The sequence below is a fragment of the Enhydra lutris genome, unplaced genomic scaffold, assembly GCF_002288905.1.
Source record: "Enhydra lutris kenyoni isolate GAN:26980312 unplaced genomic scaffold, ASM228890v2 scaffoldscaffold16, whole genome shotgun sequence".
NCBI lineage: Eukaryota > Metazoa > Chordata > Mammalia > Carnivora > Mustelidae > Enhydra > Enhydra lutris.
This window is the reverse complement of record NW_019154100.1, coordinates 23,500,741-23,644,919: the sequence shown is the minus strand read 5'-3', so window position 1 is coordinate 23,644,919 and position 144,179 is coordinate 23,500,741. Positions and strand designations below refer to the sequence as shown.

General features: G+C 36.8%; 1 protein-coding gene across 4 annotated transcripts; it reads left to right on the top strand.

The window, feature by feature from the left end:
• The first annotated feature begins 38,681 nt into the window (after positions 1-38,681).
• On the top strand, positions 38,682-136,819 carry LOC111147432 (family with sequence similarity 126 member A). 4 transcript variants are annotated; one of them, XM_022503438.1, is made up of 12 exons: positions 89,013-89,060; positions 92,166-92,202; positions 95,368-95,458; positions 96,259-96,360; positions 101,814-101,993; positions 102,821-102,901; positions 103,497-103,612; positions 103,987-104,082; positions 114,924-115,040; positions 118,430-118,517; positions 119,211-119,370; positions 135,369-136,819. In XM_022503438.1, exons 3-12 carry the CDS (start codon positions 95,402-95,404, stop codon positions 135,941-135,943), a joined length of 1,572 nt encoding a protein of 523 aa, XP_022359146.1. In that variant the 5' UTR covers positions 89,013-89,060; positions 92,166-92,202; positions 95,368-95,401; the 3' UTR covers positions 135,944-136,819. The 4 variants fall into 4 exon arrangements, with proteins under 4 accessions (XP_022359149.1, XP_022359148.1, XP_022359147.1 ...); XM_022503441.1 differs by lacking the exons at positions 92,166-92,202; positions 95,368-95,458 and adding an exon at positions 38,682-38,871 and having other exon boundaries at positions 88,982-89,060; XM_022503440.1 differs by lacking the exons at positions 92,166-92,202; positions 95,368-95,458 and adding an exon at positions 74,290-74,380 and having other exon boundaries at positions 88,982-89,060.
• The last annotated feature ends 7,360 nt before the right edge of the window (positions 136,820-144,179 follow it).

Sequence of the window (144,179 nt, the reverse complement as noted above, 5' to 3'; positions counted from 1 at the left end):
CAAGTGCTCTCACACCTTAAAGAAAAGGCTAGGCTACCTCAGGATGGCCTTATTCTGCTGCCATCAGCTCATGACCCCACTTCCAGACTATTTCAGAACATGAGAAGCATTCAAGTTTGTGGATACTTGGAAAGAGGGGCAGGAAGCTATGCATTTCTTCTTCTTGCCTCCAAGAAAGGAGGATGCAGAAGGGACAGACTCAACTTTCATCTGAAGCTAGGTGAAATAAGCTTCAGTGGAGCCATTTGTAGCACTTGTCATGTTGGGGATGGAAGGACGTAAGGCTGATGTTGGACTCACAGATGAACAGCCTGCAGCTGAGAGGCTGGGCCTGGGTCTGACAGGGTAGAAAGTGCTTCATTTGGTCAAGAACACCAGCATATTTCCTCTGGGCCAGGATGGGCCCTGCAGATTAAACCTGGGTGTGGGTTACATTTTTATCTTGAAATGGACTATATGCCCCCAAAGGCCTCCTGATAAGGGTGAGGCAACCACAGCAGGAAGAAGCTACAGATGACCCTGGCAGTGGAGGCAGGTAGCCTGAGGAGGTATCAAGGGAAATGGAGACCACTGATCCCAGAGGTAGGAAGGTGCAGAGAGGATAAGGGCTGGAGCTTCACCAAAGGACTCAACATGGTATCCCAGAGACAAAGAGCATGCATTGGGAAACTAGCACATTCAGATTATAACTCGATTGGCCAGGTGGGACCATTTCTGCCTTTTATCTTGCTCTGTACCCACAGCTCCATACCTGTACTGTATGGGGTGCTGAACGGCAGCCAACAAATGCGGGAAAGGATAACCTGAGACAGAGAAGGGAAACTGAGGCAGCACCCATGAAGGTCCTGATGCTAATTCCACCTGAGCTGAAAGGAGGGACAGGAGACGTTCTCAATTAAATGAGAGTTCAGGGTTTAGATATTTCACTGAATTGGATTAATTAAGATCTGAGAGAGAGAAAGAGAAAATATTCCTTTATTGCCTGAGAAGGGTAAGAAAATGTATCAGATTTGCTAAAGATTTTATCCAAAGGACAGAAAAGAACAATTTGTAAGGAAAGTGGAGAGAAAAATTATGCTGTTTTCTGTTTGTTCTCCATGGAGTCTGGATTATTCAACAAACATTGTAATTTTATATTTGGAAAAAATTTTTTGAAAGATATTTATTTATTTATTTATTTGAGAGCACATGTAAGCACATAGGCAAATGGGGGGAGGGCAAGAGGGAGGGGGACAAGAAGACTCCCTGCTGAGCGGAGCCTGATGCAGGGCTCGATCGATCCCAGGACCTTGAGATCATGACCTGTGCCAAAATCAAGAGTTAGACACTCAACTGACTGAGCCACTCAGGTGCTTTCAGATGAGAAAGCTAAAGTTGAGTGAGTTGTCCAAGGCCCACCAGCTGGTTAGTATAAACTCTTTGAAGATTGATACAGAGTCTTAAAAATCATCGGAATCCCAGCACACGGCACAATGCTAGATACAGGAGAGGTTATTAGAGAGGATGTTGAATGAATAAACAAATGTATGACATAGGGCAGAGAAGGCAATGGGACGCTGCTCAGCCTACTTCTAACCGAGTGTTCTTTGTGCTCGCCGGAATCCGGATGCACAGTTTATACAGAACTTAAAACCAGGGCTGGTTGAGGCTTTTAACATTCTTGTGCAATTTTGGTGACCAGAGCTTGTTTTAGGGCCATAGTATTCTTGAGGGCAAATCGGGCTGGGTAGATGCTGGGGTTATCCATCCAGTGCTTCAAGGTGGAGTTGGAACGGAATAGCCCGAGACTTAGTGGCCTGGCTTCCCCCAGGGCTGCTGGCCGGCTCAGAGCGGGTGGGTGGGCAGGCTTAGGGAAGTTCATGGATGTGGAGGGCAGTGGGGCCTGTGAGCTTGCCTGGCTGAATCCCTGTAGAAGGTGAGCTGGTCAGACTTCTTTCTAATTCACTTATTACCTTTATTTGGTAAAACTGCACTGAGAATTCACTACATACCAAACACTGCTTAGGAGAAGGAACACTGTCTAGGATTAGTAAATATTTCTTTCCCTGGTGTTCCCGTCATCTCCATTGTTTCTCCTCTGCTTTTGGCCAGGGAAGATGCGGCTTAAGGCCAGAGGCACAGGTCTTTGTCCCATTTCTGTCACCTCCTCCCTGGATAAGCCCCTGGGTCAGATTTCTTTGAATGTCCTCTACTGATTTACTTTCTACTCTCTTCTCTCCGGCTCCCTGCATTGGGAGGCTAGCCTGGATGAACTGCCCTAGAAAGGGCTCCCTTTCTCTTTGGCTTTTGTTGAATTCAGCAAAAACAGGACACTGGCTGGAGATAGGGAGGAGGACGGTGAGGTCGGGGTATTTATTCCTCTAGCCCCTTCTGCCCCAGGAGTCCAAAGCCGACTGGTAGTCCTTTCCACACAGGCCTCTGGTTTTAGTAACTGCTCCCTTTTCTCTCTCCTTCAGAGCCTGGATGGGAAAACTTCTCCATGGATACTGGCTCTGTTGCTTTTCCCAAGTCCTGGCCACAGCTTTATGATAAATAGACAGTGTGTGTCTGCCACGTTTGGGAGAGAAGGTAAGTCCTGGTGAGGGTTTAGATGTGGGCTGTGGTTAAGATTGGGGGCTGGGGGTAACATCTATCACACGAGGGGAAGGACAGGGAAGGGGACAGAAAGACAAGAAAGTGGAGAAAGGAGACAGCAAGAAAAAGAGAGGCCAGAATTAGGCAAAGCCAGCAGAAGTCCATGGTAGAAGCCTAACCCAGGAGTCTTTTAAGAACGATGTGCCAAAAAAAAAAAAAACAAAAAGAGAGAGAGAGAGAGAGAGAATGAAGTGCCTTGGTTACTTAAGTGTAAGGTCTCCCTGTCTCCCCTGAAATCTTAGGCAGAATCTACTGTATTCTGGAACATTATATGTGTATGATTTTGGTTTTGATGTTGTGGAACCTAAAGAAGGTCATGGGTTTGACAGGAGAGGTAACAAGGTCTGGGGTGGGAGCAGCTCAAGAGGCCACTGGAGACTGGACCCATGTGGTCCTGAGGTGGAAAGTCACTGAAATCCTGGAGAGGGCTCCGAGCTTCTCTTGGCCAGGAAGGTGGCAGGAAGGGCTGGGAATACCCCCAGCCATAAATGGAATTGCATGTAAAAATGAAGGATTTCAGTAAGATTATCCTTAAATTGATGAGGGATAGACAGAAAAAGAGGGAGCTGAGGACAAGGAAGGGAGGGCATCTTCTTTCATCCTTTTTTCATGCTAATATATGAGGGAATTTGGGGTTATATGACAATATTGTTGGGAAGAGCCTAGTTAGATTGTGTACTGCTTATACCCCTGTAACATATCCTTTACATAGAGGGCTAATTTCACACAAAATGGGTTTAGCTTAGAACCAAATGGATTTTGGCTTAGATTAATTAAGTAGTTGTAAGTAACAGATTATCTGACTAACCATGGCTAAACAATAGGGGTCTTTTATCAAGCATAAAAAGAAGTTTAGAAGTGGGAGGTCTCAGAAAGCTTAAGGATGCTTGAGCTCTTGGTCAGAGAGGCTGCAGTCCTCTTGGCTTTCTCCTCACGGTCACATGATAGCTGCCACTGTTCTAAATGTTCTGCCCTCATCTGATAATACTTAGAAAGGAAAGGGTTTTCTTCTCATGTGACTTTCTCTTTTATCAGGAAAGAAAATATTTTTACTAACTCTCAGCTGATTTTTAAAAAAGATTTTATTGGGCGCCTGGGTGGCTCAGTGGGTTAAGCCGCTGCCTTCGGCTCAGGTCATGATCTCGGAGTCCTGGGATCGAGCCCCGCATCGGGCTCTCTGCTCTCTAGGGGAGCCTGCTTCCTCCTCTCTCTCTGCCTGCCTCTCTGCCTGCTTGTGATCTCTCTGTCAAATAAATAAATAAAATCTTAAAAAAAAAAAAAAAAGATTTTATTTATTTATTTGACGGAGAAAGAGATCACAAGTAAGTAGAGAGGCAGGCAGAGAGAGAGGGGGAAGCAGGCTCCCCGCGGAGCAGAGAGCCTGTTGCAGGCTCAATCCCAGGACCCTGAGATCATGACTTGAGCCTAAGGCAGAGGCTTAACCCACTGAGCTGCCTAGGTGCCCCCACCCAGCTGATTTTTCCTCACAATTAATTGACCCCCATTGTGTTACACTCTCATCCTTAAGCCAATGTAAGTAAAGGGAAATGGAAATGACCATGATTGGCTTTGGCTGCTTATGATTCATTCCTGGAGGCAGAATCCACCTTCCTTGAGCATATTGCTGTCTGGTACTTGAACACATCTGACATTCTGGTAGTGATGAAGAAGGGAAGAATGCAGTTGGATCTACAGTGTCTGTTATAGGAGCCTATGCCAAAGGTTCATAATGGTGGATCTGTGAGAGCAGGGCTACTCTGATGAGTCACTGTTCTTCTGTGTTCGAGATGATTCTCCTTAATAACTAAGGCTCCTCTCTCATCCCTGCCACATGGATTAATGCAAAACATTGTATTCAAATTTCTGAGTTTGCACAAGTGATAAATAACTCTCATTCTTTGGTACATGGTGTTTTAACATAAAGCACACTATAGTTCCAAATTCCCACTCTTTGGTTCAGATGTTTTTGAGAAAGAACAATATGAGTCATTTTTCACAGGATTGAAAATCTGAGTACCTCCCTTTGGAATAGCACATAAATATATAATAAAAATGGCAAGCATCCTCACCGTCATGTTTTGTGTTCCTGGTATAATAATAACACAGTGATATAATCACAACAGTGATGATGATGATAATGATGGTGGTGGTGGTGGTGATGGTGATGGTGTGTACCATTTATTGAATGGTGCCATACACTGGGCTGAGAATATTTATGCATACATGCATTTTAAATTCTCACAACAATGAAGGTAGGGTTAAATATCCTCCTTTTACAGATAAGAGAGCTGAAGGTGAGAGAGGTTGTAGGACTTGCCCAATTTTACACAGCTGGGAGCTAAGCTCTGAATCCTACTGTAGTTCTGATTTGTATCTCCCTGATGATGAGTGATGCTGAGCATCTTTTCATGTGTCTGTTAGCCAACTGAATGTCTTCTTTGGAAAAATGTCTACTCATGTCTTCTGCCAATTTCTTAACTTGATTGTTTTTTGGGTAGTTTGATAAGTTCTTCATGTATTTGGGATACTAATTCTTCATCAGATATGTCATTTAAAATTTTTTTTTTAAATTTCTTTTCAGTGTATCAGAATTCATTGTTTATGCACCATATCCAGTGCTCCATCCAATACATTCCCTCCATAATACCCACCACATACTCAGATATGTCATTTGCAAATATCTTCTCTGTTCTGTGGGTTGCCTTTTATTTTTGTTGATGGTTTCCTTTGCTGTGCAGAAGCTTCTTATTTTGATGAAGTCCCAATAGTTTAGTTTTGCCTTTGTTTTCCTTGCCTCAGGACACATCTCTAGTAAGAAGTTGCTATGGCTGATGTCAAGGAGGTCACTTCCTGTGTTCTCCAGGATTTTATGGTTTCAGGTCTCACATAGATCCTTAATCCATTTTGAATTTATTTTTGTGTCTAGAGTAAGAAAGTGGTCCAGTTTTATTCTTTGCCGTGTTGCTGTCCAGTGTTCTCAACATCATCTGTTGAAGAGACTCTTCCCGCCCCCTCGCCCACTGGATATCCTTTCCTGCTTTGCAAATATTAGTTGACCATGTAGTTGTGGATTCATATCTGGGTTCTCTATTCTGATCCATCAATCTGAACTACGTGTAAGAAGACAAATCTTGAACTTCAGTTTAAGGGAAGCATTATTGTATTTTCAAGGTTATCTGGAGTCAAGTCCAAGCTTTACCATTTACTAGTTGCAAATTATTTCAGCCGCCAATTCCTTAGTGTCTTTATGTGTAAATAGAGGTAATAATGTTACCTTCTTCACAGAGCTGCACAGAAGATTAAATGAGTTAATGGATATAAAGCACGTAAAATAGTGGCTGAAACTTGATGAATCATTGAGAGGATGTAGAAATAATGTGGGCTTCAATCACATGGGCTTGGATTTGACTCCTGACTCTGCTTCTGAACAGCTTGAGCCAAAATTCTAGACTCTCTGTGCCTAATATATGCTTGTGTTAATAAATGGGTTTTAAGAATATGACCTGCTTGTAACATTATGTCTACAACACTGCCTCTCCCTGCGTACTCATTTCTTCCTATTTTGATAGGTCTGATTGATAACAAGTGACCAGTAAAATCAGGTTGATGCTGCTTTGAGTATAGTAGCTCAGACTTCTCTGCCCTGAAGATAACTAGACTTGAGTGCAGTATCTGAAATTAACATCTTGCCGAAAGAGTGCAGCAAGTAAAACGTGGTTTTAAGAACTCGGAGAAGAGGGAAATGGTGGGCGAGGAGATTGCAGTTACCCACTACGTATTTTATCTTCTGGATTTCTCAGTAAAGGAAGCTGGTACTAAGCAGGAAGCAAAGATGCATGGCTACTTGCTGTTGCTGCTTGTAAAAACATCTTGAAACAGAATGGCTGTGGCTATGGTGCGTTGGGCAATTCTCCAAGGGTCCCAATTCTTTCTTCTTCCAAAATTACTCCTCCTCTCTCTTCAATAGATATATAAGAGATGATTACCCAAAGAAAAGGAAAACACTAATTCAAAAAGTTACATGCACCCTTATGTTGAATGCAACATCATTTACAATAGCCAAGATATGGGAGTAATTCAAGTGTCCATAGATAGATGAATGGATAAGGAAGATATGGTACACACACACACACTGGAATATAACTTAATCATAAAGAACAATGAGATCTTGCCATTTGTGACAACATCAGTGGACCTAAAGGTTATTATGTTAAGTAAGATAAGTCAGAGAAAGAAAAACGCCATGATTTCACTTGTATGTTGAATCTAAAAAACAAAACAAATGAGCAAACACAGACTCTTAAAAACAGAGAACAAACTGGTGGTTATCAGAAGGATGGGAGATGGACAAAATAAATAAATAAAGGGGATTAAGAAGTTCAAACTTTCAGTTATAAAATAGAAAAGTCACAGAGATGAAAAGTAAACCAAAGGAAATATAGTCAATAACACTGTAATATGTTCTATGGTGACTATACTTTTTGTGGTGAGAATTGGATAATGTATAGAGTTGTTGAACCATATGTTGTACTCCTGAAACTAATACATTTTATGTTCATTATACTTCAATAAAAAAAAGAAAAGAGTATGTGATTTCTTTAGGGTTCCATTGCTAGCCAGATGCTACAGAAGAAGGAAATCTGACAAATGAATTCACCCAAGAGCATTAGTGACTTCTATAATTGCAATATATAACGAAAAACCAGAAAGAACGGCAATTTACAAAATAAGATAAATAAATGGATTTCTAACCAGAGTTTAGGCTGCCAGGAGACTTTCTAAGGCCCCCCACATCTCGTGTGGTCTACTTCTATTCCAGAAGCCCCGGTAGACTAGGCTTTGTACATGCCCTAAGGTATGCCCGAGCAAGCTAAGTGCAAAGCTGGCCTCCAGGGGGGCACAGAGATTCACTTCCTTTGGTTTTATGTCTTCATTTGGGACAGAACTTTTTCCTAAGACACAAACCAAGCACATTTAATATCACGAGACCAAAATACTATCTTAACCTGGATAATATGAACAGCTACAGCCATGACCTTATCTTACAATGATTTTTTCCTGCTCACTCAGTTTAGGCCTGCTCGGTCCTGAAGGCAGAAGGTTGTTATTTTGTGAAATATTTATTATCAGACCCAAACTCCAAAAAACTCAGGCCAAAAGACAAAGTTCTTTCTTGAGTCCTTTGCTCAACAAGTTCTTTGCTCAAGCCATTTCTGTAAATGCTACCTGCCTTTGAGTTTTATGGAGATGAGTGAAAAATATTTCCCCTTTGGTAAGTATCAGGGGTTCAGATGAGGGCATATAGAAATGCTGATTTGCTGGACTGCCATTCTGCTTTCTGGGATAAAATGGTAATCAATTTTAAAGCCCAAGACTTTTTACAATGGAGCTGACAGGCCAAAAGCAATTTTCAGTTTTTCCCAAGGATTCAGGAAGTAGAACTCCCTACCATACTATTAAACATTTGTTGTCAGGGCCTTGCTAGATGTTCCTGAGAGCTCTTGGCAGAAGCTATAATGGAATCATCCTTTTTCCCTTTATCACCCCAGCAATTCACAGTTGATTTATAGTACTTTCTGAGAAAGGCAATTCTCAGTCCTAAGGGACGTCAAAATGAACAGCACACCAAATGAAATGTTTAATTTCATCAACCCAAGGATTGAGTAAAAAGTGGGTTTAGGGTTTATAATAACAAAATAAAATAACCTTCTGTTGGAGAGACTTGCTTACACAAACACTTACAAAATAAACTTTTGGCATTGATTATGTGTCATTTAAAATTGTAGCAGAGCAAAACATGGGAACGTAAACCTGTTCGATTCATTCCTCATAGGATCATATGCATTTTTTCTGTAACAAAGAGATCCTAGAATATGTCTCAATAGGATAAAAATTTATTTCTTATTATCTCTTAAATTACTTGGCTATTTTAGGTTCACAGAAAAATCAAGCAGAAAGTAGAGAGTTCTTGTATACTTCCCTTCCTCCTTACTAACTCCCTCCTCCTCACAGTTTCTCCTGTTAAGAACATCTTGCATTAGCATGGCACATTTATTACAATTAATGAACCTATATTGATCTATTATTGTTAAAGTCCACAGTTGACATTAGAATTCACTTTTTGTTTTGAACATTCTATGGATTGAACACACGTATAATGGCATGTGACCACTGTTACAGAATCACACAGAATACTTTCACAGTCCTAAAGATCCCCATTTTTCACCTATTCATTCCTCCCTTCCCATTAACCCCTGGCAACCACTAAACTTTTTCTGTCTCCATAGTTTCGCCTTTTCCACAATGTCGTATAGTTGGAATTATAAAGTACGTAGTTTTTTCAGACTGGCTTCTCGCACTTAGCAATATGCATTTAAGTTTCATCCATCTTTTCGTGACTGGACAGGTTTTCTTTTATTTTTTAAGATTTTATTTTTAAGTAATCTCTACATGCAACATGGGGCTCAAACTCACAACCCCAACATCAAGAGCAACATGCTTTGCTGACTGAGCTAGCCAGGTGCCTTGTTTATTTTTATTACTGAATAGTATTTTATAGTGTAGATATGTAAGTTTGTTTATCCATTCACCTACTAAAGGGCATCTTGGTTACTTTCAAGTTTTGGCAAATATGAATAAAGTTGCTGTCAACATTCGCATATGGATTTTTGTTTGGACATAAGTTTTCAACTCTTTTGGGTAAATACCAAGCAGTATGAGTGCTTGCTTGGTCACACATAATAAAAGTTTAGTTTTATAAGGACTGTCAAACTGTCTTCTAAAGTGACTGTAACCCTTCACATTCCACCAGTAATGAGAGTTCCTATTGCTCTATATACTTGCTGTCATTTGATCATGTTAATGTTTTGGATTTCAGCCATTCCAATAGGTACATAGTGACATCTCACTGTTGTTTTAATTTGTTTACACGCATTTTAAAGTGTCCTAAAACATATTGGTACCTTCTGATCTGGGGTTTTTAACCTAGAATTGACGGATCAGATTCAGACCTTTGTGTGATTGTATGTAAAATTGTGTGATTTTTTTCTTTTTTGGAATGTAAGACTTATTATTTTTTAAAGATATTATTTATTTATTTTACAGAGTGAGAGAGTACAAGCAGGGGGAGCAGAAGGGAGAGAGAGAAACAAGCTCCCCATTGAGCAGAGAGCTTGATCCAGGACCCCGGGGTCATGACTTGAGCCAAAGGCAGATGCTTAACCAACTGAGCCACCCAAGACTTATTTTTATTGTTAGAATTTACAGGAGGTTTAACAACCAAAAAGACAAAGAGAGTCCATTTTAGGCATTTTACTATTATTATTTTTTAGTCTAATTAACCCTTACAATATTGCTTTTTAAACTATTAGATTATGGGCAATTATGTTCGTGATCATCCAACACATTTTAAAGCATCTTTAACGTGACAAACACAAATATTAGGCCCTAGAGATAGCTCAACAACACGTGATCTCTGTTCTTAGGAAATTCAGGCTGTTGTAATTCAGGTCATCAGTAATCATAGAGCAAGACCCAAAACTGCTCTTTCATTTTGAAGATCAACCCTGGGTGCTTAGTGCTGGTTGTGCCAGTAGATGTCGTTGTGGTGTAGGCTAACTAACTGATCAGCGGGTGTGAACACGTGGAATTCAGAAATGCTTTTTTTTGGTCTTGATGCATGATGTACATACATATTAAAAAGGCATCATGTGGATTTTCTTTTCTCTTACTGACACAGACACAGAGCTGTCATAAGTATAAAATTGTGGTTATTTTGAAAGCTAAAGGAGATTTTGAAGCCTAAATAAAAAATATTTTTGCAGGCCAAACAACAGTATAACATCTAATAGTGTAGTTGGCAGGTTGAGCCTGTTAAGCTTTCAATGTGATCTTGAGGTTTATTACAACCTCCATGTAAAGAAAGCCCAATAATAAACATTACTTACATCTAGTAACATTTGGCTTTTCTCCCATAAAACCCAAAGACAAATTGAACGCTTCTAGTAGCAGTGAAAGATTTACATTTTAGTGTTTGTGACATATATGTTGTTTCAGACAGTAGTCTATTGTGAAATGAAAAAGAACTTTGTACAAGAAAAAGCTGAACTAAAGATCAAAAGCCTGGTTTTCATTCTTAGAGTGCTCATTCATTTATTAAATAAGTTATGCTAATGTCCAAGATTTTCCAAGTCTTTTAGGAGCAATGCAAATACAAAGTGAATAAATTATATGCCCTGGCCGTAAGGAGATTTTATATCTAGTGAGAGTGAGTTTTGTTTTTGTTTTTGGAAACAAAAATTAGATTAGCAATTACATAGACCCAGACTCAATCTGATTTAATATGTGTTTTAGCTAGTAAGCCAGTAAGAAATCAACGAGGTACACTAATATGCAGTTGTGCTGAGGCTTACAATTTTTCTTTAATACAGAGGGGTTAGGGTTCTGGAGCCAGTTACTGAACCAATAGGTATGTATACCTTACTGTTTGGTAGCCATATCTTAAAGAGGTCTTGCCAAATGCACACTCTTTTTTCATATAGAGAGTCACCATGAAGAGGCTGCTATGTTTTAAAATGTTCATCAATGGGGCGCCTGAGTGGCTCAGTCATTAAGCGTCTGCCTTTGGCTCAGGTCATGATGCCAGAGTCCTGGGATTGAGTTCCGCATGGGGCTCCCTGCTTGGCAGGAAGCCTGCTTCTCCCACTCCCACTCCTCCTGCTTGTATTCTGTCTCTCTTTGTCAAATAAATAAATGAGATCTTTTTAAAAATAAAATAAAATGGTCATCAAGTAAGTGGGTGAAAATCGAAAAGCTGTCTGATTTCTAGTGGGAGTAAGAAATGTAAGAAAATCATTTTTTAAAAAGATTTTATTTATTTATTTGACAGACAGAGATCACAAGTAGACAGAGAGGCAGGCAGAGAGAGAGGGAGAAGCAGGTTCCCTGCTGAATAGAGAGCCCAATGCGGGGCTCGATCCCAGGACCTTGGGATCATGACCTGAGCTGAAGGCAGAGGCTTTAACCCACTGAGCCACCCAGACACCGCAGAAAATCATTTTTTGAGGTCAGCATTATCCTGATACTGAAACCAGACAAAACCAGCGCAAGAAAATAAAAACTAACAACCATTATCCTGCATAAACATAGACCCCAAAATCACCAACAAAGTATTAGCAATCAAATCCAGCAAGATATAGAAAAGATAATGCATTCTGAACAAGGGAAGGCAAGGTGGCTCAAGATTGAAACTAAATCACTGCAATTCACCATATCAATAGAAAAAGAAGGAAAACTATTTGATCATCTCAATAAATGCCCAAAAAAGCATTCAGCAAAATTCAGTATTTATTCATGGTAAAAACTCTGAGTAGAAATAGGAGGATCTTCCTCAGTTTAATAAAGGACATCTATGAAAAACTTATAGCTGACATTATATGTAATGGTGGAAGACTGAATGCTTTCCCTTAAGGTCAGGCATAAAGGAGAACTGTGTGCTCTCACCACTGCTATTTAAGCACCTTATTGACGGTCATAGCCAGTGAATAAGGAGAGAAAAAAAAAGTAAAGATATTGAAAAGGAAGAAATAAAACTGTCTCTATATACAGATGATATAATTGTCTAGATAAGAAATTCCAAAGAACCTATAAAATAGCTACTGGAACTAATAAGTGAATTTAACAAGATTGAAGGATACATGCTCAATACACAAACCCAATTATATTTCTATATATTGGCAATGAACAATTGAAGTTAAAATAAAAAATCACTTAACAATAGGACTGAAATCATTAAACACTTATGTATAAATCTAACAAAATATGGGTAAGATTTGTATGCTGAAAATTATAAAGCATTGATAACAGGATAAAAATCTCTAAAGAAAGAAGTATCTGTGTTCATGGATTACAAGACTCAAAAGTGTTAAGATGCTAATTCTTCCCAAATTAATGATCAATTAATCACAATCCTAATAAAAATTTTTAGCAGAGTTTTGTTTTTGTTTTTGTTTTGGGGGGGGAGAGGGGGAAGGGCAGAGGGAGAAGGAGAGAGAGAATCTTAAGCAGGTTCCATGCCAACCACCCTGCGATCATGACCTGAGCCGAAATCGAGAGTTGGTTGCTTAACTAACTGAGCCACCCAGGCGCCCCCAGCAGACTTTTTCTTTTATAGCAAGTGGCAAGTAAATCCTAAATGTAAATGGAAAAGCAAGGGATAGCCAAAACAATTCTGCAAGGGAATGGCTGAAACAAAGGAATGGTGGAAACAATTCTGAAAAAAAAAAAAAAAAAAAAAAAAATTGGAGGAATCACTCTACTCCCTGATTTCAAAACTTATAATAATCCTGTTAAAAAATGGGCAGAAGACATGAATAGATATTTTTTTCCAAAGAAGACATACAGAGGGCTAACAGACACATGAAGAGATGCTCAACATCACGCATCATCAGGGAGGTACAAATCAAAATTATCACCTCACATCTGTCAGAATGGCTAAAATTAACAGTACAAGAAACAACAGGTATTGGTGAAGGTGTGGAGAAAGGGGAACCTCCCTGTACTGTTGGCGGGAATGCAAACTGATGCAGCCACTCTGACAAACGCTATGGAGTTTCCTCAGAAAGTTAAAAGTAGAACTACCCTATGATCCAGCAAGTGCACTACAAGGTATTTACCCAAAGGATACTAAAATAATGATTTGAAGGGATATATGAGCCCTGAGATTTATAGCAGCTTTATCAACAAGAGCCTTTTATTATTGGAAGAGCCCAAGTGTCCGTTGACTGATGAATGGATAAAGAAGTTGTGGTATATGTATACAATGGGATATATTCAGCCATAAAAAAGAATGAAATCTTGCCATTTGCAAACATGTGGATAGAGCTAGAGAGTGTTATGCTAAGTGAAATAAATCAGTCTGAGAAAGGCAAATACTATATAATTTCACTTATATGTAGAATTTAAGAAACAAAACAAATGAATATAGTGGGGAAAAAGAGAGAGCCAAATCATAAAACAAATTGTTAACTATACGGAACAAACTGAGGGTTGTCGAAGGGGAGGTGGGTGGTAGATGGGTTAAATAGGTGATGGGCATTAAGGAAGGCACTTGTGATGAGCACTGGCCATTGTATGTAAGTGATCAATCACTAAATCCTACACCTGAAACTAGTATTATATTGTATGTTAAATAACTGGAATTGAAATAAAAACTTGGAAGAAAAAAAAAAGAAAAAAAGAAAAGAAAACCCCAAAACCTTATAGGCCACAGTAATCAAGATAGTGCAGATTGATAAAAGGATAGATATTGATTAATGAAATAGGGTACAGCAAGACTGGTCAAACTATAGCCTGAAGGTCTAGTCTAGCTTGTTGCCTCTTTTGCAAATAAAGGGAGCCTGCTTCTCTCTCTGCCTCTGCCTGCTTGTGCGCTCTCTCTCTCTCTCATTGTCTCTGACAAATAAATAAATAAAATACATTTTTATTTTATTTTATATATAAATATTTTATATATAAATATTTTATTTATATTTTATTTATATATAATTTATTATATTATATATTATATTATTATATTATATATAATTTATTTTATATATAAATATTTTATTTATTTATTTATTTGATAGAGAGGTCACAAGTAGGCAGGGAGGCAGGCAGAGAGAGAGGGGGAAGCAGGCTCCCTGCTGAGCAAAGAACCTGATGCTGGGCTTGATCCCAGGACCCTGAGATCATGACCTGAACCGAAGGCAGACTCTTAACCCACTGAGCCACCCAGGCGCCCCTGGTCAATTGATTTTTGACAAATTGTTGAAGTAATTCAATAGAGAAAGGGTAGACTTGAAATACATACATACAATATATGCCGGACATATACTTATAAGAATAGGAACCTTGACCCATATGTCACAGCCTTTTAAAAGCATAACTCCAAATAGATCATAGATCTAAGTGTAAAACTTGGACTATAAAATCTCTAGAAGAAAACATGTGAAGATCTTTGTGAACTTGAGTTAGGCAAACAGATCTCAAATAGCACTCAAAAAGTGCAGACCAGAAAAGCAAAAGTTGATACACTAGACATGATCAAAATTTAAAACACTTATTCTTCAAAAGACACTGCTGAGAAAATAGAAAAAGAAGCCACTGGAAAAAAAAAAAAACCTTTACAAACACTATCTAATAAAAGACTGATTGCTTTAATATGCAAAGAACTCTAACAACTCAATAATAAGAAAGCAGAGAATCGCATTAAAAAATCAACAGCCTATTTGAACAGACATTTCACAAAACAAGAGATACAGATGGCAAATAAACACTGAAAGTATCTTTAGTCATTAGGGAAATGTAAATTAACACAGTGAAATCTTACTACAGTCTTCTTAGTGTTGCCAAGGATTCTGTGCCACTGGAGCTCTCATACATTGTGGGTGGAATATAAAATGGTGGGGACACTTGGAAAAAACCATGTGATGGTTTCTTATAAAATTAAACATGTACTTACTACGCAACCTAACTTATCTTCTAGGTCTTTATCCAAAAGAAATAAAAACACGCAAAGACTAGTACGTGAATATTTATAGTAGTAGATTTATTCATAACCAATCAAAACTGTAAACAACCCAAATGGTCATCAACCTGTGAAGGGATAACTGTGGTATCCCCATACTGTATACATCCATACAGTGATGCATTCTACACCACAAATTCCGTACGATGCAATAATACTCTGCAACAAAAGGACAAACCTTAATTGCATTATCCTAACCAAAAAAAGCCAGTCTTATAAGGCTGCATGCTATCTGTTTCAATTTATATGGCACTCTGGAAAATTTAAAACCATAGGGACAAGCATAGGCTGGGGACTGACCACAAAGGGGCACCTGGGAACATTTTGGGGTGGTAGCAATATTTTATATGGTTATATGGCTGAATGTGTTGGTCAGAATTCATAAAATTATACATCTGAAAAAGTGAATTTTACTCTACATAAATTACATCCCAATAAACCTGACTTAAAAAGAGCTATCAAGGGGCGCCTGGATGGCTCAGTTGGTTAAGTGTCTGCCTTCAGCTCAGGTTATGATCTCAGGGCCCTGGCATCAAGACCCACATCGGGTTCCCGGCTCAGCAGGGAGTCTGCTTCTTCCTTGCCCTCTGCTCATTTTCTCTCTCTCTCATAAATAAATAAAAATCTTAAAAAACAATAGCCATAATGAGGAACCTGGGTGGTTCCAGTCAATTAAGCATCTGCCTTCGTCTCAGGTCATTATCTCTGAAGTCCTGGGATTAAGCCCTGAGTCAGGGTCTCTGCTCAGCAGTGTGTTTGCTTCTCCCTCTCCGTCTGCCTTCTCTGCCCTACCCCACTCGTGCTCTCACTCACCCTGTTGCTCTCTCTCTCTCTCAAATAAATAAATGAAATCTTAAAAAATACCTATCAAGTAAGAAAAAGATTTTGAGTAAAAGTTGAAAAGCCGGCTAACCTGTCCTAGGAGGAAATTCAGCATTCAAGCTAGAAATTTAACTTAGAAGAAATCTGGAAGCCCACATAAACATTTGCATGTTCAAACATTTGATCTGTGAGATCTCAGAGTGTATATCTTGGGAATATTAAGGAACTATGGCAGGTGCCATAAAGTGTAAGAGTCTAATAAAAATCTATTTTTCATGTAAGAGACATATAGGTATCCAAGGGAGCAGGTAGTTTACTGTGCCTAGAGTCTCAGGCAAGCCTAACAGATAATGACATTACCTCCTGAGTAGCTTCTTTAAGGATGAGACAGGAATAAGACTGAAGAGACAAACATTCTAGACAGAAGGGACAACCTAAGAAACTAAGACTTGAGAGAGCAAAGCACCTTCTAGGAATAATGAGTATTTTTGAAAGTTAAAACACCGTTATTCATTGTATCTCACATTTATTAACTTTTCTCTTGCTTCATTTGTTCCCTTCATTTATTCCACACATTCCTGAGAACCCTACTTTATGGCAGGTACTAGGTAAGGCTTAAGGAGATAAAAATAATTTATAATTTCTGTTTTCCAGGAGCTCATGGCCAATAGTACACACACACTCTCTCTCACCCTCACATGCGTACGTGGGCACACAAATAACTGTTACAAGATTTTTAAATAAGGGTATGTGCATGCATCTGCAAGGTGCTCAGAGACTAGAGTCTAACTCAATATGGCTCAATATGGCTGTGGCAACCTGTAGTGAAGGAGTAAACTTGAAAAGACAAAGGATATTCAAGTTGAATCTTGAAGTATGAGCAAGATTTGTCAAATAGACTTGCAAGGTGGAAGGGACAGTATAGGCAAAAACAGCTGCGGTGCAGAACATGGCCCTGGGAGAAAATGATGAGTTGTTTAGTATGGCTAGAGAGCAAAGAACAACGTGCATCTGAATGCATAAAAAAGAGGGGTGGCTAGCAGAGTGGACAAGGGCCCGACATGCTAAGGCATTTGGACTTCTATAGACTGTTGGGAGCTGCTGAAGCATTTTACTCGGAGTAACGACATGATCAGATTTGGGTGTTAACAGTGCCGTTTTGCCAGCTTTCTGGAATGTGATTTGACAAAAGAAGAAACCAGAAATAGAGTAACTGGTTTTACAATTGCTGCAAAAATGCAGTTGTGAGTTGCTGAAGACCTGGCCTGTGACAGTGAAAGTCTAGGTAAGGGGCACTTTCAAAAAGATACCTGATGGACATGTGAATCAGTTGCAAGTGCATGGGGGAGTGGAGGGACAAAACAGAACTTGGTGTATTTACCAGAGCTCTGGTTTGAGTTGTGGGATTGTGAAGACATTAACTGGGTTAAGTTATTACAGGAGAAAGAGCGAATACTAAATGCAGTTGTCTAATAAGGATTCATTTTTCACATTTTTCACATTGGAAAATTCACAAGGGTTCATTTTACACATCTAAAAACATGTAAATTTGGGACGCCTGTGTGGCTCAGTTGGTTCAGCGTCTGCCTTCAGCTCACGTCATGATCCCAAAGTCTTGGGATGGATTCCTGCATTGTACTCCCTGCTCAGCGGGGAGCCTGCTTCTCCCTCTGCCTGCTGCTCCCCCTGCTTATGCACTCTCCTCTATCTGACGAATAAATAAACAAAATCTGGGGCACCTGGGTGGCTCAGTGGGTTAAAGCCTCTGCCTTCGGCTCAGGTTATGGTCTCAGGGTCCTGGGATCGAGTCCCACATCGGGCTCTCTGCTCAGCGGGGAGCCTGCTTCTCCCTTTCTCTCTCTCTGCCTGCTTGTGATCTCTGTCTGTCAAATAAATAATAAATAAAAAAAAATTAAAAACAAAACAAAAGCAAAATCTTTTTTTTTTTTTTAAAGTAAAAGTGGTATAAATTTAAATTAGGGAAAGATGTAGAAAAATATTCTGGATCCTGTCCTCCTCTTCGCCAGTCAAGGACATATTTTTTTTGCTCATTTTCATTCAAATACAGACTGAAACAGAATGGAATCTGAGACCTCACAAACCATGTGCAATTTACTCCCAAACTGTTTCACTAGTGATACAATGGTTACCTTAGAAATGAGATAAAAAGAAAGTTGTTTCCTTTTGTGTTCTGAATAATTGCCTTGTTGCCTAGGAAGATAAGTCCTAACCTCAGGCTCTCTGTGAAAGGCTACCACCTTTTTCTTTGTTGGTTTACTTCAATCTGCTTTGAGATTTCTTTTGAAATCTCAGAATATGTTGTTCCAAGTTTCTTTGAAATGCCTGTCTTCAATATTTTCTGTAATTATAGTAATAGTTACTGAGTGTCTAGTATGTGTCAGGCACGGTGCTAGGTGTTTTAGAAGTGTTATTTCTTTTAATTAAAAAAAACTTTTTTTTCAGAGACAGAGCATGTGCATGATCAGGAGGTGGGCGGGGCGCGGTGAGGGGGAGGGGGAGAGACAATCTCAAGCAGGTTCCACACCCAGGGTAGAGCCTGATGCGAGGCTCCATTTCATGATGCTGAGATCATGACCTGAGCCAACATCAAGAGTCAGACGCTTAACTGACTGAGCCACCCAGGTGTCCCGCGGTACTATTCTTTTAATTCTCAGTAGCATTATGAGATAAAAGATAGTTAGTTAAAAGATGAAGAAGAAGCTCTGTGAGTTTAAGAATCTTGCCCAAGATTCCCTGACTGGTTAGTGAAATGAACCACTATTTGCACCTTGATCTATCTGACTTCAAAGCCCTTGAAATTTCCATTGAGTTATACTGATTCAATCTATGTATAGAAAAATAAAACTTTTTAATGGAAGAGTTTAAACAGAAACAAAAGAATAGGGGATCATGTAATGAACCTCCCTGCACTCTTCCCCCAGCTTCTCCAAATATTATCTCACAGACAGTCTTGTTTCATCTTTACCCACCTATTTTTCTCCACTCCCTCCTTCTACCATTGAATTATTTTGTACCAAATCTCAGGCATCATATCATTTCATCTGTAGACATTTTTGTATGGAGATTTAATAGATAGATATTCTTAAAACGTCCAACCATTATACTGTTATTACATCTAAAGAAGGAGCCAATAAAGTCCTTAACATCATGAAATCTACAGAGAGTGTCCCTATTTCCCTGATTGTCTTATACATTCTTTTAAACGGTTTGTTGTTTGAATTAGGATCATCGGAGCTAATTTTTACTTGAGATACATAGTTTCATTTAGTTAAGGCACCAGCTTGTTTGGTCTATCATTGCATCCACGTGCATAGAAGCTAAGGGGAATTCAGTAACAAAATGTAAATGAACTACTGAATCAGTGAGTGATATGTGGGTCTCTATTTCTTTTTTTTTTTGTTGAGATATAATTGACACAATATATTAGTTTCAGGTGTGCAACATAAAGACTTGGTATTTGTATATATTGTGAAATGATCATCACAGTAAGTCTAATTAACATTTATCACCACAGAGCTACAATTTTTTTCCTTGTGATGAAAACTTTTAAGGTCTACTCTCTTAGTAACTTTCAAATATAAAATACAGTATTATTAACCATAGTCACCATGCTGTACATTATATCCCCAGGGCTTATTTATTTTATAACCTGAAGTTTGAACCTTTTGACCCCCTTAATCTATTTCTGATATAGACCAGAACAGACAAGACTGGAAGTCAATCCCATTTGTGATCTGTGTGAAATGAATCATTAATTTGACACCTTAACCAACATGCAAAGTTTCACAGTGTTTGACCACCTTTGACAAATCTGATCATCTTCAATTTCTTTGCTAACTGCCTCAGAAACAAGATGGAGAATTGAATAAGTGTAGAATTTTAATGTAGATCTTCTATCAGATTAAAATGTCACACAATAAAAAAATGTAAGAGTTGTACACATTTAGTTGCTATACCATATCTGGTGATGCACAGGTATTATAATGTATTTCATGGTGGTCGTGTTTTTGGAATAGATAATGTTTGTCCCTAGTACCCTCCTTCTCTTTTCCCAGTTTCCTTTTTGCTGGGGGTCCATATTTCCCTATGTCTTCCTAGAGATGTCTACTAAAAACAGGTTTGATCTGATTCCAAAATCACTCATTCTCTAATTTGCCAGTTCTTTACCTCATCCTCCAGTCAAATGCCCTTTCCTCAAGGAAAAGCAAAAGTCATGGAAAGCCTGTAGGCTTTGGAGTCAGACAGGAATGAAGTGGAATCCCATCTCCGCTACTCTGCGACCTTGGCCAAGTTGGTTAACTTTTCTAAACATGGGTTTTGAGATTAAACATTGGGTTGTTGGCAGACATAGAACTTGCAGGTAGTTCATTCAACCAAACTCTTTTTTGTATGATCAATCAAAAAGATTGGTGGCTCAGTGGATACACAGACTAATGGTAGAGACTCAGAGGTGGGCAGAGAGAAGACATGCTATTAACCAGTCTTTCTTCATTTTGTTTTATTTTTTACTTTTACTTCAATTTTTAAAATACTTACTTGAGTGGGGGAGGGTCAGAGGGAGAGAAAATCTGAAGCAGATTCCAGAGTGACCATGGAGCCCAATGTGGGACTCAGTCTCACCACCAAGAGGTCATGATCTGAGCTGAAACCAAGAACTGGTTGCCTGACTGACCCCACCCAGGTGCCCCTTGCTTTGTTTTTAAAAAGACCAAGACTCATATGCCATCTTCCCACAACTATTTCTTCAAATCACCAAAACAAAGTAGGCTGAACTCCCTTTCCTTGCTCCACACACCCCTTTTGGGCTATATGTTGCCATTTTGTGACTTGTAATCCCTTTCAAGATCCCTTGGGAAGTTCCCTGAGACCTGATTTAGAGGCAGGAGGATGGCAGAGAGCAGAGCACACAGTATGGTTTGCTTCATTTCACCCACATTTAGAAAAGGCACTGCTTACAACTATTCATATCAGGAATTAGAGGAAAACAGTCTTTTAAATATCCAGTTAACTGGTATTTCACAGCATGGCCATGGGCAAGCAGAGGTCAATCAGGGGTTGCCTGAGTGAAGTTGCCTATTGTATGATTCAGCATATTGTTCTGGGACCCATCCTATGACATTTGAAATAAGCCTTCTTCTGGCAGCCACTAAGTGAGACAAACAAGTTCTCTAACATCTTATAGGCAGTTTTAAAATGGTGCTCTGGGAAGGCCTGGAGTTCCAGTGATGATGGAGAAGAGGGTAGGAGAGCAGAAAGGGCTGTGGCACTCCATTTCTGTTCTGTAAGTTCTGCTTTGTTCAGTCTTATTTATTCAGTCTAAAGGAAATATTTGGAAAAAGAACAGAGGCTGCTCTTTACACACACACACACACACACACACACACACACACACACACACACACACACTGGCAAACCAGTCTTGGATATTCTGTTCAAGAGGAAGTTAAAGAAAGATAATGGGAGTGGGAGTAGACAAGGAAGAAGTAGCAAAGCCCTGAACTTGTCTTATGAAGAGATTGTATTACTAGTATTAGGTGTTCCCAATGAAGTTAAGAAAATATATGTGTTCATGCTCATGTGTGGTTGGTAGAACCTTTTGAGTGGTTCTCAATTCTGTTCGCACACTGTAATCAACCAAGGAGCTTTAAAAAGAATACCGGTGCCTGGATTTCACCCCACAGAGTTTCGTAATGCTTGGTTATTAACTCACTTCTGGTGTCTAGTAATTAAAAACATATATCCATATTGTAATATGGATAAACAGATAAATGTATATATAATAATACACACATATGAAAATATATGTATATGTATATAAAAGTTTTATAGGGAAATTTTACATAATTATAGAGTTGGATTATTAAAAATGACTGCTGATAATGTCATCTTTGGATATTTCCTCAATTTTATTTTCTCCTCTGCTCATGAAGACTCAAGATAAATGGCCTTAGGCTTTCCTGGCATTGTGTTAGATAAAGAGAGACCATAAGACAAACTTTTATCATTTTGTGTTTTCTTTATCAACCAGAGGGATAATAACATACATTCATCTTCATGATCTATTCCTGACTCCTGGTTACAATAAAGGCATTTTAGAGAGTTATTCTCTGGGTGAATTATCTGATGTCAAACATTTGCCTCAAAATATGACTATAAGGGGTATTGGTCATGGTCTTGGAAAACACAAGGCCATAAATGTCCACTCTGCTTAAATAATGTTGTAGGAAAATACAAGTATTAAATAAATTCAGAAGCCATGTATCATAAATTTATTCCAAAACTCTCTGTTATTTTCAAGATGACAAAATTAAACAGCCCACAATGAACTATAGCATTAGAATATGAAGCAAACATGGATGCTTCTTACTTTTCAAGTATTTGAAAGAGCTATGTTTCCTAAATATATTACTTTTCACCATTAAAAAGGATGTGATGATAAAACCATGAAATGATTTGTCCTAAAGAATCCTTTAAACCTCATGGGAATGAATCATGAAATATTTACAACACATACCCTTCTGAGCTCAGAGAGTAAAACTCTTCTATCCTTAATGTAGTTGTTTTAAAGAGAGCATTCTATCTTCACGAGCTATGGACTTTGTTGTCATGAGCCAAATAACTTTCTCCAAACTCTGCCTGTGGGTGCTGTTACCCCTCTATTGCAGGGTTGGGGGGGGTAGCTGTGAAAGGAGAGAGTGGACTTACTTATTCCTTACTCCGTGGAATCTGTTCTATTCTGAGATTAACACAGGTTAAGAAAAATAGTTCTGAACTTAAAAATGTTCTTCTAAATTCATAGCCCACTTGAAAAAACTCTGGGAAGAGATTGTTAGGACAGCATGAATATGGGGGTGCTGACAGAAGGTCTAGGATTGTTCTTGTCCTTGACAAGTTCCTCTTACCTGGGTTCTTTTTTTTTTTTTTTTTTAAAGATTTTATTTATTTATTTGACAGATACAGATCACAAGTAGGCAGAGAGGCAGGCAGAGAGAGGAGGAAGCAGGCTCCCTGCTGAACAGAGAGCCTGATGTGGGGCTCGATCCCAGGACCCTGAGATCATGACCTGAGCCGAAGGCAGAGGCTTTAACCCACTGAGCCACCCAGGTGCCCCTCTTACCTGGGTTCTTAAAATGAGAAAAGTTTTAGTCAAGAAGTCACAGATAGAATTTTTCCATTCCTAGTGTTATTTAATAAGGTCACTTTTGAATGAAAATATTTGGGAATATAAACAAACAACTAAATAATCCAAAATGTTCCTCTTTGTTTGGCAAATAACAGTTGCCATCAAACAATAGGGAGGGGGAGAAAATGAACATTTATTGAATACCTATTGTAATCCAGGCTCGGTGCTAAGTGCTATTGTATGTATTATCTTCTTTTATCCTTACAAAGGTCATGCAAAATGTTATTTTACAGATTGAAAATTAAAGTTTCAGAGAAGATAAGTAACTTTCCCCAAGTCATAGATCAGAAGAGTGGTGAAGCCAACATTCAAATTATAGCCTGAATTCAAAGTCCATTTTCTTTTCATTATAGTTAACTGCATCTTTCCTTAAAAACAAAATGAATTAAATCATATGAAACCAAATGAATTACAGTATTACAGAGTTAGTTTGGTGGGGGTAGGGGAAAGTGGGCCAGGGAAGAGTAGTGGTTTAGCAAATGGACTGTGGGACCAGATAGACCTAAATCCCAGATTTTTTAGTCAGCAGGCCACTGAATTTAGGCAAGTTACATACTTCATAGGGGCTAGTCTTAGTATTAAATAATAGGTGTGCTAAATAAAATCATTGGCAGTGCATGGCACACAAGTGCTCAATAAATTCTAGCTACAATTATTTTCATTTTCAGGAATTTAAAGACTCTGTTCCAATACATTTAAAGAAGTAAAAGTTGGGGTTCTGAGAGTCTTAGTAAGTTTTTCAAGAACATAAAGCTCATCAGAGGCAAAACTAGAATTGGAACTCTGCTCTTTGGGGTCCTGATAGAGTCTTGCTGTCTTTCCATGACATGGTACATTCACAGGAGGATTTCAAGAAAATGTTTTGAGTTATTAGAATGATGACCATATTTTCTAAACCCCATGGAACAGAATATTGGAAATATAGGAAAACATTTGAAATATTTTCTTTAAAAAACCCTCTGATATGGACACTGTTAATATCTTAAAAAACATATCTTCCTCATCCTACTTCCTAACATAATGCCAATTTAGTCCAGGTGTCCACCCCTTTCCCATCTCTTGGGATGGATTTTACATAGTCTAACACATGGACATGGAATACATGGAAAATGTATTTTATAATATATGGAAGGTTTGCTAAAACTCAGATTCTGGACTCCAACTCCAGCATTTCTGATTTGATAAAGCTGGAGTAAAGCACAACAATTTGTGTTTCTAACAGAGTTCCAGGTTCTCAGAAGCTTCAACTGTGGATGTGGGATGTTTGAGAATCACTGGTTGAAATCAATCAACATCATTCCTCTTTTCTGGGGATGGGCAAGTGCCATGAGTTGGTCTAATCTGACTAAAGGCAATGATTCATATTCCTTGGTTGGAGGACTTACTTTCTTCTGTTGAAGATTACTAATGAACAATCATTGGTTGCTGGCAGCCATTTTACTACTGTGAGGACAGAACCATGAATAAAAAGGCAGGGCTGAAGAGGGCAGAGCAGAGAGAAGGATAGAGCCCAAGCCTTTCATGACATTGAGCCGCTGAATCAGCCAAACTAGGGGCTTTAATCTTCCTCCTTACTCCCGGGTATGCGAAGTTGTGTAAATCTGCCTTATTTAAGCTACTCCAGATCAGAGCTTCTGTTATTAACTACTTAATGTCAGATACATTCCTAAAACTCAATAAAATGAAAGTAAATGTATTTGAAATAACTAACATTTTTATTTAATGCCAACATTTCCTTTTCCAAATAACTGACCCCTTTTTTCTTTCATTAATGAGATAATAAAAATATAAATAGAATTTATTACTGGGCTTTAAATCATAGAAAGTGCTGAGTAAAAGCCCTATTCTTAATGCTTTCGTGATAGACTATCGACAGGAAAACAAATTTTCTTTCAAAAGCTTGGGTGTGATTATTTAGTAGTTGTCATAAAAAACACATTTTAGTACATTTCTAAATTAGGAAACACTTGCAATTCTTAGACAAGATAAATTCCTTCTAAGGGCATTGATCCACATAATCTTAGTAATCGCAGTTTGTCAGTCTCCATTCTGTTCTCTAAGTCCGGAAAGGAGCAGAAGTGAAATGAATTACTTTACCTTTTCATGTTCAAAATTCTTCATGTTTTATATTTTTACTGTAAATAACTGCAACCGTGATAAGGATGTTAAAAATTAAAAAGCAAAACTCTCAAGTAATGTATCAACTCTTCCTTTTAGCATCACGGAACTGAATTTTTTCCTTACCCAATTTATCCCTTCCTTGTAGAAACATTCCATTTATTTTTTGTGACTGTAAGCAAACAAACATTTTTGTCTGTGATTCTGATACATTTCCATGTAAGTCTTCTCTGTATGGAAGGTTATTTTATTGTAGCATGATCAGTTGTTTCCCTTTCAGAAAATGTATGTTAACTAGGGACAGAGCCTATATAAGTCTTGAAGTTATTTTGAAGGGGACCAATAATAAGTTTTAAGTTTTTTCGTTTCCTCTAAACCAAAGATCATGATGAATAGTAATAATAGCATTTGGTGCTACTTACTCTGTGTTAGGCATTATGCTAAGGGCTTTACAGGGATTTTCTTATTTCATTCAATCATTAATTCATCCAACAAACATTTGCAGAACTCCTAACATTTGCCAGTCTGGTACTACAGACTATTTTCTGCTAGAACGTTCATCAGGATGGAAAAGAGCAGCAGTCTGATTTCGGATCCCAGGGCAAGAGCCACATTGTTCAGGAGGTAGGAGATGGAGAAGATAGAAATCATATTCTCTCAGGGGTGCCTGAGTGGCTCAGTCGCTTAAGTGTCCAACTCTTGGTTTCAGCTCAGGTCATGATCTCAGTGTTCTGAGATCGGAAGGAAGTCTGGCTCCTCTCTCTCTCCCTCTGCCCCTCCCCCTGCTTGTGAACTCTCTCTTTCTAAAATAAATAAGTAAATCTTTAAAAAAAATCATATTCTCTCCCTTTTATTCCCCGAGGTTCTGCTCCCGCTGTGATATCTCCTGTTTATCAAAGTTTGTTCCTTGATAGTTCCACAAGAGAATGATAAATAGTTATTATTTTAAAAGTTTCCGTGACTAAAAATTTTGAGCAGAAACATGGGAATTCAACCATGAAACACAATTCTTGTCTACAGAAGTTCTCTGTGCCTTTAATATGCTTCAGGGCTGTCAAAGAAGGTGCCTCATTTTTTTGCTTTATGTCCCAAACTTATTTGACCATAACCCTGTCCCATCCCTACCCACCAGAGAAGGCACAGGGTCAGGGTTCATGACACACATTTCAGGCAAGCCTGATCCAAGCTATTTTTGCTTTTAAAAGTCTTTTTTTCCTTCATTCCTCCCTCCAAGTCAAAGCAGCTCTCTAGTGCTCAAAAGCTCCAGAATTGCGAACTCTCCAATCCCATGCCAATCTTCTGCATCTCCAACACATCTAGTTTTCAGACCTCACAGACATTTCTAGTTACATTTGTGATAGGTATACTAGATGATTCACTTCTCAAATCCTTTCCTTCCTGGATGATATCGTGGCCTTGTTCCACAATGACTAGGGGAGGAAGGAAGAAGATGACAGAGGGAGGAAGGCTATAACCAGGAAGGAAAAAAAAGTACATTTCAGTGAATAAGTGAAACTTGGCATGGCCCTTCTGAAAAACTGCCAACTCCTGACTGAAAGCAAAATGTATAAAAATTAAAGTCATGAATCGTGTTTATCCTGGATGCAAAATGAAAGGGAAAACTTGGAAACTGTCTGCTTAATCTTGTCATGTTTCAAAGTCAAGTCCAATAATTCTTGGAGGAGGTGGTGTGGAGAGGGAGGAAATGGTCTTTGGAACTTGGATCATGTAATTTGGCATTTATGTTCATTAACTAGCTTAACCATTTCAAAACCTGGGTTTCTTTTGTGTGGGGTCTGTAGCTGTATATTGTTGTGAGTTACTGCACTAATGAAGTCCATTTGGGAAAGAGCAGGATAAGTAGCAACAACAGAAAAAGGAAACCTCTTAACTCTGGATATCTTTCCCTCCTCCAAGTTAATACATGTATCAGACCCCACCATTCTCTGGAAATGAGAAAAAAAGTAATAGCCTCAAGTCGGGGAGAAGGGGGCTTGTGAAGTTCTGTAAGTCATAGCTTTCTTTTTGAAGAGAATTTTTTTGCATGAGCCAGGAACCTGGTAGGAAACTGAATTCCCCATCCAAAATTGTTCATTGGAAGAGATTTTAGAAAAGGGTGTATTTATGGGGATGAGGGTGTGGTTAAGGGCGCCAGCAATGATGTTGTAGTACTCGGGGACTAGCAACAGTGAGAAGTTATTACCATTAGTAGGTCTGAGAGGGCAAGGGAAGCAAAGGTGTTTGCTGGAGGAGGGGCCACCCCATAGAAGCTGGACTTGTAAATATAGGGGACCAAAACAGAAAGGAGCAGGAAAAGAAATACCTCTATCTCTCTCTTTCAGCCCTTAGTTCTCCTTCAAGTTTCTTCCACTGGCCAAACTCAGACAGAACTAGAGCACGAGAGCAAAGGAGGTGAGGAGATGTAGTGTGAGTAGTGAGACCAGACCAAGTAAGGCTCCGGTGAGGAAACGGAGAGTAACGAGGCCTCTAACCTCTGGGTGAAAACTTTGAGCAAGACCTCATTATGTCAATAAAGAGGAAATTTTACATTTGGATCAGTCCAATTCCCTTATTTTATAGACGAGAAAACCGAGAACTACAAAGATTATTCAAAGTCACACATCTTTTGAGATCAATGTAGGGTTTCCGCCTGATCGTGACTTCTAGGTTTGTAATGCGTGTTTTCCATTCTCCCACTCTACATATTTCAAACCCTCTGTGTCTACTCATTATCGTACTTCTGTCTCAAAATTCAGTTTCTCACATCTCCTGTGTCTTTTAGAGAAGGAAAAATAGAGATGAGGATTTCCTTTCCAGGCAGACATATGCCACCAACGCTGGGCTATCCATCTGAATAAGGTGCACAAGACAGAGGAATGAAAATATGATTATATTCATGCCCAGCTATATCTCTTCAGGCCATCTGGATGGAAAAGAAAAAAAAAACTGGCTCATCAGCAGAGGTCAACTTGATTCTTCCAAATGTACCACAGGTGTGTTGTGTGACAGTCTGAATGGGTAATCAATGTGGTTGAAAGGTTGCATCTATTATTAGGTTCAGTGGTGGCTTTGGCCTTCCAGGGAACGCAGGGCACTTCAGGTTTCAATACTTTAGGGTCAGCCTCAGGGAAATTGGGAAATGGTTGATCTTTGCCTTAGAGTCACCTGGTGCCCACTCCTTTATCCAAGGTTCTTTTTTGCCTATTGTCCTGAGCTAGTTCCCAGCTTAGCCAGGAGCTGGTCTTCCCCTCCCCCGGCCTTCCACCTCCGCCTTGAGTGTGACTTCCTTGAATGTGGCCCAGCATTTCAGATTGTGCTTGGCCCTTTGTTCAGTCAAAGCCCATCTGTCCTTTATGGTTTCCCTTTCAGTGAGATTTCAAAAGGAGTATCTAAACAAAGCTTTGTCTAACTGTCCAGAGTTGTAACTTAGTTTTTTAATGTGTTACCCTTCTCAAATACTCTCCCCATATTCTCATTCCTGGCCACTGCTTCCACATTTAGAGAGTCTTCACATTCAGGTAGAGTCCATGATGGGGTAATGGGGTTTCATAGACTCCAGTCAACCCATGACAGAGGCAGCAGGGGGAAGATCATCTAGCTATCACCTCTTGGTTAAGAGGAAAAGGATGTTAATTCGCAACATCCCCCCCCCCCCCCGCTTTTTAAAGTAGGCTTCACACCCAGGGTGGAGTCCAATGTGGGGCTTGAACTCATGACCCAGAGATCAAGACCTGAGAAAATATTAAGAGCCAGACACTTAACTGACTGAGCCACCCAGGCGCCCCTCACAGCCTCCTTATAAAACAGAAAAGAGCTTCTCATCAGCTCCTGTTGCTAGTGGGAAAATAGGGGGGAAAAAAAAACTAAAAATACAAAAACAAAAACAAAAAACCCCACAAACCCCAAACCCCCCAAAACCTCTGTCAGGCAGAATTTGAGGTCAAGTAAACCTTTCTTTGGTCCTCAAAGAACATCATGTTATTAGAGGTTCATCTACGTTTTCAGGGAACATGCTTTGTCTATGAGTCATTCAAAGAAAGATCTTTCTGGGAGATTTTTATTTCACAGCGACCAAACACCTGTCAAAGTTCACTTTTCCCTTGCTTAAAAGAACTAGTATTATCTAGACCACTATTAATCATCATCATATTTTATGACTGATAGCTTAAGTTATTCAGTTGGAGAAACTGCCTTCAACTGTTTTCAAGCTATAAAATTTGAAAATCCATCTGTTTTTTACTCTTTGTACTTAACCTCTTTCCCATCCCTCTGTCCCAGCCTCTGTTGGCAGATTCTTCTCCCAGAAGTGTTATCTCAGTAATGTTAGTGACAATATACTGGAGTTCAACAGAAGGACTGACCAGAAATCACCTAGTCTAGAATCTCTCACTGCTACTTTCAGGCCATGTACACATAGGTAACTAACACATGTAGTCTTTGGTTCACAGTAGGGACTTAATAACTGATTGTTGATCTTGCAACTAGAAGACAAATAGGTCCTGGAGATCTAATGCACAGTATAGTGAATATAGACAATATTGTATTATAATCATCAAACTTGCTAAAAGTCTAGATTGTAATTATCCTAACCACAAAAAAGAAATAAGTATGAGACATGATGGAGGTAATAATTGTAGCTACAATTGTCATTATATTACAGTATGTAAATATATCAAGTCAACATGGTGTACACCATAATTTGTATGTTATATGTCAAATATATTTCAATTAAAAAAAGATTGTTGATTCTGAATCAGGATGTGGCTGAGCAGTGATTTGCAATGAAACAGACATGCAAGGATGCTTGAAAATTGTAGAGCATGGAAAAATCTGTATTAGTCATCAAGGAAGGGCAAATTAAAACCACAGTGAGATTACTTTTACATATCCACCAGAATGGCTAGAATTGTTTTTTAAAAATTTTATTTATTTATTTGTTAGAGAGAGAGAAAGAGAGAGAGAGAACACAAGCAAGTGGAGCAGCAGGCAGATGGAGAAGCAGGCTCCCGACTGAGCAAGAAGCCCAGTGTGGGACTTGATCCCAGGACCCTAGGATCATGACCTGAGCCCAAGGCAGATGCTTCACTGACTGAGCCCCCCCAGGTGTTCCTGGAATGGCTAGAATTTAAAAGACTGGTAATATAGATATGGACAAGCATGTGGAGCCACTGGAACTCTTGTATTTCACTGATGGCTGTGTAAATGATACAATTACTTTGAAAAGTGGCTTAACAATATGTAAAGAACAGCATATGCTGATCCTAGACCCAATAATTGCACTCTTGAATATATACCACAAAAGTGCACATACATGTATACTGAGAGTCATGTACAAGAACACACCCAGATGCCTTATTTGTAATTAATTGCCCTCCTCTGAAAACAATCCAAATGGCATGAGCTGTGGAATTGCAGATACATTATAACATATTCATATAGCAGAATACCATACAACAATGAAAAAGAATATAATTACAACAAGAAATATGGATGGACTCCACAAACATAATGTGGACAGAAAAAAGACTCAAAGTATATATTCTGTATTATTCTATTTATGTAAAGTGTAATAGGCATAGATACATTAAAGCAATATGAGTCAAAACTGAGGTTGTCTTCGGAAATGAGGGAGAGAGTGGTAATTGGAAGCAGGCCCAATATAAACTGGATTGTTGTCAACCTTTTTTCCTTTTTTTTTTTTAAGCTTTTTGTTTATTCATGTGTGTGTGTGAGAGAGAGTGAGAGAGAGAGAGAGAGAGACCATGATTGAGGGCAGGAGCAGGGGTGAGGGCCATTGGGAGAGGGAAAAGCAGATTCCCCACCAAGCAGGGAGCCTGATGGGGGGCTCAACCTCAGGACCCTGGGATTATGACACAAGCTGAAAGCAGCTGCTTAACCAACAGGGTCACCCAGGTACCCGTGTTGTCAACATCCTTTGTCTTGACCTGGCTCTGTGGTTGCAGGGTTCACCTGTGACAATCTGCTGATGTAACCATATATTTTGTTTTATCTATTTTTCTACCAGCATGCTATGTTTCAATTAAAAAAAAATACAATTACAGAACTGGAAGACTGATCCATGTTAACATGGACTGTCCCTCCTTGACCCTTTTAGCAATCAGTCCCTCTGATTGTTTTCAGCTCCTGACACTGTCTTACAGCTCATGGTCTCCAAAGTGGGACACCTTCCTAGGTACTGTCCCCAGGCTTAGATATCTACATCCTTCCCTCTGTCCTCTCCATTTTCTTTTGTTAGGGGACATGGTCAATTAATTTTTTCTAATTTTCTGATGACTTATCTTCCTGATAAAATTCAAACTTGAAAAAAAAAATCCTTAAGAGTGATTTTTAGGGATTAGTACCATGATTCAGCCCATAGAGGTAGAGGTTTTTAGGGGGAGACAACACCATTTAAATAACATAGGGTAATTGGGCCTGGACATGTATCCCAAGCCTCTATTGAAGACTTGCCTCAGGTGAGCAGAGAAGTCCAGACAAGGTGTTCCTTGGTTCTGCCAGGATAACAGGTATCAAGAAAGAACAGCTCAATGACTGTCTAGGTCACTTCAACATGGTGGTAGAGGAAACAGGTGCTGGGCATGTCCTTGCTGAACACCAGTGATGATGTCGAATTCGCTCACTGGAATTTTTTTTTTTTTTTTCTGGCATAAATATCAGTGTGTGGTGCTGATTACTAAGTACATGAGGACAAAATTGAAAAATGGAAGTATTACTCATACATCAGATTCTCTAAAGCCAAGAGTTACAGACCAGAGTGAATGGGCTGGCAAAACTCTTTGAGGATGTGCCTTTTCGTGCCATTCTTTTTCATCCCTCTTCTTGCAACTGAGCTTCAAGTTCCCAGATTCATTTACCCTTCAACCAGTACTTGTGCTTGTTGAATTGCTTCTGGGGTACCACTTGGCAAGGAAACCAACGAAGCATGTGGCCCAATTGCTGTTTCTGCTCTCTAGGTGAGAGGTTAAAACAAGGGAAACAATTTTGGAAACATGGGAGGTGGTACACAACGAAATGTTTGAAATGATTGAAATACTTTGTATCCGATGAATACAGTGAGTAGTCAGAAAGGGGAGAAATCATGTTTCCATTTGGTCTATGGAACCTGAAAATAATTCATAAACCAAACTGAGACTGGGGAAGAAAACTGACCACTTTTCATGTTTGCCTTTAACCTGTGTTTCTGAGGTTCCCCTATAGGCCAAGCAATTTTACTATTGCGGGATACCCAAAGATGACAAAACACACTTCCACTTCCTCTGGGGTGGAGTGGTGGTGGGGAGCAATGGGGGACTATCACTGTTTCTCACAGTATTCTACAGATTTTTTTTTCTGTGTTTTCTGATCTCCGGGTCTCTGTTTGGAAGAGAAAAACCTACATAAACTTTGTGCTTTTATACTAAATACTAGTGAAGTCTTCTGCTTGTCAGCAGTAAGAAGAGCTTCTCTGCAGAATTTATGACAGCACTTTAAAGAGTTTTGAATAATGCCTTGGCTACAGGTAAAGGGAAGAATGTTTAACTGAGGTTTACCTAGGCAGAATTAATAATAGGCAGTGTATAGCCAGCTGCCTATTCATCTTAAAAAATAATGTACACTTCTTTTCCTTCTTCTTCTCCTTCTCCTCCTCCTTCTTTTTGTCATAAACTCTACCTGTTTTATTGTAGAAGATTTGGTAAATTAAAAACATGTATGAAGAAGAAAAATAAATTCACCCATGATTTCCCCATGCTTCTGTATAGCTGATATATCCTTCTGACATGAACATTTGAAAACTGATCATGTCATCTATGCTGTTTTGTAACCATATTTTTTGTCTCCTTCCCATGTCATAAAATGTTTGCAAAAACATAATTGATAAGAGCTACAGAAGAAGATCCCCCAAACACAATTCTTCTAGAAGACATTGGTTAATAAAATGTCTTAGGAGATCTATATGGATGTTTTTCATTTCCAGTCACTTGAGTATAGCAGTTACTCATTAGGTTTTCCAGCCCTACCCACCTCTCTGACTTTCTCATAAATATGAGCCAGCTTGGCTCTATTAATAAGAGATAAGAGAAAGGAGACTTTTCCCCTCAAAATATCTGTTATAAAGATACTGAAATTTCAATTTCAATTTGTGATTCTTTTTTAAAGATGTGGAGAATGTTTTCTTCTTTCTGGGATACTATTTCTTTTTTTTTTTTAACTTTTTTTTTTTTAAAGATTTTATTTATTTATTTGACAGAGATCACAAGTAGGCAGAGGCAGGCAGAGAGAGAGGAAGGGAAGCAGGCTCCCTGCTGAGCAGAGAGTCCAACACAGGGCTCGATCCCAGGACCCCGGGGTCATGACCTGAGCTGAAGGCAGAGGCTTTAACCCACTGAGCCACCCAGGTGCCCCTGGGATACTATTTCTAGAGAAACTTGTAACCTACCTTGAAGGATAAAGTTCTTTTCGCAAAATGCAATTGATCTGGCTTCTTTCACTGGGCCCACAATTCTGGGAGTCTACTTATTGGCTTATACAAGAGTGAAAGGTACAACCATTTACTTAGAATATCTTAGGTGATGCAGATAGGAATCTTAAAGACTCTGGGAAGAGCTGGGACCTCACAGATGTTGAACACAGATGGGAGTTGGCGTGATTCAGTGCAGAATGGGTTATCGCATTGTCCTCTTGATAGCAGGACTTCATTGATCCCTATCTTTATACAGTGACTCATCCTACTCTTTCTCTACTTCTACTGTCCCTTTGTTACCAATTCATCCTCTCTATGCTTCTTCTCTGCCTAATGGCTTCAGTTCACTCATAACTTGCCCTGCGTAGGGCTTCTCAGGGTGTCTTTCTGCTACCTGACTTTTTAATTTCTGCTCCCATCATGTGATTGATTTTCTCTTTACATTTCTGGTTCAAATTCTTGAAAGAGAATGGGCATAGGTAGCCACTATCCCTGATTGGGTGGAGTGTTCTTATCGGGTCACCTTTTAGGCCTGGCTGCCTGAGGTTCTATGGTTCTATGAAGGGGGTTGTAATGCACAGATCATGTCTCAGCCTGCTGCCTCAGCTGGGGGTTCTGGCTGGAGTAGCTCTCTTAGAATGGGAATCTGGCCCAGCAGGACAGAATGGCCTCTTAGGCACATTCTTCTTGTTTGTTGCAAAAAAATTTTTTTTAAAATATACCACTAAAATAATATATTTTTCAAGGATTTTTTTTCCAAGACAAAATTCTCCTGACTCTTCCATTTTAAATAGTCATGTTGCATAGAAACAAAGAGTCAGTTGGTGATTGTCAAAGGCTTGAGGCTGGGGAAATGGGGAGATGTTGGTCAAAGGGTACAAACTTCCAATTGTAGGATGAGTAAGTTCTGGGCCTGTAACGTACAGCAGGGTGACTGTAGTTAACAATACTGTACTGTAGTCTTGGAAGTTGCTGAGAGAGTAGATTTCAGATGGTCTCACCACAAAAAAAAAAGGTAACCATGTGAGGCGAAGGGTGTGTTAACTAACCTTATTGTGGTAACCATTTCACAATATATGTATATGAAATCATCACATTGTACATCTTAAAGTTACACAAGTTTCTGTGTCATTTCTATATCAATAACACTGGAAAAAATATTCATGTTACCTAGCTATTTTCCAGCTGACTCTAATAGAAATATATTTGAGCTAAGTCTTTCTTAAAGTTCCTTAAATTTAATATTATGGGGAAAATGTTCATACTTTATAATGTTTAACTGGCATTTTAATAAGTTTATTTGTAAGAAGGTAAATGCATTTTAATAGTTAATATAGAATTGTGCCTACAGATATCAGAGATTAGCAAAGATGGGTAGGGAGGGTCTGGAATATGCTGACTTTCATAAAGAAATTTAAAAATATTTCCTTTTTGAAACAGAACATTCTCAGGCATTTTCCTGGCACTTTGGTGCTAAAATATAAATGGTTATGTGTAATGGTTAACTGCAGACTGTTATTGTTGGAAATTACTTTTATATGCACAAACTGTGGTGGAAAGGAGAGTGGATTGCAAACATAAATTTGTGTTTTGGTTTTATTCTGACTTAGAAGGCAGACTTAACTTAAATTGTCTTCTATATCATCTCACCACTGTAAAACAGGAAGTGAAGTCAGGGGAAAAACTGTTTCCTGTCTTGTAGAAAGGAAGCAAATATGTAAAAATACATAGGCAGTTTTCAGTCTCTCTGTGTCTCTACTCAGCCGAGCCTATGCACAGTCCTGATTTAGCATGAGTAAAATATGATGTCATTCCCCTATTCTCAACTCTGGCTGTATGTTAGAATCACTTGGAAAGCTTTTTAAATAATCCCTATTTCCATGCCCCACCTTCCAGTTTTCTGATTTATTTGGTGTGGGTGTGGTTTGGGCATTGATATTTTTGAAAGGCATCCTAAGCAATTCTAAGGAGCAGACCGGAAGCCACTAGGCAAGAAAAAAGACTCTGAACATTTGCATTTGCTTTCAAGGTCAATTTCCTATTATCATTTCCCCCCACCTCCCCAGCTTGCTAAGTGCTAGGTAGCTCATCTAGCTTCCCATGCTCCATGTACATTTCTTGTGCTTTGCTTCTTCTATTCCTTTTTTCAGGCATTCCAAGAGTCTCCTCCTCACACATTTTTTTCTGATTCAAATTCCTGCCCATTTTTCAAGATAAGCTCAATTTTTACCTCCTCCATGAAGCCTTCCCTGACTGCCTTTGACTAGAGGTCTTGCTACCTCTTCCGAACTCACAAAGCAGTTATTGCCTAAAAAATATCTAAATAATGCATCAGTCATGTTCTGCTTTGTGTCTTCTCTTCTACTGTGTTAAATAGGTTATTCTCACTTTTTTATGTTTGTTATCCAGCTACTTACACTGTAAGCTTCTAGCATTACTTTGTATCTTTGATGAGCTAAAGGTTTTGCAAAGTGTAGGAAGTCAATTGATATTCTTCCCTTCCTTCCATTCTCACTTCCACAGGTGTGGTTCAGGCCTTTGTTTCTCCTGGAGTCTTGCTTTGGTCCTACTGTGCTTTTCTAATGTCAGACTCTGGCTCCTTAAATCAAGCCAATGCACCAGTCACTCACATGGCCAATGGCCAGTAAAACTAATTGTATACTTGTACCCTGCTCATTCTTGCTCTCTTCCTATTTTTTACTCTACATGACCCTTTGGCTTCCTTTCCCCCTCTGTCTCCTAACTCTTCTACTCCCTATTCTGCCAGGACTTAGCAAAATTCAGTTTCTCAGGTTTTGACCCATTGTGTTCTCTAAGATGTTAGAGTATAACGTACTTTCTGAATCTTCCTGTCCGTATTCCTTTGGGCCAACACTTCCCCTGGCCAGGCTCTGGCCCAGGTGACCTAAATTATTCTGCCTGCAGCCCACATTTGATTTGTCAAGATTCCCCTCAAAGAGAATAGACACTCTATACACTGTCTTTAGGATTCTCACTCTTTAGAAGAAAGCTGATTGAGTTGTCTGCATGAGTAAAAGCTTCGTTTGTCCCTTATTGCCTAAGAATGAGGTCTAAACCTGAGATGTCCAATATGGGAGTGATTCACACCCAGATAAGAAAAAGTGAGTTCCTAATGTCAGAACAATCTGGCTGTGACATCTGTCATCCCATTGATTGCTAGGGTTAATTTGGCTGATCTGTCTTCCGGGGTGGGTGTCCTCTTCCCCTCCCAAAGCTGAATGTAGGTCAAAGAGGACAACTTGCACTGAGAGAGGAAGATCATTCTTCCAGTAGCTGTGCTCCCCTGTTAGAACCTACAAACAAGCTCTCAAGGTCCATTTATAGGAGAAGGGAAGGTAGTCAAACTTCTAAGACTCCAGACACATCCAAATGAGGTGCGGCAGGTGGCAGTCTGTCTTTCTTAAAAAAAAAAAAAAAAAAAAAAAGTTCCTCCTAGCTATGCCATAGGTAAGTGGCTAGTGGCTGTCATATTGGACAACACAAATACAAATCATTTCCATCACTACAGAAAGCTCTGTTGAACGGTGCTCTTCTAAATACCTTAGTATATAACTACACTTAGAAGTGTAGTTCATGAGGCCTTTTAAAATCTCATCTCAACCTTTTGCTCTACCTTTTTGGCTGCTACTTATTTTCAGTCCTACCCACTTTCTCAGTGTTCCCCAACACCTAAGTGCCCTTTTACAATTCGAAATGCCCTTTGAGTTTCTTTTCTGGCAAACTCCTATTTACCCTTTAAGATCCAACTCAAACATTACCTTCCTTGTGAAATTCTTTGACCTTCCCAAACACAATAATTTCTTCCTTTGTGTTTCCCTTGCTCATTAAACCTAGTTTTATTGCCCTATCACTATATTTTGTTATTTGCTTATAAATTTGGCTATGCTCTTGGAAAGGAGATGCTGACTGCCCTAATGATTACCTGACATTGTTTGCTTGATGCCTGTTTGATATCAAGTATTTTCTTATTTATGTGCTTGTTATTCGTGTATTTGGCGTGCTTAAAAAGATCATTTGGTGCTTGCTTTAAAGTCCTTCCTCTTTGTGGTATAAACCCAGAATGACTTGCCGTCTTCCAGGTTGAAGTCCATTTCTCTTCTAATTAATTCTGACTGCACTTGAGAGGGATGTGATAGGACGAGTTGACAAGGTCAAAAAGAGGATCCATATATGTAGGAGCTGGTTCACATGTGCTCAGGTTCTGGTAGCCACACAAAATATTTAGTATGTGTTTGGAATAAGGGTGGGGAGGGAATATGGAGAAAAACAGCCCATGGAGAGAAAGTTGGGGAATTGTGCTTGACTTTTTTCAGGTCAAGGCCAAAAGCAATGTATAATAAGGTGGGAAGAATTTTAAAGACCATTTTGCAAAAGCATACATTTTTTTCCCTCTTGGTATTTGATAAGATTTTAATAAATTCTTGTGACTCGAATTACTGGGAAGTAAATCCTCCCGACCAAGAAATTAAAATGTGTTAGTTTATCTTCGGTGATTAGGGTTAACATCACTCCGAAAGGCTTATTTTCTTCTGAGAGGGCTATAAATCCGCTTGGCTCCCGGTCTGAGAGACCCGAGTTGATCACTCTCACTAGCCTTGCAGCAAATCCTACCGTCAATCATTTTCCCTTTGGCACCCCGACCACGCCCAGTGCTCAGACCACGCCCATCTAAGTCGCCCTCCCTCCCACCTCATGACTCCGCCCCAGGCCTAGGCGAGGAAGATTCTCATTAGTTAAGAAGTTGTTCTGGTCCCGCCCCAGGACACGGCGATAGGCCGAACTGGAGTGGGGCGGTGGTGGTTGGCTGCCTGGAGACGGGTCCCTCGCCGTGCCTGTCAGAGTGTCTGGCGGCAGTGGCGGCTCTCGGGGCTGGCTTGTCAGTCAGTGAGCTGAGGGGGAAGATGGCTCGCCGGGACCCGTTCTGTTAGGAAGAAGGGGGGCAGGTGGTGCTGCTACTCGGGAGAAAGCAGAGCAGCCGCTGTCGCTGTCGCTGCGAGCCAGACAAGTCGAGATTCTGGAGGTGGAGCTCGGGGAGCCGCTCTGGTGAGTCCGACCGAGCGACCCACGCCGGGCCCCCAGGGCGGCCGGCGACGGATAACTTTTTTGTCAGGGAGGAGCCGGGCGAGGCGGCGGCGGGGAGGGGACCGGGACTTTGTCCCCGGGGCGGCGCCTTCGTTGGGGGTAACGGCTCCCTCGCGAGGCGCCGCGGGTGGGCGCGAGAAGGCACTGGGCGCTAGAGACGTCGGAGGAGCCGGAGCAGCTGGGTCGGGTGAGTGGGCTGCGGCCGGCGGCTGCTCGCCCCGAAGTTGAGCTCAGCCCGTTTGCTGACTGGGCGGCGGCAGCTTTGTAAGCGTGGACTCGGGTCTTTCTCTTTCCCAGCAAGAAGCAGTCCAGACTCGGGGCGTGTCCAGGGTGCAGCCTCCTCGGCCGGACCCGCCGCCCCTCTGCCGGTGGGGGGGCCACCCCCATCCCGCCGCGGCTGATGCTCGGGCCTGGCCTCTCCCACTTCAGGGAGGTTACCGCTATCCGTCTAGTCTAGTGACCAAAATGGTCACCGTCGACACCGCCCCCCCCCCCGCCCCATCTTTAAAAGCAGCGTTCGCCTGGGTCTTTGGTGTGTCTCCCAGGGCGGTGAGATTCAGAAAGCAGCTACGATTCCTTCCTTGATTATTACACTGGAGATCCCGTCTTCAGCACTTGCTCCCGTCTAGGAGTTATTCCTCTCCCGAGGTTGATTTTTAACGTGCTCGGGAATCGTCGGGGTTTTGTCTGAAAATGGTTGCTTTAAAAGACCCCAAGTTTGCACGCTTCAGCAAAACTGCGTATCCGCCCTTCAACGTGTGCAACTGTGCTCTGTACCCCTAAGTTCAGGCATTCCTGAAAGATTTGAATTTTGCCCTAGTGGTTTCATACTGCACAGGATCGAGTCTCTGATAAAAACGTTATCACACGCCCGGCAGGTCTCCGCTCTTCAGGTAGGGGGAGTTTGTTCCACAGGCAGCTACTAATTTCAGACACCTTACGAGAGGCAGTAGGACCAAGCTGTCCTTTTACAAATTATTTGTCCTTTGGGTCACACAGTAGTTTTGGGAGCCGATATGCCACATCTTTGGTTCGTGTAACACTTGACAGTTTGAGGTTTTCAGCTTTTAAAATCTTATCTGCATAGATTCATAAGGATCGGTGTAACCTTGAGTCAATGTGATAGACCCAGGAGGGTTGTTTTCGGTAAGAACATTCTCCTAACACCCACGGACTGGCTGGCCCTCCCTCCAGTTTCTAAGCATCTTTTCTTTGGGTTAATACATTTTAAGGTTTACAAGATGAATATTGGTTCCAAACACCTTTTTTTTTTTTTTTTTTTTTTTTTGAAGCGCAGGGGAACGCAAGAAAAAAATTTTAAGATCTGCTTGGCCAATAGTAGCTTTAAAGTCATTTATTCAAAAAATAAATAAAGTGGCTAAGGGGAAAACCATCACATATTTAGATTAAAAAATTCTGGATTTGGCTTATTTTATTCTTTTTTTGATTTACTATAATTTTTATCGTAGAGGAACTATAAAACCTCTTAATTATCAACATTAACAGTACTTGGATATAGATACCCGGATAAGGTGTTGGTTAGGTCAGTATGTTATTCCTGCTATACTTTCTTTGTTGTGTTTCTATTTTATGAAATCTAATCTTGGTTGCATTTCTTAGAGTGGTGTTGTTTTGATGGAGTTTAAACATATCTTTTAGTCAACTGTCTTGTCCAGGATCCTGTTGCATGATATTTATTTTATAATGAATATTTAAAATCTTTGAAAAATGTTAGTTTCAGTACCATTTTGGGGGTATCAAGTTTACGTTTTGTAAAGAATTGAAATTATGTCAAACATATATTTATTTTACACTGCCCCAGGCTGAATATGTTCTAGGGCAGAAATGAATGTCATAATGCTTGTCATCAAGAAATTTACTCTTTGGGGGCTGCCTGGGTGGCTCAGTGGGTTAGGCCTCTGCCTTCAGCTCAGGTCCTGATCTCAGGGTTCTGGGATCGAGTCCCACATCAGGCTCTCTGCTGGGCAGGGAGCCGGCTTCCTCCTCTCTCTCTCTCTCTCTCTGCTTGTGATCTCTCTCTCTGTCAAATAAATAAAATCTTTAAAAAAAAAAAAGAAATTTACTCTTTGATATACAAGACAGATCAAGTAACTGTTATAATACCATGGGATAAATGTGAATTGAGGTATGCCTAGTGTAGTAAGGGAGCAGAGTAGGAGATAGCTAAATCAGTTTGGATGTAGGGGGAGTCAGGAGCACACAGTGCAGTTTTGAAATATAATTTAGCCAAGTGTAGGAGGTCAGTAACTTTCCAAGAGGAGAATAAGTGAGAAGGCAAGAAGGCATGAGAAACTATGGCAGTTTGGAGAAGTCATTGTCAATGACATTGACATTAACATGACCTGAATGCAGGGGTTAGATAAGGAAACAGTGGAAGATGAGAATAGTGAGGATGGTAGACCAGGGCATGGTTTCCTTGGCTATAGGGATTGGATTGAGGGCAACGAATAAGAAGCCATTTAATGAATTTTTGTTTGAGATTCTTACCCTGGCACAGTGAGGAAGAATCTGATAGGTTTTGTCACCTTTGGAAGGAAAGGAGAAGTCAGAACTCTGAGGATTTTACATGGTTCTAGTAACTGGAAGTGAGGGAAGATGGTTTAAGTTCTATTTGCAGTTTTTTGAATTTGAGGAAGCTGTGGAGCATTCAGGTCAAGATGTCGATTAGCTGTTGGATCCATGGATGTGGAACTTACAAAGGAAATCAGGATTACAGGGCAGATTGGGGGTTGATTGAAGCTGTATTGATTTGGTTATATTGAAATGATTCAGAGAAAGCTTTTCGTATGATCAAAGCAGCAGCTGGAGTACAGACTGATACAAAGCAGAAATGGGTAGAGGAATAGTGTGAAAGAGAAGAGTGGTAGTTAGAAAGGTAGGAGGAACATCAAAAAAGGTGCTAAGGAAGGAGAGAATTTCAAATAGAGGGGGAATGGGTCAACAATTTTGAATGCTGTACAGAGGTGTCAAGTAAGGAGAGGACTCTGGGGACCAGGGAATTGGTGAGGATTCCATAGGTGACTTTAACAAGTACAGTTTTTGACTGAGTAGAGGTTCAGAAAGCAGTCTTGGGAAGATTGAGAGGGAATGGGTGATGATAAAATAGACATACTTGAGTGAGGTGTTTCAAGAAAGCTGAAGAAGGAAGAGAGTGATTGCTATAGAGCAGTGGTTCTCATTCCTAGCTGCACATTTACAATTATCTGGGGAGCTTTTAAAAATCTTCATTTCCAGGGGAAAGCCCATCCCAATTTAGGGTTGAGGTGGAACCGAAGCGTTATATTTATTTCAACAGCTTTGTTGTAATATAATTGGCATGTAATAAACTACACATATTTAAAGTGTGCAGTTTAATGTTTGACATAGGTTTTCATTTCTAAAACTATCACCACAATCAAAATAATGAACATATCTATCACCTCCAAAAGCTTCCTTGTGTCCATTTGTAATTTCTCCCTCTCATCCTCAGGAAACCACTGATCTACTTTTTGTTACTATAGACTAGTTGCACAGGTATATTAAAGTTCCCTGGATAATTGCAAAGTGCAGGCAAGGTTGAAAACCACTGAAGAGGGATATAAGTTGAAGGAGTGTTACATTTGTTTCTTTACATGCATAAAGAAAGTGAGAAGTAAGAGATTTAGGGAAGATGAGATATTTACAGGAACTGAATCCCTGAGGAGATGGAAATGGATGACACTCAGAGCTTTGGTAAATAACAAAGGAAGACAATTTGGAAGCAATTAGAATATGATGTTAAAGATAGCACATTTCTTTGTTAATAGCATCCACATTGTCATCATGTAGTATCAAGACTGATTTTTTGAGTACTCAAAAAAACTAGAGAGCATCTTAATATTGTGGAAATGGATGCTGCTCTGGAAAACTCCTTAAATGGAGCTTGGGACCCCTGGCACCACCATGTAAGGCTTTGTCATTTTTTTGGAGGGGAGCAGATGGAATTAACAGTTTGACTATTGCTTATTATGGAGAGCCAAGTACTGCCAGAGTGTTTTTGGTCCTGTTGGAGTTAGGCTGCATATCTGCACTGAGGAAAGAGAATATTTCACATTTAAAAATCATCTTTATCCTCAGAAGAAATCCTGTTTGCTTGCCCTTTGGATATATGCTTTTTAAATACATTGGAGGGTAAAATCATTGCTCTGTCTCCCAAATGAGACTATGAAGAATTGTGATTAGAAGTTGTCAAAGGCCCATACTTTCTATCCTAAGAAAGATAATATTTATATTTCTCCTCCCCCCCCCCAATTCCCCTTCTCCCCCCCCCCCCCCCCCCCCCTCCCCCCCCCCCCTCCTCCCCCTTCCTCGCTTCCTCCCTCCCTCTCTCTCTCCCTTCTCTTTTCTCTCTCTCTCTCTCTCTTTATTATTTCTGGCTCAGTGTTTGGATATATTTAAAAGTTGAACTCTACCAGTTCTGATGTCTAGGGCTCATTCCTCCCTTTTGATTTTTACCTCTGGCAGGGGGCTGAAAGCAGAATGGTTAATTCTAAATATTGTACATTGTACGTGATCATAAATAAAATGGAGCAAACACTTTTGTCTGATTTTTAAAGTTCTGAAAATTTCTTTCACTATGATTAGAGTATCAAAGTATGATCTGACCTAGACAGTAGACATCCCTAATTTTTGTGCAGCCTAAAAGAGCGGGAATATCAATGTTAGCATGATTTTAGATACGATTGTTACTATAGTGACAGCAGTTTTGTAAACATTCTGTGTTTTCCTAATTACTAATGTAAGATATAATAACTGTAGGAAATTTGGAAAACTTAGGGATGCATACATGATAATGTATGCCTCTACCCTATAATGCCTCTACCCAGAGATAATTATTAACACATTAGTGAATATCTTTATAAGTTCTTTTTAATGGGTATTTACATTTTTTTTGTTAAAAAAAAAAGAAACCATAGTGTATATACTATGTTTTTTTTTGTTTGTTTTTTGTACATGCTGTTTTGTTACTAGCTTTTTTCCACTTAATTGAATGAATGCTTATCTGAGTCAATAAAATATTCTTTTATGGAAAAACATCATTTTAAATCTATGGTTAATATTCCAGAATATGGATTTACTATCATTTATTTCAGGTGTTGAAAATTTAAGCTCTTTCCAATAATTTTGAATGAATAGTGTAGCAGTTAGCTTGATAGATTAATCATTGCCCGTATCTTTATTTCCTTAGGATAAATTCTGACATCAAAAGTTATGCATATTTTGGGGCACCTGGGTGGCTCAGTGGTTAAAGCCTCTGCCTTCGGCTCAGGTCATGATCCCAGGGTCCTGGGATCGAGCCTCACATCGGGCTCTCTGCTCAGCAGGGAGCCTGCCTCCTCCTCCTCTCTCTCTCTGCCTGCCTCTCTGCCTACTTGTGATCTGTCTGTCAAATAAATAAAAATCTTAAAAAAAAAAGTTATGCATATTTTAATTATTTTTAATAAATAGTAATAGATTGCTTTCCAGAAAGGGTTAATATCCATTTTTTTGGTTATGCTTGAGAATGCTGACAACTTCTCCATTTTCAGCACTATGAAGTAAAAAAGTTTTTGATGTTTTTGACATGAAAAACTGTATTTTCTATATTTTTAAATCTCATTAATTATTAGTGACATATATATATATATATATGATTTTTTCCTAGGCTTAGTGACATATATATATATATATATATACTTTTTTTCCTAGGCTTTCTATTCTACTTCTTGGGGCCGTTTATTTTTTTTGTTCCAGTAATTTCAAACAGTCTTACTTTATTTTAACTTTTTAATGTACCTTACTGTATGGTTGTGGGAGTTCCTATTATCTTTCTCAAAACATTTTTTAGCATTTCTCATATATTTCTTTTTCAAATTGCCTTTAATTCAATTTATTAAGATCTCAAAAAACCCCAGTGGGATTTCAAATTAACTTTTTTGAGGTAGATGTGATATCTTTATAATATTTTCATCATTTCTTCAAGTCATTTTTTAAAAAATCATTTTTTTTTTATTAACTAAACTCTACCCCCAACGTGGGGCTTGAACTTATGATTCTGAGACCAAAAGTCACATGCTCTACTGAGTGAGCCAGCCAGATGCCCCCAGTCATTTTTTTTTTTAAAGATTTTATTTATTTATTTGTCAGAGAGAGAGAGAGAGGGAGAACACAAGCAGACAGAGCAGCAGGCGGAGGCAGAGAGAGAAGCAGGCTCCCCGCTGAGCAAGGAGCCTGATGTGGGACTCAATCCCAGGACCCTGGGATCATGACCCGAGCGGAAGGCAGCAGCCTAACCAGCTGAGCCACCCAGGCGTCCAACCCCCAGTCATTTTTAAATGACTCTGTGTTTTATAGTTTTCTTCATGTGGTTCTGCCTCTTTTTAAAGTAAATTTTTTATTTTTTAAAACTTGCTTTTGCCAATGGAATCCTTTTTCATAGTATTTTAAAGAGGATTGCATCTTTCCAATGCAAGATAGAAAAGTTGGCGATTTATGTATATTATTTCCTAACTGGTCATTTTATGAAATTATTAATTCTTACAGTTTTTTAAAAAGATTTAAATTTATTTATTTGAGAGAGAGCGAGAGAGAGAGAGCAAACACAGTATGGGGATGAGGAGCAGAGGGAGAGGGAGCGAATCTGAGGCAGATTCCCTGCTGAGTTAATCCAAGAACCCTGAGATCATGACCTGACTTGAAGTTGGATGCTCAACTGACTGAGTCACCCAGGTGCCCCTTAATTCTTAGGTTTCTATTGGATTTTGTAATACAGCAGTTATAGCATTTGTAAATGATGATAATTTTGTCTTGCCAATATTTAATCCTTATTTCTTGTTTTACATTAAATGTCTAGAGTAGGGCGCCTGGGTGGCTCAGTGGGTTAGAGCCTCTGCTTTCAGCTCAGGTTCTGGGGTTGATCCCAGGGTTCTGGGATCGAGTCCCACATTGGGCTCTCTGCTCAGCAGGGAGCCTGCTTCTCCCACTCTCTCTGCCTGCTTCTCTGCCTACTTGTGATCTCTGTCTGTCAAATAAATAAAAATCTTTGAAAAAAATGAAAAAAAAAAAAACGTCTAGAGTAATGTTAAATTTTATTAGTGAATAGCGAGCATCTTTGGCTTATTTCTCCTTTGAGTGAGAATGCCTTCAGTGTCTCACAGTTGTGTATTCTTTACGAAAACTTTTTTCTTCTTCTTCTTCTTTTTTTTTTTTTTTTTGCATGTTAAGAAATTAGTCTTCCTTAACTCCTTTTTGGAATTGAGATTTAACTGGAAAAAGATACTAAATAATCACATACCCTCGTTGATATACATTGAGATGATCATATAGTTTTTCTTCTTTTACCTATTGGTTGATGAATTATGTTGGAGGACTTCCTAATAGATTTCACCAAACATTTGCTGTCTTTGTAAAGACAGAGTTGTCTTTGTAAAAACAACTTGATAATAGCATACCTCTTTAGAGTAGTGCTAGATTTGATTGCTATGTAAGATTATCTTTAATATTCCTCTTACATTACCTTTTTCAGGTTTCGGTTTCTGAATGTACTAGCTTTGCAAAATAATAAAAGGGAGGGGCACCTGAGTGGCTCAGTCAGTTAAGCTTCTGACTCTTTTTTTTTTTTTTAAAGATTTTATTTATTTATTTGACAGAGAGAGAGATGACACATAGGCATAGAGGCAAGCAGAGAGAGAAGGGGAAGCAGGCTCCCCGCCGAGCAGAGAGCCCAATGTGGGGCTCAATCCCAGGACTCTGAGACCATGACCCGAGCCGAAGGCGGAGGCTTTAACCCACTGAGCCACCCAGATGACCCGAGCTTCTGATTCTTGATTTCAGCTCAGGTCATGATCTCAGGGTGATGAGATTGAGCCCCAAATATGGCTTCCCACTATGCAGGAAGTCTACTGGAGATTCTCTCCCTCACCCTCTATCCCTTCCCTCCATCAAATAAATAATAAATCTTTAAAAGAGAGAGAGAACTGTATGGTGACTAACATAATGTAATAAAAAAGTTATAGAAAAATAAAAGAGAGAGAGAGTCTTTTCATCTTTTGTATGCTCTGGCAATTAATCTCTTCCTTAATGTCTGAAATAATTTAGCTATAAAAATAACTAGGACTTTTGGATTGAATACAATTTTTGGGACTTTCATATGTGCTACTTTCTAAGTACTTTGCATAATTAATTTCATTTAATCTTTGCACAGGTTTGTGAGATATATTATTATCCTTAGTCTATAGATAAAGAAACTGAGACTCAGTGGTGAAAATACTTGTTCAAGTTCAACAACTAGTTAGGGGTAGAGAGTTTAAGCTAAAGTCCTATCTGATACTGTAGCTCATGTTTTTAGTACCCTAATTTTTTCCTCATCATATTCTTTCCTTATTCTCAGTTACTGAGAAATAAATCTAATTATTTTATTTGAGTGTCTTATTGTTTACCTTTTTGCCCAATTAATTTCAGTTTTTGGTAAACTTGTCATAATTTTTACTGGTCTATTTTATGTGATATCATATCTTCTGCTACTTTCTAACAAATACATCCAAGTATGGTTATGGTAGAAGGTTCCAGAATGGGAATGGGATGATAAATGTATAATGTATAATTTACATTTTAATTTGTTGGGGATTCAAGATCAATTTGCATTCCTGAATCTAGTTTGTACCTTGTAAAGAATGTTAAGTGCAACACAGATAAAATTTCCAGAAATTGTGGAAATAGTACTTCTCCATTTTAGTTTAAATATTTGTCATTATTGAGGCTTGCATCAGGATAGCCTTTTAGTAGTAAATGTTAAGTGGTACTTGTTTGGTGTGTGTTTCCTGAACAAAGAGTCTTTTTGATTAACTGTTGAACATTAGTTGCTTTCTCATACAAATGCATAAGGATTCATTCAGTTATTTGTACTTGACTTAATGAAAACATTGTATATCAATTCTTAAACTGTACTATGAAGATTATTTGAGGCTTCATCTATTGGAAAATTTACATTTACTCTTTTATAGAATGATGTTTAGGCTTGGAAATTTGAGAGAATAATGTAAGCCCTAAAGGTGCTTAAATTGGGCTAGCAGTTATGAACTCTATTTAAAAAAAAAAAAAAGATTTTTAAAAATTTATTTGAGAGAGAGAGAGAGAGAGAGAGAGTGTGAACCATGGGGAAGGGCAGAGGGAGGGGGATAAGCAGACTCCCTGCTGAGAAGGAACATGGGGCTTGATCCCAGGACCTTGGGGTCATGACCTGAGCCAAAGGCAGATGCTTAACTGAGCCACCCAAGTGCTCCTTATAAACTCTATTTGAATATTTTTTAGCTTGTCTGGGTTTTCTTTCCCTTTCAAATGTAAAGGATTCATTTAGTTTAGGATATTGATTGTGATCCATGTACACATCATGTACTCCCCCCCCTCTGCCCGTGGGGCTATGAGAAGTTGCCAGTCTGACCTCTTTAAACTTGCCAGGTATATATATTCCCTTTTGAACTAAAATTTCAATGTTCTTGTTGATTTGTTAATCCATAGATATTACTGTGGTGGATGGAGTGGCAACATAGCCCACCAAGCAGTGTATACTTTAGTAGTGTAGAAGAGGGAGAGACTATTTTGGGAAATTATGAACCTTCAAGTGGGTCCTGATAAGGGAATGGAAGGGAAGGTGGAAATATTCTAGAAATGAGTTGGAGAGAGAAGTGTCTAAGTAGGGGAGGTAGAAATGTGCATATCAAATGGACTGTTCAAGAAGTAGAGAAACTCAGAATGGTTATGTGGGTGATAGAACCAGGATATTGAGGACAGTGAAGTCTTCTTAGAGTTTTGGAAAGGAAGATGCTTGTGGCAAGGTTAAAGAGAAAGAATATTGAGGGAAAAAAAACCCAATAAATTTGTCATTTCTTTTTTTTTTTTAAGATTTTTTTAAAAAAGATTTTATTTATTTATTTGACAAACAGAGATCACAAGTAGGCAGAGAGGCAGGCAGAGAGAGAGGGACTGAGCAGAGAGCCCGATGCGGGGCTCAATCCCAGGACTCTGAGATCATGACCCGAGCTGAAGGCAGAGGCTTTAACCCACTGAGCCACCCAGGTGCCCCAGATTTGTCATTTCTAAGGTGATGGAAAGTATGGATTAGAACCAAATACATACTGTAAAGTGGGATAAGGAATAAATTGATGGTGAAATAATTGGAGGCAGTGGCAAGAGATTAGGCTACTAAATCAAAAGTTAATCAGCGAAGAATAAATAAGGATGAAAGTAGCTGGAGAGCATTAGAATATAATGAAGCCTTCCTCCTAACCACAGCCCTGCAATCTCCCATCTTAGGAACTATAAGCTTCTGAAATGCATTCTCAGTTGTCCAATTGATAAATCCTTTGTTAGTAATAATTAGAGCTATGATTATTGAGCCTCTATGGTGTGCTTTATTTGTATTATTTTTAATCCCTAAAACATTCCTGTGATGCAGACATTATCACTACTTTTCACAGTGGAGAGATTGAGATTGGAAAGTTTAAGTAATTTGCTGAAAATGAGCACAAGTGTTTTGGACTGTTTGTTGTGCCATGTTGCTTTTTTTATTTGTTGAGGTGTGTTAAAGCACTAGAGGGGAAGGGTGCAAAAGGACTATAAGGTATGATTACTCTCCAAATAGAAAGAAGTGGAAGAGAAATTTTAGCTATGTTGCTATAATTTGTGTTAACTGCATTTTGTATTTAAAATGTTTTATAAAAGGATTCCCTTTTTTAAAAAAAGATTTCATATATTTATTTGACAGAGAGAGAGAGAGTGAGAGAGAGCACATAAGCAGTGGGAGCACCAGGTAGAGGCAGAGGCAGAGGGAGTGGGAGGAGCAGACTTCTCGCCAAGCAAGGGCCCCCACGCAGAGCTAGATCCCAGAACCCCAAGATCATGACCTGAGCTGAAGGCAGACACTTAACCAGCTGAGCCACCCAGATGCCGCTCCCTTTTTTTTTTTTTTTAAAGATTTTATTTATCTATTTGAGAGAGAGAGAGATTGTGAGAGAAGATGTAGGGAAGAGGGGCAAAGGCAAAGGGAGAAGCAGGCTCCCTGCTGACCAGGGAGCAGACATGAGGCTCCAACCAAGGACCCTGGGATTGTGATCTGAGCCAAAGGCAGACGCTTAACCAACAGAGTCACTCGGGCACCCCAAAAGAATTCCTTTCAATAAGCTTCTCTACCATATGTGTAACATTTAATTTTTAACAAGTCCCTTTCTTTGGGAAGATAAAGTGCTTTTTTTATCCATAATATGATAGGTTGAGAGGAAAGGAAGAACTGGCCAAGAAAGGTGACATCAGGAAAAGTAAGGGTAAAACTTGTTCTTTTCACTATGAGAAATATGCTACACAGGTGTATGTTTTAGGTTGCACCTCAGGAAGGCCAGCCTCTTCATGGAAATGGTGTTGAGCTGGTCACTGATGTAATCAGGGTAGATACTTTCCATGTCAACAGATTGTAAAGCTCCAGAGTTCATAGTTATATAATGTGATTTATGGCACTTAGATTCCATCGGTCAGGAATTGGTTATTGGTAAAAGGGTCCAAACAGATGTTTAGTTTTCTGTTATAAATCCTTTCTTCAGAAACAATGCGTAATTGAAAAAGAAATGCTTAAACTACTTTAGGGATTCTAAACATTCTTACAGTACTTTCAAGTATTTGGGGAGGAACCAAGATAGAAATTTTTGTTGTACTACTTTTAGTTTCATAATCAGTTGCAAAGCAACATCTAAGTTACATTTTGTTAAACTCATATAAAACTTAATATTATTGAAAACTTAAAAATGTATAATTCAGCCTCTGCTGGAACAAATTCACTGTTACCCCAGTTAGTATGAATCAGCATGATCATACTGAACTATTTATTGCAGATTTGCATCCTGTAATTTTTAAATCAAGATAAACAACTATCTTAATAAGATCCACTAGGTTTCTGACTGAGACTAATTAAGCAGAATTTTATAGTACTGTCAAGATCTGTTGCTTTTATTATTATGGCTCGACTACTACACATTACCTTCATTGTGTTTACTTCTATTTTTTCATTACACTCTCCCTTTGCCCCCATCATTTTCGAATTGAACATCTGAGCCTCTATTGGCAGACTTTATTAATGGTTGAGAGTTTCATTCCAGTTTACAAAAGGGCAGTGACTCACTCTAAGACATCAACTCAACCCACAAGTCAACTGGAATTTGGTTCTCTTAACATTTCTCTCTTCCTTTGTTCCCAACATTAGAACAGGGAAAACTGCCACTTAGAATGCAAAAAGCTTTAAAGAAATTAAAGTAGAGCTGTGCTTTGGAGAGTGTATTTCTGTATGCTATAATTTTGGGGAAAGAGAAAAGAAAAAGGGGCAAATGATAGCAAAATGATTGCAAGATAAAGTTTACATTGGGCTTTCTTTTGCATTCCTCCCCATTTCCTCATAATGTTTGTTTTTATTTTATTTGCTTATACCCTGATTTGCCTTGCTTTATTTCATAAGGGATTAAAGGACACTTAATCTTGCTATGTTTTAGGTTTAACTTGTCTCCCTTAGTGGACTATGAATCCTTTAAGCCAGGGACTATGTCATATTCAGCTTTGTAAACCTAGCATCTATGACATAGTACACATTCAATAGTTTATGAATAAATGGATAATATTTAGACACCTCTAGAACAAGAAAAGAGTGAGATTACTTGCTACAACTCCAGTTTATTACAGCTGAATAAACTGCATCATGGGCTGAATCAGGTCTCCTGACCCCCTGTTTATATGTTGAAGCCCTAATGCCCAGGACGTCAAAATGTAACTGTAATTGGAGATGGGGCCTTTATGGAGGTAATTAAGCTAAAATGAGGTAATCAGGATGGGCCCCAGTCAAATTACTGATGTTGTTATAAGAGGAAATTGGGACAGGACTTGGACAGACTGAAGATGATGTGAAAACACAGGGAGAAGATGGCTACAAGCCAAGGAGGAAGGACTGGTGCAGATCCTTTCCTTACGACTCTTAGTAGGAACCAACCCTGCTGACACCTTGAGCTTGGACTTCTAGCCTCCAGAAATGTGAAAAAATAAATTTCTGTTGTTTAGGCCACAATCTGGTACTCTGTTACAGCAACCCTAGCAAACCAATATGGGTGACTTGTCTGCTTGGATGTAGCAAAATTCCAAATACACTTAATTTACCTATCCCCAAGGAACAGATGCAGTGCTCAGTGCCAAAACCTTAAAACTAATTGGGATAGTTCAATGGAGAAAGTAATAGCTATTCGTCTCTTTTTCATCTCCCCGCACAGTACAGGCAATGGCAAGCAGCTGGCTGATTCTTTAGTTCAACTGAATTTGTTTGGTTTGGCAAGGAGAAAGTGTTTATGGAGTATTTGTGTTCTTAAGTGTTCAAGAGCCTCTGCCAGTAGACCTGGTTGCTTTTTCAAAGTAGAAACTGGAAGAAGACTGAATAAAATGCTTTTTAATACAATGTTAATTTGAACTAATTGCTTGTTGCATAATCTTAGCAACATTACTTTGCCTGTGTTGTAATCAACAGGGGCAGAACAGTGTATCTTTTGGCTGGTGCCTTTTGCTTTGATAGTTGCCATATCCTCTGATCATCAACCAATCCTGCTGAGTTGCCTTAGTTATTTTCAACATTTTTCACCACATGCTTTAGCCATAATATAGATAGATATGCATTTTTTTTGGCCATTTCTTTCTTTTTTTTAAAATTGGACTAATATTAAGTAGTTCTGTGTTTAGTCAACTCCTTTATACTGTTTTGAGATACTTTGCTGAAAGAGAAAAATTTTGAACATATACACAAGTATAACACTTACTATTTCATCATTTGGAAGCAGTTATCAGAGTTTTGAGAATAGGATTAACTAAATTAACTAGTGAACTGTGTGTCACTCTGCTAAAGATGATTTTGCTTAGCATCCTATAATACTGTGTGTGTCCATCAATACTAAATTCTGGCCAACAAGCTATATGTGTATATGTGCTGCCGAAGTGAGCACTACTATGTATGTAAGTTAAAAGGGGCCCAGGAGAGGAGGACTCCTTAAAAGAAAGAAGGAGAACATCCTCTTTCCTCCTTAACTATTTTCCTGGAATGTAAGCAGGATAGCTATGGTAGCCATCTTGAAATGTGAAGTAGCCTTGAGGATGGAAGGATTTTTCTAGGATAGTAGAACAAAACAGACAGCTGCTACCATACCAGCCCTGGATTGCCAGCCTCTTCCTATTAATTTTTAATGAGAAGGAAATAAACTTTTTGTTTAAGTCATTGTTATTTGGATTTTACTATACTATGCACTTAATTTCTAGCCAATAAAATCACTTAAATTATAGTAATTAAAAGTGTGGTGGAGATCAGGAATAATAAAAAAGATATTGAAATAAAGAGTCCAGAAACAGACCCAAGTATATGACAATTCAATGTATATTAAATGTATTAATTCTTACCTCTGGGAAATGGTTGAATAAATGGTGTTGACATAACTGGTTATTCATTTGGGTAGAATAGGTTAGATTCACACTGTGTGTGTGTGTGTGTGTGTGTGTGTGTGTGTGTGTGTGTGTGTATTTAAAAAATCCGGAAGAATTAATGATTCACCACATAAAAAATAAAACAGTAATAACTCTAGAGGAAAACATTGGAGAAGATTTTTATGAAGCAAAATTCAGTATTAATAAAGGAAATAATTATCAGACTTGATTATGTAAAAATATATAACTTTCTATACAATGAAAATACCAAAAACAAAGGTAAAAGAGAAATGACAAAACTGGGAAAATATTTGTAACATTTAAAAAAGATAGTCTGTGATAAGCTCTATATTTAATTTATACATTTATTTTTTATTTGTTTAAAATCAATTTAATTAACACAGAGTATATTATTAGTTTCAGAGGTAGAGTTTAGTGATTCATCAGTTGCATATAACGCCCAGTGTTCATTACATCAAGTGCCCTTCTTAATGACCATCACCCAGTTATCCAATCCCCTATCCCAACTCCCTTCCACCAACCCTCAGTTTGTTTCCCATACTTAAGAGTCTCTTATGGTTTGTCTCCCTCTCTAATTTCATCTTATTTTACTTTATTTTTCCTTCCCTTCCCCTATGTTCATCTGTTGAACAGGGAGCCCAATGTGGACTCAATCCTGGGACTCGAGGATCATGACTTGAGCCGAAGGCAGTCGCTTAACCAACTGAGCCATCCAAGTACCCTCTGTTTTGTTTCCTCAATTCCACATATGAGTTAAATCATATGATAATTGTCTTTCTCTGACTTATTTCGGTTAACATAATACCCTCTAGTTCCATCCATATCATTGCAAATGACAAGATTTCATTCCTTTTGATGGCTAAGTAATATTCCATCATCTATATATGCCACATCTTCTTTATCCATTCATGTGTTGATAGACATCTGGGCTCTTTCCATAGTTTGGCTTGTGGACATTGGTGCTATAGACATTGGGGTACGAGTGTCTCTTCAAAGTACCATGTTTGTATCCTTTGGAAAAATACCTAGTAGTGCAATTGCTGGGTTATAGGATTGTTCTATTTTTAACTTTTGAGGAACCTCCATACTGTTTTCCAGAGTGGCTGCACCAGCTTGCATTCCCAACAGTATAAGAGGGTTCCCCTTTCTCCACATCCTCACCAACATCTGTTGTTTCCTGACTTGTTAATTTTAGCCATTCTGATGGGTATGAGGTGGTATCTCATTGTGGTTTTGATTTGCATTTCTCTGATGCCAAGAGATGTGGAACATTTTTTCATGTGTCTGTTGGCCATTTTTATGTCTTCTTTGGAGAAATGTCTATTCATGTCTTTTGCCCATTTCTTGATTGGGTTATTTGTTCTTTCGGTATTGAGTTTGATAAGTTCTTTATGGATTCTGCATACTAGCCCTTTATCTGCTAGGGCATTTGCAAATATCTTCTCCCACTCTGTCAGTTGTCTTTTGGTTTTGTTAACTGTTTCCTTTGTTGGGCTTGGGCAAAAGCTTTTTATCGATGAAGTTCCAATAGTTTTATTTTTGCTTTTGTTTCCCTTGCCTTGAAGACATGACTAGCAAGAAGTTGCTGTGGCTGAGGTCACAGAGTTTGCTGCTGCCTGCGTTCTCTAGGATTTTGATGGATTCCTCCTCACATTTAAGTGTTTCATCCATCTTGAGTTTATTTTTGTGTATGGTGTAAGAAAATGGTCCAGTTTTATTCTTCTGCTTATGGGTTTCCAATTTTCCCAACACCATTTGTTATAGAGACTTTTTTCCATTGGGTATTCTTTCCTGCTTTGTTGAAGATTAGTTAACCATAGAACTGATGGTCCATTTCTGGCTTTTCAATTCTGTTCTATTGATCTATGTGTCTGGTTTTGTTTGTTTGTTTGTTTGTTTGTTTTTTGGTCCAGTACCATACTGTCTTGATGATTATAGCTCTGTAATAGAGCTTGAAGTCTGGAATTGTGATGCTACCAGCTTTGGTTTTCTTTTTCAACATTTCCAGATTTTAAGATTTAAGATTTTCCAGCTCTGTGAAAATGTTGATGATATTTTGGTAGGGACTGCATTGAATTTGTAGATTCAATGCCGGGGGGTGGGGTGGAGAGAAAAGGAAAAGGGGTCTTGCCAGGCTCCTGTATTTTGCTGGGGCCCTGCTCCCATGATAGTTGCCCTACCCTGCCAGGGTTTGTGGTTTATGGCATCACAGAGCATAAAGCTTGTGCCTAGACTTGCAGTTTTCAGTCAGCTTTCCCTCTCTGATGCTTGGGAACTCTGCCTCAGTCAGGCACCTCCATTCTTTTTGTCACCCTGGGAATACTGAGACCACACTGTCCTACCTGGGATTCTGCCCTGCTTAGCCACCTGAGCACCTTTAGGCCAGGGATGTCAACAACTGTAGCAGACTTCTAACAGTTCCGATTTTGCACACCACTCCTTATCATACTTTCTAATAGCCTCCTTATGCAAGCTCCCTACCCCCAAGGTTTATCTTCTAATATATTGCCCTGGATTCATATCTCTGCTCCTCCTACCTTGCAAAAAGTGGTTGCTTTTTTATTTGCAGAATTGCAGTGATTCTTTTCTCAGATCTCCAATTGATTTCACAGGTGTTTAGAATGATTTGATAATTAGCTGAATCCCTGGGACCAGAAGAAAAGAGGGTCCCCTACTCCTCCATCATTTTAACTCTTCGTGTACATATAAATTTAAAAGAAAACGTAAGCAAAGTATGAGTAGGAAATTCACAGAAGAGGAAATAGAAATAATAAACATTTGAGAAGATTTTCAAAGAAATGCAAGTAGAAGTCTGCACTGTGACTTTTTTGGCCCATAAAATTGGCAATAATTAAGAATATTAATAATGTCTACAATTGCTTAGGTTGTAGGGAAATGAGCACTTTCATCTATTCTTAGTGATATGTAACATGATATAACCCTTTTGGAGGGCAATTAAGAATTTATTTATTCGACAGAGAGAGATCACAAGTAGGCAGAGAGGCAGGCAGAGCGAGAGAGAGAGAGGAGGAAGCAGGCTCCCTGCCGATCAGAGAGCCTGATGCGGGACTCAATCCTAGGACCCTGAGATTATGACCCAAGCTGAAGGCAGAGGCCCAACCCACTGAGCCACCCAGGTGCCCTTGGAGGGCAATTTTAATCACAAGTAACCTTTGATCCAGCATCCTTAGTCTATCCTATAGAAGTACTTGCAGAGATATGAGAAAGTTTATCACAGCATTGTTTGAATAGCAAAAATTGGAAACAATCATTTTATTTTTTTTTTAGATTTTATTTTTATTTATTTGACAGACAGAGATCACAAGCAGGCAGAGAGGCAGGTAGAGAGACAGGAGGAAGCAGGCTCCCTGCTGAGCAGAGAGCCCGATGCGGGACTCGATCCCAGGACTCCGAGATCATGACCTGAGCTGAAGGCAGCGGCCCAACCCACTGAGCCACCCAGGCGCCCCGGAAACAATCATTTTAAAGGACTGGAAAAAAATTTGAAGATGGGTACTAATCCCTAACTTACTAGATTTAACTTAAGTTTTAATATTCAGACTTTTTTTTTCCAAAAGAGACCAATTTCTCTATGTATGTTCTATTAGTTATATGTTGCTATGTGACAAATTACCCCAAAACTTAGTAACTTAAAAATGACACAGATTTATTATTCTTGCGATTTTATGGGTTGACTGGGTTCAGTGGGGGCAGTTCTGCCTCTGTATAGCTGAAATCAGTCTAGCTAAAATCACTTGTGCAGCTGCATTTATCTGGGAGCTTACGTGAGGCTAAAATCCCCAAGATGGCCTCTCATCTTCCAAGATCTTTCTCCATGTGGCTTCTTAGCCTCATGTCTATCCCTGAGCTTTTATAGCCTGGTGGCTACCTTCTAAGAGGAAGTATTTCTAGAGGACATGCCCCAAGTGCAAGCACTTACTAAGCCTCTGCTGGCTTATGCTTGTTAAAGTCCTTTGGCCAAAACAGATCACATTGCCAAGCCCAGTATCAATGTGGGAGAGAACTGCATGAAAGTGTAGATAGTAGAAGGGTATGTTTGTTGAAAGCCATAAATACAGTGGTGATAGGCTGCCACACATGGAAAAAATAAAGGTAAAAAGATAAATTCTTGGTGGAGAGTGATTCCTTTTTTGGGGGACAGGGTGAAAAAAATCAAAACACAAATTGGCTATCCTATTATATACCACTCTTCTCAATAACTTTGTAGGAAAATTATTATATTTATTTATTTATGATTATTTTTTGAGTTAGTTGACACACAATGTAACATTAGTTTCAGGTGTAGAACTTAGTGATTTGACAAGTTTATTCACTATGCTATGTTCACTGCAAGTGTAGTTACCATCTGTCCCTTACATTGCTATTACAATATCACTAACTGTATTCCTTATACTATGCTTTTTATTCCCATTATTTATTCATGGAAGATTTTTAAAAAAAAGATTTATTTATTTATTTGACAGAGAGAGAGAGAGAGAGAGAAATCACAAGTAGGCAGAGAGGCAGACAAAGAGGGGGAAGCATGCTCCCTGCTGAGTAGAGAGCCTGATGTGGGGCTTGATCCCAGGACCCTGAGATCATGACCTGAGCCAAAGGCAGAAGCTTAACCCACTGAGCCACCCAGGTGCCCCTAGTAAAAATGTATTATTATGTAGACATGACTGGGTTTATAGTGACAAGTGTTTAAAATTTTGTCATTAAAACTTTCAAATATAATAAGTATCAGTAAATATAACCACCATAGTCAAAAGCTGTTTGGAATTCTCAGTAATTTTTAAGAGTAAAGAATTTTCATAACTGTCGCTTACATAGTATATGCATGGAAAAGAGTTTGAAATAACTCAATAGTCTGACAGTGCTTTCTTATGAAGAGTGGGATAGCAGCATTGAGAAGGATGACATTTCTTTTAATTATGTGGAAAAGATGCGTTTAGCAATTTAAAAAATCTCCAGTATAGAAAAATATTAGTGGAGATGAGAGATTAATAGTCTACCAAAATGTTTATAGTTTTTTATTGTTTTCTTTTTTAATAGAAATTCTGAAGTTTTTTTTCCCTAGTTGCATAATAAGCAGAACCCTTGTTTTAGCCTCTGCATTGCTGATTTTGTATATTTCTGATGATTTTATCATGATTCTAGCAGTTGTAATTATTCCCCTGGAAAAAATAAGGTGCTAACTTGATTTAATTTCCCCCTCATCTATCTTCCTCACTTCCTTTGCCATCTGGATTATAGGCTTCTATAGACACAGACCATATCTTACTGTTCTTTGCTATTAGTACAAAGTAATGGACATGGTTTGCATTCTACTCAGTAGGCACTTGTGGCTTATTGAATTATTAATGTTGCAATTTGAATACATAGGAATATTAACTTTATGCATAAATAAAAATATTGAATGATTTATCCACATTACCTCCCATCCTAAGTCTGTTTTTGCCTAGTTTTGTTCTCTTTCTTTGGTCCCTCTCTGGCACTGACTGGCCTATAGTCTGGATAAATTGTATGAGCTAGACTATAGACAGGGCTTGAATATTAAATTTGCCAACTTGAGGTCCTAATTTACTAACTATGTAAAAAACATTATTTAGCACCATACTAACTGCTTATACAGTATCATGAATATTGATATTGAATGTTCAATGCATTGTATTGAGGTAAGTTTTATAATTTGAAATGTTTGTACTTATCTCTTAAAATCTGTCAACACAAATTTTGTAATTTGTATCTTAGTTATTAGTTTCATGGACTTTGATTTACTGAGGTAATACTTGAATCATTTAGTATATACTATATATTTTGTTAAAGATGCTACAAACATTTTGGAAAATCTTATTTCAGCCAATAATTTGCACTTATAGATTTCTATCCAATATTAAATGTAAAATCATTCAATTTGTGATACTTTTATTCTTTTTTTTTAAGATTTTATTTATTTATTTGACAGAGAGAGATCACAAGTAGGCAGAGAGGCTGGTAGAGGGAGAGGGGGAAACAGGCTTCCTGCCGAGCAGAGAGCCTATGCAGGGCTCCATCCCAGGACCAGAGCCAAAGGCAGAGGCTTTAACCCACTGAGCCCCCTAGGCGCCCCTGTGATACTTTTATTCTTAATGAAATGCATACCTTGTATTAATGGGTGCTTCAGAATTCTTATAAAAATCTAGTAAAAGATTTTCTAAGCCAAGATCAATCAGTTAATCAGTCTCTGAAACAATCAATCATATTTTGCTATTGTGACTCACAGTACAGTGCCATAGTTCTCTCCTGACAATCTGCTTTTCCAGCCCATATACTTACTTCATCAACACAAGTCCTGAGTTTTTCCTGGATAGGTTTTAAAAAGCAGAGAAGTGAAAGGAAAATATGGTAGAGAGGAAAAGAATAGGCAAAGACATGAAGGTTGGGAAGGCATGATGTATTTTAGAGAATAGCAATAAGTAAAATTTAGATAGGTAAATTATGGCCATATTATAAGAGGAACTTAAGGTGGAAGATCTGATAGAAATGATGTGGAAAATTATCTAGTATGTTTCTGGAGAAAAACAGTGTTTTAGGAAGATTAGTCTGGCAGTAATTGTGCATTGTACACTGGAGAAGACACAGGATCAGGAACACTGTGTGAACTGAGTATACTGAGGCAGTACAGCCTCCGACTTAGGATGTTGCTGTAGAGATGAAGAGCAGATATTAAATTTGACAGGCATTATGAAGGATGAGATGGATTCCTTTATTCAACAAATATTTATTAAATACTTAATGTATATATATTTATGCTTCTGATATCTGGGTTGAACTTTGCTGATAATCACACCAATTTATTTATTTATTTATTTATTTGAGAGAGCATGGGAGAAAGAGAGAGATCACAAAGGGAGAGGGAGAAGCGGACTTCCTGCTTAGTGGAGAGCCTGTTGCAGGGCTTGATCCCAGGACCCCAGGATCATGACCTGAGCCAAAGACAGACCCTTAACTGACTGAGCCACCCAGGTGCCCCATCATCCACATTTTAAATTTTAAAATTATGAACATTGATGGTGAAGTTCTTAACATTCTCTTTTCTGATGATTTGTAATTTAAAACAATTTTTTTTTTTTTTTAATTTTAAGTGGGTTCCATAGCATGGAGCCCAGTGCAGGGCTTGAACTCATGACCCTGAGATTGAGACCTGAGCTGACATCAAGAGTTGGATGTTTAACTGACCGAGGCATCCAGGTGCCTCTAGTGATTTGTAATTTTAAAAATAATTTTACAGACATTTTTAAAATTAATGGCAAATATTTTTTTCCTAATCTTCCAAAAGAATTTGTACTTTGTTTGATTAAATACATTGGCCAAATGTGGAGAAAGCCAAGTTGCCCTTCAATAGATGAATGGATAAAGATGTGGTCCATATACCCAATGGAATATTACTGAGCCATCAGAACGGGTGAATACCCAACTTTTGCATCAACATGGATGGGACTGGAGGAGATTATGCTAAGTGGAATAGGTCAAACAGAGAAAGTCAGTTATCATATGGTTTCACTTATTTGTAGAACATAAAGAATAGCATTGGAGGACACTGGGAGAAGGAAGGGAAAAATGAAGGGAGAGAAATCAGAGTAGGAGATGAACCATGAGAGACTATGGACTCTGGGAAACAAACAGGATTTTAGAGGGGTTGGGTTTTAAGGAGGGCCAGATTGCATGGAGCACTGGGTGTTAAATGCAAATAGTGAATCATGGAACACTACATCAAAAACTAATGATGTATTGTATGGTGACTAACATAACACAATAAAAAAAAAAGGAATTAAAAAAAATAAACACATTGGAAGGCAGCTACTTAATATGAGAAATCCCCTGGCAAGGAAATGGGCTTTAATTAATTAGAGTGCTTTATTTTTAAAAAATTATTAAAGAGATTTTTTATTTACTTATTTGAGGGATAGAGAGAGAGTAAGAACGAGCAGGGGAATGGCAGAGGGAGAGAGAGAAGAGAAGCAGACTCCCGGCTGAACCAGAGCCTGATGTGGGGCTTGATCCCAGGACCCAAGATAATGACCTGGGCCAAGGTTAGTCACTTAACTGACTGAACCAGCCAGGCACCCTGAAGAGTGCTTTATTTTTTGAAATATCTTACATTTATATTTGTACATAATTAAGAATGTTCTAGTGCCTACGAAAGTCCTTTCTTTACAGTCTTGTAATGCCAACATCACTTTGTGCCATACTTTTAGCATCTTGTGGATCTGATTTCCACATCAAGTAATACTTAAAATAGGTTGTTAGTTTAAAAGAAACTGAAAAGTTCTTTAAGTTCAAGGCCATTTTCTCTGGTAAAGCCAAGAGACATGAAGTATAGATGCATCCACTCAAAGAGCCACATTAATTATCCTTATAATATAAAAGAACATTTTCTTTAAGTAATGTAGCTAATACATAATAGTTTGCATGCCGGAATATAAATATAAGGACATTGTGAGGCATTGGAGATAAATCATCGTGTTATAAATAATTTGCATCTTAGTTTGCTGATACAGAAGTCAGATGTGAAAATTTAAACTTAGTGGTTGTCTAAGTTTGTCTCCATTTTCAAGAAGTAAAAATACTTTTGTCGAATTATCTTTGTAACTTTAAGTATACTGCCTACATCATTGCTTTTATTTTTCTCTCCATTAGATCCCATTGAAAGCCTGGGCTTTCAGTGATTCATTCCATTGGAATTAAATTGTTTTTGGTTTCATCTTCCTGAACCTTCATCAGATTCTTTGTTGTAATTCTTTTTTTTTTTTTTTTAAAGATTTTATTTATTTATTTGACAGAGATCACAAGTAGACAGAGAGGCAGGCAGAGAGAGAGAGAGAGGGAAGCAGGCTCCCCGCCGAGCAGAGAGCCCGATGCGGGACTCGATCCCAGGACCCTGAGATCACGACCTGAGCCGAAGGCAGCGGCTCAACCCACTGAGCCACCCAGGCGCCCCTCTTTGTTGTAATTCTTATACATTTTTATTGCTTTCCTCTTTGATATTTCTCCTGGTTTTTGTTTTAGAGATTTCTATTTCATTGGCCCATTTGGAACCTTTCTTAGCCTAGACCCCTATTCCTTCTCTATACTAAAAATGGCTTTCACCATGAATATTGACTTAGTTTGGGGCCTCCTATACTTAGCCTATGTCCCCTTTGGGAAAAGTCATTTATTGTTATTTCACTCATAATTACTTAACACATGGACAGCTTTACAACAGATCTCTAGCTCTGATTCCTTACTTTTTCTTTAGTACAAAATTCCTTCCATTCAGGATGACTTACTGCATACTGCATATCATAATGTCAACTACTGTCAATGTAGAATTCAGGGCCCAAATGAGTAGAGATTCACAGGTTTGTTCTCTTATTCATTTAATGGGCAAATGTTTATGAACCTGTTATGTGTGAGCCAGTTTAAAAAGGCCAAATGTGACTTAGGTTTTTAAGAATTGGTTGGGTCAATATGAAAAAGGTCTTGGGGTTTGGCTGACTAAGCCTAAAATGAGCTCTTTCTGTTAGACTTGATTGCTAAGGAAAGTTAAAAATATTGAGGTTTTCCTGATTAAAATGTTGTGCCTTATATTCAGTTTGTTAGATTTCTCCTGGGATATTATATTTTGGTAGATACTAGATATGTTTACTATTTCTGCCCATGCACAGCCGCTTCTAAGTAAACCTGTATCTACATGAGTCTCTATCATTGATCTCAATCCACTGGACCTAGGGGAGGTATCTGTTCCATGGATGGTCAGTCTCTGGGCTGGCTAGTGAGTTGTAGTCAGGATCTGGTACAATCAAAGGTTTATTTAAAGAATTTAGATTTTGGAAATTGAGAAATACAGGTTTGGGTGCAAAGGAGAGTGTACAGTTGGAGCAGAAAGATCATGATAGTTGGGACTAGAATAGCCAAAATGGACCGTAATATGAGTAAGTTAGGAAGCCATTCAACAAAAAAAGAATGGCACTGAGAAAAGCAGAGAAATGAAAATAGACTGACAGCCTTTAAAGATAAAGATTTAAGTTAATAGTTTCTAATTTTTAGATTCAATTTTCTTAAGCCCCTTTTGTGCTACAGTTCTTTCCCTTGGATTTCTTCAGGATTTTCTTTTTTTAAGCTAGCATGCAAATAGCCTTGACTAAAGTAACGTGTAATTTATTGACAAATTGGATTTCTTTTAGGTGAGAGCAGACAAGATGGTAAGATCTTTGAGAACCCCATCACTGAGATGAGCCTTTTGACAATAACGTAACACATGCCTCAGTGGTGCAAGATTATTTTTAAGTGTTCTGTTTTATACTGTGGTTTGTGATGGTTTTTATGACCTGTGGCTTCCTGACAGAGTGAAAATATGTTTCTTGGTGGTTTTATTATATAGTTACCATTTCTGTAGTCTATCTTTCTGCCCGCCTTTTGTAGAATGGTAGAGTTTGTAAAACTCCAGTATTCAGGATTATTCAGTTTAAAGGCATTTTACATAGAATTATGCTCTGCATTTTGCCATCCAATTAATGAAAATCATACCTTTGGAAAATAGCAACATTATATTACTTTTATGCTTTGAGATGTGGGTATTGGACATAGGGGTTCTGTAGTCTTCTACATATATCCCTGTCTAACATTAAGATAGCACATTATCTGAAAATGTCTAACAATGTAACAACATTTTACTAAACTTTCTTTTGAATAATTTATTTTTATATATGAATGTGAGATGAACAGGGACTTAAGAATCTTTTAGATTATTCCCTAATTTTCTTTTTAGGATTTTTTATTTATCAATTTGAGAGAGTGTAATATTGAGACCATGAGCAGGGGGGTGGGTCAGACAGAAAGGGTGAAGCAGACCCCCTGCTGAACGGGGAGCCTGATGTGGGGGTCGATCCCAGGACCCCAAGATCATGACCTGAGCTGAAGGCACCAGCCAGGCGACTAAGCCACGCAGGTACCCCATCCCCTAATTTTCATCATAAGAGTTTTACTTAAAATTTCTAAAATTTCTAGACATAGGAAAGATCTATCACTCTCTTTTTTTTTTTTTTTAAAGATTTTTATTTATTTATTTGACAGACAGAGGTCACAAGTAGGCAGAGAGGCAGGCAGAGAGAGAAGAGGAAGCAGGCTCCCTGCTGAGCAGAGAGCCCGATGTGGGGCTCGATCCCAGGACCCTGAGATCATGACCTGAGCCGAAGGCAGAGGCTTTAACTCACTGAGCCACCCAGGCGCCCCGATCTATCACTCTCTTAAAGAATTTTGGAAATTTTGTTTTCTCTCAGGAGGCTTTTATATTGAAGTTACCAGTAATAGAATTATTAATTATTCTGCCAACCTGAATACCTTAGTCTATCATTTGGCTTAAAAAATTTGTATTATATTAATTGTCTCAAAATTTGCAAATATCTTACACTATAAAGCAGAAAATCAAATGAAACCTCATTTTTCTTAACTGAAAGTTTCAATGGAATCATTGACATCTCAGGAAAATTTTGAGGTGCTGGCATCAGGATGTTTGCAAAATAAGATTGTTTATACCTAATGGATAAGAGGAACTTATTAATAGAGTGGCAGCTCTGATGGTTACTATGATATATTGGTTTCATTGATTCAGCATAGCATTTATGATAGGGTCAATACTAGTCAGTGAGTTTTATTTCTCCACACTTAAAATTCTAGCCAACCAGTGCACCATATCTGCTGTTCTTAACAATAGGATCAGGCAAAAAGGTATATATACACAGAATATAATCACATTTGTTAAACATTCATAGGTTATGTCCTATTTACGATAGATTTTATTAATTTCAGAGAAAATTCTAATTCCTTGATGGCAGGGACCATGTTCTGATCAAGCTAATATTCTCTGATAGGTGTTAGCACAGTGCCTTTCACTAAAAAGTATACCCTAAATGTTTGATTAAGACAGTGTTTTGGTTATCCATTGCTGCCTAACAAACCATCCCCAAACTTAGTGCTTTCAAACAGCAAATATTTTTTATGTCTCATAAATCTGAGATTGACTTAATTTAGCTTGGCAGGTCTTCTGCCCTATGTTGTCAGCTGAAGCTGCAGTCATCTGGAGACTTGACTTGGCTGGAATGTCCAAAATGGCTCAGTCACATGACTATAACTTAGTGCACTCTCAGCTAGTGGCTCTATTCTTTTCCATGTAGATGTTCATGGTAGTTTGGGCTTCTTATGGTATGGTAGCCTGATTCCAAATGCATGAAAGTAGAAATGGCATTTTTCTTAGGCCTAGCCTCAAAGTTTTACAGTATTTTGTTTATTCCATTCTTTTGGTCACAGCAACTCATAGGGCCAGTTAAGATATCAAAATGGTTGTTGACAAATAGTTTTTTTCTAACTTCTATTATTTTAGTTCAAATCAAATATTCCTTCCCTAGATAAAATATTCTCCTGAAGTCCAGGAGGATTTGAGAAGAATAATAAGACGGAAATAGGAAAGGGGGAGAGTGATTGCTATATTTCTTCTAATTGTCCTAGATTTTCCAACAGAAACACCCTGGCCTGGTTGTCATAGCACATTGGTATCCCAATACGATTTTATTTGTTCTTGGAGTAGAGAAAAGATGCTTTAGTCAAAAAACATTTCCCATAGGAAAAATCTCTGCTCTGTTTTTGATAACCAGACATTTGTTTTGTGATTTATGGGGAAAATAGGCCTAAGTTATAGGTCTTTGGAATGACTTCCCGCACCTGGTCCCATAAATCATTTTTCTTCTCCTGTGCATTGAGAGGAAGTTTTATTCACTTGAGGTAGTGAGGCAATGGACAACACTTCTTTTTAAGCAACAGCATAGATACCCTATTTTTTCATAGGATATTCTAGCTGACTGGTCAGTTTCTAAGCAGTAAAATCCCTAAGATTAAATTAATTTTATTCTGTAACATAATTTAAGCATTTCCTTCTGCTCTGTTTTCCTGAAATTCAGCTAACTATATTTTTTAAAGATTTTTACTTATTTATTTGACAGAGATCACAAGTAGGCAGAGAGGCAGGCAGGAGGGGTAGGTGGGGAAGCAGGCTTCCTACTGAGCAGAGAGCCCGATGCAGGGCTTGATCCCAGGACCCTGAGATCATGACCTGAGCCAAAGGCAGAGGCTTTAATTCACTGAGCCACCCAGGCGCCCCATCACCTAACAATCTTGATAATCTTCTGGTGGCGCTTAATTTACTGCTATGACTTCATTTCCTAAGACAAAAGTTTAAAATTTCATGATGTGTTTTATAGAAACACATATATAGAAACTTGATTTATTGATTTATAGAAAGATTTGTAGAAACTTGATTTTCATAATGATATAAAAAAATGGTTATAAATGATTTGGTAGTAATTTACAGTTAATACTTCATGATGAAGGGGATGATGTAAAATAATAGTAAGGAAATTAGAGTTTTACAGTGAACATTGTAAATACATTTTTTCTTTTTTTTAAATTAGAGTGTAGTTGACATATAATAATATATTAGTTTTAGATATACAACATAGTGATATAACAGTTATATACATTACAAAATGCTCACCATGATAAAATAATCATCCTTTGTCATCCTAAAGAGTTGTTACAATATTATTGACTGTATTCCTTATGCTATACTTTTCATCCCCATGACTTATTTATTTAGTAACTGGCAATTTACATCTCTTAATCCCCTTCACCTATTTCACCTATCCCCTCCACCCGCTCTCCTCTCGCAACCACTAATTTGTTCTCTTATTTAACTGTCTGTTTCTTTTTAAAGTTTGTTTTGTTTTGTTTTTTAAATTCCATATATAAATGAAATCATATCATATTTGTCTTTCTTTGTCTTTCACTTAGCATAATACCCTTTAGGGCCATCTGTGTTGTCACAAATGGCAAGATTTCATTCTTTTTATGCCTGAGTTATATTCCACTGTACATATGTATGCCAGATCTTTATCCATTCATCTATTAATGGATGCTTGGGTTGCTTCCATATTTTGGCTATTGTAAATAAGGCTATTATAAATAAGGCTGCAGTAAACATAGTGGTGCATATATCTTTTCAAGTTAGTGTTTTAATTTTCTTTGGATAAATGCCCAGAAGTAGAATTATTGGGTTGTATGGTATTTCTATTTTTAGTTTTTTGAGGAATTTCCGTACTGTTTTCCATAGTGGCTGCCCCAATTTATAATCCTACTAACAGTGCACAGGGGTTCCCTTTTCTCCACCTTCTGCCAACACTCATTATTTGTTGTCTTTTTGTACATTTTTTTCTTTTTATGTTCTTCCATAAGTGGATTATAATAAGAAATTATAATAAGAAATTATAATAAGTTATATGTCTCTGATGATAGCACTTTTGTGTACACTTTCTGGAAAGCTTCTTTGGGAATCTGGGAATTGTTGTTAGAGTTAAAGTAAAAATATAACATGGGGACTAAAGAATAAGGCACTAGATTTAGAAAGGTCTTATTAGATATTAAAAATATATTTAAAAATTCACAGACTGCTTGTGAAATAGAATCCTAGCAAGCTTTCTAATATAATTTTAAGTATTCTAATCCAAGATATATTTGATAAAGATAGGAAGTTAGTTACATAGCAGAGAAATCTATGATGTTTTATTTATTTAAAAAAAAAATTTAAGGGTTTTATTTATTTATTTGACAGAGTCAGAGACAGCGAGAGAGGGAATACAGCACGGGGAGTGGAAGCAATTATGGAAAGAAGGGAGGGAGAAGGGAGAAGCAGGCTTCCTGCTGAGCAGGGAGCCCGATGCAGGACTCGATCCCACAGCCATGGGATCATGACCTGAGCTGAAGGCAGATGCTTAACAACAGAGCCACCCAGGCACCCTTATGATGTTTTAAATATGAGAGTGTATTTTGAATATTACTTGAGACATCTAATTAGGTTTATAAAGCTGCAAAGTTACATAATCAAGACTGTCATAAATGTTAATAGGTTACATATTAGATATGAAATGTGGGGTGGGTTAACAACTATAGAGAGCCTCTTGCTGAGTGTTGGTAGAGAGAAACAGTTTTTTAAATCATAGTTTCTATTTTGTGGTCACTTTGCTTCTTGCCCTACCTAGTCTTTAGTGGTACCTTTAGTCATAATTGTTATTTATCTTGGAGACCAGGGCTAATGGAGAGAACATTTTTTAAAATAACATTACAAAGTGGTAAGGACAAAGAAAAGCTTTATCAACTGGGAAATAGTTTTTCACCTATCTCTTTAAATCCTTATCCTATACTTTATAAAATTCCATTGTTCTTTTTCCCATATAATGCATTGATATTTCCAGTCACATTAAAAAAGTTTTTTTAATTTAAATTTTTTTTTCTTCCAAGATTTTATTTCAATTCAAGTTAGTTAACATATAGTGTAGTACTGGTTTTAGGAATAGAATTTATTCATCACTTACATGTAACATCCAGTGCTCATCACAAGTGCCCTCTTTAATGCCCATCATCCATTTAGCCCATCCCCCCATCCTAACTCCCTTCCAGCAACCCTCAGTTTGTTATCTCTCTGTCTTTTAAAAGACTTTTTATTTCTTTGAGAGAGGGGGAGAGAGAGCATGCACGAGTGGGAGGGGCAGAAGGAGAGGGAGAGAGAATCTCAAGCAGGCTCCGTGCTGAGTGTGGAGCCTGATGTGGGGCTTGATCTTATGACCCTGAGATCAGGAGCTGAGCCAAAATCAAGAGTCAGGTGCTTAACTGACTGTGCACCCAGGTGCCCCCTTCAGTTTGTTCTCTATAGTTGAGTCTCTTACGGTTTGCCTCCCTCTCTGTTTTTATCTTATTTTATTTTTTCTTCCTTTCCCCTATGTTCATCTGTTTTTAAAATTCCACATATGAGTGAAATCTTACAGTATTTGTCTTTCCCTGACTGACTTCACTTAGCGTAATGTACTCTAGTTCCATCCATGTTGTTCCAAAAGGCAAGATTTCATTCTTTTTTTATGGCTAAGTAATGTTCCATTGTGTGTGTGTGTGTGCCACATTTTCTTTATCCTTTCCTCAGTGGATGGAGATTTGGGCTCTTTCCATAATTGGGCTATTGTTGATAGTGCTGATTGAGGTACATCTGTCCCTTCAAATCAGTATTTTTGTATCCTTTGGATAAATACCTGATAGTTCAGTTGCTGGGTTGTAGGGTAGTTCTATTTTTAATTTTTTGAGGACTCTCCATACGGTTTTCTAGTGTGGCTGCATGAGTTTGCATTCCCACCAATAGTGTAAGAGGGTTCCCCTTTCTCTGTATCCTCACTAACATCTGTTGTTTCCTGAGTTGTAATTTTCAGCCATTCTGGTGAGGTGTGAGGTGATATCTCATTGTGGCTTTGATTTGTATTTCCCTGATTATGAGTGACATTGAACATTTCATGTTTTCTGTTACCCATTTGTATGTCTCCTTTGGATAAACATCTTTTGCCCATTTCTTAATTGGATTATTTATTTATATTCCAAGTCACATATTTAATAATTATTCATTTTATATTTTTCTTAAGATACTTTTCCTTTTATCAAATTTTAAAAACTTGTCATTTGAAAGGATTTTTGGTAAGTTTTATCATATTTAGATTTGCTTTGAACTACCTTGACTTGGTAGTCTAAAATTATATATCTAAAATTGACTTGGTAATAAAAAATTATACTAAAATTATATTATAAATATAATATAACTTATATTATAAATATAATATAAGTTATATTATTTCACTTATTAACATTTTATGGCATAGTTTAATATTTCTATGAAATTGTAAATTTAATTAAAATATTTCAACATCATACTGAAGATTTTTGACTCACCATAAAGACAACTAAAATGCTTAAGTATGTTGCTGTCCTTAAAAAGCCATCTAGTGACAAGTCAGCATGATTTGACTTTTCATTCACATTTGTAAATCAGTACTATAATGATTTTCCTTTTTTAAATTACAGCAACAACTGGAAAATAACTAGCGTGTCTCTTTCATAAACTTGTTTGTCACCTTAGTTTAGTGCAGAGAGTAAGGTACAATGGAAAGTAATGTGCCCCTTTGGCAATAATGTGCTCTTTTGGCAACAATGTACCTCTCTAAGAAGCCCTTGTGTAATCAAATATCATGGAAGTATTGAAATCCAAGCTTTATGTGTTCTTACATATATTTTAAAATAAGAATGATATAGAATGTTAGCAGGGGACATGAATATCTTTGAAGTGATCTTTTTTTTTTTTTTTTTTTAAAGATTTTATTTATTTATTTGACAGAGAGAGATCACAAGTAGGCAGAGAGGCAGGCAGAGAGAGAAAGGGGAGGAAGCAGGCTCCCTGCTGAGCAGAGAGCCCGATGCGGGCCTCGATCCCAGGACCCTGGGACCATGACCTGAGCTGAAGGCAGAGGCTTTAACCCACTGAGCCACCCAGGCGCCCATCTTTGAAGTGATCTTAATCCCATTTTTGGAGGGTGCTTTCAAATTACATTTGTGGCAGATAATAGGCTACATTATTCTATATATGCTACAATAAATTTACCTTTAAAAATAGAAATGTCTATACTAATTTTCATATCAGATCTGCCCTATACAGTGGCTAATATCTTTCTACAGATTTGGAAATGAAGATCTTGAGTATGATCTTGCAGTTAAAACATTATGCAGACAGTGAGCATCAAATCAGCTAGTCATTAGAGAAGTGCATATTAAGACTGCAGTGAGATACAACCACATGCCCATTAGAACAGGTAAAATGAAAACTAGTGGCTACCACATGCTGGCAAAGATATGGAGAAACTGAATAATTTGTACATCATTGGTGAGAATGTAAAATGCTATAGTCTGGAAGAGTGTATATCTGGAAAATAGCTTGGCAGTATCTCAAAAAACTAAATTTGCAACTATCATATGAACCAATAATCACACTTCTGGACATTTATGTTATAGAAATGAAAACTTTTATTTGCACAAAAACCTGTATAAGAATATTCATGGCAGCAGTAATAATAAAAAATGAAACAACCCATATTTCCTTTAGTAGGTCAATGGTTAAATAAACTGTGGTATATTAATAACATAGAATACTAGTTTGCAGTAAAAAGGAACAAAGTATTGATACATCTAAGAACTTGGATGGATCTTGAGGATACTATGCTGAGTGAAAAAAGACCATCTCAAGAAGTCATATAATATGTGATTGTATTTATATATCAGTCTCAGAAAGACAAAATTGTAGAGATGGAGAACAGATTAGGGTTTTCCAGGAATTAGGGATGTTGGAGATGAAGAAAGTAGGTGTGACTCTAAGGGGGATAGCACGAGGTAGATCTTTGTGATGATGGAGTAGTTGTGTATCTTGATTGTGTTGGAGGTTACAACAATCTACACATGATAAAATGGCATAGAAGAAAACACTCTCTTTGTACCAGTGTTCATTTCCTAGTTTTGATATTGTATTATACTTACCTAAAATGTAACCATTGAGGGAAACTGAAAAAAGAGCACAAGGGCCTCACTGTACTATTTTGTTAATGAAGTAAAATTTCACTTAAAATTAACTGTTTCATATTGTACAATTCAGAGACACTTAGTGTATTTACAGTCTTGTGCAACCATTAGCTCTCTCTAATATAAAAACATTTTTATCCTCCCAAATGGAAACCCATACCCATTAAGACTCTCTGCACCCACATCCCCTTTGTCATAGGCTCTGACAACCACTAATTTGCTTTCTATCTTTATGGATTTATCTATTCTGAATTTTTCATATGAATGGAATCATATAATATGTGATTTTGGGTTTGAATTCTACTATTTAGTATATTTTTCGAGGTATAATCATGTTGCTCATGTGTCAATCTTTCATTTCTTTTTATGACTGAATAATATCCCATTGTACAGATATTCCACATTTTGTTTATCAATTTATCAGTTGATGGATATGTGGGTTAACACCTTTTGTTTATTGTGAATGGTGCTGCTGTGAACATTCGTGTGCAAGTTTTTGCTTGAATATCTACTTTCTTTCTTTCTTTCTTTTTTTAGGATTTATTTATCCAGGGTCACCTGAGTGGCTCAGTGGTTGAGTGTTTGACTTTGGCTCAGGTCATGATCCCAAGGTCCTGGAATGGAGCCCCTCACTGGGCTCCCTGCTTGTCGGGAAGCCTGCTTCCCCCTCTTTCTCTGTCCCCCGGCTCGTGCTCTCTCTCTTTCACACTCTCTATCTCAAATAAATAAATAAATAAAATCTTCCAAAAAAAGATTTATTTATCCATTTAGAGACAGCAAGGTGGGGAGAGGGGTAGAGGAAGAGGGAGAGAAATCCCCAAGCAGATTCCCTGCTCAGTGTTCAGTCTGACAGCTCGGTCCCAGGACCCAAAGATCATGAGCTGAAACCAAGAGTTGGCCAATCAACTGACTGAGCCCCCAGGCACCCCTGAACATCTACTTTCTGTTCTTTGGGGTATATTCCTGGGAGTGGAATTGCTAGGTCATATGGTAATTCTATGTTCAAATTTTTGAGAATTGCTAAACTGTTTTCCATAGTGGCTAAATCTTTTTACTTTCCCTCTGACAGTGTACAAGGGTTATAATTTCTCTACATGCTTGCCAACCCTTGTTATTTTACTTTTTGAAAGAAAACTTGTTACTGCATATTTGAAAGTTGCTAAGAGAGTAGATCTTAAAAGTTCTCATAATAAAAACAATTTTTTTGGTAACTACTAATGGTGATGGATGTTAATTAGACTTACTACAGTGATCATTTCACAATATATACAAATATTGAGTCATTATGTTGTATACCTGAAAGTCATATAATGTTATATGTCAGTTATATCTCAAAAAATTATTATGGTCGTCCTCATGGATAGGAAGTGGTATCTCACTGTGGTTTTGATTTGCATTTCACCATAGACTAAAGGTGGTGAGCGTCTTTTCTTAGGCTTGTTGGCTATTTGTATATTCTTTTTTTTTTTTTTTTTAAGATTTTATTTATTTATTTGTCAGAGAGAGAGAGGGGGGAGAGAGAGCGAGCACAGGCAGACAGAATGGCAGGCAGAGGCAGAGGGAGAAGCAGGTTCCCTGAGGAGCAAGGAACCCGATGTGGGACTCGATCCCAGGACACTGGGATCATGACCCGAGCCAAAGGCAGCTGCTTAACCAACTGAGCCACCCAGGCATCCCTATTTGTATATTCTATTTAGAGAAGCATCTATTCAATTCTTTTTCCATTTTTAAGTTTGGCTGTCTGCCTTTGTTGTTGTTGTTGCTGAGTTGTAAGAGTTCTTTATACATTCTGGACACTAGATCTTTATCTGATACATGATTTGCAAATTTTTTCTCCCATTCTTGGGATTGTCTTTTCACTTTTTGATAATGTCCTTTGATGTGCAAAAATTTTAAATTTTGATGAAGTCTATTCTTTTCTTTGGTTGCTCTTATTTTTAGTGTCATATATAAGAAATTATGGCCAAAAACAAGGTAATGAAAATTAACCCCAATGTTTTCTTCCAAGAGTTTTAGCTTTTATATTTAGGTCTTCAATTTATTTTGAGTTAATTTTTTTGTTTGAGGTGATGTAAGGGTGCAGTTTCATTCTTTTTCATGTGGATAGCCAGTTGTTCCAGTACCTTTGTTGAAGAGACTATTCCTTCCCCGTTGCATGGTCTTGGTACCCTTGTTGAAAATCAACTGAACTCTCAGTTCAATTCCACTGATCTATATGTCTACCCGTATGCCAGTACTACAGGGGTTTTAGTGCTGTAGCTTTATAGTACATTTTGAAATTGGAATGTTAATTCTCCAATTTTGTTTTACTTTTTCAAGATTATTTTGACTATTTGGAGTCCATTGAAATTCCATATGAATTGTAGGATCAGCTTGTCAATTTCTGTGAAAAGGCATTTGGGATTTTGAGAGGGATTACATCTAAATTGCTTGGGTAAGTATTGCCATCATAATAATATTAAGTCTTCCAATTCACAAACATGAATAATTTCCATTTATTTATGTCCTTTTTAATTTCTTATAGTAATGTTTTATAGTTTTCAGTGTACAAGTCTTGAGTTTCTTTTGTTAACAATTTTTTTTAAGATTTTATTTATTTATTAGGCAGAGAGAGCACAAGCAGGGGGAGCAGCAGGCAGAGGGAGAGGGAGAAGCAGACTCCTCACTGAGCAGGGAGCCTGATGCGGGACTCAAATCCCAGGACCCTGGGATCATGACCTAAGCTGAAGGCAGATGCTAAACCTACTGAACCACTCAGGTGCCCCTCTTTTGTTAAATTAATCCCAAATTATTCTTTTTGATGGTATTGAAAATGGAATTCTTTTAATTTCATTTTCAGATTGTTTATTGTTATTGTGTAGAAATAGAATTGATTTTTTTTAGTCTTGATCTTTTATTCCAAAGCCTTGCTGAATGCATGTATTAGCTCTAATATTAGCTTTTTTGTGTGGATTCTGTAGTGGGTTTCCCTATATAGGATCATATCATCAATGAATAGAAATAATTTTACTTCTTCTTTTCTAATTTGGATGCTTTTAATTTCTTTTTCTTTTTTTTTTTTTAATATTTTATTTATTTATTTGACAGAGATCACAAGTAGGCAGAGAGGCAGAGAGAGAGGACGACGCAGGCTCCTCGCGGAGCAGAGAGGGGCTCAATCCCAGGACCCTGAGATCATGACCTGAGCTGAAGGCAGAGGCTTAACCCACTGAGCCACCCAGGCGCCCCTTAATTTCTTTTTCTTGACTAGATGTTCTGGGAGTAGTGAATGTAAATGACATTTTTGTCTTGTTCCTCCTGATCTTAGTGGAGGATTTTTTAGCCTTTCACCATTGAGTATGCTAGTTGAGTTTTTTTTTTTTTTTTTGTAGATGCCCTTACCAGGCTGAGAAAATTCTCTCCATTCCTACTTTGTCAAATACTCTTTTCTTCATGAAAGGGTGTTGGATTTTGTCAAATGATTTTTTTTTTTGCACTAACCGAGGTGACCTTGTGTTTTCTTTTCTTCATTATATTAATGTAATGTGTCATATTGCTTGATTTTTGTAATGTTGAACCTCTCTTGCATTCCTGTAATAAATCATACTTGGTTATGATATATCATCTTAAAATGCTGCTGGATTTGGTTTGTTAATATTTTCTTGAAGATTTTTGCATCTATATTCATAAAGGATATTGGTCTAGAGTGTTCTTATGATGTCTTTGTCTGGCTTTGGTATTAAGGTAATGCTGGCTTCATAGAGTTAGGAAGTATTTCTTCTATTTTTGGAAGAGCTTGAGATGGATTGGTGTTAATACTTTAAATGTTTGGAGAATTTACCAGTGAAGGAGGAGCATTTAAAAGCCCTATCCACCCACATATCTCCTTTCTCAACAGCTTTCTTCCCAGTCTTTTTTTTTTTTTTTTTTTTTTTTAAGGTTTTACTTATTTATTTGAGAGAGAGCAAGAGAAAGGGAGAGAGCATGCACTATTGGGCGCTCCTCCTTCCCAGGCTTTTTAGTCTGGCTGTTGCTTTTCCTGACCATTATCCCTAGTTCCAGGCTGCTCTGGTCCAATGCTTTTGCCTTTAAATGCTTCCAGCATATGCCACTTAGGAAGCTTCCTAGCTCAGGGCATATCACTATATATTGGGCAAAACAAAAGGCAACCCTTTGTACAGTCTTTTAAGGAGCCACCAGACAGATTGAAGCAGTTACAGTTCTTTGAGAATAAGGTCCCTATTGCTTTCTGTGTCACTAGCAACCTGCACCAAGAATTCAGGCTTCTCTGTCTTCATGGCCACTGCTGGTTGGAGAAGTTTGGGATTGAAGATGAGTGATTTAAAATGTCCCAGTGCTTGCTTACCACAATGCAGAAGCTTCTTTCTTCACCAATCTTAAGAGAATTCTACAACAGTTTATCTGACAGTTTTTGACAGCTTATTAGTTTTTGTGGAGAGATAGAGCTCTGAAATTCTCCACTCCTCCATTTTTGGTGACATTATTTCTGTACTATAGTTTGCAACTTCCTATAAATCTATGGGTGTTTTGAAATAAGAAGTTTAAAAAATTATCCTAATTCTCTGACCTTCTAAGGGAACAGGCTATGATAAATTCATAGAAAAATAGTCTTTGTGGTTGTATGCAGATATTAGCTATAGAAAGTACTTTCTTCTCTTCTGAATAATTTGGTTTAGAATATGACAGCAACAGAGGAATTGATAGAAGGAGGTAGAGATTATTGGGACTATTGGGTGGCTCAGTCAGTTAAGTGTTTGCCTTCAGCTTCGGTCATGATCCCAAGGTCCTGGATCTAGTCCCATATCAGGATCTAGTCTCCTTACTCAGCAGGGCAACTCCTCCCTCTGCCTGCTACTTCTCCTGCTTGTGCTCCCTCTCTGTCTGATAAATAAATAGAAATAAAATCTTAAAAAAAAGAAAGAGCTAGAGATTATTACCCTAATTTGAAGATCTCTAAATTTTAGTGTGTCCTTTCTTGTGTTCCTAGTTCTTATCATATTCACATCTCATTTTGATGAGATTAATGTCAGTCTTCTTTGTTTTAATTTGGGCATCACCTGGATATACCCTTTTGTGGATCTTGAAGAGGTAGGTATGATACGGTAGAGTGGAATTTGAAGGATATTTTATGACTATCTTCTATATTGAAAGGAAGGTAAATAGATATGACTAGCTAGTCAGGCAGATACAATTGGATTTAATTAGAACCCAGCATAGGGCACCTGGGTGGCACAGTCGGTTGAATGGGGGACTCTTGGTTTTGGTTTAGGTTGTGATCTCAAGGTCATGAGATCGAGCCCCATGTTGGGCTCTGCACAGTCTGCTTAAGACTCTCTCCCTCTCCCTTTGCCCCTTCTCCATCCCTGATGTTCTCTTTCTTCCCCACCCCCCCCAAATAAATAAATAAATCTTTAAAAAAGAACCCAGCTTAATTACTTTTCATTAGTGGTTATCCACATTTTTTTTTTTTTAACTTATCTTCTCCCTTAACACTTGCCACTTCTTTGTAGAGAATAAAATAAAAGTCCATAGTTATTCATTTTGGAATTAGCTTTCAAATTCTTGGTTCAAGTTGGAGTCAAGAAATCTGAGCGATTTTGAAAACTTGTTGAACTTGTTTAACTGATATGTGTCAGCTTTATTATATTGACATTAGCTATAAAATATGTATAAAATATGATAGATTTATTTTTATTTTTATTTTTATTTATTTTTATTTTTTTTTAAAGATTTTATTTATTTATTTGAAACAGAGAGAGAGAGAGATCACAAGTAGGCAGAGAGGCAGGCATAGAGAGAGAGGAGAAAGCAGGCTCCCCGCTGAGCAGAGAGCCCGATGCGGGCCTCGATCCCAGGACCCTGAGATCATGACCTGAGCCGAAGGCAGAGGCTTAACCCACTGAGCCACCCAGGCGCCCAGATAGATTTATTTTTAAAAAGAGCTTGCAGTGTATGTAAATAGGGACTATTCATTAAATTAAGAGATCTTTCTGGAATATCTCCTACCTGACAGGTACTGGACTAGGTGCTGAGAATAGAATGTGGGCAAAACCAGATTTAGTTTCTGCTCTTAAAACACAGTATAGGGGCACCTGGGTGGCTTAGTCAGCTAAGAGTCTGCCTTTGGGTTGGGTCATGATCCCAGGGTCCTGGGATCAAGCCCTGCATTGGGTTCCCGTTTGGCGGGGAGCCTGCTTTTCCCCTCTCCCTCTGTGGCAACTCCTGCTTGTGCTTGTTCTCTCTCTCTCAAACAAAATCTTTAAAACAAAAACAAAACAAAAATAGTACATCTCTGCTTAGTATACTATGTTACAAAAACAGACTGCCCATTAAGTCTCTCCAGCAACAATTTATTTCTTGTCCGTATTACCTGTAGGTGATTGTTAATTAGTTGTCACTTGGTCTACATGCCTCTCATTCCAGGATAAATAAGTATCCTTTATCTGGGACATTTGGGTGTTCCCTCATTCTCTGCTCTCTAGCCATATGGATTTCTTTATTTTCCTTGAAAAAAACCCAATGATTCATTCTCCAGAGCCTTTTCCTGTAACATTCAATTTGCCTGGCACACTTTATTATACACCATACAACACCATCTCATCATGTCCTAGTTAACTCGTACTTAGTTAAATCTCAGCTGAAGTGTCAGTTACTTAGGGAAACTTTTACTGACCCCCAAGTCTGTCTGCTTACACTAATTCAAAGTGATCAGCCAGTAATTGAATTGATTATTCGAACAAAAATCAGTACTCTTTAGAGGATTGTAACACTCTTTAGAGGATTACAACAGCTCTATAATTTATCATCCATAATGTCCAGTTTGTAATCAAAGTTCATAGTCATGCAAAGGAGGAAGAAAATGAAACTCAAGAAAAAAGAACAGCCAATAGATATCAACTCCAAGATGGTTCATAAATTGGACTTAGCAGAGAAAGTTTTTAAAGCAGCTATTATAAGTATGCTGAAAAAAAATGCTTAAAGATTTAAAGGAAGAAAAGACCTTAATGAATTAATAGATAGGGAATATCAGAAAAAGAGGAAAGTGAAAAAGAAAACAAAATGGAAATCCTAGGTCTGATTTCCAATGAGAAATTCCTTGTGTGAATGTGAGGGTGATCTGGTTGTGACTAGGCTTGATTTGGCTGATCTTACTGGCTAGGCAGTGTCTTTTTCTTCCCTTACTGCTCTAAGTGCATCCCTCACAAAGCTGTGTGCTCTGTCGAAGAGGATGACCTTCCCCAGTAGTGGAGGACCATTCTTCTGTCAAGGGTATACAAGTAGCTATGCTCCCCTGCTAGAACTTCCAAATAATCTCTCAAGGTCCATTTGTAGGAGAATGTAGAGTAGTCAAGTTTCCAAGACTCCAGACACATCCAAATGAGGTGCTTCATGTGGCATTCTGCCTTTCATTAAAAAAAAAAAAAAAAAGAAAGAAAGAAAGAAAAGAAAAAGGAAAAAAGAAAAATTTCTTGTATGAACTTAATAGATTGGAGATAGCAGAATGAAGAGTACACATAAGTAGAAATCATCCAATTTAGGAAACACAGGAAAAAAAAGATTGAAGGAAAATTAACAAAACCTCTGGGATCAGTGAAAAAATATCAAAGAGTCTTACATATGTGTAATTGGAGTCCCAGAAGAGGAGAGTGACAATGATAGGAAGTATATTTAAAGATATAATGAATGGGATTTTCTCAAATTTGATCAAAAACATTGCTTTACTGATCTAAGGAACTCAGCTAGCGCCAAGCAGGATGAATTTAAAGAAAAACACACATAAAGGTGCAGCTGGGTGGCTCAGTTGGTTAAGTATCTGCCTTCAACTCAGGTCTTGATCCCAGAGTCCTGGGATCAAGTCCCCAGCTGGGCTCCCTGCTCAGCAGAGAGTCTGCTTCTCCTTCTGCCCCTCCCCTACTTGTGCTCTCTCTTACAAATAAATAAATAAAATCTTTCTAAAAAGGAAAGAAAATCACACAGAGGCTTGTCATAGCTAACCTGCTGAAAACCAAAAATAAAGAGAAATGTTGGTAGGAGCCTATTTCAGATATTCCATAGCACCCATGTATTAGATGATTCACTGGAACTCACAGGACTCAGAGGCAGTTATACCTGCTATATTCTATTACAGTGAAAGTATGTAAAGCTGGATCAGTAAAGGGAAAAAGATGCATCAGCTAAAATCAGAAGGCAACCAGGCGTAAACTTTCATAGTTCTCCCTCCTGGTGGTAGCATAGAACACACTTTTTTCTCCTGCATGGTATTCTAGCAACACATAGGAAGTACTTGTCCCCAGCTCACCAAAACTGCCACAAAAAGAAATAGAAAATTTTAAATAGCTCTACATCTGTTAAAGAAATTGAATTCTTTGAGTAGGTAATGATGTTTTAGATAAGACCCAGAAAATACTAACCATGAAAGAAAAAAAATGACAAATTGGACTTCATCATAATTAAAACCTTCTGCTATTTTAAAAAACACCATTAAGAAAATAAAAAGGCAAGTCACAAGCCAGGAGAAAATACTCGCAAAATAGAATTCATTTTACATTAAGAACACTTAAAACTCAATAAGACATATAGTCCAATTAACAAAAAGTCAGCAACCTGTAAAAACACTTCACAAAAGATAAATTATTGGCCAATAGGTACATGAAAAGATATGCAACATTAGTCATCATAGAACTGTAAACGAAAACCATGAAACACTAGAATAGTTAAAATTTTAAGACCAAATATTGAGGAAGATTAGAGGTATTGAAAATCTTACAGTTTATTGCTGGAAGTATAAAATGGTAGAGCCATTTTATAGTTTGGTACAGTTGGCTGTTGGTGGTGTTGTGTATATGTATATAAAGTTAAAACATATGTTACTATATGACCTAGGAATTATACTTATAGGTGTTTCACCATAAATAAAAATGTGTCCACAAGATTTGTATATAAATTTTTCCAGTTGCTATTGTTGCGTAACTGTCACAAATTTGACATAAATAAAGCCATTTTGTCACACTCACGGATTCTATAATTAAGAATTTGAGGAAAGACAGATGAAGATGGCTTTTCTCTTTTCCTCAATGTCTGTGGCTTTAGCTGAGAGGGCTCAAAGGCTAGGGATGGCTGCCTGAAGACTTGCTCACTCTTAAGTTTGTCTGCTGGTTGATGCTGACTGTTAGCTGGGATCCGGTAAGATTGTCAGCAGAGAATAGCTACATGTGGACTCTCCATGTAAGTTAGTCCTTGGGCATTTTCATAATACAGTGGATAGATTTCGAGAATGATGGTCCCCAGAGAATCAGGTGCAAACTGTATCACCTTGTATGACCTAGCCCTAGTACCGAGCTTGCTTACACTCAAGGGAAGGTTACATTGATTCCACTTCTTGATGAAAGGTGTGTCCAAGTTATCTTTTAAGGAGATTATGTTGTGGTTATCTTCAGAGAATACAGTCTGCCACATGAATGTTTATAGTAGCTTGATTCATAATAGCCCCAAACCGAAAGTAATCCGTATGTCCATCAGGAGGTAAATAGGTAAAATTTTGTGGTATAGTCATGCAAGTCAGCAATGAGAAAGAACAAGCTATAGATACACTCAACAGCATGAATAAATCTCAAAAACAAGCTGAGAAGATGAAGCCAGAATCACATGTACATCGCGTATGATTCCATTTGTTTGAAGTTCTTGTGCATGCTGAGTAATCTATAATGATAGAAATCAAATCAGTAGTTCCTTGGGATAGGGGTTTGGAGGATTGACTGGAAAGGATGGATACATAGAACTGAATGTTGTAATGTGTATATTTTATTATATATAAATTATACCTCAAAGTTGATTTTTAAAAACTAAAAAAAAAAAATTGTAAGGGCAGTTAGGAATTAGAAATGAGTATACAACTCTTTTGAGGAGTTTTAATGTAAAAGAGGAACAGAGATGTGAAAATAGCTGAAGAGGAAATGAGGTAGAGAGGGAGAAATTTAGGGAGGAGAGGCTTGTTAAAGTGATTTTGTTAGGTAGGCAAGAGAGGATGGTTGGAGTGCATTCTTCAAAGGCTTGGCCTCAGATAGGATCATGGACAATTCATTTAGTTAACAGAAGGGAAGATGGAGTGTAAAGATACAGATGCTTTTAGGTAGGTAGACATTTGAGAATTCGTGGAAGTTCTCTTCTGATCAGTGAGGTAGGAATTAAGATTATCATCTGCGAGTAACAATGGGAAGAAGGTTTTAGAGTTTTGAGTATCGGGAAGAATGTATTAAACAATTAAGTAGGAGACGGGGAAAGTGAACAGACTGTAGGGAACTGCATGATTGCCAGACAACATTAAGGGTATACTTAAGGTTCTTGGTCATAACTTTTTAAGTGTTGTTTTAGTTGTTTTTTCCACCTTGTTCAGCTGCATGGTTGCTGACGTAGACCATGTGGAGAGTTGCATTTCACCAGGGTTGTATTTTTGCCAAGGGAATAAAACAATTAAGGGCAAAGTAGTTGAAGGAGTATATTCAAAATGGTGATTAGAATTAACCAAAGAATTTGAAATGGGCAAGGAGAGAAAGGAGAATATTGGGAAGTGACATTATATCCTGGTATGGTCAAAAGTTTTGGGGGTCTGAGTGCATAAAAGGATGTATTGAAAAGATAGGAAAGGTCAGGGGTCAGCGGGGGGAAGACAATGGTTTCTCAAAGTATCATTTGGGGACTTTTGGGGGTCCCTAAAATCCTTTCGTGTATTCTATAAGCTTAAAACTATTTTCATAATATTAGGACTTTTATTTGTCTTCTCACTCCTATTAATGGGTATACAGTAGTGCTTTCCAAAGGCTACAAGGTAAGTGATGACTAATGGGATATATGCTTATAAGTTCTTGTGTTTTAAAAATTTCTGTTTTATTTTTGAATGTAGTAAATACCAATAGGTATTAACCTACATAAATAAAAAGCTATTTCAGAGCCTCAATAATTTTTAAAAAATAACTTTATGAACAACTTTAGATTTATAGAAAAGTTGCAAACATAGTACAGAGTAGTCCCATATATCTCATACCCTGGTTCAGTTTCTCTTAATGTCATTCAAAGAATGTGCATTTGTCATAACTAATTACATTGCTCTTAACTAAATTCCAGACTTTATTAGGATCTCACTAGTTTTTTCATTACTGTCTTTTTACTTCTAGGATCTAATCCAGGTTACCATATTGTATTCAGTTGTTTTCATGTCACCTTAGTCTCTCTGGTCTATAAGAGTCTCACAGTCTTTTTCTGTTTTTGTTTGTTTGTTTTTTAGGACCTTGTTACTTTTGAGGAATACGTATCAGATATTTTTGTAGAACATCCCTCAAATGTTTCTCTAATGTTTTCTCATTATTATACTTGGTTTATAGGTTTTTTGAAAGAATACCACAGGGGTAAAGTGCCCTTCTTATCATATCAGGGGTACATAATATTCACATGACATCTCAGGTGAGGTGAATCTTGATCAAGTCAGTGTTTGCCAGATTTCTCCACTATAAAGTTACTATTTTCCCCTTTTGATACTCTGTTCTTTGGAAACAAATCACTATGTCCAATCCATTGTCCATAGGAAGACAGGGACTAAACTCTTCCTGGATATATCTTTTGGAATTCTTCTGAGAGGAGGACTTGTCTCTTGCTCTCTAACTTTTGTTTATTTATTTATTTATTTCATTGTGGACTCATGTATGTTTATTTTATACTGTGGGTAATAATTCAGTTCTATGTTATTTGTTATGTTGCTCAAGTTATTCCAGCTTTGGCCATTGGATATTCTTTCAGGTTGGTTTAATATCTTAAAGTGTAAAATGGCCCTGACCAAGTGTTTGAGAATAGCTGGTCTAGGTCATGATCATAGGGTTGAATAGCTGAGGCAGGGAAGAAGACAATGTGGTTGGAAGAGATTTTTAGGAATTAAGAGTTCAGGGTGTGAGAAAATAACCAACAAGAATTCCAATTTCTATCTATCTATCTATCTATCTATCTATCTATCTATCAGAGAGAAAGGAAGAGAGCACAAGTAGGAGGGGCAGAGGGAGAAGGAGAGAGAAACTCAAGCAGACTCCTCACTGAGTGCAGAGCCCGACTTGGGGCTGGATCTCATGACCCTGAGATCATAACCCCAGCCAAAACAGGAGTCGGATGCTTAACCAACTGTGCCACCCAGGCACCCCAATCACCAAGAATTTAAATAGGAGTAGTTTGAAAGATGGACAGTGAGCCAGAGTTTAAAGTCATTTAGAAATGAAGGGGAGGTGATGGGGGATTTGACTGATAGATGCAGCTACATGAGTTCAAAGCAACGTTGGGTGGATGGTTTGAAAAGAGAGAGGAAGAATGACTTGAAAATGATAATAAGGAGAAAGAAGGAGGACAGTTACTTTACCTTCAGGCTTAGTGGTTTCTTCCGGGGCTACCTGAGGAAAAGCAGTCACTCTGAGAAGATCACAGGGAAAACTGTCTTCAGAGAAGAACTGGGTTTCATATTAGAATAAGAAGAAAGAAAGAAGGAAGAAAGACATTTAGAGAATTGTTGAGGACACAGAGGATTTTACTGCTAACAGATTGTCAGTTTCAGAAGGCACAGTGAAAAAACCTTCCAGAATTTGAATGGGATAGGAGAGGAGGGTAAAACAGATGTGCAAGAGTTATGTAGATTAGTGTGTGAGGGCTGAGTGTAACCTGGGAGCTGTAGTGGTGTCCAACATAAACAGGGATCGGGGGTGAAGGGAATGATGACTGGTCTTGGTAGACCTGAAGCAGATAGTGGTAGTAAGGCTGTGAAAGTTTCAAGAGTAGGGAGGTAGTTTTAAGCCTCTCTTTTGAGCTCTGTGGAAGAAGGTAAAGAGGTATGGGCAGGGACAGTTTTACTTGAGCTTGAATGCATGCTGAACAAGTGAGTATTCAGATTAACTCAGCTATGCAACTGAGGGTTCCCATATGATTTCTGTCAAGTGGAAGAAAAGAGGCCTGGGGCTGTTACTATTGTATAATATACACACAGAAAAATGCACAAATCAGTGTGGAGTTTGGTGAATTTCCACCAAATGAACATACCTGTGTAACCAGCCCCTACATCAAGAACATAACATTACTAGAACCCAAAAAGTAACTCCCTCAAGGGCAACCGTTATCCTAGCTTTTAACACAATTGATTAGTTTTGCTTGTTATTGAAGTGTATACAAATGTAATTACAGGAAAAAATATTTTTCTGTCTCCTTTTCCCCAATATTGTGATATTAATATAATTATATTTTGATATAATTATATATATACACAATTATATATAATTATATATCATATTATTATCATTGTTGTATAGAACTCCACATACGGTATACCATAATTTATCTATTCTACTCTTGATGAATATTTGGTTTGCTTCTACTTTTAACTATTTACAAAACCTGCTGCTATGGAAATTCTTAAGCACATCTTTCAGAAAACATATGTTCACATTTCTATATGATATTACTTTTTATGGGTGGAATTGCTGGGTCAGTGGAACATAAATGTGTTCAAGTTTAGAAGATATTTGCCAAAGCATTTCCAAGATATTGTACCAGTTTATATCCACATCAACTTATATGAATATTCTGTTTGCTCTGTACCTTTGCCTTTCACTCTAGCCTCACTTGCAAGAGAGAGAGAGTGTGTGTGTGTGTGTGTGTGTGTGTGTGTGTGTGTGAGGGAGAGAGAGATTTTATTGTGGATTTTAATTGACTAACAAATTCGAACACCTTGTTTTTCCTATTGGGATTGTTTGCCTTTTTCTTAGTAATTTGAATTCTGTATATATTTTGGATATGAAGCTCTTGTCAGACATATGAAATGCAGTATCTTTTCTGACCCTGTGGCTTTGCTTTTTCATTCTCTTAGTGGTAACTTTTGATGAATAAAAGTTCTTCCTGTCTTACAATTAGTGCCTTTGTGCCTCTTGTTTAAGAAACCTTTGCCCACTCCAAGGTTATGAAGGTATTCTCTTACGTTTTCTTCCAAATGGTTTATGTTTTACCTCTTTCATTTAAATCTGTGGATCCATGGAACTGGTTTTTGCACATAGTATGAACTAGTAGGTCATGGTTCTCTCCCCACTTTTTACCCTATGTCGCTGTCCATTGACTTAGCCTCATTTAATTTAAAGACTGTTCTTTCCCTTCTGAATTGGTGTCACTTTTGTCGTAAATCAGATATATATATTTCTGGCTACTCTGTTTCATTTTTTTTTTTCGGCCCTTATGATAATACCAAACTGGCTTACCTACTACAATGTTTATTTATTTGACAGACAAAGATCACAAGTAGGCAGAGAGGCAGGCAGAGAGAGGAAGGGAAGCAGGCTCCCCACTGAGCAGAGAGTCCAATGCAGGGCTCCATCCCAGGACCCTGGGATCATGACCTGAGCCGAAGGCAGAGGCTTTAACCCACTGAGCCACCCAGGCGCCCCCCTCTTGATTCCTTTTAACCTTCTAAAAATTAGTCTCAATTTTAACTAGGGAGTTATTTTGAATTTTTGTAAAAATTTTACCTCCCCCAATTTTCTGTAATTTGATGTAGCATGGTTTTATTTGTGAAAATTTTCTGCCCTACTAGATAAACATTGGATAAATTTTTAAAAACCCTTATTTGCATTTATATTTACTTTGCTTCATTTTGCTTCACAAATAAATATAATATAACAAGAGAAAAGTAAGTAGATCCAGGGGCAGGATCTACCTGGTGGATGGCTTAGTTGGTTAAGTGCCTGACCGGCTCAGGTCATGCTCTCGGGATACTGGGATCAAGCCCTGCATCAGGCTCTGCTTGGCCTGGGAATCTGTTTGTCCCTCTCCCTCTGCTTCTACTAACCAACTCTGCCCCCACCAACTCATGCGCTCTCTCAAATAAATAAAATTAAAAAAAAAGTAGATCCAGGCAGAAAGAAAATAAGAGTAAGAGTATAATATGAAACAAGAAAAAGGATTAACTCAGGCCTGCTTTTTTTGTGTATAGAATTAGGGCAGAAACTGTGACTCCCACTTTATTAGAATCAAAGGAAAGAGAATCTGTTATGAGAGTCACAGTATCCATATGTAAAAGCAAACCAGTTACTCTAAAGGAGAGTTTTTCCTGGTAGTGAAAACTGAAGATGTGGATTTTCTCTTCTTTTGGATTTTAAAGGTGGTAACGTGATCTAGCAGGATTTTTGGTAACATTTGGGACACAATTCCAAAGCCCAGTTTATTCGAGTGGATAGTTCTATAAAATCAGTAGTATGGTACATACATGTGTTTTTTGATAGTTTGACTTGACCCAAGGATAAAATTTGGATTAAAAAATAAATGGGCTATTTTTGTTCTAAAAAAATAACATGCATATCTCTCAATTCCTAATGAATGAATGAATGTGTATGTATACACATTGTGTATGTATATGTATACACATATTTTTCTTAACTGTGGTTTTATTTATTTTTTTTTTTAAAGATTTTATTTATTTATTTATTTGAGAGCGAGACAGTGAGAGAGAGCATGAGGGAGGAGAAGGTCAGAGGGAGAAGCAGACTCCCCATGGAGCTGGGAGCCCGATGTGGGACTCGATCCCGGGACCCCGGGATCATGACCTGAGCCGAAGGCAGTCGTCCAACCAACTGAGCCACCCAGGCGTCCCACTGTGGTTTTATTTTTTTCTCTATTTTTTTAACCATGTTTTTAATGGCAATTAGACAATAAAACTTTTTATATTCTTAGGCAAGAAACTACGTTGTTCATTAAGGCATGTCTGTATGCTTTGATAGACAGCTGAGCAGAGGCTATGTGAGTTGATATTCCTCAATAATAATATTTCATAGTATTGGGTGCCTAGGTGGCTCAGTGGGTTAAAGCCTCTGCTTGGCTCAGGTAATGATCCCAGAGTCCTGGGATCAAGCCCTGCGACCAACTCTCTGCTCAGCAGGGAGCCTGCTTCTCCGTCTCTCTCTGCCTGTTTCTCTGCCTACTTGTGATCTCTGTCTGTCAAATAAATAAATAAAATCTTAAAAAAATAATATTGCATAGTATTAAAACTTTATTTCCAGGTACTTAAGTGCTTTTATTTGCACTTTTTAATTTAATCCTAAATCCTAACAATAACCCCTTGAAAGAAGGTGCTGTGGCTATCTGTATTTCACAAATGAAAAAAGTAAGGTAAATAAGTTGCCCAAGGTTGTACTACAAATAAGTAATAGAATCAGGATTCTGTTTCTGGCAATTATGCCTCTCTTTCTACTACATTATAAGGCTGATGAAAATTAAGAAGCCTAATGCAGGATTTGTGCTTGAGTTAGGAGGTTAGGAAATTCAGATAGAGCTAAGGTTTTCCTTCAAGAAACAGTTTTTAGGTCTACTCTCATACAGATGGGTGAAGAAAACTACTTTGTACATTCACAGAAGTTTTGCTTGAGATAAGTTTGTTTTGCATTTTCTTTAGCTTCCTTTTCTCCTCATTTTTACCTAGCTAAATCCCACTCTTCTGAATATCTATTATTGAATATGATCATTATCTTGAATATTATCACTTTTATTCTTATTTTATGATTATTAAGCTTTCAGGGAACCAAGTGGCTTGTCTAAATAGATTATAAAGAATCAAAATATAAGCAAATGGAATTATTTAAATGCTTTCTATAAAGTCAATTTTGCAGCATGTCTTTTTGTATTTTTACAATTTTAAAATATCTTCTGCAATTTTCTTAAGATGCATGATATTTTGGAATTATTTCATTGAAACAAGGGAAAGTGTTAAGTATGTTTTGCAGCTTGCGTTCCTAAAAGCTGAATAAAAACTGCAGAGCCAATTTCGTTATGATGTTTATACTTTTATTAAAATTCTTGTGTTTGAATGCTTGTTTATGCACACTGTTTTGAAATGAGCCTAGTAATTTATGTTTGAAACTGCTTTAATTTCACAAATAAGAAGTAACTAAATTTTATAGGACTAGTTCTATTCATAGTAATCTGACTTTAACATATGTTCAAAATTTTAACACTTTTCTATGTTAACTTTCAGGTCGAAGGTCTAGAACAGATGTGGAAAGATGTTCACTTCAGAGAAAGGGGCTGTGGAGGAATGGTTGTCAGAGTTTAAGGTAATATTTAGTGTTTCAGTATAATAATTATATTCCAAAGAAGTTTTGTTTGGGGTTTAAATCCCAGTGGCTGTTTTTAAAATTTTATTTTACTTTTTATAATTTTTATTTTTTATGACTGAAAGTCTTAAGTATCTATGGAAGCAGAAATATGTTCCAACAAATCTTAATAAGGAATTTTTATACATAGTAATTCTTTCCAGGAAATAAATTCCTTTTTCTCCCAAGTGGTTAAAAGAGTTTGTTTTCTCCTTTTCATAGCAACCTCACAAAGAATGGTTAAAGTTTCTGAATGTTAATGTTACCCCCTCCAACCATCAAAGATTCAGTGTTAAAATGTTTCTCCCAATTTGGAGGGGAACAGGAGTGGGTATGATCAACAACGGGGAGAAGATGGGAAGATATTTACCCACCTTTCTACCAATGGATCCTTCTTTAGGTGGCTAACTTTTGTTTTCTTTTCTTATGAAGTTTTCTGTATAATAGCTAAAATTGTGGGGGTTTTTTTGGGTTTTTGTTTTTTGTTTGGTTGTTTGTTTTTTGCAGGGGGGTGGTGCAGAGGGAAAGGGAAGGAGAGAGAGAAAGAGAGAACCTTAAGCAGGCTCCATGTCCAGTGCAGAGCCTGATAGGGAGCTCTATTTCACAACCCTGAGATCATGACTGAGCCAATATCAAGAGTTGAACCGTTAACCAACTGAACCACCCAGGGACCCCTCAAATTATATTCTTTAACCAGTAAATTACCTTCTCCTTGTCCTTTAGATCTTGTTACACATAATTATGTGAACTTCATGATCCTAAACCATAGGAATGAAGGGTTTGGGCTGTAACTGTCACTTTTTTGTCCAGCCTAATCAGTCCATGACTTTCAAGGACAAATGTATAGTCTGAAAAAGTCAGACTTACTGGCTTGTTTCAAAGAGGGAGACTACAACAGGCACTATATGAGCATCTCACCAAACAGAAGAAAAGATAAAATCATGGGATTTGGAGGAAAGGTGAAGTTTAGATGAAATTTAAATGAAGCAATATTTTTATGGGCTTGATCAAAACAAAGCAGAGCTGTATGTAATGGAGTCAAAATCTGGTGTGGACTTCAAAGTGGACCCAGGGTCATGTTGTCTTGGAAACTACAAAATTAACATCTATGTGGAATGTTATGCTCAGAAACCCCTTATCTGAAGCTCTGGCTCTGTACCTTGGTTGAAAATCAAACCCGCTTCTCTGTGTCAAGGTGACTTAGATCCTCCAGGCAAGAGTGGGATGTTTCATTCTTAATGATTCTTGTTTATACAGCCACGGTTTTGATATCTATGATTTTAGATAACAAGCCTTCTCAGTGAATAAGAATATAATCACTCAAAAAGGGAGGTTGTTATGAAACTTAAGCTGCAGTGTGTCCTTGAGAGAAGCAATGTTTCCTGTTAATTTTGCAGCTTGCCTTATCAGTCGTTATTATCTCATCCTGACAAATGCCTGGGCACATTTTCACTTTGTCAGTTATTATAGTCATGAGTTGAGTATCCTTCTACAGATTCCCTAAGTCATCATAAGTGATGTAGAATCTCATAAAAGTGCACTGTATATAGTGCCTTCTACATATTTTAATAATTTGATTAAACATTCTGCATATGTTGTTTTTCTAAGTGTTCGAGTTGTTTTGAAGCCTTTTTTTGCTTCTGGAGTATTTAACATGGTTCATTATATCATGATTGAAAAAATTTATTTATTTATTTGAGAGAGAGAGAGCACAAAAGGGGAGAGGAGCAGAGGGAGAAGCAAACTCCCCACTGAGCAAGGAGCCAGACATGGGGCTTGATCCCAGGATCCTGGAATCATGCCCTGAGCCAAAGGCAGACGCTTAACTGATTGAGCCACCCAGATACCCCATGATGATTTTTTTGACAGGTTGATGGAAATTGTCAAGTTTAAGAGTTGAGTACTACTTCTAGGGCATTCTTATGTTTAATAGTGAAGTGAAATTTGCAAAAACAAATACAGCCAGCCTATTAGCTGTTTTTTAGTATGGGAGTTGTGGAAAGGGGGCATGTTAAGGATGGTGGAAGGGTCAACTATTAAGGCAAATAATCGAAAATCATGACTGATCCCCTTACCTTCCCGTCTGTTTATTCCCTTTCTCTTTTAGCTTGGATATGTAGCACTCTAGCAAGTGTAGCAGTGAAGGGTAAGGGGGCAGTGCAGTAAGTAGTATGGGCAACAGTATGCCTAGTGTTTGAGGAAGTGGGTAGTTGGGCAGAGGGTTGCAGAGGTGACATGCAGAAGACTCAGCCAGACTGGTTACATTGGTAGGTTGGTTACTTTGAGTAAATAAGTAAATACATGGAGGATGATAGTGGGAGTTAGGTTTCTCTATGTCTGAGAAAAGAATTAGAAATATGGAATGAGGAAATTCAAGAAAGAACACTAAGGTGTTAGCTTAGAATTGAAAGAATCAGTATGAACTCATGGATCTAAATATGTATATGATAAATTTATACATGTAAAACCATAGATAAAGGCATCCATGTATTTCCCAGCTTATTCACTGGGAGGGCCAAGAAACAATGACACCCTGGTAGTAATGAGTACACCATGCACCCAGATCTTGTTTTCTAAATACTGTCTTCCACTAAAAGAAACTAGGATGTGAATAAAGTATTATCTGAATAATAATTTAGCAATATAACATATATTATGTGGGTAGCACTATTTTATCAAAATTTTTATGAGTTTAATTCAAGGATAAGGAAACTTTTCCGTTGGAAGAAGGGAAGTAAAATCCTGGGACCCATGAATTAAAAAAATAATTTTCCTCTGGTGCCCCCAAGATTAAATTTACCCAATTTTCTTTTCTTTCTTTTTTTTTTTTGAGATCTTATTTATTTATTTGACAGAGAGAGCATGAGCTGGAGGGAGGGGCAAAGGGAGAGGGAAAAGCAGGCTTCCTGATGAGCAGGAAACCCATCCCGGGCTTGATGCCAGGACACTGGGATCATGACCTGAGCCAAAGGCAGACGCTTATCTGAACAAGCCACACAGGCACCCCTAAATTTAGCCAATTTCTAATCAATTTAATATAATGAATGTTTTAAATTTACATTATAGCTAAAGAGAAGATACTTTCTATTCGTTGTTTAATTTGGTAAGTGTTCCTGAAAATTATTTTGAGTGTATTCTGAATTCTGTTAATATGTATTGAATTCAGCTCTGTTTATGTTTGATGAAGAGATTAAGCTTATCAGGCAAAATCAGCAGTATATTAAAGGTAATAGAAAGTAGAGAAGTGTTGAGAACATATTTTAAGTACTTTTTAAATTAGAGTGTTTTGTCTTTTGAGATGATTTGTGATGTTAGTTACATGTTTTGGTTAAAATATTTAAGAAAGGAAGTTTGGATGTATACACACACACACACACATATACATACACATAATAGAGAGAGAGAGAGAGAGAGATTGAGGGAGAGAAGAGGGGGGAAGCCTCTGTTTGGTTATTTAATTTGATAACCATGATACTATTAAAGGTATAAGATCATCAGATTGATGAAGTAGTCCAAACACATAGGTACTCAGAAACCTTTTGATGTAATCATTATTATTCTGCTAGGTGGTTTTATGATGTTGGAAAAATCACATTAACTTTTTTATGTTTCAATATCCTCATCAGAAAGAGTGAAGTGGGCAGTCTGTGAAGATGATTTTACTTCTACATTGTTCTATGGTCACAGTCCGAACTTCCAGCCCTATATTCTCCATGCTCACAAATGCACAAGGACAACACAATTTGTTTTGTGCAATTTTTTTTTTTTTTTTTTTTTTTTTTTGCCTTTGGAAAAACTACTTATACCTACTCTAGCTATGGGTCCTCATTAAATATTCTCTTTGTATACCAACAAAGTGATTAGACTTGAGACTTCATTATTTTAGTATTTCATTAATAGTTCAGTTTCTTTTTTTTTTCAAGATTTTTTTCAGGATTTATTTATGTTAGAGAGAGAGTGAGCACAAGTTGGGGGAGGGGCAGAGGGAGAGAGATAGCAGCAGAATCCTGGCTGAACAGGGAACCCCTTGAGAGCTAGATCCTAGACCCTGAGATCATGACCTGAGTAGAAAACCAAGAGTTGGTTGTTCAACTCACCCAAGTGCCCCTAGATTTTATTTATTTATTCATTTGAGAGGGAGAGAGTACACCCACATGCATGAATGGGGGGAGTGGTGGGGAGAGGAAGAGGGAGAGAGAGAACCTCTCAAGCCAACTTCACTAGAGTGCAGAGCTGAAAGAGGGGCTTAATCCCAGGACCCTGAGATCATGACATGACCTGAAACCAAGAGCCGGCTGCTCAACCAACTGGGCCACCCAGGTTCCCCTCAGAGTCTATCTTTTTTAAAGATGTATTTGTGAAGTATTATCTTTTAGATTGTATTGTGTTTTTCTTAATGTTATGTGTAGATTTATCTAGCAGATTTCTAGACTCCTAATTTTTTCAATTTTCTGGTAATCATTGAATCTTAAAATCTAATCTATGTATAATGTTGAATCGAGTTGTTTTATTTATTGGCTCTCTGTCGTCTGTCTTCATTAATTCTCTTCCATCCAACCCATATCACCTCCTTATAGTTTTAAAAAACCATCTGCCAAATGATACTTTAGTATGAAGCATCTGTCTTCTTCAAATTTTGCCAAGACTAATTTCCCATTATTTTATTTTATTTATTTATTTTTTGTCTCCACTTCTGCCTTCTGAAAAGTGAGCAAGCTTAGGTGGTATTTAAGAAGGCCAGTACAGGGGTGCCTGTGTGGCTCAGTGGGTTAAAGCCTCTGCCTTCGGCTCAGGTCATGATCCCAGGGTCCTGGGACTGAGCCCCGCATCAGGCTCTCTGTTCAGCGGGGAGCCTGCTTCCCCCTCTGTCTCTGCCTGCCTCTCTGCCTACTAGTGATCTTTGTCTGTCAAATAAATAAATAAATAATTTTTAAGAAGGCCAGTCAGTACCTTTGAACTAGTACAGTGCAAGAAAATATAAAGGTTTGCTGTAATAGTATTTAAATCCATTGGGCTCTGTCAGATCTTAAGTTTTTCAAAGCACTGTTCATAAACGCAGCAATTATATTTTCTCCTTCTTTAGACAAAAATGGCTTTTCCACATTTACAGAATGAAATAATGACAGAATTGTGCACTAATTTTTAGAAGACCCTTCCTTATATTTAGCAGCATAGTGTCCTAGGCCCAGGGTATTTTCTGGGGTTTGTCAGAGAAGAGCTATTCTTTTGCCTTCAGCTGTTCACAGAAAATATTTTACCTCATGAGGGTTGATTGGTACATAAACTGAAAATTGTAATTCACATTTTTAAAAAGATTTATTTATTTATGTGTGAGAGAGAGACAGACAGACGGAAATAGTGACAGATAGTGAGAGGAAAGATTGAAGGAGGCTTCCCGCTGAGCAGGGAGCTCAACATGGGGCTCCATCTCAGGACCCTGGGATCATTACCTGAGCTGAAGGCAGACGCTTAACCAACTTAGCCATCCAGGCACCCCTGTAATTCACATTTTTAATGAATGTTACAGTTTTAGCCTAGATAGTATATATAATATTATAATAATCTTTCTATTCACTAATCTTTTTTTAAAGATTTATATTTCAGTTCACTAAGTTTTAAATTTTATATTTAGACACACACACACACACACACACACACACACACACTAGTATATTTCATATATATAACTCAGGTTCATTTCCATTCAGGGAGTTAAAAATCTGTTGTTTATTTGGCCGTTATTCCCTTTTATATAAATTCCCCTAGTATTAGGTTACTCTTGATCAAATAATGGAAATGAAATGTTGCCTGGAGATCTTTTGTTACACGCTTTTGAAATATTGAAGAATGCCCTAATCTCCTTTTTATGTAAGCAGTTGCAGTGAAACTTTTTTTTTACTCTGGAGAATGGTGGAAGGTTTCCAGATAGTTCACATTTACTTACCATTCTGGTAAACAAAAACATCTCTATTGAATCCCTTCAGCAAAGGTTTGAGTATGAGGGCTTATTCTGAGTGCCATAGATGGAGAGATTATAAAATAGTTCTTGCCTTTAAGGAACTCATGGTAAAGTTAGAATGAATCATACATCCTTAGTATAAACATTTATGCTGTTGAATTTTCTGTGTCTGTTTATGCTCATGTACACCTATATACATTAACCATGACTGTTTTAAATTACAAAATACTAGGAGATGGGACATGTAAGAAATAGTGTGTATCTTGGAATGACTTTTAGCAATATCTTGAGACATTATGTCTACTGCAGGGTTAATATTTGTTCATTGATTGAAGTAATTTGCATGAGAAAAAATAATGACTTGGAGACAGATATTAAGGAAGGGATATCCTCTAGAAAGGTAGGTTTTTATCATTTGTTATGATGAAGTGTTTTGTTTTGTTTGTTTGTTTTGTTTTGTTTTCAGATTTCCCTACTCCTTATACCCAAAACTATCTGACTGGAGTTTTATCTCTTCCCATTCCTTTCTGGTTGTGAATGAATGAATGGTACTGGCAAGCTATAATTAGTTGTCCATATTTTAAATGGCATTAGGAAAATTAGTTTGCTGGTAGTGTGGCTATCTTTTTCTCCAATTCTGAGAAGTCTACAAATTTGCCCCCAATTCCTAACTTAATAGTCACTATATGTAACTCAGGAGTTACTTTGATAGATGATCTGTGGCCTTAAGGTTTGAAACATTATTCAATCCTTATACAACATGTTTATTAAGAAATAGGATCAATACCACTAGTGAGATTTGTAACTTCTATAATGCTACCAAAAATGTATCTCTGGCTTTACACATGTTTTTTATCCTATTTCTAACCTGAGACTGTGATCAAAGATGAAATGTTAATGTTAATTTATATCCTTGTTCATGATAAAATTATATTTTTGTTGAGATATAATTCACATGACATAAAATCCATTGTTTCACAGGGAAAATATAGTGGTTTTTGGTATAGTTTACAATGTTGTGCAAATAACACCAGCATCTAATTCCATCACACCAAAAAAAAAACTCTATGCCTATTAGTCACCCACAATTCCTCCTCTCCCCCAGTCTCTGGCAACAATTAATCTACTTTCTTTTTATGAATTTCCTTATTCTGGACATTTCATAAAAATAAAATCTTTTTTTTCTTAAAATTTGTTTAGACACTACCAGAAACATCTTTATCAAATTATGCCACAAATTTGAAAGACAAGAGTTCTTTAGTTTCATCTCTGTATAAAGTTATCCAGGAGCCACAAAGTGAGGTAAGTACTCTTAAAGTTTATTGTGCTAGTAGCTCAGTTGGTTGATTTTTAATTTTTTATTGTGAAATATAACACATATATAAAAGAGTAAGAAAAAGTATATGTTTAAAGAACTTGGGTATATATTATGGATTGTTTATCTGATTACATTTGAGAAGTGGGGTGGTGGGGGGGTAAGAGTAGAATACTATATGTTCAAAAAATGGTAGAGTAAAAAAAAAGAACTATAATAAAATGAACTTCACTGTACCATCTCCTAGGCCGAGAAATAGAATTATTACCATTTTCTAAAAACCATCTCTGAACATGTTCCTTCTCTTCCTTTATCTGTTTGTGTGTCTGTTTATCTATCTATCTTGTTAGAAGTAGCCTAGAAAGTCAGGGCCATTATATGTATTGATTGATTCAACAAATATTTGTTTGCTCATTATGAGCCAGCTTCAACGCTAGGCAATAGAAAGTCAAAGATAAGTAATACATGGTCTTTATCCTGAAAGAAGAAAGGGAGAGAAAATAAGTAAATACATACATTCAAGGCAATGCCTAGATGGATATGCACAATTCCAGGTATGCAAGGTGAGAGGACATTCCAAATGGTTGGGTTAGTGTATGGAGGCCTAGAAAATGCAAAAATATTTAAGGAATGGCAAGCAGTTTGGCCCAGCTGTTGTTTCTCTGTCCTTCTTTTCTCTTACCCCCATCTTCTTTTCTTTTTTTTAGAAAGAAAATTTAGTTTGAAGGTGATAAAATGATCGATACTCCAGATTCTGGTGCTTACAAACCCCATCATTCACAGTAGAAATAGAAGAGGGTTGGAAATAGTGTGGAAAATAAAAGGCATGGTACTTAGAAAAAAAGCGAATAGGCCAATGCAATAGTTAACAAGAGAATAAGACTGGTACTGAAGCTGGAAAGATTAGTTTAGTCTGTAACCATGGTGAGTCTTGAATTCCTTCATAAGCAGTTTAGACTTTTTTTGCACTGAAGGCATGAGTTGGTCAGATTATTGTTTCAGGAAGTTGGCTATGTGGAGGATAGATTGGAGAATAGAAAAATTGAAAGCAGCAGATGCTGGGACAATAGCCTGGGAGGGAGCTGTTGAGAATGGAAAGAAGTGGAGTAGAGGGGAGGGATATGAGGTATGTAGGTTTTTTTTGTTTTGTTTTTTTCTTTTTTTCTTTTTTGCTTATTGGGTTTCTTTGAACCTTAGTTTGGTAGATCACATGGCAGCTCTAACACCACTAATGTTATCATTCATTGGTAAAATAACTTATGCCCTTAGTCCGGTCCTGTGTAGATCTATGTGCCTTTTGGATGAAGCTCTCAAAGCTTCTCAAAGCTTTGGGAAAGGATTCTGGAAAAACCCAGCTTCTGATTATGCTATAAAGTACATCGTGACTTTTGCACGCTGAAGAAAAGACTGGGGGTGAAATTGACAAGCCCCAAACTTTACCTGCAATCGCTGAATAAAGCAATCATATTTTGCCTCTCCCTTCCTTCTCCCCAAAGCTTTCCAATTTCTATAGCATGTGTAGAAAGCTTGTTTTCTTGAAGGGTATTAGTTTTTAAAGTATTTGGGTAGAAGGTATTTTAAGTTTTCCACGTTTGAGAATTATTTCACCAAATGGAATAGGTATAGGTATACGCTTTATTTTTAAAAACAAGTTAAATCTTGTTTCTAATTTACTGTTTAGTATTTGGTATTTTGAAAGTCTTAAAAATTATTCTGTGATGAACGGTGTTTTAACCAGCCTACTTTGGATATAGTTTATAAGGTAAATTTCTGATAGACTAGTTTGGTTCATAGCATTTCTTTTGTTCAGAGTGATTACAGCTCTCATGGTTCAGACCAGTATTTCTCAAAGTGTTTGTGGTGAAGAACCAGCCTTTTAAAAAATTGCAGTCTGTCACAGACCAGTATGTGTACATAATGTACATGATGAGCATGTAAGTCACATCATATATGAAGTACCACACAAATTTGATAACCCCTAACTGATCTATACTATATCCTGTTCAGTAAGTCTGCTGATCACCTACTTGAATGTTGTAGTAATATCAAGTTGCTGCAAGTTTCTAAATGTTTCCAATTTCTGTATTTACATTGTTGGGCACTGGTAACATTTGTGGATAGTCTTTGGTCCATGGACCACACTTTTAGAAGTGCTAGTTTAGGAGGTTTTGCATGTTAAGTTTGTTTTATGTTTTTAGCTTGATTCATGTGGTAAAGATAATGTGTATTCTGTATTCTTAAAACACAACTCAATCTTTAAAAATATACTTAGAAGTGTTTCTAAAGTATAACAGTGTAATTTACCTCAATATCATAACCCACCTTTTCCTCTTTATTTTGTATCTTAATTTGGAGATATTCTTAAAATGTTGATATCATCCATTTTCTTTTGGCATTTTTGAAATTTGTGCAATGGTTTGAGTGTTATTTGAAGTTTGGCAAATTTGTTATTTGGATTTTATTAAGAGTCCTTTTTATTATTCAGTTTATTTCATTTAGTAAGTATTTATTGAACCCATATAATATGCCAGAAATCCCTTAGAAATGTAGCAGTGAACAAAATAGACTAAATTCTTGATCTTTTGGATTAGAACTTGTATTCTGGTAGGTGAGGTAGACATTAAACAAATACCTAAATGAACAATACAGTGTTAGTTAGTGATAAAACTATGAAGAAAAATAAAGTGGAGTAGGGAGAGTATGTGTTGAGATTCTGGAGGTATTGGTTGAATCAGCTCTGAATGAACAAGGGGGGAAACATAAAACTAGGGGCAAGAGTTTTCCAGGAGATGAAATAGTAAATGCAAAAACCCTGAGAGAGAAAATGTGTGGTATGTGCAAGAAATTGTAGACAGTTTATGGGTACAATGCAGTTTGCTTGACTAGTCCTTTTAACTGACTATAACTTTAAGACAGCCATATGATTAGAGGCTAACAGAGCTCAACTGTGTTATGAAACCAGCTGTTTTGTGAAAGAGCCATATAAAATCTCTTTGGTGCTCTAGGCATAGGGAGCCCAGACTAAGGAGAGATCATTCAGGGGGTACTGACACCTGAACAGTGGTGTCCTTCCAACTTTTCTGTATCTTTTTTCTACCTATGCTCCTGAGTAATAGTTAAAAGTAAAAAAATTAATTTGCAAGATTTTCTTGTAAATTTATGCAAACTAAACTCTTTTCCAACTTCTATCCCTGCTTTAATCATTCAAAGGCATTTTAATGTCACATTTCTATTACCATTAGAAATCTCTCTTAGGATACAGACTTCTTACTTACAAATGGATTTTTTTAAAAGTTTATTTATAACTTACTTGCTTTAGAATCCAAAATGTATTTTAGAATGGGAAAAAGGTACATGATGATTAGGTTCTTATTAGACCCACAAAAAGCCCATTTAATACTTGAAAATATACTTGAGATACAATTCTCTCTTAATAATACTGTAAAATGTACCCACCAAATATAATACATCCATGAGAAAATACATATAAAAATTCAAACCAAACACTAGTTAACACAGCATGTTCTAATGCTCCATTGCTTGTCTCAAATATATTCAAGTTAGATATGTCAAATACTGCCTGTATTTCCCATGTTATGTATTTGTCTATGCTTTTCTGATATTTTTCAGGTATGTTTGTAAAGGAGTCAAAAAGTGTTAGCTCCAGTTCTAACATTTGTGAGCTGCATAATTTTGGCCATAGTAGATAGCCTCTGTCTCAATTTCCTTGTGTAGAAGTATGGATAATGATATTCTACCCTACAGTGGTGTGGGAATTGAACAGGTTCAAGTCCTTTGAAAGTACTTTGCAAGTTGTAAAACACTGCACAGATATTGGTATATCTCTCTCTTGGTTTGACATGCATAATTTCATCTAACCTCATTGTAACAATGATTTCTCCACCCCTTTGAAGCTGTCTTCATTTGGACCTGCTTTCATAAAGCAAAAACTCTTTTAATTTTGAATTTTAAATTGGTTGTAAGATTTTTTGAGGGTGTTTTGATTAAAGTTGATTATGTTTCATGCAGACTATTGAATCAATTTTCAACATAAGATTTCATAATTTTGCAAATTTTGTTTGGTTATATAAATTATTTTAACCAAAGATTTCCCAGGTATTTAAGGATGAGGGCTGTTACACAACAATACAAGATTGCCGACATTGGTCCACGAAGAAATTTTAAAGACTCTACTCTGAAAGCCAAACATTTCCCTGCCATTTTTCTTTTTTCCTACTACCCCCAACCTAGTTATTTCAAATTCCTACTTTAAAAACATCTCTTGTTATCTTTGAATGGGGTTACTTTGCTTCTAGCTGTCCAGTTTCCTGTTACCCTTGCCATGCCCTCTGACAACCATTTTGAGAATGAAAAAAATATTCCTTAACTGTCAGTAGTTAGATAATTTTTCTATAGGAAAAATTAATTAGACAATGTTTATTGCAGTGTAATTTCCACTATACTTTGTATATATAATACTGACTTTAATTATACCCAGTATATTTTACATATTTAGCATATTTGAAATCAGAACATCCACGATATGTTAGTTTCTGTTCATTACAATTACCGGTAGTAGAGATTTTGTTTAGTAAATTAACTTAAATCTATTGCCTAAGTTAGTGAAGTGAATGAACTCTAGTTCATTGAAAATATAACAGCCTGAAAAATTTCTGAAAAATCAGTACCCTGTGAATCTCTTCATATATTTATGACTTGTGTGTGATCATTGTATATGCTTTAAGATAATCCTTACATATAAGAGTATCTTATGTTAACTTTCTGTTTTTAAAAAAGTGTCTATGATATAGATACAGTTACCTCTATTAACTGGGTAATGCTGGCATGTGGTGGGAGAGGAAAAGGTTATAGATAACTCCAGATTGTGTTTCAGATAAAATGATAGCAATGTTTAGATTATCCAGGGACAATGAATCATGGTTATAATAGAGATCTAGATCTAGGGGTGCTGTAATTTCTCAGCTATTCCACACACATTGCTGTGGGGTGCTGCCTAATTATAAGCTCAGGAGGGTAATGTGATGATTCCCATTTCAATTTCTCCAACCCTGTATGTAATCATGTATATATTGGCATGTTTTATCAGGAAAATAGGAGATTAGGGAAGAAACTTACAACCTAACTATTTTAATAAGTTAAAAAGCTGGTATGAATAACAATACCACTTTAGAGTTATAGATTATTTTAAAGTTTATAGGTGCTTCCAGATACATTTATTTTGAACTGTTTGGCCTTCCACTAGAAGTAAACTTTCAAAGGTTTGCTAAATAACTTAGCAGTGAATAGTTTTGCTTTTTAAAAAATGAAAACATTTATATATTTCAGTAACTACCAATCAGGGAAAGCCATTTTAATTTCCTGTGTCAGTGTCATTCAAATACAGTCTAATCCTTGAATTAACACTTCATCTTTTTTCCAGTTGCTAGAACCTGTCTGTCACCAGCTCTTCGAATTCTATCGCAGTGGAGAAGAGCAATTGCTTCGATTTACACTGCAGTTTCTTCCAGAATTGATTTGGTGCTACCTTGCTGTCTCAGCCAGCAGAAATGTGCATAGCAGTGGATGTATTGAAGCTCTTCTTCTAGGGGTTTACAATTTGGTTTGTATTTAATGTAATTTGTTTGTATTTAACAAATATTTGTCAAAACCAAATATATAACCTTTTCAGCAAACGTGAATACATAATATTAACTACTTTTCATTGTAGTCAAGCTAATATTTGTTTTTCATACATCAAATGATGCATAGCTCATTCTCCTAAAAATAACCTTATGGAGGTTGAAGGCCATACAGGCATACATATAATTATGTGAATATACCTTTTTGGATTGATTGAAGACTGAAAATCAGACCATTTCAGTTCTTTTATAGATAGATCTAAAAATATCAATGTTGAATTTTAAATTTTTTAAATTTAAAATTTATTGTTTATAAATTGTCTTTTAGTGGCCTTCACAGAAAACTTAGGAGAAGAGATCTAGTCTAATATGTACCTCTAATAATTTCATAAAATCTGGACTGTTTCTGGATTTACATACCATTGATTTAACAGATAGTTTTCATTCTAGATATTTAGGGTTTCTACTTTTTAAGAAGGAAAAGAAATTTAAGGGCCTTTTCTTGACATATTTCATAACTATATTAATTGATTTAGAAAATATAACTTTTACATAAGGATAACCAGTGATTATTAAGACATTACACATCTCTATTTCAGCTATCCTATGTTACTTACATCTTAAAGAAGAAGGTTAACTCCTGGTGTTTATAAATATTTGATAACTGATTATCATAGTTTATGATTTTAGTTGGCCTTAAAATTCCTTTCATTTCAGGTCTTTTTTTAAGACTAACAGCTTATAATTAGTTTTTAAACTTTTGTATAAGAAATAAATATTTTAAGATTTTTTTTTTCCACTTTTATAGGAAATAGTTGACAAACAGGGACATAGCAAAGTACTGAGTTTTACGATTCCATCTTTATCCAAACCATCTGTATATCATGAAGTAAGTGACATTTTATCAAGGTAAATTTTTTGGTTCTAAGATTTGAAATCGCTATAAATTAGGGTCTGGTTATTGAGGCCCCCCAAAATTGATTAATTTATTACTACCTTAAAAAGTATAAAACACCAGACAAGGTATTTACTATTCCTAAAGTGAAATGAGAAATCAGAATTATAAAACTTTAAAATCTGATTGTTTAAGAGATCTACTGAAAATACTCATTTTGAAATATTTTTCTCTCCTTTTGATGGATAAAACTAGTCTAATATTTTTGTATGTGGCAATTATGTATTTCTGGGGCAGAACTTTTTTAAGTTCTTATTTTAATTCCAGTATACTTTACATCAGCATTATGTCTGTACAATATAGTGATTCAACAGTTCCATACATGGCCAGTATTGGTGTAGAATTTTTTAAGTTAAACTAATTTTATTTTTATTTGTGGTTTGTTTTTTAATTAATTGTTAAAACTTTGAGCAGTTGCAATATTTTTAAGATACATGATGTTCATAGTAATCGTTCTTAGTGGTTTATAAAATTTTATTATCACATTTTCAATAGAATGGCTTTTTCTTCTTTATTCAAATGTCTCTAGCCTTCCAGCATTGGGTCCATGGCTCTGACTGAGAGTGCATTATCCCAGCATGGTTTATCAAAAGTTGTGTACAGTGGACCTCACCCACAAAGGGAGATGCTGACAGCACAGAATAGGTATACTGTGGAGATATAACCTACCACATTGATTTTTTAAAAAATTATTTCAGCATATTTATAAATAATGTTTATGAGCTATATGTACACTTTAAAAAAATACTTGGTCATTTTATACAAGAGAAAAACACATTCGTGTGATTTGTTACTTTATACTTTGGTTCAGATGCCATCTGGAGCATTGAAGTTTTAAGATAATTTGCACGTCTGTTACTTGAGAAGTCTTTTCTTTTCAGTTTTGTGAATTGTTTTTGATATGGTTATATTGTATGGGTCTGCTCTCTAACATAATATCTTTCCATAATGCCTACCTAATTATGGTTGACTTCTTAGAATTCTAAAGATTTGTAAATATTCTTTTGGTTTGTTTTTAGGTTTGAAGTGTTAACATTCCTTTTGCTGTGTTACAACGCTGCCTTAACCTACTTGCCCAGTGTTTCTCTTCAATCATTGTGTCAAATTTGTTCCAGGTAAGTAAAAATTCAAATGTTTTTAATATTGAAATATATGAATCTAAGATTGTGAGTTTGTTATATATCTAAATTATTTTTATTTTGTTTAATCATTTAAAATATTCAAGAAGTTAATAAGAAGCTCAGCCTACCCAGCATTTAGAAAGCTCCCGATAAATGACAGTTCCAAAAAACATAATGAAGAGGGTAAAGCTGAATTACATTTCAATGGAATATTTAATCAGAAAAGAATCATACTGCATAATTAAAAAGATAGAACTGTTAAAACCTTTTGATTTTTGGCATGTGGTTTGTTTCTGTTTTGTTTGTTACTTTTGTTTTTATTTACTTTACTGTTATTATTGTGCTCTAACTTGGTACCAAGAAACAAGTAAGAGATACTGTTTTTAAATTCTCCTTGTTAAGAAAAAAAATGAACCAAGAGGTTGATTAAATAAATTACAATAGTCCTTAGGTATGCTATGCAAACATTTAAAAATTGTGATTTAAATTAAATTTATATTTAAATTAAATATATACTACTTAGTGATAGTATATATGGTATGATTCCAGCATTGACTATGACTAGATTATTAATAATACTTATGTCTAATTGGTAGAATTATGGTTTATTTTAATTTTTTCCTGTGTGATTTTTTTGTCATTCTTTAAATTTTCTATGATGAATATATTACCTTTGAAAAAAAGAAAACAAAACAGAAGACAGAGAAAATGCCTTTAGTAATACAAGTAAATGGAAAAAGGGGAAATGGAATTAAGAGGCTTCTAGAATAATTTAGATTTGGGGAACTCATTTAGAAGATGCAACTTTGGAAAGTTAATAAGAGGGAGGGTACGTAGAGCAATACTTAAAATCAAATCAACTGCAATTGCACTACTGGGTATTTACCCCAAAGATACAGATGTAGTGAAAAAAAGGGCCGTCTGTACCCCAATGTTCATAGCAGCAATGGCCATGGTCGCCAAACTGTGGAAAGAACCAAGATGCCCTTCAGCTGACGAATGGATAAGGAAGATGTGGTCCATATACACTATGGAGTATTATGCTTCCATCAGAAAGGATGAATACCCAACTTTTGTATAAACATGATGGGACTGAAAGAGATTATGCTGAGTGAAATAAGCCAAGCAGAGAGAGTCAATTATCATATGGTTTCACTTATTTGTGGAGCATAAGAAATAACACGGAGGACATGGGGAGATGGAGAGAAGGGAGTTGAGGGAAATTGGAGGGGGAGATGAACCATGAGAGACTCTGGACTCTGAAAAACAATCTGAGGGTTTAAAGGGGCGGGGGGTGGGTGGGAAGTTGGGTGGGCCTGGTGATGGGTACTACAGAGGGCATGTACGTATTGCATGGAGCACTGGTGTGGTATATAAACAATGAATTCTGGTACACTGAAAAGAAATTAAAACAAAACAAAACAAAAAAAACCCCAGAAAAGCAGAAATTGATACTAATAGGATAGAAAACCATGCAGGACCAGAGGAAGAAAGGAATTAACAAGGCAGGGGGGTTTCTTAGAGAAATAAGGAAGTTGAGCATCTTTCAGGTGATTCCTGAATTAGAGTTTAGTTATATTTCCTAGACCTTGGAAGATGGCACCAATGTGCCCTCCCTCCCATTTACTGAATCTTTCTAACGTGTTTCTTATTTTAATCTTTAAAAGCAGAGATGTCCAGAGTTTTGAATTTCATAGATCTGTAAAATTTCAAAAAAATTAGAGTGGGAGGGTATCTATACAACATTGCCAACTTTTTGTCAAATTATCGTATTATAAAATGTATCTGCTGTGAACATTATTTAACAAATGGGAGACTATTTTAACACCAAAAGAGGTATGTATGTGGAAGTAGAAGTGAGGGATAACAATTTATAAGTTAAAAATGGGATGTTTAGCTTTTCTTGTTTCTTATTTCACTGTGGTCCAGTGAAAACTTTGTTGTAGACTAAAATGAGTGTGAGGACCAACCCTTCATAAACATTTAAGGAGTGACTTGATGCAGTAACTTTTACCTGTAGAACTTAAAACACCCTACAAAGCCCATGTTCTACTCTAAAGCAGTGTCTTACATGGTAGGACCCAGGAATAATGTTCTAATATGTTTGAAGTTCTAATGTTCTAATATAGGTAGATGTTCTAATACAACCTCCTAACCAAGAATGACTATTGAAGTTTTCTTGAAACTACTGATGGAAAAGTTAGGAGAGAACATGTGTCACTGGTTTCTGTCCTGTGTGGCCCCTATGGACTGCCCTCTAATATAATTACTTTCACATTCTTGGCAGAAGATTGCTAATATACCAATTTTAATTAACCAGGGAACTGGGTAATCCTTCAAAAACACAAGTAATATGAGGTTTTAAAACCAAAAGAAATACAGATTAAAAAGTAGCTGTAAGATTTTGGCCAAGGAATTTTTTGGTAGAGACATTAGATTAATTCTATGCCAAGGAAAAATTGAAAAAAAGAAATTTTAATGTTCAGCATCTGTAAGAAAATGAGGGAGGAAAAAGATCTAAATAATTCAAAAGACTTAAGCTATTTAAGTAATTCTAACTCTTAAGCCACAGAAGATGATAGAAGAGGAACTCTAACAAATTTGTCATTCGTATCTTTTTTAGTTTGCTTTTTTTAAATTCTCAGTGGCTTAAAATCCAGTTATTCATTTCTCTTAATTCCTGATTTCCTTAGTCATTTATCAAGTATTCTAATTAAGATATTGTACATTTTTAAGACTAATAGAAAAGAATTAGAAAACACTTGTATTTAATCAAGCAAAGCCTAGTCCGTATCTATGGAAAGAAAATTGATTACAGAATTGTGATGACAAGTAAGTTATAATTGGTTATGTTAGTTAAAGAACAAGAACTTCCTGATGATTTTAGTCCTAGTGCAGCTTTTTCTGCAGAATCAAGTCACCACACTGTTTTATGGCTAATCCAGCATTTTGGCCACGTGGCAGTTGTTTTAGTTTACTGCTGGATTTAGTTGTTGATGATGACTATGCCAAAATGATTGACTGGGTCATCTAGGAGAAAGGATACATAAATACAACCAGAAAAATTTCATGAAATATTTGAGCTAGATTCAGTGACAAATGTATCCCATTCTTTTCTTAACTTTGTTAAAGATTGTAATGAATTGTGGAAGTAATCAAAACAGTCTTGGACACTTCTTGCCCTCCACCCATACATACAAATCCATTCTACTCAACAAAAATCTGGTTGCTCTAAGCTTTGCTTCTCTGAATCAGACTTATGGCCAGCTTGATAGCTGTTTTCCTCCTGTACGGCGTGTATGGACCACTCAAAGAAGAGACCTGAAGAGAAGCAAGGACTAGACCGAATGAGTTTTAGTCATTAAGTTTTTATTTTTGCTAGTACTAAACATTATATACAGCCTTCCTAAAAGGAATATAACCACCAGTACTTCAAATAAACTTTGCTAGTGTATACTGAAGTCCTCTAAACTGTGGGAAATAATTTTCTTTTTTTACTGTTGATTTCTCTTTTAATACAAGGCTGTTTAATGGGTGGCTTATCTTGCCTTTTGGTGTGAAGTATAAATTTTAAAGATCAAACTGTACTAAGCTAGTAAGTTAAATTCTTTCCCATTGTCTAAGGGAGTCTCTTGATTTTGTTTACCTGGTGAGTCTTCTAATTGACGGACTTAGATATGTACTACTATGGATTATTGATCAGTGTATTTGTTCCTGTGTATCTGTAGTGAAACCCATCCGTCTCCTCACTACTAAATCCACCTTCCTGACCACCTAAACAGATTTCTTCTAATCTTGTCTATTAAGGATACCCTTTGTGCAATTTGGGGATTAATTCTTCTGACTGATTAAACTATATATTTATATTACATATAATATATTTATGTGTGTATACTTAACATGGCGTATGCTACCTTGTCATCATCCAATAAATGACAGCTATTATATATTGTACACTAATAATGAACACACATATTCACAATGGGTGCATAGTATTTTTTTTTCTTGCCTGTTTGCTACTACTACCAAGAGTTCTGTAGCATTATCTTTTTTTTTTTCTCAAGATTTTATTTATTTATTTAACAGAGGGAGAAACAATGACACAGGGGACACAAGCAGGGGGAATGGGAGAGAAAGAAGCAGGCATCCCACTCAGCAGGGAGCCTGACACAGGGCTCCATCTCAGGACTCTGAGATCGTGACCCAAGTGGGAGGCGGACACTTAACTGACTGAGCCACCCAGGAGCCCTCTAGAGCATATCTTATACTAGATCATTCCTTGTTGAAAAAACCTATAGTTGACTTTTCATTTCTTCTTATTTTAATTTGTAAACTTTTTTTTTTTTTTTTTTACAAAATCTAAATCTTATCTAAATCTTCTCCATCCTTTACAACCCAATTAAAATAATCTTTTATCTTCCAACTTGAGCACAATTTTTATGTGTGGTATTCTCTTGAGGAACGTGACAGAAAATTCAGAATTTATTAAGCTCCTAGTTTCAAAAAGCAGAAGCACGAGAACAAAAAGTGCCCATTACTGTATAGGCAATTATTCTATTTTTCTTTTTTCTCCTTACTTCCCCATTTTCTGTTCACCTGAACTTCTCCTTAACTCTCCTCTCCTGACTACTTAAAAAGCAGAGCAGAAAAGGAAGAGGATTTCATATCTATGTCTGATTATTTCATATCTATGTCTGTTACCCAGGTGGATAGGAAGTAGAACTGGACCAAATTTTAAATATTTCTCAACATTTTTTCCCCTTTTTTTTTCAGTTAGTTTTTACTTCCCAGTCTGATGATCTGGTAATAGTTAATCTATTTTTTTTTTTTTTTCTGGTTTAGGTTCTGGTATATTCATGAATCAATATTCTCTCCAGTTAGCCTCACTGGAATTGTGCCTTCTGATTATTTTGTGGCTTGTAATTCAAAGTATTTGGACAACAATCTCAAAAGTTTACTTTTAGGCTGGGAATGAGAACAGTGTCTTTTAACAGAGAATGAGAATCATGGCAAGAGTTTTTCTCACTTAAAAATGGATACTTAGAACTTCTCCAAGAAATGTATTTACAAAATATGCCTTCCAAAGGATTTTTATTTTATTTATTTATTTATTTAATTTCATTATTTTTTAAAAGATTTTATTTATGTATTTGTCAGAGAGCACAAGCAGGCAGGGTGGCAGGCAGAGGCAGAGAGAGAAGCAGGCTCCCTGCTGAGCAAGGAGCCAGATGTGGAGCTCAATCCCAGGACCCTGGGATCATAACCTGAGCTGAAGGCAGCCGCTTAACTGACTGAGCCACCCATGTGTCCCTTTTTATTTTATTTATTTTAAAGATTTTATTTATTTGTCAGAGAGAGAGAGAGAGAAAGAGAGAGCACAACAAAGGATTTTTATTTTAATGTGGTTTATAAATTTGGGAAACATCTATATGTGACCAGAGGGTAAATTTAATACAGAAATAGGCAGAAGAAACAGGGAACTTTGTGGCATCTCTTGGCTATGAAAGCACCTCCTAATACCATCCTAATACCATCACATTCAGCTGCTCTTTGGTAGATTTGGGTCCCTGTGTTTTGAATTTGTAAAGCAAAATAGAGAACTTCAGGATATTCCTCTGATGAACAGAGGAGTTGGGCATTCATGGGGCATTGATACTCTTACTTTGTTCTACATTTTATTTAAATTCAATGAAGGATCTCTGAGAAAAGAATATCCTTAAATAGATCAGAGAACTGAAGAGTAAATCAGAGAATTCTTGATTATTAAAGGGAATGGAGAAAAGAGGGTCAAGAGGTACTTTCATCAGTTAATGATGCAGCTGGATAGAACTAGATTATTTTGGGTCTCAGCTCAAATGTCATTTCCTTGAAGAGGCCTTCCATGACCATCATCTTTCTAAAGTAGCACCTTCTCACCCCAGTTTATTTTCTTTTAACATTTATAACACTAATTACCTGGTTGGTTCATTTGGTATCTAGTCTGTCAGCTGCTGGAACTTCATGAGGTCAGGAACTTTGATGTTTTATTCAGAGTTTGGAGAAGTGCCTGGCGTATGGTAGAAACCTAGTAACTATTTGTTGAATGAATGAAAAATAGATGATCTCTTCCACTTCAGATTTATGATCCATTAAGCACAATTAAGATTAAAGGAAATAAAAAAGAAGATTAAAGGAGGGGCGCCTGGGTGGCTCAGTGGGTTAGGCCGCTGCCTTCGGCTCAGGTCATGATCTCAGGGTCCTGGGATCGAGTCCCGCATCGGGCTCTCTGCTCAGCAGGGAGCCTGCTTCCCTCTCTCTCTCTCTCTCTCTGCCTGCCTCTCTGTCTACTTGTGATCTCTGTCAAATAAATAAATAAAATCTTTAAAAAAAAAAAGAAGAAGATTAAAGGAAATAGTTCTGTTTTTGCTTTTTTTAAAAAAAGATTTTATTTATTTTTTTGACCGAGCACAAGTAGGCAGAGAGGCAGACAGAGGGGTAGGGGGAAGCAGCCTCCTTGCTGAGCAGAGAGCCCAATGTGGGACTCAATCCTAGGACCCTGATATCATGACCTGAGCCGAAGGCAGATGCTTAACCCACTGAGCCACCAGGTGCCCCTGTTTTTGCTTTTTAAAAAAGTCTTACATTGATAAATGCAAAATTCCTGCAGTCAATTGCCACAAATGTGTAAAGTTTTAGTAGTTATGAAAAACTAACTGCTATGGTTTGTTTGTGTCCCCCCAATATTCATATGTTGAAATCTTAATGCCTAATGTGATGGTATTAGGACGGTATTAGGAGGTGCTTTCATAGCCAAGAGATGCCACAAAGTTCCCTGTTTCTTCTGCCGTTGAGAATACTATGACATTGTCTACTTCCGATGAACTCAGAAGAAAGAACCCCTTCCCTGTTTTACTGTGAAAAACCAGGCAGCAAAAACACTTTGTTGTTGCCAGCCGGAGGCCTCTACAAACCCATCTGTGGTCATGTTTGTTAGTGTTATTGGAAGAGTACTTAAATATTGGTTTGGTTGTTAAAGATAAATAATGATAACTTAAATGATATTTCTTTCTCTTTCACATAAAAGTCCAAGCTGGTAGATGGTCTGGGGGTAGATCCGCTCTGTTTCTAAGGTATTCAGACTCCTTCTTGATTGAGATTCTGCCATTCCCTAGGATGTTCCTCTGGTCTGTATGGTGATGGATCACTATTTTTTAATCTACCTTCCATATCCTGCAAACAGGAGGAAAGAGAGAGTGGGAGGCATGAAACTGTTTTTTAAGGGAGCAACCTGGAAGTTGCACCATTTCAGCTAGCAGACTGTTGTCCAGAACTAGTTATATTGTCACCCTTAGATGCAAGGAAGGCCAGAAAATGTGATCTCTAATAGGTGGCCATTGTTCTCGTTAAAATTGGTTGGGGAGAGTGGAGGAGAGGGTACCTTACATATGTTATTAAACGGAAGAAGGGAAAAAATAGATGTTAGGGTATTGACCTCTTGTCACAGTAATTTTTACCACAATCACATGATTATACTTGATGACATAGAGGAAGACCAGTTCCTAAAGGTAAGAGGGATAGAGGTGATATTAATAGAAGACACTGGGGCGCCTGGGTGGCTCAGTGGGTTAAAGCCTCTGCCTTCTGCTCAGGTCATGATCCCAGGGTCCTGGGATCGAGCCCCACATCGGGCTCTCTGCTCAGCAGGGAACCTGCTTCCTCCTCTTTCCCTCTGCCTGCCTGTCTGCCTACTTGAGATCTCTGACTGTCAAATAAATAAAATCTTTAAAAAAAAAAATAGAAGACGCTGGTGACAGGGAAAAGTAACATCTATACCATGTACCTACAAACAACATATCAGAAACTTAGCATCTTCCAAAACAGTATGTCTTATTTGTCCAAGTTCATTTAATACCACTATCATCCAGCCACCTATCCAAACTAAATGTGGTAATAATTTTACACTCCTCTTGTTTCTTCAGTATCACCCCAAGATTATACTTTCTAGGTGGGAGTTTCTCCTTCTCCCCACAATTACTTCTTTAGTTCAGGTCACCTTCATCTCAGTCATGGAATATTTTGACAGTCTGCTCTCCAGTTGCAGTGCCCTGTTCTAATGTAGCCTGAGTGATATTATTAAAAGACCAATCTGATCATGTCATTCCCTTGTTAAAACAACAAAACAAAAACTTTAAGTTGCTTTCCATTGCCTGCACGATGAAACCTCGCGAATTATAAGATATGCCATAATCTGACCCCTACTTAGTTTCTCTGTTATTTTCTAGTGTCTGAGCATTCTATCCTACCATTATTGTCCCAGTCTCTTTGGTGTCATGCTGTTTTATTAAAAAACTTCACTGTTTTTGCCCACTCCTGTATTTTCACCAGGAAGCCTTCTCTGACCCTCTACTTCTTCCACTAGAGTTTACCACTGTCTCCTTTTGCTACCTCTGTAACTTATTCATTGTAGGTATTTGTTTACTCTGCTGTCTCCATGATTAGATTGTGCATCCCTGAGGGAACTACATCTTTCATCTGTATTCCTAGTGTCTGACACATTATAAATCTCTAAAAATATTTACCGAATGAATAAATGAATTAATTGAAAAAATCCTATCTTTTATATATTGGTTCTCTGTTATTTACCATCATCCCTATCATAAAGGTATACAGGGTGTAAGAAAATGAAATTTTTCTGAGTTTCCTTTTTTAGATAATAGAGGAGTTTCTAGGCTAGTTTGGGAACAAACAAAATTCAAGTTGGTTTTATTTCATATACAGTTATTTTTTTTCCAGTTTTTATTTTAGGCATTCAGGCTGCTATAACACAGTACCGTAGGCTAGGTAGCTTAAACAATAGATGTTTATTTCTCACACTTCTTGCTGAACAATCTAAGATCAGGTGACCAGCAGATCTGATTCCTGGTGAAGGCCCTCTTCCTGGCTTACAGGAAACTGCCCTCCTCACTGTGTCATTCACATGGCAGAGAGTGAGATCTGGTCCCTTTTCCTCTTTGACTAAGGGCACTAAACCCACCATGGAGACTCCCATCCTTGTGACCTCATTTAAACGTAGGGTGCCACCACCAAATACCATCACACTGAAGTATTAGGGCTTCAGTATATGAACTTGGGGAAAAACACAAATATTTAGTCCATAAATATCCCTGCTCCTTTTTGCTCTCTCTCTGTCTCTTTTTTTTTTTTTTAAGATTTTATTTATTTATTTGACAGAGAGAAAGGTCACAAGTAGGCAGAAAGGCAGGCAGAGAGGGAGGGGGAAGCAGGCTCCCTGCTGAGCAGAGAACCAAATGTGGGGCTTGATCCCAGGACCCTGAGATCATGACCTGAACTGAAGGCAGAGGCTTAACCAACCGATCCATCCAGGTGCCCCTCCTTTTAACTCTTGATTCAAAAGAGTTCTAAGATCTTCTCAATATCAAATAAATTTTTATTTTTACTTCAAAGTTACTTTGAATTAATGATATTCTTGAGGGCCTGTTTTTGAAATGATCTGTGGTATACTTGAGAATGTTTAAATGAAGGCTTAGATTCAGTCTATTGACTAATAATATGTTAAGTGAAGGTTTATTATATCAACCACAAGACATTATGAGAAAACAGCTCTTTCCCAGTTTTATTAAAATTAAAAACTTATTATTTAAAAGCAGTACATGTTGATTATAGAAAATTTAGAAAATATATATAAAGAAAAAAATAAGTCTATAATCTCACTCTATGACTTTGTATATGATGTTTTTGTAGTGACAAACAACATTCACCTATTTGTTTATTACAAAATGGGAGCGGGTTTCATGCCTTACTTTGTACAGTTTTTCTCCCAGTGCCATTTAAACAGTCTTTCAAGGGACGCCTGGGTGGCTCAGTTGGTTGAGCAGCTGCCTTCGGCTCGGGTCATGATCCCGGCGTCCTGGGATCGAGTCCCACATCGGGCTCCTTGCTCATCAGGGAGCCTGCTTCTCCTTCTGCCTCTGCCTGCCATTCTGTCTGCCTGTGCTTGCTCTCTCTCCCTCTCTCTCTCTGACAAATAAATAAATAAAATCTTAAAAAAAAAAAAAATAAAATAAACAGTCTTTCAAAACATCATGTTTAATTGTTTCATAGTATTCCCTGAATTATTTATATAATTGGTCCTCTGTGTTGGACTTTAGGTGTCTTCCTATTTAATATAGTAAATGCACCTTAACATTTGTACTCCTTAAATATCCTTCACTATAATAAGTACTTTAAATTTCAATTGTGTTCACGGTAGGTTCTTTTTAAAAAATTAGTAAGATCTGTTGGTCTTTCTTTAGGACTCTACCTTTGATGTCATGCAAAGATATGTAATGATTTTCTTATGTTTTATTTCTTTTTAACATTAAAAACTTCAATCTATCTGAAATTTATTAATGATGTATTATGAGAGACTTGAGTCTAATTTTAGAGTATTTTCTTGGAGCCTGCACTTTGTGTCAAGAACTTTGTCAGCAGTAGAAGATCAGACCATAGATCTATTATGATAATACCACAGTTCAGGTAACGGATTTTATGGTAACTAAAAATTATTATTTATTCGATAGACTAAAATTAGTGAACCAATTCTGAGAATCTGGTTCACTTACTATGTAATAATATACCTCTAGCTTTATACATTCCACACCCCCCCCCACCCCACCCCCATTTCTCTTGCTCAGGAAAATGTTACAGATGGATGTTCTGTTTGGAAAGATTCTATGTTTCATAGCTGTTAGGTTTGTTATGAGAGCAAACCTAGTACATTGTTGGCTTATAAATGTTAAAAAATAAATTACCAGAATTTTTACCAATTTTGCAAACCATATTTTGTTTTTTTCTAGAATCTGTGTTTGTGGCTATCCCCGACAACATGTAAGAAAATACAAAGGTATAAGTAGCAGGATACCAGTTTCTTCAGGATTCATGGTGCAGATGTTAACAGGGATTTATTTTGCCTTGTAAGTTTATTTAATATTCAAAGTCAATCTTTGATCTCTTTGAAAAATCATAGTCTGTTGTTTTATTGTTATTATAAACTTACTGGATAGATAATCAGCATCTTTTTATGAAAATATGAATCAAAATCTTTTTTTTTAAGATATTATTTATTTATTTGAAAAAGTGACAGAGATTGCAGGTAGGGCAAGGGGCAGTGGGAGAGGGACAAGCAGACTCCCTGCTGAGCAGGGAGCCTGACACAGTGCTCAATCCCAGGACCCTGAAATCATGACCTGAGCCAAAGTCAGACACTTAACTGAGCCACCTGGGTGCCCCAAATATGAATCTAGATCTTGATAATAGTTTTATTACTTAAAATATATCTCAATGTTCTAGAGAATTTGTAACCATCTATAAAACATTTTATCTTTATCTCAAGGACAGAATGAAAATTAGCAACACCCACATATACTCACAGTTTCTTTCTTCATTACTCTTTCTTTTTTGCTGTAATTTCCAAATAGTTTTTTTTTCCCAATGAAGACCTTTTTCCATTTCCAGAAAGAGTTAGACTCTTGAAAAACATCTTAGGGCCTCTTTGATCACAAGTAGCTTATTATTACTATTAATTTATAATATTAGAAATAGTCTTACTTAATGCCTTAGATACTAGTATTTTTCTTTAAGCCCTATTTTCTACTACACATATCTTATTATACTTTGCCTTATATTCACTTGATACCTTAACTTTTCTTAGTAGATTATAAGCTTCCTGACTAAAGGTAGAATTAATGATCTTTAGACTAAATATGGCCTGCTGCCAGGTTTCTTACAAGTTTTCTTACATTTATAACTGTTCACATAATGCCTATGGCTGATTTCGTGCTACCATGATAGAGATGAGTAGTTGCAAAAGAAATTGTATGGCCCTGAAATATTTATTGTCTAGCCCTTTAAGAAAAAGTTTATTGACCCTCATGTTAGGCCATTAGTATTGTCCCACAGCTCTTGGATGCTCTAATCTATTTTATTTTCTGTCTTTATTGCTTTGTGTTTCAGATTTAGTAATTTCTGTTGACTTATCTTCACATTCATTAATTCTTTTCTTGATGATGTTGAGTCTATTAATGAGTCCACTAGAAGGGTTCTTCATTTCTGTTACTGTGTGTTTTATTTCTAGTCTTTTCATTTGACTCTTTCTTTTTTTTTTTTTAGATTTTATTTATTTATTTGACAGACAGAGATCACAAGTAGGCAGGGAGGCAGGCAGAGAGAGAGAGGGGGAAGCAGGCTCCCCGCTGAGCAGAGAGCCTGATGCGGGGCTCGATCCCAGGACCCTGGGATCATGACCTGAGCCAAAGGCAGAGGCTTTAACCCACTGAGCCACCCAGGCGCCCCCATTTGACTCTTTCTTATGGTTCCCATCTCTCTGCTGAAATCACCATCTGTTCATACATGTTTTCCATCTTTTCCACCTTTAATATATTAATCATAGTTATTTTAACTTCCCTGGTAACTATAAAATCTGAATCATTTCTGAATTTGGTTCTATTGTTCTTTGTCACTTGACAATGGATTGTTTTCTTCTTGATTTTGTGTGCCTTGTAATATTTGATTATCATTTTGTTCATGGATAGAGCAGTAGTGACTGAGGTAAATATTATATATGCCTGGAAATGGCACATCTCTTTTCTTCTAGGCTTCTAGTGGAGTTATTATAGGCAGGAGTGAGCTGAGGGTGGATTTTGTTGTTGCTATGGTTACCATCATGGCACCACCTATTTCAGATTCCTCTCCTGGTACCTGGCAGTTAGGGTGTAAGCTGGATTGTTGGAGGGTTTTTCTCAATGTTCTTGGTTTCTCCTCAGCTTTTAGCTTTCCCTGTGTGTCTGCACCAAAGAAATGGTCTTTTTCCAGTTCTTTTTCCTCCTTCAGCAATAGAGTGCGGTTGCTTGTTTCTGAATGTGTATTGGCCTAGGTGGGGTGTTTGGGGGAAGTGGTGTTCTCTGCTGTCCTCAGTTATAAGCAGGACGTATGTCCCAACATCTGGGTTTGGGGGAATGAGGTAGCTTTTCAGGGATCCTGTCTCTCCTCCAGTGGTAAGAGACCTCTAGTGGTCTCAACATAGGACAGTTTTCTGATCCTTTCCCACAGGTAGAGGTGTTTTGTTTTGTTCTGTTTTTTTTGTTTTTGTTTTTGTTTTTGTTTTTTCTTTTTCTTTCCCTCACAGCCGTAGTCAGTCTTCACCTCTGCCCTTGGGGTGAAAGGGTTTGCTGCTCTTTCCCCAAAGGCTTTAAAACTTTTGTTTCACATGAGAAAAAGGTCTGGCTGGATCTTCAGGCCTTTCTTGCTCAGGTGGCCATTCTCCTTTAGGCCTGAACTACCAAGAGCAACTTTCTTTGGTCCCTCGCCTTGCCCCCAGTTTCGCTTATGAGTGCCTAGAGGTTGTTTGTGGAAAAGAGCTTGTAAGTAAGTGTGAGCTCCCCTGTGTATCTGCTCCTAGACTTTCTTTACACTCATGCTGGCCCACACTGGGCTTTTAGCAGTTTGTTTAAAAGTTTTGCTGAAGTCTTCTTTCCTGCTTGCATTGTAGTCAATCTCTCCTTAGAGGCATCTGTCTGCCCTTAGGTTTCAGGCTACTTGGCTACCTTGTGATTTTAGTTCCTTGCTGAATTAATGGAAAGCTATGATTTTATAGATTATCTGACTTTTTCTTATTTTTAGGGTGGGAGCAATGCTCTTTCCATTTTTTAGGCCTCACTTGCACTCTTGATATAATTCATTTCTTTTCTTTTCTTTTTTTGTTGGCAGATGACCAAGCCATTATTTATCTGTCCATTTTTATCATTTGCCTAATTTCTAGAGTTTGGCCATATCTTTGAAAATTAATATACATACACACTTCCCCCCCGATATCTCTTTGATATTTGCAGTATATATCATCTGTACTTCTAAATGACTGTCAGAATGCAAAGAAGTTACTACTTAAGATACTGTAAGCCACAGTAGTTGTATATTCTCATGAAAACTGTGGGAGTTACAGAGTAATTTGACCATTAAATGTTCTGAACATTATTCTAAGGTATATAATTTATTATGCTCTGACTTGCTTTGAAAGTGTAAAATCCTTTGAGATTGCCTCACTTTTTTGATATCTGGTCTATAAATAGACATGTTCTTTAGAGAAGAAATATATACCTATAAAATTTTCCTTGCTATTAATATTAATAGGCTTTCAGATGCAATTGAAAGGAATTCAAATATATAAAAATATGTTTTTAAAGAGAGTGGAATGCTAAGCAATGTGCCAATGTTATCTATTACTTTACTCAGTAAAGAGTTTCTCAGTGGATTTTGTTCAAATATATAGAATTAATTGAAAATAATTATACTTTATTTAATTTTACAGTTATAATGGAGAATGGGATCTAGCTCAAAAAGCACTGGATGATATTATATACAGAGCTCAGCTAGAATTATATCCAGAACCATTGTTGGTAGGTGCCTCACTTTTTTATGTAAATTTTATAATTTAAAATTTCTCAATTTAGAACTATAAATTGAGAAGTAGCCATTCATAGTGCATTAATGTCATTAAACTCAGTGATTTATGCTTCTGTTATACTAGGAAAATTTTATTCTTGAAAAGGTATATATAATTTGAGAATTTCATTAAATTAACTTCTTGGATACTTTTAAATTTATAAGAATGTTTTCCTTAACATGCTAGAGCTACATTTATTAATTAGCGTTAGGCGTTTGGAAACATAATTTCAATATTTTGAAATTTTAAATTGCATCATTTACATATTTTTTTAAAGATTTTATTTATTTATTAGAGAGATGGAGAGAGAGCACAAGCAGGCAGAGCAGCAGGCAGAGGGAGAAGCAGGCTCCCTGCTGAGCAGGGAACCCGATGCAGGGCTTGATCCCAGGATTCTGGGATCATGACCTGAGCCGAAGGCAGCCGCTTAACCAACTGAGCCACCCAGGCGCCCCTACATGTTATTTTTAACTATAGTTTCCTTCTGAGCTCTTACTCCTTATTCTAGAAGATTTATATTTCATCTTATGAAATACCTTAGAGAAAATATTCTTCTTAAAAACTGTTAAAATTTGGTATTTTGTTTTACATAAGTGTGTAACATATCTGTTAATACCAGTCTTAAACCATATTTTTTTTTTCTTAGGTTGCTAATGCCATAAAAGCTTCATTGCCTCATGGTGCCATGAAATCTAGTAAGGAGGGTGCAAGATGTATTCAAGTTGAAATCACACCAACTTCCTCTAGAATATCAAGAAATGCAGTAACCAGCATGTCAATAAGAGGTCATAGGTGGAAAAGACATGGTAAGAAATAAAAAAGTCTTCAAATTAGAGGATTGTTGATTCTATCACATTTTTGTCTTTACTTACAGTGCTATACCTTTTAATTCAGTAAATAATATTGTGATGGCATGGAAGAAAAAGCTGTTGGATCACCTTTAAGCCCTAAATTATTATCCACAAGCAATAAGCAGTAAGGCAAATATAGCCCCTTATGTTACATATATGAATGCAAATTTATTCAAGCATTGTATTGGTTTTTAAATTTTATTTCAATAGAATAGGAGAATAGGAAAATGAATGTTAAAATTATTCACACATGGGTTTCTATTCAAAACTATCTGCAAATATTCTTTAGTGTTTCTTACTTCTCAGCAAACTCTTTGGCAAGTAAACTTGCATGTTGAAGTAGAACAACTGATAGGAACCTTGACATTTTCTTTTGTACTTCCTGGTTAAGAATGCCATCATATTGATGGCAACTCTAGCTAGGCCTTTCTATTTCCTGGATGTTAATTTTCTTCCAGGACTTTTGTTTTAATATTCCTCCTTGACTGCTTCATTTTATTACTGAAAAATTCTATGGTAAATTAATTTTATGTATCATGGCTTTCTCAATGCTTTCCCACTTCTCTCCCTTTTCTTAATAATTTATTATTTTTATTTAATTCCTTATTCTTTTTATAACTCCCCTCCTACCTACAAGTTATTGTAGTGGCAAGAATCAGTGTAAGATTACTGTCATCTACCTCAGAAGGTAATTAATAGTAGGACAAGAAGCAAAAAGCCACTTGTTTGCCCCAAGCAAACATGTATATTACTCTATTTTCTTCTTCCTGTAAACTGGTGAAAATGTAGCTCCTTTTGGTATATTTGGTTTCCATTGTCTCTATGGTCTCTGCAGAGAAGATGCAGAAGTGAGAAGAATATTATTCATGGTGAAAGAGAGAGTTGATGATGAGAACATTGTTCCTACTTAGGAGTTCTAAGAGATAATATGTCACAAGGGAAATGGGAAATTTCAGTTTAACCAATAATTGTTTTTAGTCTTATTTTTTAAAGTAGTATGAGAATTCTTGAAATTTCTTTAGGAAGGAATAAAAGAGATGGTAATGTTTGCCATTAGCAAGGCAAATGATGCTATGATTTAAAACGTTCAGAGTCTAACCATACTTCAGTTTCTTTAGTGAAAATATGTTACTGAATGGGACTAGATTATAGGCCAAAAGTCATTTAATTAGTATGGTGGCATCCTAGAGATCAGTCTTCTGTTTTGGCATTAAGATGTGAAAGTAGGCACAAAGGCAATGAACCAGATCATATAGGTTACTGTGGCCATAATTGCTCCCAAGCTACTACGGAAAATGCAAGAATGAATTTTAATTTCTTTCCCACATTTCCTTCTTGCTCCTTAGGTGAATATAGGGGGAATTAGAAAAAAATATATAGGTTATGCAGTTAAAAATGTGAAATATTGAAGTTCGATTAAATTCGTGTATGTGTGTGAGAGAAAGAGGTGTGTGTATGTGTCCATGCATGCATTTAACAGAATAAGATGTTTACCCTGCAGTAAAATAGAAGCAATTTTCTAGAAGTAGTTTATTGGAATAAAGTACAAAAATAAGAGAAAAGACTACTCAAATATGTTGTATTTATTAGATTCTTACGTATCTTCCAAATTCCATTTTGGCTACCACTTGAGGGGTTGGTTCTATGTCTCAAGGCTATAGCCTCATTAAAGTAATCTTCCTTATCTTCCTTATCACCTATCCCCTTACACTCATTCCAACCTTAAAACTCTAACACTTGGGCAATTCTGCGGTGACAAAAAAATCACAGATGCGCATTTAGAATAGAGTGAACTATAAAAAAAGCAAGTCAGGCTCATGGAACAGAGGCAGAATATGGCTTATCTTCCTTTTATCCAATGACCAAAATGCTACTCTAAGATACTTACTTATCTCCACAGGTATGTTGCATTCTCCTTTTTTATGGTAGTCTTGGTTTTCCTTCCCAGAGCAGTATTTTTCACTGTTATCCTGTCCTGTTGAATTAAAAGCTACTATTTTCCATCTTTCTGATCCTGTTTACTACTTTGAACACCTTATTATATTCTGAGCTAACCAGCACTGGCTTCTTGTGGGAAAGAGAGGTAACTTTGTGATAGCTGTTAAATACATAGACAATTCTCAAGTTATAAATGGATTTTTAACTTTGTTTATATATAAATTATATTTATTCCATTTATATGTTAATTATATAAATTTTAGCAAAATTTTATTAATACATTAATTTTTGCAGAAATAATGTTAAAGGGTTTGCAGATCCAGGGTAACCCACAAAAGCCTTTCATCCCATAATGTTTCTGAAGCATAGGATGTAGGTTTAGTTTGAGTATGTGAAAACACATTTAGAGTTTCTTTATTTGATGAACTTCTACATTGTTTCCTGTTGCACCTATATCCTTACCACTCCCTTACTATACCAACCCTCCCAGGAGGAAGGATTTCTTCTCAGATGCTGAACTGTATCACTCAGTAGGAACATGGAATATGCAACTTTAAGACTGGTAATGAGAGCTGGGGAAGGAGAAGGGAAAAGAAACATGAACTTTAAGGAATATTCCTTTTATCCCCTTGTCTCTTTTTTTGTTATTGCCAGTTGCCAGGAAAGAAAAAAGCTATTTGTCTTTTTTTCTTTCTCCTTTTTCTTTTTTCTTATAAATATGTCTTTTTAAAAAAAATTGAGATATAATTGACATACATTATATTAGTTGTGGGTGTACAACATAATTATTATATATATATATTTATATTTATATATATAGCAAAATGATTACTACTCTAGAGTCTATCAAGTCTAGTTAACATCCATTGCCGCACAGTTACACATTTTTTTTTTGTGATGAGAACTTTTAAGATCTACTCTGTTAGCAACTTTCTTTTCTTTCTTTCTTTTTTTTTTAAGGTTTTATTTATTTGACAGAGAGAGAGATCACAAGTAGGCAGAGAGGCAGGCAGGGGTTGGGGGAAGAAGGCTCCCCGCTGAGCTGAGAGCTCAATGCGGGGCTCGATCCCAGGACCCTGAGATCATGACCTGAGCTGAAGGCAGAGTCTTAACCCACTGAGCCACCCAGGCGCCCCAGTTAGCAACTTTCAAATATACAATATAGTATTATTAACTATAGTCACCTTATATCCTAACATCCCCAGGACGTACTTATTTTATAACTGGAGGTTTATACCTATCTTTACCATTTTGCTCCCCACACCTTGCCCCCTCCCCCTGCCTCTGGCAACCACTAACCTGTTGCCTGTATCTATGAGCTTGGTTTGTTTGTTTGTTTGTGTTCTACATATAAGTGAGATCTATGGAATTTGTCTTTCACTTCCCTTAGCATAATGCACTCAAGGTCCATTTATTGCAAATGACAGGATTTCTTTCTTTTTTATGGCAGCATAATATGTCATTATATATATGGTGCATTTTCTTCATCCAACCATTGACAGACATTTAGGTTGCTTCCATATTTATGTCTATTTATTGCCTGTCTTCTTTTTTCTCCTTTTTCTAGACTATCTGGGGAGAAGAGGGAAGGAGTCAAAGAGGCTCTCGCGAGCAGAACTTTCTTTTTTTGTTTACTTTCTTTCCATCTCTTTTTATTACTAAAGAATATAGATAATTAAGCCATATGAACATATTAATATGTTTGCATATCTGATCACCCAAAATTACAAACACAATAAATGGAACAATTAACAATTATTGTGCTAACAAACACAATAAATGGAACAATTAATCACATATATTCTTTTATTTGTAACAGAAAAAACTTGTTATCCTTATAGCAAAAGCTAATTAATACTTAAGTGGTTTTAAACTAATTTGGGGGGGCGCCTGGGTGGCTCAGTGGGTTAAAGCCTCTGCCTTTGGCTCAGGTCATGATCCCAGGGTTCTGGGATCGAGCCCTGCATCGGGCTCTCTGCTTGGCAGGGAGCCTGCTTCCCCTCCCCTCTCTCTGCCTGCCTCTCTGCCTACTTGTGATCTCTGTCAAATATATAAATAAAATCTTAAAAAAAAAAAAGAAATAAAACTAATTTAGAACAGTTTTTATTTCTTTTTTTTTTAAGATTTTATTTATTTATTAGACAGAGATCACAAGCAGGCAGAGAGAAGGGCAGAAGCAGGCTCTCTGCCGAGCAGAGAGACTGATTCAGGGCTCAATCCCAGGACCCTGAGATCATGACCTGAGCCGAAGGCAGAGGCTTAACCCACTGAGCCACCCAGGCCCCACCAGTTTTTATTTCTTACATTAAATTTTTTTTCTGAGCTCTTTTAGAATGTGTTGCATATCCACCATTCTTTTCTTTAAGAATTGTCCAAAATTTACATTTTAATAGAAAGTATTCTTTGGAAAGTAAAAAAATTATTAGCTTTAACACTTCCACACATTTCAGAACATATATTCCTTGCCATGGTCTTATTACTATTTAATAACAGCCCAGATTTCTAGGATTATATTTGGACCAGTTTACTTGCTTGGCCCTGTATTTATTATATAATAATGATAGTAGATTTATTTTTTAGAGCAGTTTTAGGCTCACAGCAAAATTGAATGTAAAGTACAATACTCATATACCTTCTGACCTCACCCCCCCAATACACACATATATCCTTCTCCACTATTAACACTCTGTACCAGAGTTACATTTGCAAAGCCCTGTAATTTTAATTTGAACCAGACAGTGTATCCTCATATCAACTAAAGAGGGTGGCTTTTAAAGAATATTTGGTTTCTACTGAGATACTAATTTAGAGAGACAGTTTGACAATTAGTATGTTTGCCTAATTTCCCTACTTCTCACTTGATTATCTTAAGATTGTACTGACATGGCTTAACTTAATGGTGTGTCTTCAAACTTTTAAAACTTGAGTATAAATTTCTGAGAAAAGTGTAATGACTTTATGATTTCATGCCAATACAAATGGAAAATGAAATTACAGTGTAGAACTGCTGCTTTTGACTTTTAAGGATCAAAATTTCAGAAATAGTAGTTTTATTTATATATTACTAATTATTTTAAGCATACCATGTTTCACTTAGCGTATATTTTTTAAACCTAGATTTTCAGACCACCTAGAGATTGAGGGCTATTTAGAAGTCATAATTTGAAGGTAAAATGCAACTATGAAAGGATAATAATAGAATAAATATTTTAAAAGCATTAAGTTAAGGGAGGAATGAGTAGATTATGACCATAACAAGAATCAAAATGAAATTTCTAATAAGAAAAAGAAGATAAAATAATGAGATAATTTATTAATTTTTAAAAATTAATAACAAAAATGCAATTCTATTAAACATTTCCTTTTAAAAATAAACAGAAATAGCTTAAAGGAAAACAAAGTATTTCTCTATAATTATGCTTCAGTTCTATAGTCATTCTTAAATGTTACTTCTAAAAGCTATCTTCATCATCCACCATTTCACCTTAGCCCTTTTTTTAAAAATTTAATTTAATTTTTTCAATGTTCCAAAATTCATTGTTTATGCACCACACACAGTGCTCCATGCAATATGTGCCCTCCTTAATATTCACCACCAGGCTCACCTGTCCCCCTACCTCCCAGCTCCAAAACTCTCAGTTTGTTTCTCAGAGTCCACAATTTCTCACGGTTCATTTCCCCATCCGATTTCCCCCAATTTACATTTCCCTTCCTTCTCCTAATGTCCTCCATGTTATTCCTTATACTTCACAAGTAAGCGAAACCATATGATAATTGACTTTCTCTGCTTGACTTATTTCACTCAGCATAATATCCTCCAGTCCAGTCCATGATGATATAAAAATTGGGTATTCATCCTTTCTGATGGAGGTGTGATGTTCCATTGTATATATGGACCATATCTTCTTTTTTTTTTTTTAAGATTTTTAATTTATTTGACAAAGAGAGAGAGAGATCACAAATAGGCAGAGAGGCAGGCAGAGAGAGAGAGAGGGGAAGCGGAGAGCTGAGGTGGGGCTCGATCCCAGGACCCTGAGAACAGGACCTGAGCCAAAGGCAGAGGCTTAACCCACAGAGCCACCCAGGCACCCCTGGGCCATATCTTCTTTATCCATTCATCTGTTGAAGGGCATCTTGGCTCTTGCCACAGTTTGGTGATTGTGGCCATTGCTGCTATAAACACTGGGGTACAGATGGCCCTTCTTATCACTACATCTGTATCTTTGGGGTAAATATCCAGTAGTGCAATTGCAGGGTCATAGGGAAGCTCTATTTTTAATTTTTTAAGGAATCTCCACACTTTTTTTTTTTCCGAAGTTTTCCAAAGTGGCTGCACCAACTTGCACTCCCACCAACAGTGTAAGAGGGTTCCTCTTTCTCCACATCCTCTCCAACACATATTGTTTCCTGTCTTGTTAATTTTGGCCATGCCAACTGGTGTAAGGTGATACCTCAATGTGGTTTTTATTTGAATCTCCCTGATAGCCAATGACAATGAACATTTTTTCATGTGTCTGTTAGCCATTTGTATGTCTTCTGTGGAGAAGTGTCTGTTCATGTCTTCTGCCCATTTTTGACGTGATTATCTGTTTTGTGTGTGTTGAGTTTGAGGTGTTCTTTATAGATCTTGGATATCAGCCCTTTGTCTGTAGTGTCATTTGCGAATATCTTCTCCCATTCCATGGGTTGCCTCTTTGTTTTGTTGACTGTTTCCTTTGCTGTGCAGAAGCTTTTGATCTTGATGAAGTCCCAGAAGTTCATTTTTGCTTTTGTTTCCTTTGCCTTTGAAGACACGTCTTGAAAGAAGTTGCTGTGGCCAATGTTGAAGAGGTTACTGTCTATGTTCTCCTCTTGGATATTGATAGATTCCTGCTTCACATTGAGGTCTTTTATATCCATTTTGAGTTTATCTTTGTGTATGGTGTAAGAGAATGGTTGAGTTTCATTCTTCTATACATCGCCATCCACAATTTTCCAGCACCATTTATTGAAGAGACTGTCTTTTTTCCACTGGGTACTTTTTCCAGCTTTGTTGAAGATTATTTGACCATAGAGTTGCGGTTCCATACCTGGACTCTCTAATCTGTCCCACTGGTCTATGTGTCTGTTTTTGTTCCAGTTACCATGCTATCTTGGTGATCACAGCTTTGTAGTGAAGCTTGAAATCAGGCAACGTGATGTTTTCTTTTTCAACACTTCCTTAGTGATTCAGGGTCTCTTCTGGTTCCATGCAAATTTTAGGATTATTTGTTCTAGCATTTTGAAAAATGCCGGTGGAATTTTGATCGGGATGGCATTGAAAGTATAGATTGTTCTGGGCAGTATAGACATTTTAACAATGTTTATTCTTCTGATCCAAGAGCATGAAATGCTTTTCCATCTTTTTGTGTCTTTTTCAATTTCTTTCATGAGTGTTCTGTAGTTCCTTGAGTACAGATCCTTTACCTCTTTGGGTAGGTTGAATGTCATAAGTTTTGAGATGGAACATTTATTTTGCAAATCTGATTTTATGACTTACTGAGAAAACTATTAAGTTGAGAAACAAAATTGCTGATAGTTATAAAAGCATTTTGAAAAACACAGAAATCGTAATTTTAAACTCAAACGTGATGAACTTTTAAGAGTTGGCTATTGGAATTTCACATCTGCAAATAGAAATGTATAATACTTAGGTTTTTATTTTAAAAGTTGTCTTACTTGTTAAGGAAATATAGAAAAAATATTTGGCAGTTTTATAAAAAGGTTTAAATGTTTTTAGTATCATTTTGAGAAGCTCCATTATTTTCAGATTCTAAAATGGTATTTGAGGAACAAATTTTCCTTTCCCAATATAGATGGTAAAACATTTGGACCAAAAATAAGCATTTCTTTCTGACCAAAGTTAGCATTGCATGAATTTTAACTGGCACTCCTGATATGGAACTTTATAATCATGGAGGACAAAATAAAATAGGAAATAATAGATGACTCAAAGGAAAAGGACATATTAACCAGAGCTAAAATATCACATTGTCCAATTGATACATTTAAACATTAAACTAAAGAGGAAAGTCTCAGAATCCTGGCTTAGCCAACTTTAGAAGAAAATAAAACAAAACAAAAAACTAAGTTTATTTCTAGGTAAAATACTTTTCTACATAGAGAAGCAAAATATTTCAGAATTATTGATCCTACGAGACAAAAACACTTATTTATAAATTATTGTGTTCTAAATTTTTTATTAAGGAGAACTTATATTAAAGAGTTTTTGCTATGGTTAAAGAATTTATTATTTATTGTTACTTATCACTGAGCACTACCCTTTCTCCTGCTCCCCAACTACCACCTTTGTGGGAGCATTTGTTACATGTTGCACCCAGAAGAAGAAATAAGCTTTTGTAGATAGTTTTGTAATAGCTATTGCTTACCTGTTTTTGGTCTTTCTGGCTGTGAAGATCTTTAATCAATGTGAAGGATGCCAGCAGGTCCAGCAGCATCTGTATGTTGCAAATATCAACGTTTTTGTTTTTTTTTTTAAGATTTTATTTATTTGTTTGACAGAGAGAGAGATCACAAGTAGGCAGAGAGGCAGGCAGAGAGAGAGGGGGAAGAAGGCTCCCCATTGAGCAGAGGGCCCGATGCGGGGCTCAGTCCCAGGACCCTGAGATCATGGCCTGAGCCTAAGGCAGAGGTTAACCCACTGAGCCACCCAGGCATGCCCCCCCTTTTTTTAACTTGAGACTTAATAAAGATGACAAAAGAAGTTGTTGAAAGTGACTGAATCCACCTCAGTAAGAACTGTTTCGTTTTTTATATATACAACAAATGCTAAAGACTTGACTGATCTTTACTTAAGGAAACTGGGAATAGCTCCTAACCAATATGTTTTATAAATAAAACATTCTAGTCCATACTGTGTTTTTCTTTGTGCCCAGGTTGCTATTTTCTTACTTGGAAAGTCTACTTCTGGCTTCAGGACTTGTGTTTCTAAGTCCTAGTGTTTGTTAATGTCCTTGCTCAGAGTGCAGCCCTTTAACTTTGGGGGGTCCTTACTTTGTGTTTCTGTGGCAGCTCTGATTTCCTCTAATCTGCCTTGCAAATTACTGGCCCAGGCTATAGATTGTTTAGAGTGCTGTTGTTTTAATCCAACCCAGGACACACTTCATGCTCAATATTTTGTGTTACACAAATATGACTTCTGTTGCTAAGAAATGCTAATAAAATACACACAGTTTGTGTACCTGTCATTGGCTGCCCATTGCAATCAGAGCAAAAGCCAAGCGCCATACTTTGGCATAGGTGGCCCTAGTGATATGATATTTTGCCTATCGCTTTTACCCCCTTGAAGACCTCTCTCACCTTTCCTTCTAACCTTCAACATACTGAGCCATTTCCATTTTAGGGGCTTTGTCCTAGCAACTTGAGATAATTAAGCTGAGATTTGAATGATGAGAAAGTGGCAGCGTGGACTGTCTTCTTCCACATCATTGTGTAGCCAGTACTTTATCATCATTCAGATCGCAGCTCAAATGTCCCTTCCTCAAAGAGGTCTCTCCAGACTACCCATCTAAAGTAGACTTTTCCCGTACCATGCTTCTTACTCTTTCCCATTATACTTATTTCCTTCATTGCATTTTGCACTGTCTGAAATTTTGTTGTTTCCTTAATTTCCATACTGCTGTGTAAGCTCCATGAGGGCAGGTTCTATGTCTGTCTGGTTGGCAGTTGTATCCCCAAGCACCTAAAACACTACCTGGCATATAATAGGTGCTCAATAAATAGGAGTTAAATGCATGAGTGAGGGAATGAATGATAAAGAAATTTATAATATAGACTGAGCAATTCCTTCTTTTTTTTGAAAAACACTGTAACAAACATGATAGTAAACTGGGTAGAGGGATATTCACTTATAATCCCAGTACTTAAAGAATTATCATTTTATAGGTTTTACCCATATGTGTATCTATTTTTCATACATGTACTCTACTTGAAATTTTTGATGTTTTATTTTTTTTTCGGTTAATGTTGTCAAACATTTTCCTAAATTCTCCTAGTAAGTCCAGTTGTTTTAAAGGCTATGTAGTACCACATTGAGTTGATATTCCATTGTTTAACCATTTCCTTAATATGCCAAATAATTTGTTTCTAACTTTTTGCTATTATAGATAACACTGCAATGAATAGCTTAATGAATATAGATAGCATTTTTCTTCCACTGAATAGGATAAGTTATAAACATAAACTGACTAGATTAAAAGGTATGAAGTTGTTCAGATATATTATGACATTTTAAATATTTATATCTTATAAATTGTAAAGGAATGTGTATCACTTTTCTTTTAGAGTTTACTCAAATACTTTTCATAATGTCAGAATTGTATGGTGCAGACATTTAAGGATTAGATTAATTTTTTAAAGCTTTGGCTTATTTTATTAATTTCATAAAGGAATTTTTAAGTATCTTGTATCATAATTTATTCCTTTAGATTTACCAAGGAGTCTGAGCTCAGATCTATGTAAATTCTATGAATAAATAAATTATTCCTATATTAAGTTTCACTTTTAGTAAATAAGGTAGCCATAAAAAGAAAAAAAAAAACTATAGCTAGAATAAGGAGTTTCATGAGTGATGTAATAGAACAGATAATTGGGATTATAAAATTACATATGAGGGAAATCATAACTTTTCATGGTGAGTTTTAATGATATTTGCAATTTGTTTTACCTTTTTTTTTTTTTTTCTCAAAGCCAGAAGAAATTTTATAGGGAGAAATGATTTGAGTACCTTTGAGAACCAATTTGGAAATGTCTATTAAAAAAGTATTCTTTAACTCTCCTAATTTCTCTGTGTGGAGAGAAGGTTACCTGTTTATAGAGGTCACACAAATAAAATACTCTCTGAGATGTTTCTCTCTGGATCTTTTTTGAACTTTTCGAATTGTTTGAAGTCAAATGTAAGTATTGTTTTTTATAGGTATAGAACAACCATGACATCTCTTGCATATATTTAAGTTCAAGGGTTTTGAACAGGTTCTATTTTCTATTTATATTCCCTTATAATATCTCCTCTATAATTTTCTTTTAAAAAAAGATTTTATTTATTTATTTGACAGAGAGAGATCACAAGGAGGCACAGAGGCAGAGAGAGAAGGGGGAAGCAGGCTCCCCACTGAGCAGAGAGCCCGATATGGGGGCTCAATCCCAGGACCCTGAGATCATGACCTGAGCTGAACACTGAGCCACCCAGGCGCCCCTCCTCTATAATTTTCTTAAAGAAAGATTAACTTTTTCTCCTTAGCTATGTTATCCAGAGGATAGCAAAATAAAAGAACTGTAGATTTAAACATATATATGGCATTATTAAGCATTTTATATATATATATATATATATATATATATATATATATATGGCATTATTAAACATTTTATGAAACCTGCATGTAGAGATGGGTACTTTATTTTTCCAAAACAAAGAGACTTTATTTTCTCTGCCATCTAAAAATTATTATTAGCATAAGCTCTATATTATTTTTTCCTTTTTACCTTGTCAAGTAACACATTCCCAGATTACCTTTCTCATGTCTTCTCCATGTTTTCTCACCTTCATTTATTTTAATAATTTTACCATGTAACAGGACATTCATTTACTTTATCAGACAAATATTTGTTGGGCACCTACTCTATGCAAACAACTTTTTCAGATATTAGGTATGCAAAAATGGCCAAAAAATCCATGCTCTTGTGGAATTTACACATCCAGTGGACAAGATAGAGAAATAATTATAGTTTAGAGAGTGATAAGTGCTAAGAAGAAACAAGGTAGAGAAGGGAATTTATGAAATATATTTTTAAAAGATTTTATTTATTTATTTGACAGAGATCACAAGTAGGCAGAGAGGCAGGCATAGAGAGAGAGAAGGAAGCAGGCTCCCCAGTGAGCAGAGAGCCTGATGCGGGGCTCGATCCCAGGACCCTGAGACCATGACCTGAGCTGAAGGCAGAGGCTTAACCCACTGAGCCACCCAGGTGCCCCCGGAATTTATGAAATATTGAGGATATGGAAACTTGATGGGGGATGATCAAAGAAGGTTTCACCGAGACGGAAATTTTTGAGAAAAAAACTGAAAGAAGTAAGAAGGTGAGCCATGTAGGTAGCTATGTGGGGAAGAGCATTCTAGTCCTAGGGAATAGCAAGACCAGTAAGAAGGTGTGTGCAGGGAGATTGGGTCATATATAGGGGAAGAAGTTGAAGAAATAATAGAAACCAGGATCATGTAACAAATGTTTGAGTTATATAGTTACCTTTATTCTGTAATTTTCCCGAGAATTATATTCGTTCTTTCTAGCTCTATACAGAATCATGTTTTCTTTTTATAAATTTACCTTAATAGCTTAAAAACTTGCCATTTTTACCATTTTCGAGTGATAACATATACAAATTACTCAAAAATTTGTGCTTGAGGAAAGAAACAATCTCATTTTTCTACTTGCCATTTATTTTAATAATTTTTTAAAAATTTAATATGATTGTTTTGGGGGCTGCAGATGTTGACTAATATCCCAGTACATGTGACTGGCAAATCCCATTGCCTAGTGCTACTTTATAGAATATTCCTCTTGTCATTTTCTTGAAAAATTTTCATCATTGCAACACTATTTTAAATTAATAATTTTCAATGGTGTCTTTTAAAAGCTAAACCTAATTTAAAAAAAATAAAAAATACTAACCTTGAGAGTTCTTGACCTGTTTAGGTTTTCTTGGAGACCTTTATCTGCTCTTGCTCTCTATTCAGCCACAATAAATTATTTGCTTTCTATGAAAAGACCAGGCATCTAAGCAAGTAAGTTAAACCTAATGGAAGGATGTCAGAGTATATTTAACTCAAAGGACTTTAATGAATTGAAGAGTTTGACTTTGTAATGTGTTAGAATGGACATTTGAAGTCAAAAGATTTTGCTGTTTAGTTCACCTACTGAATAGTTGTTAACTCTTTCTGAACTTCAGTTTCCTTGTCTGTAAATGGGAGTCAAATTGCTTACTTCAGAGAATGTAATTTAAGAATATATATGAATGCTTTAAAAAAAAAACTGTTTAGTACCATTCAGTGTAAGTAGTGTTGCTTTCTATTCTATTAGGCCATCTATGCTTACCTTTTATGTTCTTTGGCTTTGCTATGTGTGGATAATTTCCACAGCTTATAATTTTTTTTGGACTGGATGGTCCCTTTTAATAGATCTTTTTTGAAACTGCTTCTGTAGGTAAAGGGACAAGGCTTGCTTGTCACCCAGCAATGCGGTGGTGATTTTACTCTCAGTTCCAGCAGCCTCTGGCATTTATCTCAGTTAGATATTTACTTGCCCTCACTCTGAAGACATCCGTTAGCAAGGGGAAGTCGGCTTTGTTAGGGCTTTTTAATCTCATTAAACCTCTATTAGAGGTGATACCACCGAATCAACATCCTTTGGCCTGTTTAGGAAGTAAACATTTCACTTAAAGAACCTTCGGTCAAAAGTTTATGAAGCACTAAGTAAATGGGAAATTACTGTACCAGCACATTGACCCACCAGCCCAGGGCAATGTGAAGCTTTCAGGGCCTCCTGAAGTGCATATTGCTGCTAGGTATGGAGTACCCAGGGCATTCATAATAACTTTTGCTTTAAGTTTTCAAAAGTTGAAAGAATTTGAATAGAGCAGTGGTTCCCAAACTTCGCTGCACATTAGACACTGGGAGTTTTTAAAAATCCCGATGTCTAGGTCATACCTCATACTAATTAAATCAGAATGTCTAGGGTGAGAGCCAGGTATCAATAGTTCTTCAAGGTTCCCAGGTGATACCAATGTGTAGCAAAGCTTTAGGAATATGTGGCCTTTATTCTTTTGCTACCTATTACTGTTTCACATGCTGAGCACCATGAATGAGAGCTTGATAATCCTATCATAAGAAACACTTGAAAGTAGTAGGTAATGTCTGTCAAGCAGATTTGTGTTCTACATTTTTTGAGACGTACACTGTTTTACATAGTCTTACGTTGTTTTGAACTTTAATTTTCATTACTGACCCATGGTAGATGTATTTATGTTATTTTTCCCATTTATTACAGATAGTTCCTTGATAATTTTAAATAAAACCATGCTTTGTGACTTAAGATACAGAATAAAATATCTACAAGTATTAACTAGTTAGGAGTTTCATTCCTTTGTTTTTGATTATAATAGCTGCTTTCAGAATAAAAGACCAACAGCCAAATTGTTTTCCAAGTCCATTTTTATTTTTCTCCAGTTTAGTAATAAACTGTTATAAGCTGGCCTAAATTTATGGTATGATTATGAATCTGAAGGAATCGACTATTTAATTGTGTCACAGCTGCATTAATATTTCCTAATATACACAATGATTGGTGTGTGAGATAAAAACTGTACTTGCAGCATTACTAACTGTGATATTATGAGTGAATAATCATTTTTCAAGATGGTACTTCATTAAGCCAGCCTCAGTATAATCTAATAAAAAAATCGAATTATAAGTGTACAAGGAGAGTTCCTAAGTGTCTTGGTTCCTACTGTTGACAGGAGTTAGAGTTTTGGCTGTACATCCTGGAACATTTGCCCAAGGTTTGACCTAAGTTCAAATGGCCACAGTGTTATCTTAAAAACAATAGAAATTCTATTTTGATTTGCAAAAAAATTTCTGTTTCATGGTCCATGTCAAATGTGTGTGTGAAAAAATGCAGAACATGAATTGATGCTCTGTGAGTTTTTTCATTGTCATTTAAAATTAAAGAATACCACCCTACCGTCTCCAGTGTTGTCAGAGCAATGTAAATTATGGAAATGTCTACAGTGCAGATATTTGGCTTAATTCATAACATTCAGTCATCCAGTTTTTGTTTTGGATCTTTTGTTTTTCTTGTTTTGCATTTTTATTTTGTTTTGTTTTCAGCCATCATTTTGTCTTATCATCTTCAATTCTAGAGCAACCTGACAACAGTAATGATACTACTGAATTGGGCATCCTTGTCATTCCTGAGATTAGTGTCACAAATGTGGCCGGAGAGAGAACCGGGAATGGGGAAAAAGGCAGAACACTAGGAGAGATTGATGCTCAGCATATACAGGGTGTGCAGGAAACAGCCACAGATCCTAGAACTGAGAGCAAAGGCTTGCCAGAGATCAGGAGGCAAAAATCTGTAAGAAAAATGATGGAGGATGGAATAAACTCACCTGGCAGAGTGCAGTTTTAGCAGAGCACTTTCTAGCTGCCCTCTAAGGTATCTCATGGCAAAGGGCCACTGCTGCATGTCTTAAGCCACAGTTGCACAGTCACAAAAAATTTGCATGTCATCTAATAATCAGAATGCATGAATTATGCACCACAATTTCTCAATGATCTAATGCTCTTTGGAATGGTCATACCTATATTTTCTCTGAGTAAATTGTTATGAAAACTAAGGCAGAAAATTACTTCCAAAATAATTTTCTGCTTATGTTTTGAGATCTGAAATTATTTTTTTATCTTTGCATTTTTGCCATCCTTGATTTGAAGGATAATGTATATAGAATTTTAGCAAGTTTGAGCTTGTGATATATATGTTCTATTTTTTTAATCTAAGTAAAATAATCTAGAATGTAGTATGCAACCTTTAAAAAATATTTAAAATATCTTTATTTTTTTTAAAGTTACTTAGTAAGAGCTTTGCTACTGGGGGAGAGTTTACCCCTGGTTTTTCTGTGTGGTATTTTTCCTAATTATTTCTGATCTTTTGCATGAATAGTAAGAGAACTCTTTCTAAAAACACGGGTTGGGGGGGTGGTTTATGGCATGCTTTTTGTTTAATACACTCTAAATTACTCTTACTTAGTTACAATGAACTATTTTTTCTATTTTATAGAATGTTTTGATTTATCCTTTAATTTTGGTCTATAATCTGTTGCTTTATGTAATTATGCTAAAGTTAAAATATCATTGATTTGGTATTAATCATGAAACAAGAATTATTTAAAATACTTAATTAATCTTTGTTATTTCTTTATTTAGGAAATGCAGAATTAACAGGTCAAGAAGAACTGATGGAGATATCTGAAGTTGACGAGGGATTTTATTCCAGGGCTGCGTCTAGTACCAGCCAGTCGGGTTTATCAAACAGTAGTAACAATTCTAGTAACAAGACAAGTGTAGGAAAGACTCAGAGACGGTCAGCAGGAAGCAAAACTGGAGGAAAAGAAAAAGAAACTCCAGGGGAGTCTTGCAAAGATCACTTTGCCCGAAAACAAACTCAGAGAGCCCAGAGTGAGAATCTTGAGCTTCTCTCTCTGAAGAGACTGACGTTAACTACCAGCCAATCTCTGCCTAAACCTTGTAGCCATGGTTTGGCTAAGACTGCCGCAACTGTTTTCAGTAAATCCTTTGAACAAGTCAGTGGTGTCACAGTCCCACATAACCCATCATCTGCTGTTGGCTGTGGGCCTGGGACAGATGCCAATAGGTTTTCTGCGTGTAGTCTCCAAGAAGAAAAACTTATTTATGTTTCTGAAAGGACTGAACTTCCAATGAAGCATCAATCAGGTCAGCAGAGACCTCCTAGTATTAGCATTACTCTGTCCACAGATTAATTAGTAATCGTTTTCTCACCTAACCAGCGAGTCTAGAGGGACAACTTTGCTTCTTTATGAAAGTGCCCAGGGTCTGTCATCCCTATTCCAGACAGGAGCCCTGATGGCTTAAATTCTGAAGGCTACCTTGACTTTATGAAGGGAATAATATGTAGGTTGCAACAAGTTGAAATATGGTTTTGTTATTTCTTGGGTGTATTTTCCCCCTTGATTTGAGTCTTTTTTTTCTTTCTTACTTGTTTCTGTTGCTCTAAGATTGTCAGTTTAACAATACATTTTGGCAGATTGTCTGATCAGATTGATTACATCTCATGAGAGGTTATGAGTTCTTTTTTTAAAATAATTCCTACTTTGGTAGTTGTATGTTTGACCTTCAGAGTCAAAGGGAATCTCCATGTATGGGAACTGTTTCTGAAAGGAGGCAGAGGTGCAGCTCCTGAAGTCTCCAGCTGACGTGCAGCGTGGCAGTCTGAAAAACAGGCACGCGAGAAAACAAAAATGATATGTATGAAAAGTGCCTGATAAAAATGTTTGTAATCAGATTATCCTTGAGATTAGTAGAATCCTTGATATAAAGCACTGGAAAATGCCTATTAACTCGGCACCTAGACTATAATTCCAGGGCCTGGGTAGAGGGATTTCTGTTGTTATCTATGGAACATTTTTATATCAAAAATCAGATTGCTAGTATATGTGTTGTCTTGAAGTATTTGATCTGGATTTAGCAGGTGAAAACCCCCTTCAATTCCTAAAATGTAATAGGCTATGAAGCTCACTTATCCTGCTGCTTGACTTTGGAAACCTAGATAGTTTGGTTTCCTGTAATTCAAAGAACACATCATTGAAGACTTCCTGGAAATCAATGTAAATCGTGCAACGCAGCTCTCAAGATACCAGTGTCAACCATATAATACTGAATTATTTGTCGGCAAATGAAGGATATTAGGTAATTTTTTTGTCTATAAAATATTGTGAAAGAAAATATAGAGAAATATGGACAAAGGACATTTATATATTAACTAATTTTGGTTATTTATGTTTGTGTTCTTAAATTTAGAATTATAAAATGTGAAAAATTTAAAACTTTTTTTCTGAACAGGCCTATTTTAAATATTCTTTTTATGATAGACTAATCAATGTAGTTGCCCCCAACTGAAAAATAAAAATGAAAAGGCAGTATGGCAGAAGCTAAACAAACTTGTATGTAGCTATGGAGAACTATGTGACCTCTAGGTAGATGTAAAATTTGGTGTTTGCTAGTGGTAGTTGTTTTGACTATGGTTGAGGTTCCCTGTAAATCAAGTATCCTTAACTAATAATTCAGAGGGAGAGCGAGAAAGCAAGGCTGAGGATGAGAGTAAGTTGACTGAGAAGGAAGGCCTGGGGAGCAGTCCCCTCTTTGCGTCTTTCAGTGTTAGTATATACATAGTGGTTTCCTTATTTGCAGTCCCTCTCTCTGGTCACACAGAACATACTGGTTTTCCTTTTGTACCTACTTATGCAGCGCTCAAATGTGAGAAATTCATATGTCCTGAGGAGTGTTAAAGCATACACCATGAATGCAGTTTTGACTGTTAACTGCTTTGGCTACCATTTTAAATTTAATTCTTCAAAAAGCATGAACTAGTTTTCATTCATTAACTCTGAATAGAGTATGGTTTTTAATATAAGTGAATTTGAGTTTTTTAGTTCCAGTAACAGAAATGGAATTAGATCTATTAGCATAAGTTGTAGTAGGAAAAAAAAAGACAACCAGACAGTAAAAGTTGGTATTGTATTAATTTAAAAGGAATCCTGTGTACAATTTAAAATATTTTAAAATGGCACTGTGAATTTCCTATTGTCTTTTTATAATTCTTTAACAAAGAATTTCCCCTAGGCATGTAGCTACTAATAGTATTAATAGTCTTAAGAACTACTTTAGAAGATTAGCATTTTAAGCAAGTTAAGGTGCTTAGGAAACTTGTATAAAAAAAAGTTTGAGGAAACAGCTGGCACAAATGAGAGATTAGATTTTAATCATCAGCTGCTATAATGGATCTTCATTTTGGTATTATTCTAGATTATTGCTACTCCTGTAGTCTGAGGACCAGTACATAGCATTGGCATCACTAGGCATCTTGTTAAAAATGTAGAATTTCGGAGCCGCCTTTGATCTGCTGAATCAAACCTGCATTTGAACAAGATCCTCAAGTGATTTTTATGCACATTAAAGTCTTACCTTTATTTATCAATACTAATTTACCAAATTACTTACCTAGTATTTAGAGTTCTCAGTGGTCTCACAACTCTAGATCAAATATGTTAGATACTAAATATTATAATCTTCATTGTTTTTAACAGCTGGTGAATTTTTTATAGTGTCCATAACACTTATTAATCCTCTAATTCTAAATTTCTAATGATTTTCATTTATTTTTACAATAAAAATATAACATTTTGTATTTTTCTTGTTAACTGTAATTGGAATCAGTGCTGGAGATGCCACAATTTTACGTATGAAAGGGGTACCATACTTTTATACAATGCACAACAAATCTGCATGCATATATTCTTTTAAAAACTCTGAAGGCTTACTCAGTGGAGTGGATCTGAATTTATGCTTCAAATTATTTGCACCAGTTGATTTTCCAGGGTGTGAAGTTATGTTAATATAGTAAAATTATTTATAGTACTTTTGATACTGTTTCAAATAAGGATTATACATTTGAAAATTTTTATAAAAATTATAAATATTGGATAATGCTAACTTTGGTAACAATTACAGTGATCCCTATTGCTCTCTTCCTACTCATCTTTTCAGATTGAGTTGGAGTCACATTTGTAGGTTGTTTTTCTCATTAAGATCCTGATGTAACCATTTGGTCACAGGTCTCCTGCATATCCAGAATAATACCCTTTACCACAAGAAGGATTCTGCCCAAATGGGTACTTGCACCCAATACTTCAAAGGATCTGAACAGAAATTATAGTTCCATTCCAAATTTTAAGCCCTTAGAGGTTCTTGAACCTCTTCCAACCTCTCCCTCTTCAAAACCCAACTTACCTGAGATATTCTGATGAAGCTGGGTCCCAGCATTTGCCTTTGGAATGAAGCGGGGGAGAGAAACAAAGTAGACTTTCCAAGAGGACCCAGGACAAGTGAGCACCATGGAATCCCTTGTACACCACTGTGGAACTTTTTAAGGCAGCTCTGTAGGCTTGAAGGTTAGAAATCCTGAGTCCTTAAATGATGACACAGTTTGTTTTGAATAAGCAATGTTTCATTGCCCTTTTCAATTATGAAGCAATTGCTTAGCAAACATTACTCACATAAAAACAAAAAGTTGAATTAAAGGGAAATATATTTTTTAAACCAAAATAGATAAAAATGATCTCAGTTCTAAGGGATTTTTCCTGTTTTGGAAGAATATAATTAAAATACTAAGACCTTTACATTTAAATTATAGAGAAAAAGTATACTCTGAGATATAATTTTAAACAAATATTTAAAATAAGGCTGTTTAAAATTTGAGTCTATAGGCACAATAAATTTATACTTTATTAAAGGGAAGCATACACTAAGGAATCTTTATGATAAATAAGGTGAATGAGAAAATGTTTTTTAAAAAGCCATTAAAGAGAAGAATAATTTGATGGGTACATAAATTAAGCATTGTAGATAGAAATTAATGTATAATAGTGTATTCCCAATCTTTGTATGAAAAATAAAAACTCTCTATTTCTTTAATTAGCATGAATTTATACTTTTAGACTAGTTGCTTAGTAAAATTACACTAAATACTTTGATTGTTCACATTTGTTTAATTTTGTTAAATTCTTTATCAGAACATAAATACATTGTCTTCTGTACTTTGTAACTTGTGTATATCTAAAGAGACTAGCAGTGAACATTTTGGAAGATGTTTTTGTGTTTTTTAATAGTAGAGTTCTAGAGTACCTGTGTCTTGATACGAAGTTTCTATTAGTAAACTCAAGATCTTATTTTGCATACCTTTGCTTCCTCTTACATGGAGTTTTTTGTGTACCTCTTATCTTTTAATCATGTAGTGATTCTAATCTTTTCATAGTAAATATACTTGTTCCTAATTATATTCCTAGAGTTTACATTCCTAAGAATAAACTATGACTTTGCATATTTTTATGTGCTCTCTACCTTTTTAAGGCTATGGAAATAAACTGGAGTTTAGTTTTCTGAAGTTTTGTATATTTGTGTGAATGTTGTCCATATGCAATACTTTATACAACAGTGTTGCCTCTTGTTTTATTGAAATAAAAACTGAAAAAATATTTTTTCCAGATCATTTTACTCATTAAAAACATCATCATAAATTTTTGCAAAAGTCATGATGTGGAGGAATAAAGTAAAAGAGGAAGATTTAGGTGAGTTGAGCCATTGAGAACTTTTGGGAATAAGCCATAGGACAATAACATCTCATTTCTGGCTTTGTTTTACCTGCCCCAGGGATAGGAAGTGTGATAGGTCCACAGATGTCCATTCAAAAGAAAATGAGCTCCATGGTTCATAAGCTATTGATGCATTATTTATCATACTAGAAGCACAGGCAAATTTAGGTAACAATGCCTTGCCCTTTTATCTTTAATATGAGTCATGAGTCTTGATCTTTTGAGTGCAGAGATTCTATGCCCCTAGTTCTTAGCATAGGACTTTTTGCACAGTAGGTATTGAGACATTTAAGGAATGAGTGAATTAGGCTGATGTTAGTTTTGGGAAAAGTCAAGAATAGAGGGTCTCCAATATATTATATTACAGTAAAATTTTAGAATTTCATTTATTGGCTCTAGGAAATCTCTTTGGTACTACTTGAATTGCTTTACTGTGTCTGCTTAGAAACAAGACCCTCTTAGAAACTTGAAAAGAAATTCCTGGCATGTAGTTGATTGTATATTTGGATAATTCCATTTAATCTAAGGAGCTAAGTAATTTGGGAAATGTTTCCTGAACTACGATTAGAAGAGTATTCATAGAGAACCACAGCAGTGGTTTTGTGAGCAGTATATTAGCCTTATGAAATACACACTCTTGTAGTGACTTTAGTAATCCCAATAGTTAACTCACCTCCTAGAATTTGACTATACCAACATAATTATTTCTGTAATTATTAAGAAAGGCTTTTAAAAACAATTCTAGTCATTTGCTAAATTTCCGTGCGTTATTATGGTGGTGGTGGTGGTGGTTATACATAGCTAATATATGTAATGAAAATTATAGTCTCTATTAATTTTCAAAACAATTCTATAAAATGAGTAGAATCTCCATTTTACAAAAGAGGAAACTGAAGCTCTGAGGGCAGGCAACTTGCCCAAGATCACGTAGCTGCTGGGTGCAAAGCCAGGGCTTGAACACAGGTATTATGGCTCTCACTTTCCTTTTTTATTACTTGGTGAAAGGAGGTACTAAGTAGATACTACATAGTGGACATATATATGAAATTCAACCATCCCATCTGTCTCATAGGTGATAGAGTTAAGTTTTAATGCAAAAATAAAAGTTTTCCAAAAATAAATTATGTTTTGTAGAACTTTAGATAATTATGTTTCAGTAGTAAATTGAATGCTGGCTATTCTGTTAAAGACATGGTAAGAAGGCAAATTAAGGGGCGCCTGGGTGGCTCAGTGGGTTAAAGCCTGCCTTCAGCTCAGGTCATGATCCCAGGGTCCTAGGATCGAGTGCCGCATCGGGCTCTCTGCTCAGTGGGCAGCCTGCTTCCTCTTCTCTCTCTCTCTCTGCCTGCCTCTCTGCCTACCTGTGATTTCTGTCTGTCAAATAAATAAATAAAATCTTTAAAAAAAAAAAGGCAAATTAAGATTTTGTTAATTTTTTTTTACCTGCCAGATAGCTAAAGATGAAAGAGAGTGATACTAGTATAGATGTGGGAAAACATTAATCTCCGAGATAATTGGCAGAACAATTAAGGCAGCTGAGTTGGTGAGCAGTTCAGCAAGATCTATCAAATTTTAAAGTGGACATACCTCTGACCTAGCAATCCTATTCTTCTATATCTATTCCATTCTTTATATTCTATAGAAGTTTGAGCATAAATGTGCGAAGGTATTCATTGCAGCATTGCTTATAATAGCAAAAAAAAAAAAGGCAATCTAAATGACCATTAATAGAAGACTGGATAAATTACAGTACATGCATACAGTGGAATATGATGTAGCTATTAAATATAATGCAGATCTGTATGTGATGATTATTTAAGATTATATAATATTATATATTATAAGAAAGATTATATAATGTTCCCTGAAAAAATTGTGTCATTCATTATATGTATGTGTTTGTGTGCATGTGTATGTGTATATCTATATATATATGATCCCATTTCCATAAGAAGTGGGTGGAACATTTAATATCAGTATTATTTTTGTAATATGCTCCTATAACATATAGTATATATAAAACATATGTATACATATAATATGTATATAATATATGTGTGTATGTATAATATATACATGTGCACAAACATGTTTGCTGGTATGCATGGAGGAAAGCATTATTTTTCTAAGCATGATCTAAATATAGCCTGCATTAGGTAAAAAACTGGTGCTTTTTAAAATAGAGATTCCTGAACCTTGTGCTAATCCCCCTAAATCAGGAACACTGTGAAACATGAAATATGGAAACCTATATTTCTAACAAGTTCCTCAGTTAATTCTATATGAACTTAGTATTTGGCCTAGTAGCTGATAGCAATGAGTTGATTATTTTTGTATATCTGGTAGTAGTTTGTAGTTAGAAAAGACAAACTTCTTTTTAAAAAATAATGAATTGAGGTGAAATTGACATATAATGTTATATTAGTTTCATCTGTAATTTAATGATTAAATACTAGTATATATTGAGAGATGGTCATCACAAGTCTAGTTAACATCCATCACCATATATAGTTACAATATTTTTCTTCTCTTGTGATAAGAACTCTTAAGATTTACTCTGTTAGCAACTTTCAAATATGTGGTAGAGTTTATCGAGTATAGTCATCATGTTGTACATTACATCCCCAGGGCTTATTTATTTTATAACTGGAAGTTTGTACCTTTTGATCCCCTTTCCCCACTTTGGCCACCCTCTCTCATTCCCACCTTCTGACTTAATTTCACCTAGCATAATGTCCTCACGGTCCATCCATGTTATGGCAAATGGCAAAAATCTCTTTTTTCTTTATGGCTGAATAATAATCCATTGCTGACCACAGTTGGCCCTTGAGCAACACAGGTTTGAACTACATGGGTCTACTATATGCAGATTTTTGTCTATAAATACAGGGCTGTAAATGTATTTTTTCTTCCTTACTATTTCCTTAATATTTTCTTTTCTCTAGTATTATAAAAATACTGTACATAATACATATAACATACAAACTACATGTTGACTGTTTATGTTATTGATAAGACTTGTGGTCCACAGTAGGCTAAATGTGGGGGAATTCAAAAGTGATAATATGGATTTTCAGCTGCATGGGGGGGGGGTCACCACCCCTAACCCCTGCGTTGTTCAAGTCAGCTGTATATGTTTTCTTTATCCATTCATCCATCAATGGACTCTTAATATTTTATTTATTTACTTGACAGAAAGATCACAAGTAGGCAGAGACAGGCAGAGAGAGAGAGGAGGGGAAGCAGGCTACCTGCCGAGCAGGGAGCCCAATGCTCCCAGGACCCTGAGATCATGACCTGAGCCGAAGGCAAAGGCTTAACCCACTGAGCCACCCAGGTGCCCCATCAATGGACTCTTTTTTTTTTTTTTAATATTTTATTTATTTATTTGACACACAGAGAGAGAGATCACAAGTAGGCAGAGAGACAGGCAGAGAGAGGAGGAAGCAGGCTCCCCGCTGAGCAGAGAGCTGGATGCGGGGCTTGATCCCAGGATCCTGAGATCATGACCTGAGCTGAAGGCAGAGACCTAACCCACTGAGCCACCCAGGCGCCCTCAATGGACTCTTAAGGTTGTTTTAGAAAGGACAAACTTCTTGAAGAGATCTTGTTAATAAAGCAAAACTAACTATGAAAACTTACTGCAGTAGCTGAGTACACTGCCTTGATGTGCTTAGCCATATCTCAGGACCAGAAAGTTAAATGTTAAAGGTTTGGGAATCTGTGCTCAAATGGTTTAAGGCATATCTGTCAAGAGAGGAAACTGATCAGATTTGACTAAATTAATGAAATGGGTTAGGACTCGTGGACACAGTAAGCAAGGACCTTG

What these genes read in the sequence shown, in the direction of transcription:
- LOC111147432 (XM_022503439.1), top strand. Translation starts at nt 95,402, where the DNA reads ATGAGAAAAAATAATGACTTGGAGACAGATATTAAGGAAGGGATATCC. An exon ending in TCCAGGAGCCACAAAGTGAG is followed by an intron (nt 96,361 to 101,813) that starts GTAAGTACTCTT and finishes TCTTTTTTCCAG; the next exon opens with TTGCTAGAACCTGTCTGTCA. An exon ending in ACAGGGATTTATTTTGCCTT is followed by an intron (nt 115,041 to 118,429) that starts GTAAGTTTATTT and finishes TTAATTTTACAG; the next exon opens with TTATAATGGAGAATGGGATC.